At 35.9% G+C, this 138,155-nt stretch overlaps 11 protein-coding genes and 1 long non-coding RNA gene across 18 annotated transcripts; 6 read left to right on the plus strand and 6 right to left on the minus strand.

Moving 5' to 3' along the window:
- Window positions 1-549: 549 nt before the first annotated feature.
- LOC142975922 (calmodulin) lies at window positions 550-25,858 on the plus strand. 4 transcript variants are annotated; one of them, XM_076119072.1, is made up of 4 exons: window positions 550-706; window positions 3,088-3,262; window positions 22,436-22,678; window positions 24,979-25,858. In XM_076119072.1, the coding sequence occupies exons 1-4, from the start codon at window positions 704-706 to the stop codon at window positions 25,005-25,007; spliced, it is 450 nt and encodes a 149-aa protein (XP_075975187.1). In that variant the 5' UTR covers window positions 550-703; the 3' UTR covers window positions 25,008-25,858. The 4 variants fall into 4 exon arrangements, with proteins under 4 accessions (XP_075975187.1, XP_075975189.1, XP_075975188.1 ...); XM_076119074.1 differs by lacking the exon at window positions 550-706 and adding an exon at window positions 1,270-1,288; XM_076119073.1 differs by lacking the exon at window positions 550-706 and adding an exon at window positions 1,365-1,383.
- A 257-nt stretch (window positions 25,859-26,115) lies between these two features.
- Window positions 26,116-34,013, minus strand: LOC142975920 (cytosol aminopeptidase-like). Its single transcript, XM_076119069.1, has 12 exons — window positions 33,773-34,013; window positions 33,313-33,422; window positions 32,864-32,999; window positions 32,344-32,471; window positions 31,733-31,907; window positions 29,607-29,809; window positions 29,104-29,209; window positions 28,591-28,698; window positions 28,299-28,404; window positions 27,914-28,063; window positions 27,333-27,406; window positions 26,116-26,676 (listed from the first exon to the last, which is right to left on the minus strand). Exons 1-12 carry the CDS (start codon window positions 33,926-33,928, stop codon window positions 26,470-26,472), a joined length of 1,659 nt encoding a protein of 552 aa, XP_075975184.1. The 5' UTR covers window positions 33,929-34,013; the 3' UTR covers window positions 26,116-26,469.
- A 136-nt stretch (window positions 34,014-34,149) lies between these two features.
- LOC142975921 (putative RNA/DNA demethylase ALKBH6) lies at window positions 34,150-35,430 on the minus strand. Of its 2 annotated transcripts, none has more exons than XM_076119070.1 (2): window positions 35,141-35,420; window positions 34,150-35,029 (listed from the first exon to the last, which is right to left on the minus strand). In XM_076119070.1, the coding sequence occupies exons 1-2, from the start codon at window positions 35,183-35,185 to the stop codon at window positions 34,388-34,390; spliced, it is 687 nt and encodes a 228-aa protein (XP_075975185.1). In that variant the 5' UTR covers window positions 35,186-35,420; the 3' UTR covers window positions 34,150-34,387. The 2 variants fall into 2 exon arrangements, 1 of the variants encoding a protein (XP_075975185.1); XR_012959634.1 differs by having other exon boundaries at window positions 34,892-35,029; window positions 35,116-35,430.
- Window positions 35,431-35,790: 360 nt separating this feature from the next.
- LOC142975841 (ubiquitin domain-containing protein 2) lies at window positions 35,791-55,300 on the plus strand. Its single transcript, XM_076118930.1, has 4 exons — window positions 35,791-35,961; window positions 36,029-36,309; window positions 38,298-38,495; window positions 46,158-55,300. Exons 1-4 carry the CDS (start codon window positions 35,880-35,882, stop codon window positions 46,302-46,304), a joined length of 708 nt encoding a protein of 235 aa, XP_075975045.1. The 5' UTR covers window positions 35,791-35,879; the 3' UTR covers window positions 46,305-55,300.
- A 1,613-nt stretch (window positions 55,301-56,913) lies between these two features.
- LOC142976034 (heme A synthase COX15) lies at window positions 56,914-67,006 on the minus strand. 2 transcript variants are annotated; one of them, XM_076119232.1, is made up of 8 exons: window positions 66,817-67,006; window positions 65,753-65,919; window positions 63,816-63,948; window positions 60,318-60,450; window positions 59,402-59,588; window positions 58,464-58,725; window positions 57,789-58,057; window positions 56,914-57,088 (listed from the first exon to the last, which is right to left on the minus strand). In XM_076119232.1, exons 2-8 carry the CDS (start codon window positions 65,915-65,917, stop codon window positions 56,948-56,950), a joined length of 1,290 nt encoding a protein of 429 aa, XP_075975347.1. In that variant the 5' UTR covers window positions 65,918-65,919; window positions 66,817-67,006; the 3' UTR covers window positions 56,914-56,947. The 2 variants fall into 2 exon arrangements, with proteins under 2 accessions (XP_075975347.1, XP_075975346.1); XM_076119231.1 differs by lacking the exon at window positions 66,817-67,006 and adding an exon at window positions 66,207-66,396.
- A 138-nt stretch (window positions 67,007-67,144) lies between these two features.
- Window positions 67,145-69,082, minus strand: LOC142976121 (tubulin alpha chain-like). The gene is made up of 5 exons (XM_076119355.1): window positions 68,964-69,082; window positions 68,674-68,884; window positions 68,123-68,595; window positions 67,616-67,972; window positions 67,145-67,542 (listed from the first exon to the last, which is right to left on the minus strand). Exons 1-5 carry the CDS (start codon window positions 68,967-68,969, stop codon window positions 67,285-67,287), a joined length of 1,305 nt encoding a protein of 434 aa, XP_075975470.1. The 5' UTR covers window positions 68,970-69,082; the 3' UTR covers window positions 67,145-67,284.
- Window positions 69,083-69,429: 347 nt separating this feature from the next.
- Window positions 69,430-70,637, plus strand: LOC142976117 (3-oxoacyl-[acyl-carrier-protein] reductase FabG-like). Its single transcript, XM_076119352.1, has one exon. It carries the CDS (start codon window positions 69,595-69,597, stop codon window positions 70,357-70,359), a length of 765 nt encoding a protein of 254 aa, XP_075975467.1. The 5' UTR covers window positions 69,430-69,594; the 3' UTR covers window positions 70,360-70,637.
- Window positions 70,638-71,305: 668 nt separating this feature from the next.
- On the minus strand, window positions 71,306-73,313 carry LOC142976233 (uncharacterized). Its single transcript, XR_012959644.1, has 3 exons — window positions 73,145-73,313; window positions 72,551-72,881; window positions 71,306-72,467 (listed from the first exon to the last, which is right to left on the minus strand). It is a non-coding gene; the product is annotated as an uncharacterized LOC142976233 (long non-coding RNA).
- Window positions 73,314-77,166: 3,853 nt separating this feature from the next.
- LOC142976148 (3-oxoacyl-[acyl-carrier-protein] reductase FabG-like) lies at window positions 77,167-78,380 on the plus strand. Its single transcript, XM_076119397.1, has one exon. It carries the CDS (start codon window positions 77,395-77,397, stop codon window positions 78,157-78,159), a length of 765 nt encoding a protein of 254 aa, XP_075975512.1. The 5' UTR covers window positions 77,167-77,394; the 3' UTR covers window positions 78,160-78,380.
- A 3,344-nt stretch (window positions 78,381-81,724) lies between these two features.
- On the plus strand, window positions 81,725-82,627 carry LOC142976200 (3-oxoacyl-[acyl-carrier-protein] reductase FabG-like). Its single transcript, XM_076119469.1, has one exon. It carries the CDS (start codon window positions 81,762-81,764, stop codon window positions 82,524-82,526), a length of 765 nt encoding a protein of 254 aa, XP_075975584.1. The 5' UTR covers window positions 81,725-81,761; the 3' UTR covers window positions 82,527-82,627.
- A 146-nt stretch (window positions 82,628-82,773) lies between these two features.
- On the minus strand, window positions 82,774-101,293 carry LOC142976028 (protein takeout-like). Of its 2 annotated transcripts, none has more exons than XM_076119222.1 (5): window positions 101,135-101,293; window positions 91,241-91,469; window positions 90,057-90,187; window positions 87,062-87,199; window positions 82,774-84,681 (listed from the first exon to the last, which is right to left on the minus strand). In XM_076119222.1, the coding sequence occupies exons 1-5, from the start codon at window positions 101,193-101,195 to the stop codon at window positions 84,530-84,532; spliced, it is 711 nt and encodes a 236-aa protein (XP_075975337.1). In that variant the 5' UTR covers window positions 101,196-101,293; the 3' UTR covers window positions 82,774-84,529. The 2 variants fall into 2 exon arrangements, with proteins under 2 accessions (XP_075975337.1, XP_075975338.1); XM_076119223.1 differs by lacking the exon at window positions 82,774-84,681 and adding an exon at window positions 85,611-85,777.
- A 20,977-nt stretch (window positions 101,294-122,270) lies between these two features.
- LOC142976032 (protein takeout-like) lies at window positions 122,271-128,234 on the plus strand. Its single transcript, XM_076119229.1, has 5 exons — window positions 122,271-122,417; window positions 125,546-125,765; window positions 127,111-127,235; window positions 127,621-127,773; window positions 128,046-128,234. Exons 1-5 carry the CDS (start codon window positions 122,357-122,359, stop codon window positions 128,195-128,197), a joined length of 711 nt encoding a protein of 236 aa, XP_075975344.1. The 5' UTR covers window positions 122,271-122,356; the 3' UTR covers window positions 128,198-128,234.
- Window positions 128,235-138,155: the final 9,921 nt, after the last annotated feature.

Genomic DNA, 138,155 nt, shown 5'->3' on the forward strand with positions numbered 1-138,155 from the left:
CGCGGTATATGGTTAATGCGTGCGTGTGGCACGTATGAAGTGTGCGGGCTGTGCGGACTGTGCGGCACGAGGTGGCGGGAAGCCTGCGCTCGGCGGGCGCCGCCAGCCGCGTTATCTCGTTAGCACGGTCGGCGTCTGCGGGCGGGCACTGCGGCGCGCCCTCGCCTCCGACCGCGAACTAGGGCATCGGGGTGATCGGGAGCAGGCTCTGGCCGCCGCCGACGCCGCCGCCGGCCGCTTCGCGCTCGCCACTCGCTCCGCGGCCGCCGCTAGCGCCCCGCAGTGACGCATTGCAGGTGCGCGACGGCCAATCGGCGCGCGCCGAACGCCAGTCCACGCCGCCGCACCAGCCCGATATAAAACCGACTATCCTTTGCGGATCAAATTTAATCCTGTGTCGTGCGTCCCGAGACATGGACTTGGACGTTCGAGTGATTCACGTTTGAAACTAAACGTCTGTAACGTAGTGTTAAAAACTATTCCGAGCGTCGGAAAACGGATATGAAAATACGGTGAATCGAATAGTCGATTCGGAACGATTCGCGACCGAGTACGAAACGAATCGCGGTCGCGAGTTTCCCGGCGCGGCCGCTCGCGCGAGTGAGGGCGGCAGTATCGTTTCAACCGTCGGTCCGTGCGGTCGCTTTTGCGGCGTAGTCTGTGATTTTTTAGTGTAGCTCCTGATAATCCAAGTTAATCTACAATGGTGAGTGATATTTCTGCTGAAAGGTGTCGGAAGTGCATTCGGGGGATCCTCCTGCATCGGTTCCGGGGTATATTTTTGGGATGTGGTGCATCGGTGTTTATAGTGATGACGGCCTCCATTATATTATTGTGATGGCCGTTTTTTACCGCATTGCGGATCGGCGACTACGTTGACGTTGCGATCTGGATAAAGGACCAATGATAAGGGATACATCTAAAGATTCGCGAGTGCTAAATAATTTCCAATCTCTGAAACGACCGTTAGAAAGGCTCGAGAAACATCCGTCGCCATAGTTTCGTAGGTGGTGCCGGCTAAATGACGTTAGTTTAGGTCGAAGCCGGTCGTCGATGACGCTTTAAAATGGCGTACAGTCAGTCAGTACAAAGAAAACAAGTGGTTTAGTGCGTTGTATCGGTGTCGGAGAGGCCTAGTCGCGCCCTGTTGACGGTGGATCGATCGGCCGGGCGCAACTGTCAAACGCCCGTTGACTCATCGCTACGCGCGCTCCTATATTTTTCATACGCAATTCGCTAAACGGGTCGCGTTTCTACGCGGTCTGGGAGGCTGCGGAGTTAAACAATGGTAATATTGTGTGACACGCACTCACATCCGGCGGGCGGCGGCGCTCGATCGCTTCACTATTTACTATTCCTGGTTCGCATTCTGTTGTCGCGATGGTATGTAAATATCGTCGTTGCACCTGGCACAGCTGACTCAATTTGTCTTCTCCTCGTGATCGACTTTCTTTATAATTGTAATTTGGTTTGTTCTAATAGTATTCTCGCTGAAGGCGAACCGATCACAGTTTTATCAAGATTCTTACTCAGTGGTTTGTGAGTCAGGCTAAGAATGTCTTTGGCTGATAGATTGTCTTTCTGAGCCTGTTATGGCTAACATATTCAAAGGAAATGCATATGGAAATGATATGATTGATTTTATAAATGATGCACCACATTTAGTAGCTGATGGGGTATTGACTTGTCTATATAATGTTAAAAATTACTAGTTAATAAGACTGATATTATACAATTTGTATCGAATAGAACTTAGTAAGAATTTAAAATAACTAGTTATCTGAACACCAATCTGATTTTAGCATGATACATTAAGAACAAGTTTTAATAATTTGGAAATTCCTAGACTTATCTATACATATTTAAGTTATGAATATAAATATTTTAACTACAGAAACTTAAAACTTAGTTTCCATTTGTCTATTGGTAGCGGTTTGGATATTGAAATCTGATGTTTTATTCTCATACTATTGCTTTATGTTGCTTTAACTTTGAAATGATATTATTCCAAGGTGGGGACAATGTAACCTTGTTAAATAATTGCTATGGTTACTGATAGGACGCTGTATTTGTTGCAAATTTGTCACTACAAAGTGATATAGAAGGAAAACATGATTATACATTAAACATTGTTTAATGATTTGAGGAAAGCCCTACTTATTTCCTATTGTAATCTATTCATTTGTTACAATAATTAACAAAAGGTAGTAATACATAAATAAGTTTATAATGCTAATTTAATTTTATTTATGTTGTACCTATATGGGCGGAGTCAATACCTTACAACTTTCTTTTTTTATCTCAATTGAGAAAGAATGATTAACAATTTACAATAGAGCAATACTATTGCTCAACCTGCTTTACACCACAATTTTAGGACATAGAAGGATTTCTATCAGTTGCAAATATTTGCACTTAGGAACAATTTATTAATTGTGAAGGGTTTTCAAGATAATTGCAAGTTACAAGTGTTGTTGTAGTAAATATCAAGCATTTTACAGTGTAGGACATCTCCGGAATGCACTTAAGATAACCTTATATGCTGCTTGTGTTAATTACCCTCTTGTTCAAACATTGCCTAAGTCCTTCAACAGTTTAACATGTCGGCATTACATACATTACAATCAGTGTTCATAACATGTTATCAAATATTATATACGATTGATAAAAACTGGCAATGCAGTATTTAGTATCTGTGGCGTAAAAGACCGCAGTATGACGCGGCGAGGCCGGCGCGGTAATTAAACATAATCTCTAGTGTAATCTTATCGCGACGATAACCGAACTGTTCCGTCTACCGCCTCTTTAGACTCGACACTCGTTAACAATGGTCGTCAACACTGTACGTCCTGACTTTTTAATAAAAAAAAATAAACAACTTCTTTGTTGTTCCATTTTGGAGCTTCAAATATTAGAATAGATTCGAACATTCTTTTATTTGAAAATGAATTCTGTTGTTATCAAATTAGAGTACGATTTCCCGTAACGATAAAAAAGTAGTTCAATGATTTCGTAGTAGTTTTGAGATTCCGATGTGTTGGTGATTGATGTTGATATTTATCTGACAATGGTTAACGTTCGTTTCAGGCGGATCAACTGACGGAAGAACAGATCGCCGAGTTCAAGGAGGCGTTCTCACTGTTCGACAAAGATGGCGACGGCACCATTACGACCAAAGAGTTGGGCACTGTGATGAGATCCTTAGGTCAGAACCCCACAGAAGCCGAGCTTCAAGACATGATCAACGAAGTTGACGCAGACGGTAAGTGACTACTTTAGAACTATCTTAATTTATAAGAAAATCCTCCAGGCAATTCTACATTGGACATTTTTTATGATCGAGAACTCTGATTTTTGGCTACGAAATTGAGAAGATCGAGAAATATTCCAGTATGGACTTCAGTTAAAATAGATTTTTAGAAGATGAGTAAACTAAATTTCAGAGAAATAAAGTATTGGTCACATTTTATGATGATTCCACCTTACCAAAGCCGCAATGCTACGTTTACCTATGCTGTAACAAACAGGATATCAAGTTTTCCTTAACTTTAACATAATATACGCTCATTAGGTACCAAAAAACAATGCAAAAACCGAATAGGCTGTATAGGTACCATAACTGGTAATAATGAATACTGATAAAAACTTACAATGGACATTATTGAACAAAACTATTTTCCGTATAGGTACCTAGTTACACAGGTGTTCTATCTTTTCCTCGAAATGGAGACGATCGACATTATTATTGTTTCTAATTATCAGTATAATATTACTACACTTAACGATAAGAATTTTAATCACCGATATTTCGAGTTCACCTGCACTTATCCGAGAGTTCAATCGATACAAGACAGATTCCCAAAATTACTCGTGCTTAAAAAAATATGAATCTTTTTTTTCATAGTGTAGGCAAAGGCAGCAACATTCATAATGCCTAATGGTGTGTCGTTTTCTGATTGGTGGTCAAGTTATCGCCACTTTATCGTACAGTTTCCGTTCTGAGTATTTTCAAACGATTAACTTGGTTATTGCCTCAGCTGATAGCTCTACGCAAATATTTGTTAATCCAACACTTAAATTATCTAAACTTAGGTATAAATTGGATAAGATTTTAGATGGATTTTGGGTTCGAATCCCTACCTAATCATTATACACAGCCTAAGATGACTATCAATGCAAATGTGTAGTAATTAATAAAAAACTGTTTTTTACAGACATTACGTGGCATTTGTAATCAATATACCTACCTACCTATCGTAAAGTATTATTGTTGATAAGTGCGATATCTATGATTCAACTGCTTAGGAATTTGCTTAAACGGCCTTACGTGAAACTTTGGAATACAATTTATACTTTATTGCTATGCCGGTTGAGTATCGCTACCTCATTGCAGATGATTTTTTGTAAGAAATTTGTACAGGGTGTGGTCATAATATCGAATGAACGAAATGATGAATTTACACTTGTTTCTGATGCTACAATAAACATCTAATAGAAGAAAATACCTAGTCATAACTTACTGTTATTCATACCGCAAGAAAAAACCCATCTCCAATACCTATTAGTAGTAAACAGCATTTTTATGTTTTTTCCCCATACATACTCAGATCTTATTCTTACACCCACTTGAGAAAAAAGTTAAATGTACAGTTACTTATGACATCAGAGTCGATCAATGAATCATTAAAACTGTAATGAGGATTACTATACTTCTATACCAGCTTCTGCCTACGACTTCGTCCAGGGTAAAAAGTATGATTGTGGTAGTTCATGTTATAAGCCACCCTATACCAAATTTCATTCAATTCAAAACTACTGGACGAATAGTTTTTTCGTGAAAGAGTAACAAATATATGCGTCCTCTCAAGCGTTCGCATTTATAATTTTAGTAGAATTTGTTTCTTTTCGATCCACTTCTGCCCACAGTTGAGTAGGTATATTTCTCCTTTCGTACCCCATGAATCTCATTAGAGGGGATGAATTCTAACAAATGTGTCAATCAGTTAGCTCTCAAATCCTATAAAACCTCGAATTAAAATCCTTTTTCAAAAAAACATACTTTGAATGCCAAGGCATTTTCCTTGTGTGTTATTTCGTGATAATAGTAAATCACGATATCATGTGATTTCCAATTGATTACAGAAACCATTAAACATACTTAAATTATTTAAATACAGACGTAGGTGGCAAAAAATACGTTTCAAACTATGTTTATATTGTTCCATTAGAATGATAAAGTGCGCGCGCGCAGTTAAGCCGTTATCACACGGTGTTTACGTAGGTAGAGTTTACACAGCGGTTTATCAGTTGCGTTTTGCAGCCTCCCGTGATTATACACGCGTTATCAGTGTCCCGGTACTGGTTTTAATGGCTTAATAATAATAACAAATACGTAGAATATGTTACAGTTTATAATTGCAAAGCAGTGCTCTTTAAATATTGACCTCCGATTTCTGAGGTACATTTAGCGGTAGTTTATCTATTTAATTGCGTTTAAACTCATCTATACTAATATTATAAAGCTGAAGAGTTTGTTTGTTTGTTTGTTTGAACGCGCTAATCTCAGAAACTACTGGTCCTATTTGAAAAATTCTTTCAGTGTTAGATAGCCCATTTATCGAGGAAGGCTTTAGGCTATATAACATCACGCTACGGTCATTAGGAGCGGAGTAGCAATGAAAAATGTTACAAAAACGGGGAAAAATTTGACTCATTCTCTTAGGTGACGCAAGCGAAGTTGCGCGGGTCAGCTAGTATGAATATAACGCTATTGAATAGATAAACTACCGCTGAAAAATGCACCTCAAAAACCGGGAGTTAATCAATTATGATTCTATCTCAATTCAGTCAATAATTAAACTGCATAAAATGCGAGTCCGATCTTGTAATTGATGAAAGTATTCTATGCAAAAAATACTGATAAATATCAAGTAAACTGTTTTAATTATTGTTTGTTATCCAATTAATTCAGTTCGTTTTGTAATTTGAATACGTAATTATCAAACAAAAGAACAGAAAGTTGGTAATTAATACAATATTGTTGACATTAAAATTGAGCCAGTAATTGTCGAATAAATAAGGTTTTTGCGACTGACTCATCCGCTAATTTCGCACATTATACCAGTTCGAACTGATTAATTCGTCTCTAGTACATTTAAAATCCTATGTTATAAATCATGGTTTACAACAAGAATCTCACCAAAATACGAATCATGAATAAAACATCCGGCAGCTTTGTATCTGTCTTAAAAGTCCTGAAGCAATTTGCACTGTTTCAAAATTACGCCACACGTGCTTTCAAAAATATACATTTCACACGAATTTAAGCCTTCCGTTTTTCTATACAAATAATAAACAAAAAATTATCAGACAGTATTTTCAACCAAAGATATCGCGACAGCGTGATTTAAAAAATAAATACATATACAAATATGTTTAGTGAAAAATAAACAATACGTGTGAAACCACATGATTTTATAGTATACACAATACAGTGTGTATTTACAAAGATATTAAGTTTAAAAAAGACCTTGCGATATCTTTTGATAAGGGTGATTGTCTTGAGTCACGGCTGATGTCATCGTTTGATTGTATTTCGTTTAATTTAATATAATGAACGGAAATGTCTTGTATGATTGAAAATTATACATTTAAAAGAAAATAAAAACGACTGAAACTCGAGGTGAGATACAAGAGTTTAAAGCTTATAACTTGTCCATTTACTTTGGGACATAGACGCTGATTGCGCATTTACAAGTAGACTAACCGACTAACGGATGGATGAAGTGACAGAAAATGTATGAAAAGTATGTTGCCTGTATACAGAGTTTAAATAAATAAATAAAAGTAGGAATTATTAAAACAGCACTTATGTAAAATACTTGATATTTTGAACGAAAGTGTTCAAGCCCTTGTCTAGAACTAAAATCTGCAGTTTTTTATAAATATACAGCGGCTTGAAGACTTCAAAGTGAAAATACCTAGTAATATTTTAGCTTAAAATCAAGAAAGAACGTTCCTTGATATACTTTAAAGATTTATGTTCATAAACATTACGGCCTGGAGTTTCTGAATGGTGTAGCAGACTGTGTGGTACACCCACATTGTTATTAGCCTAAATTGTTAGCTATTTATTACTGTCTACCTTATTTTATTTAAGACCGTATCTTGATACTTTAGTTTTGGAAATTTTACCAGAGCACCGAAGTATATTTTTTGTACGGATTTGAAATTTAAGAAATTCTGAGATGACTTAATATTGTCTTCCTTAGTAATAAGTGCTTTAATTAAGCCTGAGCAAATATCAAGTAAATATTATGCTCTAATTTTAGTTACAAAGCATACAAACAGGTTAATCTTATCTTTACCCAAAATAGAAGTAACCTCATAAGAATCTCGCTGCAGTAATCTCGGAGACAATTTAAAAGGCATTAGTACGTAACTCGACTGCTCCTATTTCGGCTGGGTGAATACAATAGCCGTGACGTCATCAGCCGTTCCAACGCAGCCACCGTTAGCGTAGAAATGTACTCCTTTTTGTGAAAGTTTCAACTTGCAACTGTAATATACTGAAATAATACATCTGTTTCGCAACGTTTATTTTCGTACAAGAGTTTTAAGCAATTAAAAATGCCAATTAATTTGCAACGGACGGTTTTAACTCGATATTTGCGGCGGGAACTATAAAAATAACCACACAATTGATTTCGAATTTAGCACAATGCTCTCGTGGAACGTAGTGCAGTATAGTGGTCGTCGATCCCTATTTTAGGAGGGGTACGTCACCAATTTTGTTTGTATTGAGTAGTTGACACTCGGCCCTGACATTACCCGTTATCATTCTGTAATATTAATAGCAGGTTTAATGACGTGTTGTGTCGATCACCCGCCTCGCATTACATATTACATGCACGTGTTATACCTTTCATAGCAATCAACCAGCCATTAAGTTCATTTATATGCGATTGGCATCTTGTATTCACGCCTGTTCTGATCAAGAGTGTCTGGCTCTTAGTTAGACACTAGATATTACTTATTTCTTTAGTATACGGAGCAATTCAGCATATTAGACTGAAGACCGAAGAAGCACAATAATGTTATGCCGCCAAAAAATAACTTTCATAGAGCATAATCAACTTTTTTTTAAACTAGACTTTACATAAGCACAGGACACAACTCGTAGAGCCTGTTTTCTCAGGAGTTTGCATGACAAAAGGGCGGGAGACTAATTAACACTACAATTGCTCTTTACACTTGAAACACAATACGATACGACGCTCTATGAGTAATTGTTCGGCGGGTATTCACGATAGAATTGCGCAGTTAAGTGTTTGAAGCCTACCGAGACGTCTATGTCTAAATTACCTATGTAATTTGAAGGCTAGACGTCTTGTTTGTCAGTCGCAGTATTGTTCCAACTTCTAGAATAGACTGCCATCTTATTTGCATAGTAAAACATTCTCATCGATCTTAAAACATCGTGAATACTCCATTTTTGCTGTCTACAAGCTTTGAATCAATACATACGTCAATTTCTATGATTGAGACCCCGAGACAAAGTGAAAGGCAGCTTTCGCCGCGACGAAATTAATTGACAGACAAATCAATTGAATGTTGTATTGATCTATCATTATTCATGCTCGATAAAATGCTCTAAGTTTATCCGCGTGTAAAACCGGTATCATTATGTTATGTTCATGTCCACGTCTTATAACTCGAGCAATAGGTAATTTTTATTATAAAGAGTACTTGTAACGCTTTCTTGGAGCTGATTATTTCGCCACAATCTGAAAAACGATCTGATAATATGGCCATAAAATACGTTTTTGCATGGCTCACGAGCGGCCCAAATAAATTAATAAAACATCGCCTATGTGCGATAAATTATGTTAGTCACAATTCGCGACAAGAAATCAGTAATGGAATTCACAATTTTACACGCTGATAAAATATACCGACGTGTCGATTGTAGCCATCAAAGTGCGATTTTCGATAAAATGTGATATAATATTTCATTATCAAGGATATTGACTGTTTTTCAAGGAAACCGATAGCTTATCGATTTTGCCTCAATAAATGTAGTACATAGAAATGTATTATAGGGTCTTTACGTGACCGTCATACGTATCTTGAAAGCCAAGAGCAGTCACTTAATCTTCAATGTTAGTCATGTTTTAACTGTTGTATTGTTTTCTTATCACATAAATTTGAAATGTGCATGGATGCTGGTTAGGAGCACGTAATGCCATTGTACGTGGTTCAAATACTAATATTGTGCTAAATAATACTGCAAAAACAGCCAGGTTTGTTATTTGAAATTGATGATCAAATTTTATCACACTGACTAGCAGAAAAACTAACAAGTAATGATGTATCTATGATCCAGTTGTAGGTAATTCCTTTACAAAATATTGCTTATTTAAAAATTCAATAATCTAATCTTTTTGTAGATTTTACGATCGATTAAAGTCGATGACGTGTAATCTTTCTCGTCGATTAGCTCGTAAAGCGGCTTCATTAAGATATCTTTATCCTATTTCTGATGCGATTAAGTATCTTATCATTTTAAAACTTGATACTAATAATGTGTTATTCAAAGTACATTAGCAACGTACGTTAAAACAACAAATGCTGTTGTTGGTCGGAGAGTTAATTGACCACCTACTAATGGAAAACAAACGATAAATTGATTGAATTTCCTGTAATATTCGTATTATTCTAATTTTAATTAACTACGACGCTATTTTCCTGATGTTATTGTTTCAAAAGTTGTGACAATAGATGATAATAATGTTATATAAGGAACACAACATACCACAAAATAAGTCCTTTGAAATAATTTTGTTTAAATAATAGGTATAATATAAAGTTTACATACAGTTATCGTTTAACGCCTCGTCGCTCGGCTATAACGGCTATAAATTATGTTGGCTTTATCATAATAACCGTTGAAAGAGGAAATATTTAAATGTTACAGGCACTAAGCCGACAATAACAGTTCAAAATTGGTCAATCGCAAAACTAAATGACGTTTTGACACAGAAATATAATATGTTAAGCCAGTTCAGGTTTTACTGGCCTTAGAACATTAAATTTCTTTACAATTTTTTTTTAACAATTTGGTTAGCAAACGAAACTGTAATACATTCAATGTCTGTGCTTATACTGTAAGCGAGTTGAATACATAATTAAATCTTATTCGCAACCAACTAAAACAAAATCTTTTGCCTCATTGTATTCCATGTTCATTCACTATCCACGTGCCAAAAATAAACCGTATATCAGCAACCAAATGAAAGCCATAAACCATGAAAAAAAGTAGTATCGATAAATTGTAGAAACAAACAATTCACGGTGATTTAACTCTCACAATACTGTAAAGCAGGCAAACTGGGATGCCGTGTAATTTAGCTAATGTAACACGGCCGGCGCGATAAATTTTTGTAACGTTGAACTCGGACGGTCCTAAACGATTCTAGTTTCACCTCCCTGTTGCGAGAACCGGACTGGTTTAGAGAAGCTTTAGATAACACTATTTTATAGATAAGGTTACGTTTTTATTCGCTATGTTACATACCTACTGCACTTGTTCTGGTCTCGCCTGTGCATTGGGCAGAACGGCGCCGGTTCCAATTTAACTTGTCTTCACCTCATTTTCTATTATGTGTCGTAGTATATTGAACAGAAATTGCCCACTATTCAGTTTTATATCATTTCCATCGCAGTAGGGAAGAATGTCTGTATCATGTCGGGCTTTACAGATATGTCATGGGCGTGAGCTCCGGGTTAAGGTTGTCTACAGGCTATAATTTTGTTCGCCTGGCTAATATGACCTGTGCTACATTCCATTGTAATTCGTGAGGACCGTTGGGCATTCGCATTGTCCAACTAGTGCGCTGTAGCGGAGAATTCCGTAATAAACGTTAAAATTTGGTGACTTTTTCCTGCCAAGATCCGTCTGTAAAATGTTTCCGTATTCAGGTCTGGGGCAGTCAATCATCACAGTTTAGTTAATAGTGCTCTGTAAATAGCTCAAGTTGTTACTATAAATTACACCACTAGCAATGTAGTAGATATGGAAGAGATTACCGCTGAACAATTGGCAGAATCATTTGATTTCCTCCACCATTACGTACGGCCAACGTTTTACGTGTTCCCCGAATAGTATTCAAATTGGGTTTACCTGTAATTCGTGTCGTTTTATACGATTTTACGACAGCCATGTTTAGCTATGGAACAGCAAGGAAAATCTCTGTTTTTAAAGTAACATTAGGAATGCAGGATATTTACAACAAAATATTGCTTTACCCATTCCGCCTCATTAAAATGATAAGTGACGTTTCATGTAATATTTTTCTCGATCGCTCTCAAGTTTCTATTTAAGTAGTCCCATTTGATTTAGATCAATAAATATTATTTTGGGCAAGCTTCCATCGGTAATGAACGTCGTCTGCCCGTTCTGCAATAATTATTTTAATGTCCCACCGTACTAGTGGTGATTGTTTACAACATCACCGCATTTGCTCTTGGCAAATCTACAGTTGTACAACTAGTACACACAATATCACGAGACGGTACACCCAAAAAGTAGACCAAACTGTTCCTATTTATAAATCAGTACAACAGTTAGCATACTTACGCATTTGTCACTAGCTAATAAATTAAGTACAGATAAAAAATGCTGGTCGACACAATTTCGATTATTTTATTCGCGAATACCGGAATATCGAGTAGACCTTGTACTTGACCGCTTTTATAACAATCAATTCGAACGACACAATGAATTATTTACGTCTGATAGAAGTGTATGAAGACCAATGTCAAGTGGATAATTTGCATTCGTTACATACGCGTTATAGCGCTATTCATCATGTACGGATGCGGCGTCTTCCGGACCACGCGAAAATGCGCCGGCGCATGACAACCTCGCGTCATACTATTTATTTTAGTCGTAACTAACAACAAGAAGACCGGCAAGCGTACAGTCGCGCTCGGTTTTCACGGGATTTTTCTTTTTCCGAGTATTCACGGCGAAAACGCGTTGGCGCCGGCGTGAACGCTAGTAATATCCACAGCGCTACGACTCCGTCTAACAGGTTTCATCGACCTCAGCCGCTTAAGAATGTTGAAAGGACGTTTTATGGGCTTTTGAGTGCGCTTTCATGCATACAGCAGAACACGGTATGCAGAAATGCGTCCGCTCCGCTAAAGGCATTCGTTGCTTGAACTTCTCCGTATTGCTGCACCTAGCTCGTTTTATAGTATAGCGGCACACGTTGGCGGATGAATATTTATAGTACACGAAAAAGCGGCAAATCCGAGTAACAGTTCTCTAGTTGGCATGAGGCTTGCTGGTGATGTCACGGACGTCGCGATAAGGAGTCGTTCACTCGACAGAGGGAGATAGCCTCGCCGCGGAGCGCTTGTACAAACCGCGCAGGCTATTTGTGGAACAATGCTAGCGAGCATCAAACTCGAATCTAACCGCCGACTCATCGACAGCTGACTACGTCTTGTGGCGGTGCGGTGCACGCGTCTCACGTACGCACCACGTTATAACCGGTGGAAAAACTCGAAATGTTCCATCTCCCGTGCCAATAAACGTAACTGCGGTTTATGTATCCGCGGTCACGAATACACTATCTAACCGACTACATAAACGTTCGCCGTAAACTGATTTTTCTCTATGGAAACATGCAATTGATATTCCAACTGAATATGAATGAGAGCAGACCTCGTGTTTTATCTTACTCGTCCCCATTTCCAACTGGTCAATACTATTGATGAATATGTAACTCGTGTATGTATGTATTTGTTTAGATCATAATACTCGGAATAGTTTAATTCTTTCCAATTAAATAGAATCTTGCAGTATCACGATGCAATCCGTAAAAGTAGTTTTAAACTTGAAAAATCGATGTACCTAGATATAAATCAAGTCCACTTAGAGCTAACACGATGTGGAATGAAGATATTTAGTTGAATGTATAGGTCAGCTGTGCGCCGCGTATGGCGGGCATGGCGGGGGTGGCGATCAATACGTGTCGGGGGTAATTGGACGACGAGCTTCCACGGCCTCGCTCCGACGCGGCGACGTCGGGGAATATCCCGCCGGCTTCTCCCGTGTTTGCCTTCTTTGGATTATCGTCGGCCATGTTTGCGTTCTGGATTTGTGGCGTTACCTGACCCGCTACTTGTAAACCGTTTATATCGAGCCTATAAAAATGCTAATGCGCCACAGGCCGCACACGAGGAGCACAGTCTATAAGCCATTATTGTGGAGGCGAACGACCAATTAGCTCGATTGTGTTGTATCGATACGAACCGCGGCCGCTAGTTGACCCGACGACCTTCGTAGCACTCTTTAATTCTATCGAATATCTGTCACATAATCGATTAGCATGTCCGACGCGAGTAGAAAGCGGTGGCATGGGAACTAAATCATTTATTTATCGACATGAGCTCGTTAGTGACCGGTTCGCTTTCAATCAAACCGGCTCGCATGTCGACGGTGCCCTACGTTCATTCCTGTTATTAGCAATCACTGCCCATTACCGAGTGCAACTTGACAATGACATCTGCTCGCGAGGCCAGCACACTCCACGTTTGATGTACCTCGTAAAAGATTAAAGAGTGCGCACAACGCATGCGCCTGTTTACTCTAATGCTAATACGAGATCACAATAAAAATAGGTTAGGGGCCGGTCAAGCAACTCTGTCATCGATCGCCGAGCGATACTGAGTTTTTACACAGTATCTCAGCGCCGACCACTCTTTCGTTTCGTTGGCAGTTTTTTATACACGAATGTAATGTTGTGAAAACTGCTCGCGTATGCAACAACAGCAGTCGGTGTAGCGCATCGAAAGCTGACTATGAATAACACGTTTCTGTCGATTCTGTTGTGAAAATGATTCGACCTTCAACGTCAGCAATCAGCCACCATACAATGACCTATTGTTTCTATTCAGAATATTGACTCAATACCAGTTTAGACGCGGGCACACATTTGATCAAAATTAATGACGCCACAATAGACGGTTCACTCAGCCATTTAGCGATGATGTCATGCGGAACCACCATATTTGTTCGATGACTGCTTATACTAAGACCGTTTACAGCCTTGACTTATGGAACTTAATCTGTATAAATTATCTTATCTTCTGCAGCTACGAGTCGAGCCAGTAATATCGAACAATAATACAAAAATTGGACTATCGCCCAGTGCAGTTTCAGCTAGAAAAAAAACTCGTAAAAATCTTATCCGTTGCTCAAATTACAACCGCAGCGGTAGGTATTGCGATAGCACAGTATTATTTGCGACACGAACAATCCCGGAGGATGAAAAATAGTGCGGTACAAAGGCGAGAACGAATGTTAGAGAAAGAATTTATGAGGCAATACGTCAGCGGGCGACCTTTCTTGTTCCATTATTATGTAGTTCGCGCCTCTGCGCCGTCATTTATTGTCCTTCCCGGGGGTATCCACCCAGGGACCATTTGTATCGCTCGTGTTTTTGCGGTTAACGCTATTTTCGTTTTGCCAATTAGCACAGTGCCGGTATTATTCAATTTGTTTCCTCGTGTTATCTGCACACAGACCTACTACATAGTACGTGTGCGCGAGCGTTGTCCCGCAGTATTCACGCCTAGTCTGGTTTGTGTCGCGTAATTGCAACTCTGATATAAATCAGACAAGATGGTGGATAACGCACAAATTCCCCGCAACGTGTTACGTTATGTTTTGGTGACATACCGACGACGTTTTGGCTCGCTTGTACTGAAATATTTATGCTTTACGTGTAAACACTGAAGCAATTCACTGTAAACTATCCTGTTTGTATATCACATTGTAATTAACATAAAACCTTGAGCGAACAATAGCGAAGTTGTGTCCGCAACATTGCCGTTTTAATAGCTGGTGTCGTTATATCACTTAATACACGGGAAGCTGTCTATCCGTCGGTCTAATTGTCATTATATTGCGAGTATTGTATGACAAACCGCAGCTGTATCGAATAGGCCCGAGGTATTGTATCGACCGCAGGCCATGTCACTAGCTTGTCGGAAACTACTACGATTAATTACCTCACAGCTAAGCGAAAACATAACTCGAGATGTATGAGGAAGTACAATCACAATGCCAAGTGATCAAAAAAATTACTGAAGCCTACGACACACAGTGTCGTATGACCCAATACAATATAGTGTCATTAACATGGAAGAAAAAAATGTTTGTATCAGATGTCGGTATATAGTACGGCGGCGGTTGGTAGCGCGCCAAGCGGCGTATTGATCGAGCTTGCTTGACTGATACACCAGGAATACCTCCCCCTACATTGTTCACGGCTGACCCACTGTCGTCCTAATTGCACTGCCCTTTCCGATACTGATTCATGTATAATTTTAGAAATTTTAACTAAGCTTTGAACTAGACTTTAAAATGTTGTAACAAAGGAACGGTTGGTCTGCGTATTCTCAAAACATTATTTTAACTGTGAACGATAAACAGAGTTGACATCCCACGTATCCACTCGAGTCTCGTCTGGAATCGCAGCGAAATTGCAAATGAATTTGCATATTCTGTTGGCTGCGTGCCAGCGGACAGTTGGGTTGAGTCGCGTGGTCGCGCGTGTGTCGGCCATCGCCCCAACTTGTATATTATTTATTATTATAATAGAGAAATATCGTAGTTTTCTTGTCATTCATACGACGCTCTTCAGTCTTTACGCTCGGTTTCGTTGCTGGAGCAATTATTTTGCGCTCGAGATTTTGTTTTATTAGAATTGGTGGATGTCTTGATTGTTTTCTGTCTGTATCAGAAAGAGTACTAATTTACTGCATAATTTTCTGTAATCAGGATAATATACATAATCTAAAATTGCTCTTAAATTAAATTCGTATACTTTACAAATAGAAACGCAAGCAAATCCTAGGAGGCCAAAAATGTCTAACATGACATTATACGCAATAGAAACTTGTTGACTTACATACAATATGTTTCAGCAAAATTTATAAGCAGTTTAGTGCAAACCCTGCGGCCAGTTGCATAGGCATCATAAATACGTCATCATAACTCGAGCGCTAACCCGCGCGGCTATTTGCCCCGCAGTTATTGTACCGCCTTCCGCGTGTCTCATCCAATTCTATTGTTACACTTTAATATCTCTAATCGTTTAAACGACAGCCACACGCGTAATAATGCGAGAAATTACACCGCTACCACACTTTATATTTAGAAATTCCCAGTATAAATAAAGTTACACTGTATTATCGCTTGAATTACTGGTTTTTTTACTCAATCTGCTGGTTTCTTTTTTTATCGTTATTAAGGAAAATTGTAATAACTGGCGTGCAAATGTCGACTTGAGACATTTAGTTCTTTGCTTAATTATCATAATATTAAATCAGCTTAATAACAATGTTATGTAACCAATCGTCGAACGTAAACGTCGAAGCATATCACAAACATAGTGGTATCAGAATCTACATGGTTAAGAATAATAAAACTTGTAGTGTCATTTCCATTAAGCAGTCGATAAATCAGCCATATTTAAAGAATGTGTAGGCAATCGTCCAGTCAGACGAGTGACGCCTTAGTCACTTGTCCTTGCCGGCTCGTTTGTGAGGCTTCGACGCCGCACTCGACCACATTCGCAATGCCTAATTTTACCCTCCACTTGTAACTTTGAATTATTGATTTGCCTTTACTAGGCCACAATAAGTAATAGGATTGCCTTGGATGACCAAAGCTAATTTCAACTATTTAAGGTACTCCTCAGTCCTGCTGTATAAATGAATGATCAGCAACTACTAAAATTGAATCAATTGAAGCATCCTCTATAGTTTTCAACGAAAGATTTACAATGGAGTCATTAAAGCTACCACATGTGCTTAAACAATCAAACAAGCTGCACAGATCGTACAATAAATCGGAATCTGCCGATTGTCACATTAACGTGGCAGACATAAAACGTTATTAGAATTCTCCCGGCGTCTGATACAAGACAATAGGCTGACTTCACCATCGGATATAACCGTAATAATTCATTGTACGGCCCGCCCGTAGGAGGGATCTGTTTATGGACTATGCACGCCAATCTAGAACTGCTTAATCGAACTTTCCCCGAAGCTGATTGTTTACAAGATTACTTTTAGATCGGCTGTTATGGCGCACCACGCTCTTGTGGGCTTCGTCCCCCGCTTTTTGCCTACGTAGCATCTCAATCTCTTGTATTTACCAGTCGTAAATATATCAGTAACGATAAAAGAAAAATCACCAGGGGATTTCGCTTGTCTGAAAATTCTGGAAATAGCTTGTTATTAGATGGTGTATTTGACCTGAGCCGCGTTGCAAACAATATTCCTTATTATTGTCTTCGCTGGGCTCGAGTTACAGAACTCTCTTACACAAACAGTCACGAATTAGTGGAATTCCACACTTGCTATAACTAAATCATCTATGTATATCATGTACATATTAAAAATAACATGCAAAATAAACAAGTAGCAGCAAAACCAAATTGGTCTGACATTCTCTTTTGCACACTCGCCGCGTTGAAACGCTCGAACGGTTCCATCCATAACGACGACAGGGCTCCTTCATCTTCGTCCCTTACACCGACATAAACTGCAACATTGATTAATGTGCTCTCGCGAAGGACAGCAACGTACAATATAAACAAACCATTAATATCTCACACTGTACATAGTAAACACCATAACGTGATTTATATACGTAATCGAAGTTCCCATTGAATTCCTCCCACATGTTCTATTTAACCACTGTCAAAATATTAGGAGGATAAGCCCAATAAACATGTCTACTAGAGCATTTAATTAATATAGCTAAAATGTTCGCTGGAGCTATACGTGTCTTGCTCCCCTCATTCGAACGATCAGCAGTTTCTGGGCTGTTAGTTTTATACATTTCATTAGTAATTGACCATGGCCTTGTGTTCTTTGGAGATATGAGAAATATAGACGAATGTCTAATGGCTAGTTAAAGCTTATTAGCACGAATCAGTGAGCTATTGTTCGTTCTAGAAGCTACTCTTGCCTTGTTTTGGAGAGGTCGTAAAACGATTAGTTCAGATTGTACTATACAAAGTTAGACAAACATTGTAAAAATATAGTAACGAGCGAGAGTGTATAGCTCTCTGTAGAGCGCTATAGCCAAAAGTAATCCCATTTACATTTCGCCAATGCAAATGTCTGTAGGGAAGCATGCCAAGCCAACCCCCGGCTCTAGGGGTTGGCTTCGACGGTATTGATCGCGCCGCGGTCGGCCCGAAACCCCGACTCGTGACATAAATACACACCTACAATATGTACTGTAGACTCGCTGAATAATGCTCGAGAATTAGCATTTGTTAGGTCAATTCAGGCGTTGAGTCATTTGCGAATTAGTCCTTGAATGTTTTAGTACTAATTTGGGTAATTAGGCTAATTTGATGTAGCTTTTTTTGCATGCGAGGCTAAATTTAGGTGAACTGTGTTTTTCATTCGCTTGACGTTGTCAACTGGTTATGTAGACGATTTTTATTACTTAAATGTTATTTAGGTTTTTCCTTAAAGTATTGTATAATTCACATATTAGAAGTATAAACGATTTGCTGACGTATTTTTAGTGCGGTCATGTCAAGGTTGCCTAAATAAATCTGATATATTTCAATTAAATATTCTTATCGGCATCTGCGTCCTTTAAGTATGAAAATATATGAAAGTTAGTCGAGCGGCACAAACAACGTCCTGAATAACAATTCAGCGGAAATTTTCCTTGTGAAATAAGCTCATGAATAAATCATAACGGTTACATAGTAGTAAGATCATGCTGTCATGCTATCTGCCATCGTAGGACGTGAGACAAGGTTGCACGCACTTCATAAAACATTCTTGTTAGATGCCTCGTTCACTGCTAGACAATCGTGGGTTAAATCATGCCGGGTCATTACAAGAAACCTAACTTGTTCTAAGAAAATATACCTAGGAAACAATAAATCTGGGAATTTTTAGAAAATCAGGTAAACCAATTTCATGTTTCGGTTATTTCCCCTCGACATTTCCTTTGGCCTTAACTGCAAGAATCCAGTCACTCAGGACCAAATGCTTTAGCAGCTCAGTGTATGAGGTCACTTATCTTAAGGTCTTGATGATGTAGTCAGTGATAAGTTGAGTCACAATCTCATGAATCAATCTACTAATTACTATGCCTCATACAACACGGAACTGCGCAGTTGGAAGAAACGCAGCTGAAGTTTACCACGAGACAGAATGTTCACAGAAACTAACTCGTAAAACTTTAATGTGTCCTTTAAATGTGTGAATGATAGGTTTCCTGACTAGCTCTGGCCCGTTTACGGCGTTGACTAATTGATTTCCTTCTCAACTATCGATAAAACCAAAATATAACTACAATGTTTCTCTGTTCGTGAGAATTTGTTGCAATTCACACGAACACGGATTCGAATTCTACAGTTAAAATAAAAATGTTGTGAAATATTGATGTTCCAAAACTAGTTTTAGCTACTCATATTGACTTTTAAAATCTTTCTCGATAATCCAGTTAGTCTGGTATCTAAAATACATGACATTTATACAATAAGTAAATAGTGTGAGTCACACTTTTTATCTCAAGATTCGCAACTTTATTGCAAAGTACAGAATTCCTGCATTCATGGTTCAGAAATTCTCATCAGCTTGAAAGACTTATCAGGTCCCAAGTAGAACATTTCATAGTTTGCAAAAACTGACTGTGCCTTTACGCTATAAAAACATCACTGCTGAAGAATTCACTTTAAATTATACGTAAACATAGCAACGTTGATAAATCTCGCTGGTTTTAAAAACATAAGCAATAACAAACAGCCGTTATTGACGGTTACGGTGATTCTAGTAGGGGAGCACTGACGGCTTTAGTGCCGACAATTAACAGGAATAAGTCCAGGTGGCGAACGATAAAGGCGAATTTCTATTGTGAAGATCGTCTGCGAACAGCATGCTACTTACATTCAGAGTTATTGAAAAGATGTCCGCAAAAAAAACGGGTCTCTCAAGGGATCGGCTGGGTAATAATTTTGTAGACAATCAGCTTCTTGCTCTCGGAACTATTATTACTTTGCTGTAAACTGTCTGTCCCATATTCTTATACATTGAGGGTTAAAATACAGCTGCAAGTTTTCCTTTAATATTAAAGCATAAAGCAATGAGTGTTGTGGAACATCACTAGAACGAAAGAATTTTTGGCCATGTCAATAATCATTAGTCTAGTATATATCCGCCAACAATTGGCATAGTAGAATCGTGAACAGTTGGAGCGTACGCCGGGTGTTCGTTGTGCATTCTCGAAAGCTCACCAGTTCACGCCGCGCGTATTAATAGCTCGCGAACCACCTCGGAAAGGTTAAACCCAGAATTAGACGGCCAAACTTAACTCGTAACTTATTTTTGCAACGCCTCGACCGGACGCCGATCGTGCCACGCGGAAATAAACTCAATCTATTGACTTTACATTCCTGTGTGTCGGACGTATAGTAAATTCTTATTCAAATGCGCCGTATTAAAAGCAGAACATACGAGGGTAGGGCGAGGCGGAGGCAGACATGAGCAATCTTGTAATTCCATAGTCTCGGCGGTATTTCAAATTAATAATATTTCTTGCGAGACTTGTTATGATCAGTCTGAAGCATGTCAATCGTAATCTTATTATTGCCGATAAACATAAGGATTTGCAGAATATATTATACTTTCCTAGTTTCTTTATAATTGTTGCTATAAAATATCTTTAGTACCATTTCAACTGGACATAGAAGCGAATACATAATACGTAATTTTACAGCACAGAGAGTTGATAGTATTTTAATGTGCGTGAAGCGAATGCTCCTTGATCCAGCTATAAATTATTGTTTAACGTGTTTTCGCACACGTTTATCGATAGCGTCAAATCTTGATGAACTGCCTCTAAACACACCTTGTTAAATTACTATAAAATTATTAGCTTCAGATATAAACAAAGACGGTTTTATGCAAAGTACTTTGACGAAGATGTAAGAGTTTAATGGTGGATGGTACTTGATATAGTACCACACCCTTAACAAGCTCGATAGAGCACAACTTGTGGCTTCATTATGGAAGTGCCTCATTCACAAATTCCTGCTAATGGCCACAATCTCATTAATTTACACTAACAATGTGTAACACAAATAAATGATGTCCGTCCACATGTTCATGTGAGACTGTCACGAAATAGGCCCGACCTCGGCGCTGTTTAAACATGATGGGCGTTACATTGAAGAGGTTTTACCAATTCACTTGATTCCGCACTTTGGACACTGTAACTATTTATCATTGCTCGATACGTAAAAGTAAATATTTTTTAGTCATGTGCCTTTCGTGAACTCGTACGTTATTTGAACTGATGTTGCTGTTTACATAGTTATAGGATTCAAGTCAAAACAGATATAAAAATAATGACAGGGAAAATTCGGTACCGCGCGTGCTCCGTTATATTGATTCACCGCTGTTTGGCACACGGCATACGTGAAATATCGTAAATATTTTTCACATTTTGTTTCAAAATATCTTTGTTTGCACTAGATAAGGCGACACGTTTGTTTTGTGAGCTATCACGAGGACTGAACCCCGTCACACTTAGCTTCGACGTGCCAATGTTATCATTAAAAATATTTGTATTGTTCTTACGTATTTACTGATACTTCTCACGCAATTATACAAAACTATTTTTATGAACAACGGATAATAAGGCTTTAGATTACTTGTATGATCACAGAAAAATATTTTCTGATTGTTCGCACGGTCTGATCTATTCATTGTGATGAATCGCACGTGTTTACACGGATTCCGGGAAACGCCAACACTTGCCGTTTCGAAAACAAACACTGGCGATGTCGATCCTTCAAGAACATCAATGTTAGCTTTATTACCGAATTAATGACTAATACAACTTCATATAGTACTTAAATACCATCACTCTACTATTATACTACGTGAAAATTTCCATTGATTGTCTACGTGTTTATAACTATACCTGCGCTAAAATAATATTTATTCAGTGTTTCGCTGTTTCCTGTTGCTACTTGCAAAGAGCTGATAAATAGTTTTAACGATTTCTTTTAAGATTTAAACTACTAACATTAAGCAGTTATTGCGATGAAAACTGCTCATAACTAGCTCGTATTGTTTCTCAACCGGATGCAGTCGAATATTTAAGAACGACTACACCAATCAATCCCGTTCGTTGTACGAGACGAATATTCAAAACGCGTTTATTTTTTATTTAGAGAATATATGAAAGTCGTTTATCTAAATTCATCATTCTGTTGTACATAAATTTTAAGTTTGACGAGCCATAAACACACCGAATTCGTTTCTTAAATGTTAAAAACATGCAACTGATGTAGTGTTATTTCTATTATTCCAGGCAACGGCACGATAGATTTCCCCGAGTTCCTCACGATGATGGCCCGCAAAATGAAGGACACGGACAGCGAGGAGGAGATCCGCGAAGCCTTCCGCGTCTTCGACAAGGACGGCAACGGTTTCATATCGGCCGCCGAGCTCCGCCACGTCATGACCAACCTCGGCGAGAAACTCACCGACGAGGAGGTCGACGAAATGATCCGCGAGGCCGATATCGATGGCGACGGACAAGTCAATTACGAGGGTGAGTACACCACGCTTATGGGATGTCACTCGGTGTTGTCGTGCGCGCCGGTCTCTAACTACCGACCACCACGACCCTACTTATGTTCTACGAATGAGTTTCACGACCACCCTAAAAATAAAACTCCGATTTGACTCACTCAATGACAAATAGATGACTCGTTAGATTCAATTGTTACCGTCCGAAACTTGTTTGTCGAATGTCAGTGGATTTAATGTGCTGTTTATGATTGGCGTCAAGAGACACTAAAATTCGCTGTAACCGCAAATTCGATATAAAAACACAGATTAATAGAGTCGTCGAGAGACGAATGTCCACCCAATGTGATTACTACCACCCTCTTATGTGTCGGTTATAAGGATACTCCACACGATACTCCAAGCATGCGGTATACTAGTACTCGTTCACACTAACAGTTGGGTTCTGCTTGTTTCCAGAAGGTCCACATTATTTATAAACTGACTCACGACGATTCATAAAACCGAAATTTACTCCTGTTTATGTTAGTCGTTGATTTATTCATGTTAAATGTTATACAGAGTAATTTATTGGATCCCTTTGCGATGTGTATCGTAGAAGTAGCCTGCCGCGTTATCTGCGTCGCGTGGGTGACGTGGGTGACGCTAGCCCCGTCCAGACACGTCTGACACGTGCAGTGGTATCACTCGTAGTTTGGCTTGTTCAGTTAGCTTGGTGTCCCGCTGCATGGATGAGTGTGTTGTACGTTGTCGGGCGGTGACGTGACACTCGCGATCACGTGTGCATACTACTACAATTTTGATTTGACTTTTTAGCTTTCTTCTAAACAATTACAAAATATTAAGTTCTTTTGAGCTTCAAATCAAAATTGACTTGTTCACCGGCAGCGGGTACCAAGTGGTTGGTGGAGTGGGCCCGCTGCCGGTGCGTGGGCGCAGTCCACAGTACTCCACAGTAGTCGCGAGGAGCACGTAACGTATGTAAGCCGTATCATCCGACTCCGGTTCTCTCTCTTGCAGACTTCCATGCACTCGCCCAAATCATTTTCGCTCGCGGCGACGGCAGCCGTTAGCGCACGGCCGGCCACACTTGTGATATTAGTATCGTAACTAACCATAAGAAAAGACTCTACGATAACGCTGTGATCTCGAAACGATTTCCCCTAGTAGTGTGTAGTGATCGATGCCTACGGCCTACGTCGAGTGCGGTACGACAATAGGTATACCCCAGTGTTAATCTGAATGGTTTGCTGCTCGTTATTAACTGTTCCTTACCTTGGATATGTTAGCGTGTCCCTCCCGAGCTGTCCCGCCCCGCCCCGCTCACACTCTCGTTGGGATCTCACACTTGACTATCGATTGTGTCTATTTACTCACTACTGGCGAAGCGGGTCGCCTGCAATTTTGTTGCTTGATTTGCCTGTCGACAAAATTACACGCGGCCGCCTCAGGGACTGTTGAATATTGTTTCCCTTGACTGGTGCATGTGTCTAATGTTTGTATAGATTTTTCTTTAGAAATACCACCTGGAGATCCGTGTTGTTCGGCCGACGCGTCGATAGCTTGGTCCCGCTTGTGTGTTGGTGCTTTGCTCTCTACACGCTACACGTACACGCGTACACACGCACACTCGCACACACACGAACATGCACACGCGCACGCACACACGCACACTGCACACGGACACACCGGCTAACAAACGAGCAGCAAACGTTGACCGCGCCGCCGCCGATGACCGATCGATATAATATATGCATCGACCATGTACTCGATAGGCTTGTTCGCACAACACATTTCGGACATTCCGCAGCACAGGAATCTTGCGACCGAGTGCTTACGCCCAACAATTACTTACTATACTGTAATCCATATAACTATAATTATTGAATAAACATATCCAGAGGGTGGTATTTCACATAATCCCCTTGTAGTGGCATGATGAGGTAAAATATCTTCGGTTTATTTATGTTGTCCGTCGCTTCGTCAAGCACATGGCTCGCTCTGTACACTGCGCTGAGTACTTGTACTGTGTACTCGCGGTGTGCGGCGAGCGACGCGCACGGCGCAGGCATGTGCTTGGTGTTGACTCGATATTTATTATGTTAATTTATTATGTTAGTGGTTATCTGTCTAATAGCGGTTACATCTTATTAGTGCATCTCTATCTCTGTCGGTTACTTTCGTTGTGTTAATAATCGTTTGTGTTAACATTTTATCTTAGACATGTTATGCAAGGGTTTATGTGAAATTTTTCTTGTAAACCTCGGCACTTAACGCTTTCTCGACGATGTATACTAATACCGTGTTTGTTTTATGTTTCAGAATTCGTCACCATGATGACGTCGAAGTGAGCCGCCGGCTAGTGTGTGTGTAAAAAGCAGAGAATTTAAATATACATTTTGTTTCATGACACACAATATTACCATCGTATTGGACCTGCATTTCTCTAGTGTTTGCGATAAATTAAATATTGTCATCGTTTCAGTTTAATGATGTACTCGTACGGTGTGGACGTGGGGGCGACGGGCGGCGGTGGCAATCATTAGCCTCGCGCCGCCCGTCGCCCCCGCCCTCTCTTTTTATTTAGATTTTAAAGTATTCCGTTAATTTTACTATGTAAGAAAAATTTTAACTGTAGCGGTACAAAGGGAAAACGAATAGGTGTGCGTCGCAATGTGATGGTATAAGTCTCGGGTTCGTGTCGGCTCATATTTATATGTTGTGTATATTCCGTGCGTCGTATGTGTGCGTGCGTGCTGCCTGCTGCTGCTCCGCTGACTCTCCGCTGTTCGCGGCGTTAGCGTCCGCACCTTTCCGATACATTTTAATGTAAATTTTTTTCAAGTATGAGATATTTATAAAGTACGTGAGGAATAAAAATTTAAAAAATCCCAAAAAAATCTAGTGTACCTCCCGGGGCGGCCGCTCGCCGCGCCCGACCACTCCGTGTACATTATGGATCGTAATAAATGTTTAAATTTAACTAACTCAGTAAACGAATAAATTAGATTTATTGGTACTGCATTAATTGTATCTGTAAATGACTTGATAAATATTATATTTCTATTGTTGGTGAAACTAATTCTATCGAAATGGAAAGTAATCCGCTCTGTTATCTCTTACCACATTTGATTCATTCTGTTATTAAATTTTACAAAAGACATACTGAAAATAAATGTTTCTTCATTTTTAGGTCAATAAGCATCCGTGTTTTATTTAACGCCCTGTTTATTGTTTCAACCTCTACACCCACACATATTTATTTAAATGTACTTGACTACGACTAAACACAATAAACACTAACCAAAGTGGACTTCCACATTCTCTGATTGTAAGATTTAGATAATATAATGTTGTGGATGCCACTTATCTCTAACACCCAATTGTACGAACATATTTGTGTATGCCTCGATGTAATTATCAAGCACTGGCCAATTGTAGACTGAATGAAAGAGCCAATAATTTTATTTAATTTTTAATATACAATACAGTTGGCTGTGATCCACGAAGCACAAAACACACTTACATAGTTTTTTTTACTAATACTGTACAATATGATACTAAAATTTACAATGTTTACATCCTTATTTTGAGTTTAGAACTATACTTGGAAGCTCTGAACTCCTATTTTATGTAGAAAAAGATCAGGCCTGGGCAGACGAGGGATTTGTCTACAGATAAAAATCCTAAATCAAGAATCGATACATTTAACCGTTTGGGTTTCAATACTTTACAAGAGATATATCTTTTAGGACAGAAAGTAGGTCGAGGATTGTCCCTAGTTTGCGCAGGCCCTTTCCTTGCTGGAGAACGTTACTTCATGCATTTAGTAGGAGGTTGGGCCGACCTAGCGACGTAGTTATCTTTGCCGCCGCTAGCTATGTGGGTGAGCATGGTAGTGAGTGTGCGACAAGGCCTGCCAGTCATCCGCCGCGGGTCCAAGTAGGGCGGCGCCACGAAGTGAGCCACTTTACCTACGCCTGTGATGTCCATGTGCACCCAGTCACCGCAGATGAAGTTCTGAAAAGGTTAAATGTTCTGAGAATATGGGACATTATAAAAGACAGAAACGTAGGACGAGATTTTATGTGATTATAGTCCAACAAGCTTTGCAATCGCCTCATTTGCATTACATCCATATTCTAAGTCCTGGGTATTCATATACGATATTATGTTCCGATAGGCAGTCCCTCCATGTAAATCCACTGGTATTTAACTACATCCGGTGAGAGAGGAAGCCGACTCCAGTATAGTTGGAAGAAAGGCTAGGCTGTATATCGGTAAGATTGTTATTCGTTCTTAACTCAAACATGAGTTGATGTTCGTGTTCATCATGTAATGAAGTAAAAGGTCGAGTTAAAACTTTTTTGACTCGATTCTTTTTTAGCCATTTCCTACCTCCAATAATACCTCTAATAACTAGCAAACAAATAATAGTAGGTACCTACCTACTTTTGCTGTGGGCGTTAAACTACGCATCTTACTAGATATTTACTCATTGGTCTTAGTTGGCAATCCCCTAAATAATGTAAATGACTCGAAACTCATCGATATGTAACTGCCAATGAGTAAAAAGTATTTATGCATAAAATCTCGCCCTTTTCCACGAGCATAGACGAATTCAAACGAACACTATTTGCTTCAAATAATAATAAATACTTCAAAATGAAACATACCTTGAGAAAAGCGGCACCGAGGCACGGGGTCGCGTGACCTGAACCTTTATTTCTCAGGTCTACAGCTGGATCATCTGCAATAATAATTGGACAACATTGGTGTTTAGTTTAGCTGATCACATAACTATTATGACACTTTTATAATAAATAGCCAAATACCAGACATATTCATCTTAATATAGGTTCGAAAGTATATTTCACTCTATCACGTCAAACCTAGGCAGAAACTAGTTCGTAAAAACAAATAAGATAATCATTGTGTTACTAGAAACACGTATGAAATATGTACCTATAGTAAAAAGTCCTCTAACCAAGTCATGTATTACCACTATTTAGCCATAATTATATCAAAGGTACATACTTCATTTTGAGTATATTTACTCGAAAGTGCTAGATCACAGAGCCGTAAAACGGAATAACAAAAAAAAAGTATACTATTTAGTTTTTCTACTGCCCGCTAGATGTCGTCACAAGTAAGGTAAAACAACATCCCCATGTAAGCAGCTGACTACACTAGATGATTTCATTAGCAGTTTTTATCTTTACAATGATTCAGAAAGATAGGTAGATAAGTGACTGACTAGAGATCTGCGCATGGTAGTACTGCCACAGCGGGAAGCGCCAGGGCCGGTCGCCGCTGAGCGCGCCGGCGCGCCGCACCACCCTCCACGCGCTGTCGTTGTTGCTGAAGCAGCCGAACGCGCCGCCGCCCGTCGCCATCAACACGCCCTCTGATACATTATCGTATACATTAGTAAGACGAAATAAACGTAGAAACAGAAGCGTGGTAGCAGTGGCATAACTATAACCCCGGTAGCCGTAAGTTCAAGGGAATCTAATTTTAAAGCCGAGAGACTGCTCGAGCTGAAGGTCTCGGGAATTTGTTGCAATCGACACCATGCCTGGTAGAGACTTGATAGTCTATAACCTACTATCTATTTAAATTTTGAAAGAAATGATACTGACTGGTGAAAGTTGCAACATCTACGACCAGCGAGGGTTTGTATACGGCTTGACCATAGACTAACGCGTCCGCCATCATCAGTCTACCCTCGAAGTCGGTGTTCTCGATCTGAAATATATATAATAAGCATAATAGACTTATTGTCTTTTATTTTCTTCATCAGTATTGTAACATTCAATGCATAAATTATGAAGATGGCAGTATAATTTCAATATGTGTTGAAGGGCACTTTTTCCTTTAGGCGAAGCGGCACAGTGTCTATACAAGTTGTAAGTTATGTTGAGAACAACTGACCTGTATGGAGAGTCCATTGAGCGCCTGTACGACGTCGCCGACCTTCATGCACTGACCGCTCACCATGTTCTCACACAGAGGGATTACCACGTTCACGTTTATTGGCACCTGCAATTCAGATCATACAACTCTTACATTAACAACCGGTTACATTACTTTTAAATAAGCATCAGTTAGTAGTGGAATTCTAACAGACATTAAAATCCTTTCGAAAAACAGCTAAGGCATGAATCGCAATGAAGTTTTCTGAACAGTTCTGAATAGAATGTAAAGAATCTAACTGTCGGCGGAACACAAGGGAAACCGCGACCGGAGACTGCGACCGCAACTTAACGTAAGATCTGTATCCTGTCTGGATCTCTTATGCGAACTGTTTTATATGATGACCTAAAGCCAAGTAACCGTCGCGGTCTCACGTCTCGGTCTCCCGTTTCTGTTGCATTGCGAACTGCCGCCCGTAGGAGTTTAACTCCTAAGAAAGTAAAACAGTTAGGTGTGTTAATACCAAAGTACCTTGAGTCTAGCGAGCGCATCAAGACTGGCGAGAGCGACCGCAGCGCCGGCCATGCTGCCGCGGTTCTCTGTCATCGACTCGCACTCCTTCAGGCATAGACCGCCACTGTAAAATGAATTAGGTAGGTACTTAATGTTATTGTGCGAGATGGTAACCACAAAGGAAAATAAAATTAGTAATGAAAGATTGACGTGTATAAATTCTGTATTAGTCATTACTAATTAATTTGCAATGTGTAATCTAATAAAGCCGATAGGGTGTATTTTCTTTTAATTTCGTAATCGGCTGAAATAGTTATACTTCCGCCATTTATATTTCTCAACAGTAGCCTGTAGTTTGTTAACGTGCCCGGTAAGAGGTAATAGGTTGACTCCATATTACACGGGACTAACACTATCAATGGCGGAACGTAGATGTATTTAAAACACCTCTGTCTACACCTTCAAGTATACCAGGCATGATATTATGTATGTATATTAAAATTTATCCGTCGAATTTTTACCTGTCAAAAGTAACTCCCTTAGCGACAACAAGTACAGGCGGCGATGAGTCATTCCCTCCCTTGTAACTGCACTCGAGGAACATGGGCTCGGTGCAGGAGCCGCGCGCGACGGCCAGGAAGGCCTTCATGCGCTGCGCCTCGATCCACTCGCGGTCGTGCGCGTCGATCATGATGCCGAGACAACAGAGACGATCTATTGCAGCCTGGAGGTAAAATATGCTGGTTTAAAATCATGAGGCAGCGACAAACAACGCCATCTAGTGTCTTTTGAAGAAATTAGTATAGATGTAGAAAATAACAAAATTAATGATTAATCCAATCCGCGCTTGGTTAGCGTTGTGAATTCAAGGCCTGTACCCTCACTCATTATGGCGGAGACCCAGACCCAGCAGTGGGGCATTAAAGGGTTAAAAAATACAATCATTACGCTGTCGCATTACTCACGGCAAGTTACTCGAATCTATAACGTTTTATTTAGGAATTTATTAGTTATGCATAATACGAATGTCACAATAACAATAATTAAATTGCGCTTAAAATCGATACGATTTGGTACTACTTATTGTTCTTCTAAATCTTTTTTGATCATTATGTTAAACACACAAAAAAAACGTACACTATTTAGTCAAAGAATATAACTCCAATGGAGAATGTTACTAGGTATGCCAAATCGCTTTAAATTTTGACACAGTATAGCCTGTATGTATACATTAAAACTAGTTTTTGTTTGAGGCAAAAATACCGAATAGTTTTGATTTTATAAGCATTCAAAGTTTCGAAAAATATCGAGTCCCGCTAGCAGCCGCGCGAGCGGCTGTTACGTCATACTACATTGCCGCGCCGCGCGGGCCGCGTCCCGCTTAGTATTTTGGTAGTCTTAGTATAGCTTGCGTAGTATTTTGTTGTGTTTTCGTCCGCTTATGTATAAAATAACTTATAATAATAGTAAATACTATTCGATTAATAAAATGGATAAAGGATTTGAAAAAGGGCAATCGGATAAGCTACCTGAAATAAATGGAATAATGGTTGCGAATTATTTTGAGAAACAAATAGAGGTTTTGTTGCCTCCAAAATCCTACTTAATATAATAAATGTGAAAGTTTGTGAGAATGTACATATGTACGTATGTCACCGTATGTACGTATGTATGTATGTAAGTATGTACGTATGTATGTACATATGTATGTATGTATGTACGTATGTGTGTACGTACGTACGTATGTATGTATGTATGTACGTATGTTTGTATATGTATATATGTAAGTATCTACGGATGTTTGTTACTTACTCTTTCACGCAAATTTGACTGAACCGATTACGATGAAATTGGATATATAGGTAGCTGAAGACCCAGAATAACACATAGACTACTTTTTATCCCGGAGTTCCGAAGGATCGGGATTTACGCGGGAAGGGTTTCCATGCGGACGAAGTCGCGGGCCGCTTCTAGTATATTATACATATAAGTACCTAATATGTTAGATATTTACGATCACTGCATATTATTATGAAACAATTTTTAACCGAAATAATCGCGTACGTATTTATTTTACATTTTTCCTGCCACTGAAAAATCATAAACTCGCGATCAATCCGGTTAGAAATTGTTTCATTATAAGATGAAGTTATTTATTATTACTTATTTACTTACCTACATAAAATTAAATTACATTTAAGTACAACATATGATTTCCCAGTATTTGAATTGGACATTTTTAAAAGTATTTAGGAATAATTTCAACACATTTAGCGCGCGACCGCAAGCGGACTGTGTGAGCCAGACTGAGCAAGTGTAGAGTGACGTCACACCGTCACCGAGAGCTAGCGTCGTGCGGTTTCAACTTGTTTTACTTATAAATCGAAAACGAATTGACGTATCGAAGTAATTCTTTCACCAGTATTTTTTATTTTTAAACGAGAATATGGAGTGCTAGAAATCAAAATTAGGCAACATTCTCCATTTCATACAGTAATTAACAGGAGTATTATAGCAATATGTTGAAGGTCCTTTATGTGACTAAGATCGGAAAATGACGAAACATTTTTGTATTCTTACTATTCTCCCAACATTTGAGGGTATTAGTACCAGTCCTTATACTGTAAAACTACAATCAACAACAGACCTGTGCCACATCGGCCGGCGTCATCTTGTTAGCCGGCATGTCGGACAGGTAGCGCGCCCAGTTCTGTGCCCGCGCGCGCACGGCCCCCTCGCGCCACCGGTCGCCGCCCTCCGCGCCGAACGGACCCACGTTGCAGGCGGGGCGGCGGTCGTCCGGCGCCTTGAACAGGTCGAACCTGGGGGGAAATATTTAGAAAGATATTAACAAAATTATAAAAAAGGAAGCAAAGTGGTGATGGCTTTTATCGGTTTGGCTCTTGAACAGGCTATGAAAGTGACGGAATAGAGAGTAAACTTGAATATTGTGAAAACTGCAAAGTTAGCTGGTTTTAATTATACTAGCCGTCGCGTCTTGCCCAAATATCAACTAGAATAGCTAATAAATTATTTGGGTTAGCCGGAAATGCGAAATGTCTATTTTAAGTTCTAAATGATTAGGATTTGATTCAGTTAGTCAAAAAATTTTAGTCTTCCAGTTGATTGTTTTATTATCCCTTAACAGGAGCTGTTAAACCCTTCCATCTTTCCCTTATACAAAAACTGCCTTATTTAGTATTAATGCAGAAAATCGACATATTAAATTAGTTAAGCGACATGTATAAGTGAGTTTACCTCCAAGCAGCAAGTTCGGCAGCTTCAGCCGCAGCGTCGGGCGCGCTGCCCACGTCCACGAGCACGGCGCCGCAGCCGCGCTCCATGAGGCGCCGCACGCCCGCGCCCGCGCACCAGCGCACGTTCTCCTGCACATACATACATATATACGTTATGTATTAGATAATTTAGATACTAGTGGTTATGAGTTATTGCTGGTGTATTGTTTCAAAAGGATATTGTGAGTTGGGTGCTAAGTATTTTTGAACACACAAAGCACCTATAGTCATTGTAGATGATCTATTAAAATCTCCTTAACTTATTGCAGATGATTTATAGAGAGTTAATTGAATTGAGTTAGCTGAATTATGTAACTTAAATGTATATGAACATTATGTGTCCCTACTGTTCATGGCAATCAATCAAAGCCTCATGCTTCTGACAGGAAAATTTTGCAGTGAGACAGTTAGTGGTTCCCTTTTTATACCTACTTGGTAAAATAACTGATACACGCTATTCAGTCAAGTGAAATTCAACGTACCCTAGCTTCATCGAGTGACTCCAACTCGCAGTAAGCAGATTCTTTGGGACCCATCCACGACAGCGCCACCGCGGTGAACTCCGGCAACACATCTGTCACTATGAAGGCTTTACCTCGTTTCAGCTCGTCAGACAGTCTGGAAAATGTAAATTGAATGTGAATTTATATACCTATCAACTTAGGAAGGAATTGAAACATATGTATGTCCAAAATTAAGTACGATGAACTATGTACTGCCGACATCATTGCATCAGCGTCACTTGCTGTGTCTGTCTGTCTATTTGAGATAATCTCAAAACGCTGATTGGTTTTTAATTTTATTTACATTTTACGATAAAGTTACTGATTTATGAGGAGGCTTCTGTTTAATGAGAAAAAACTAAGACCTCTAAGAAAGAAACCCACTGAAAATCTCCATGAAGGACATTAATTCTTAGAATGATACATACTGATTCATATACTGAGATATCTTGCCGCCGCTCTTTTGGTCCACTTCTTCAGCAGCCTTGGATAGACTCAACTCCTTATCCTTCTGATGAATGCCGAGAACCAGACCTTTCTGTAAAAATATAGTGATGAAATGACAGAAGGTTGCAAAAATATCTATATAGGATTTTACTATACATTATCTAGTTGTAAGCCTAGAGGGGTTAAACCCTGATTCCAACATACGACCCAAGCCGAAGTTGGAGATTTTGAAAAACCATTTCAAAGAACTCTTTTTGAGAAGAGAACAATAGAACAGGTGATAATTATATTCAACTACCCACATAACTTTGAAAAGTCAATGATCTGCTCACCTACACTTGAACCCGCAACCACTTGCACGAAAAGTGAATCCTAAAACCACTAGACTATGACAGCTATCTATTAAAACATTACACAAAGAGAACAGTATGAACAACTTACCTTATTGCTATCAAGCTTCAGTTCGAACTCTCCGCAAGAGTCATCCTTCTCCGGTGGCTTAGCTGAACTACTACATGATCTAACAACCAAAGCATCACTCTTATATCTTCTCTGTATAGTATTTCTTACACACGATAATAATTTTGAAGACCTCATTTTATAAAAAAATAACAAAATTATGTTTGTATCAAAATATGTGAAAAATGTAAGCCATCTAGAATTGAAAAAAATATATTGATTTTGAATATGGAACTGTGTGGTGGGGTAATAAATGAACAACTAATTTATAAAAGGATCTTGCTTGTTTTATTAGTGTTAGGTAGGTGTTTAATTAAATTCTTATTTAAAATATATCATAATCAAGTAAGTTAATTATAATTTGTGGTTATAGTAATTTGTAGATGTATAGATTTCTAAAGTGCCCTTCTTTTTTACAGTTTCTTGTATTAGTGCATTAATTTTATATAATAAAACCTATTTTTTTATACAAGGCTTATTCAAAATAACTAAGTAGGTAGTATTCTAATGACGTATAAATTTTGCTGTGAATAAACTGTATAAATGATATTAGGTGACTCTTGGTTTTTGTAATTAAACTAAATATGCATGTATAAATTAGTTTTTATTTCCAATATTAATTTTGAATGTAGTAGTTTTAGGTACATGTCTAATAGTCAATGAAATTCTAGTTGCTCTAACTACAGTACTATTTTTTACATAATTATCTGAACACATATGCAGGTTAATCACAGAATCATCTAAAACATCCTCATGTACTTCTTCTATACAATGTAAATAATTATTAAAAAGGTCATCTTGTAATATTAACAAACTCCTTGGTTCTAATAAAAAACCAAATGCAGGGTTTGGGTTAGCTGAACTATTAGTTCCTGGTTCTAAAAACCTTAAAATGATGTGTGAGCCCACTGATATTGTTGTAATCGTTGGATAAAAGAGATCTCCATCCAAATGTGGCATGATTCCCTGTCCAGGGTGGTACTCATTCACCAAGACGTGATTTGGTCTTTTCCCATCCATCACATTAACATCATGTACTTTTTCTAAGTAGTTATCAAGCCAGGTCGGTATCTGCTCAGCTATCATGCCCTTTTTATGAGGCACTCCTCCCCAATTCTGCAGTCTTCTGTTCGAAAGCTGAGTCCATTTCGGCTTCGGCGTCGAATAAATGCTTGATAAGATCGCCTTCTCCTCATTCTTATTTATAAATTCTGATATGTAGTAGGCGGTCGGCGGTGCCTAGAGATAAGAATTCAGTTATCTACTTTGCAACGATTGATCTAAAGTTCTAAAGTTAACAGATAACATCCTCGTCCAATACTTACAAGTAAAACTGCTATAAGTACTCACAGTGTCCACTTTGTAGTTTTGAATATTCCATTCTTTAGAACCCATTTTCAGTTACGACTGTTAATTTCAATTATTTATTGGTGTAAGTTTTTTTTTTATTGTTTTTAAACTTTTGTGACGGACTGTTTGACATTTGTTTTGTAAAGAAATTACATGACATTTGGTTATTTTGACAATAGTTACGATTTTGCTTGTTGGATATATTACAATAAAGTTCAATAGAAAATATTGATGGATTCCATTGTTTTATAAAATGGTATATATTACAAATCTTTTGTTTACAATCAAAAAGTTAGTTATTAGTCTCAGGCCTAAAGGACATTTATTTTATAATCATTTTTCTTCTCTGTAGATAGTATAACTAAACGCAAGTTAATACGAGCATTGCCTTAACAAAAAAACATGTCAAAAATTTAGAATTCTACGTTTTGTTCTCTCAAAAGTTCAATATTTTTTTTACAAATAGTAATTGTTCTTAGGCATTAGAGCTTGAAATACCATTTTATCAAGCAAATCCTAATAGATCTGATCGTATTTATAAACAAACAAACATAAAAACGTTAAGTTTTTCTTAAGTTTCTCAACTAACGTGTGTAATTAAGACGCGACCTTTCACAGCATAAACAAAACATATACAGCTAATCTTTTTTGACAGAAGCGTACAGAAGATAAAAATGTTATTTGTTAATAATTTTTTTGTAAATATTTGTTAAATGAGCAATTGTAGAATGTGATCATAATGGGAGGTTGCATAGGAATAACTAGGAGTGGTAGTGGGCCAATAGAGGAGTCATCGGCCACGGTGTCTCGGCCTAATTCAGGTAGAGTAAGGGGTCATCTGTCGCCGTGGAGACGTCTAGTGCGTGTGCTTATAATTCTTTGTTGTAGGAGGACTGAGGAAGAACCAGTCGCTGTGTCATGAGACTATAAGGTGGAAATCGGACGTGCCATTAACAGAAGGACAGTTGCGGAGTAAAAGAGATGAGTTCTGGGACACAGCTCCAGCGTTTGAAGGACGAAAGGAGATTTGGGACGCGCTGCGGGCGGCCGCGGTCGCTGCAGAGGCGATGGACTTTCAGCTGGCACAGGCAATACTGGATGGAGCCAGTGTGTCAGTTCCTAATGGCTACCTCACTGAATGCTATGATGAGTGGGGCACTAGATATCAGGTAATGTTCTTGAACCCTAATTATACTTGTATATTAAGTGTTCACCTTCAAACACGAATAAGGAATGTTAATTTACAATGTGTATTATATTCCTGATCAGCTGTGGCTAACAATGGACTGGGATTATCATAAGCTTTTAAGTTGATGAGGATAAAAAGTGGAATTGAATTAAATTATTTTTAGTGTATGTTTAAAAAGGTTTCCTATACTACCTTTGCTAATCAGTCTTTGATTGCTGTTGTAGTAATGGAACTTATTAAGATTTGGCCATGTATTATCCTGCTCACCAACAATATCTGTAAAAATAAACTTATCATTTGCATTCTACTGGCCTCAATAATTGATTATTACATGTTAAAGCTATTGCATAAATCACTTTTAAAGGTCTCACCATCTTTCCACATTCTGAGTATTTAATGGGCACAAATGTCCTGTATTCCTTTTGATGTAATCCCTTTATTTTCTGTGTATATCTCATTTATGTTTGTTTAAAGATTTGATAACATTGACAACAGTTTTAAAATTATACTTTGAGTAACTTGTTATTTAGTAAGGATATTAATTAATGATAAAATCTAGGTCAGAAGAGAGACTTGTAGTCAACATGTTTATGCTCACAGATTCACAAAAATTGAGTTTTTTCTTATAAAGCATGGCCTATGCCTTTCTCTAGGATATAATCTGCCACCTCTTTAAATTTTATTCTAATTGGTTCAGTTGTTTTTACTCAAAAGAAGACAAACAAACACACATTAACAGGATTCAAACAGATGTTTTGAAATAATCTAGATTTATAGACATTAATTTATTTAGCAATACCTATTACATAGCTCATTTAATAGATTCATAATGAATTATTTATTAATGCGTTTATTAAAGTAGTATTCAATATTATATTTACTGTTTCATATAGGTAATATTTGCATATCTTTATATTATATACATTTTCCCCTATCATAAATATTCTTAGGGGTAGATTATTGAAAATAAACAGAGACATATTGTTTGCTCCTGGCTCTTAAATTTCTTTCAAGTAAAATTTCATCAAAATCTGTTCTGTGGTTTAGCTGTCAAAGCCTAACAGACAAACAGACTGTCATATTTATAATATATATAAATAAATTTGACCCATTAATGTCCCACTGCTGGGCAAGGGTCTCCTCCCCGAATGAGGGAGGGGATTAGGCCTTGAGTTTATAATATTAGTAAGGACTAACTACAGGCATTAGCCAGTTTCATATACCTAACTCAAAACACTATGTAACATTATATGTAAACATCCTTTACTTATGTAATATTGTAAACAATTGACAATGTTTTGTAATAGTATTAGAATTAATTAGCTATTTCTAGTCACATTCATATGACAGATGTTTGAATGAAAGGAAAATTATTTTATAATAATGTACAGGTAATTTTGAAGTTATTTAACTCTGAATTAATTAGTTAGTGGTTTTGTGATAAATGACTGTGTTATTTTTTGTGTAGTCTGTGCCTGCATACTTGTTTTTCAAAGAATTCTAAGAATTCCTGTGTTTATAAATCTGACAAATTGTGTTTATAAAATATCCCAATTATGACTTGGTCAGTGTAGTTTTTGAGGCCTTTGAGTATCTTTAATTGTGGAATGTGTAGGACTGCAATAGATGAGACTAGCGAAGGATCGTAAAAATGGCGTAAATTAGTGATGGGGAGGCCTATACTCAACAGTACAAGTGGACCAAATAGATAGATTGATCCACTGTCTTATTTTAGTAGGAGGCACATCTTAAAAGTCATAGGTTAATGCTCTTATATGCTATTTTCGGATTTTTTGTAATAACAGATACAGGCACCGGTAAATCTAGCTCAAACTTTAAAGGATTAATTGTTCCCAACTTGAGAAATTTTATATAACATCGTAACCAAAATCTTCACTACTTGGTGAAATCATATGTACTCTTTGTTAGGCACATAGAACAGATGTTACATAATTTTCTCTTCCACAGGTCCCAATATACTGTCTATCACCACCAATTAACATGGTGAAGGAAGCCAGCGGGCGGGACTCGCCGGCCGAGTGGTCAGAACCAGTGGAGGGGGGCACAGAGGTGTCTCTGCGGCTCCGACTGTCCAACACCTGCAAGGATGTGGACTTGGCGGTGTACTCCAGGCACACTGTCGCACAATGCAAGAATAAATTACATGTAAGTAGTAGATTATTATTCATCTTTGCCAAACATTGAAGTGGTAGGATTTTTGTTTTTTATCTTACGACTCTGCTGTTGTTCTTAACAGTTTGAATAATAGTGTTTTTGTTACTTTTGAAAAAAGTGCTTGCGGTTACGTGATCCTATAAGGCCGGACTCCGGTTTCCTGATCAGGAATTCTTATTCTGGACTCCGTAAGACTAGTGCAAACGTCGGGCTTTATTTATCCGAACGCATTTAATCGAACGTTATCTGGAAACTTAATTCGAAAACCGAACGTATGTGACCGGCCTAATACAGTTCATGTTAAGTATGTTCACGACATTTAAGATAACTTGCCTCCGATTAAATTAAAGCTCTTGAAGAAATATAATAGTTTCTACAGGGATGAAAAGGGTAAAATAAGGTACAACTGAAAGCGTGAGAGAAATACAGACAGACTTTCTTTTTTTAATGATATCTAATTGAAGACAAATAAGAAACTACAGAAGTATAACTTATGGTATTCTTTTGCAATGCCTTGTGAAAGGTCATACATATTAGCAATCCGTTAATTTCTTAGTTGTTCAACCTTGCTTCATTAGATGCACATGCACGTTTCTATGTGTTAATGACGTTTAATTTAACATAATCGCCATCATTTGAATATGCAATAGTTATGACATCTTGGCTTGTTGTTGTGTTGCCAACTGAAAAAATGTGTAAGGAATGAGTCATTCTGGTGTTGCTAGAATACGAACGCACGAGTTTGTACATTATTTTATTTTAACCCACTGCTACTGCATTTTAGTCCCACTGCTGGGCAAAGATCTCCTTCCAGAATGAGGGAGGGGTTAGACCTTGAGTCCATGTGTACATCGGAGTCGATATTGTCCTTCTTGAAGACCTAGAAGGTCTTGTTTTGGGACTCGAACCCACTGCATGCTATTGGTATATATATTTTTAAAAGTACCTAGCGTTTTCTCCAAATCGGCTCAGCCATTGTTAAGATATTAGAGCACAAGTATTCACAACATGATTGATTAATATTTTCGAACCTTTCTATAAAGTAATTGCAATAATAATATACAGTTTTCCCTATTGGTAATGACTACAAAATTAAATAACAATTCTTCGGTAATATGTGTAAGGAAAACCGCATTTGGTATATTTTAAGATTTAACACAAATACCAGTGAAAAACCACTGCAGTTTAGTATTGTCGTCACCAAATTCTTGGTATTATATTAGACGAATACGTCCCATAGACCGTAGGCATGCCTATTTGATGGACAAGAGCAAAAGAGTCGTTAGCGTCGTGATCATCATGTGCGCAAACGAATAAGTCAGATAGGGTCAGGTTGTTCTGGCCTGGGATTTTGGCGGCCAGTTTCATTGAAACCAGCCAAATGTGCAGGACTTCGTTTATACTGGCCAAATGTGTGCACAATACTTACACAGGTACACTCTATATTCCTTAACTCTCATAGTACGTATAGTAGTCCTCATAGGGACGGCTAAACCGACACAACCAGTGAGAGGTCAGGCGCAGGACCGACGGTTTTACGTGCCTTCCGAGGCACGGGGGTCTACGTCCTCAACTTCCTAATTACGGGAAATCTCGGGGATATTTTAACAGATAACTCAGAAAGGCTTTTTGGCCAGATCCGGGATTCGGTTGTCGATGCAGTTTGTGCATACACTCAGTCATTGTTAACTCCTGAGCAGTTGGCCAGTTCGAATAAAACTGGGCACGACGATCTCATTAAACATTTCACATGATCAATGAGTATGTCTGATTTATTAACATAATAGCAAGTACCTGTCTATTATAAATACGCTAATGTGTCACGGAAAATACCTTTATGACTCAATATACGATTATTGATTATTTATACTTGGAAATATTAATCAATTAGTGTGAAAGTTTATACAATATGATATCCTTTCTCCGTATAATATGACTGTAATGGATAAGCCTACTGTAGTTTGGATGTTAACAAAACTAGTATCAATGGCGTACTACCGACACTCGAATCGGAATTCAATCGTGTCGTATTCGAGTCTTAGGTCAATTTGAACTCTTGAATTCCAAGAGCCTTAAGTTTAGTTTATTTTATATAATAATTTATTACAAACAGAAATGATGTATGAATCACAACATATTATTTTGATATCAACAACATAACTTACTTCGTTTCCTGTGACGTAATATACAAGTATCTAATGCAGAAAGCCGGCCAAGTGCGAGTCTGACTCGTGCACGAAGGGTACTGACCCAAAAAAATTTGAAAAAAAAACACGTTTACCTATTGTATGGGGACCCTGGATATTTTAGTAGTTGTTGTTATAGCTTTAACGGAAATACATATTTATGAAAATTCAGCTTCCTAACTATTACGGTTTATGAGATACAGCCTGTAATAGGGTTCCGTTCTTACCCTATGGTTCGAAATTTCATAAGGTTAAGCTGATTTGTAAAACTTAGTGAAATAGATACTCTATCTTCGCTCATGATCAGTTTTGTCTACTCTCAGCATTTGTGTAAAAAGTGGGTGAGATCATTGAAACGATGAATTATTTATCTCTTAATACATATAATAATCCGTATTAATATTTATCTGTTGTATAAAACATAGTAGTATGTTAATCAGTTGAATTATGAATCTATATCTGATAGGAACACGGATATTGTCTTATTATCGTTATTGTCTTTTTCCTTTGGTTACACGTGCGAGTGTTCATAATTATGCATCATATAACTGCTTCTGCAGTCTGAGCGGTAGTGTGCGACTGCTGCTCACGATGTTTCGGGTTCGATTCCCGGATCAGTGTGTGTGCAATTATTATTACAATATTCTCAATAGTATCTGGATTTTGGTAACGCACCGGATAACGGAACAATTATAAATTATTTGTGCAATCCACAAGTAATTGTTTTGGGGTCTAATTGTACTTTGTGTCCGTTGTTTGTATCTTTGTAGAAGTCCCCGCGACACAAGAGCAATTCTTAATGCGGGAGTCGTCTTTTAAAAAAGAAAAAATTGTGGGTATACGATTTCAATGAATATGATCGATATAACTAAAAGTCGATCGTGATACCCACTGTGCCATTAGACACCGAGAGTGTACGTGCTTACATTTATAAACGAATGGCCGTTCACTTAAATAGTAACCATCCGCAGTGCCTTCGTGAAAATGCTCACGTACACCAACTAAAAATGGTTAGTGTGACGTACTGGGAGAAGCTAAAAAGATATTCGGAACAGTACATAGCATGAAATAAAATGAGTGAAACCACTTTAGGGGCTGGCCCATGTAGGAGTAGTAGTTGATAAATGAGGGGTACTGGCGACAAAAAACTGCTTCATGATAAAAGATATAAATTTCCTGGTACCAAATTATAACAATATACTACTACATTTTTTTTTTTTTTTTTTTGTTAGCCTGTACTGTCCCACTGCTGGGCAAAGGCCTCCCCCATTTTCTTCCAGTCCCCTCTATCTCCTGCTATTCGTGTCCAATTAATATTAAAGGCATCTAGATCGTCACGCCAGCGCTTCTTGGGTCTGCCCCGACGGCGACGTCCCTCTGTAGGCACCCATTGCGTGCTGATCCGTGCCCATCTATCTGGGTGCATGCGGCTGACGTGACCCGCCCACTCCCATTTAAGCTTTGCTGTTTTTGTGCCCACATCAGTAATGCCAGTCCGTGAACGTATGTCCGAGTTTCGGATTTTATCTATTAATTTTATTCCAAGAACACTGCGTTCTATGGCTCTTTGGCAAACTACAAACATACTACTACATATTAATAAATAATAATTTATTTACTGCATAACATATTAACTACTAATAATACGACCTTACTACGTCAGTGCCAAAGGCCTGCTCCGGCTTCGCCCTCATCTCACGTTAAGTGTGGTCACAGCATGTCTTTGATAAAGAAAACTTGGTGTGTCTTGCGTTACTCCATTGTGTACCAGTCTTAACGTGGGATAAAAATATGTTGTCATTTGACTGATGTTTGTATAACCAGGCCTGCCTGACGTCAACTCTCCTTGGGAAACCAAAAAAACCTTGGAAAGTCAAAGTATAAAACCTTCCCGCGGGATTCGGTCTATTTATTAATGAACCAAATGAAAATGCGTTCAGTAGATTTTGAGATTATCGCGAACAGACAGACAGAAGCGTTGAGGGGCTTTTTATGTGCAGTGATAGTGATACAATAATAAAGTAAAGCACATACTCGTAAAATATACATAATTATAGTAAGAGGTACAAAGGGCGGTGTTATCGCGGAGAGGCAATCTCTCACAGGCAACCTTTGGATGCTCAGATATATTTAAAAATAATAATGGCAGCATATTGCATAGTAATTGTATTTTAAGAGGACACAATTAATCTTGTGTTGCATGTCTTTTTACAAGTTTATGAATCACATGAACAAGCATTTAATCCGAATCGAAGTCCGGTGTAGCGTGCGAAAATCTTTGTTTCTTTTGTTTGAAATTGTTCATTTTGGTTGATTGAATGTAGAAAAAATTAAAAATTTATCTATTATCGACCAGAATGGGCCTTCTCCTGCAATAAAAGAGGATGATATGAATAAAAGAGGAAGTGAGGAGACAATAGTTATTTCTACAGAAACTCTTGAAAGAAGTTTAAAACACACGAGATTTTTTCCTTATTAAAGCAAGTGTGAAGTGAAGTTATCAGATGATTTACATTTATTTTGGTTATTTTTGTAACAATGACTCAGAGAATATTATTATCCTATCCTAATTAATCATTCTTTATAATCGCTTACCTAATCGAAAAATGATAATGATTGATTAAAGCATTACGATATCGTTTATTGATGAGTTTAGTTTAAAACTAAAATGTTTTGAAGAAAATAGATCGTTTGAGAGAACATTTTTTGCACATTGTAAACATGGACTCATGCATATATCGATGCATTGGTTCGAGCCATGTTTGATTTCTCGATCAAAACAAAGACATGAATGAAATCCTTAGGTACTAAACACGTCAGTAGCGCAGTGGTTACGGTGGCTACCACATTGATAATATTGCGCGTTAAGGTCTTGGGTTTGACTTCCACACCACACCTCACCACACGAGACAGTTTTTGTTTTTTCTAATCTGGTTACCTACTTTATGTCCGTTGTTAGCAAAAGTCTCCGTAAAACAAGATGCATGCTCAGTACCGGTTACGTTTAATTAAACAACAAAACAAATATGCACATATAAAGTGGCTCGATCATATAGCACGTAATAAAATCCATACTAATATTATAAATGCGAAAGTAACTCTCTGTCTGTCTGTCTGCTACTCAATCACGCCTGAACTACTGACCCAATTTGCATGAAATTTGGTATGAAGATATTTTGATATCCGACAAAGGACATAGGCTATATATCATCACGCTACGACCAAAAGGAGCAGAGTACCAGTAAAAAATTATACAAAAATTGGACGCTTAGGGACTCTTATTGGACGCAAGCGAAGTTGCGCGGGTCAGCTAGTCGGGTATAAACAATGTATTGTGCAGGAGGTCGCTACTCGCAACACGTCGCGACTCGCGGCTGACGTAACCGCGGCGGGACGTTTTGCAACCGCCGCGCCCTCTCGTGGCGCTTACGTTATTATTTTAGGGATGCTAACTGCTTTTAGCATATAGAAATTTATTAAATAACTAGCTGACCTGGCAAACGTTGTATTGCCATATAAATAAAAAAAAAATAGTTTCACTTAGGGGTGTGAAAAATAGATGTTGGCCGATTCTCAGGCCTACTCAATATGCTCACCAAATTTCATGAGAATCGGTCAAGCCGTTTCGGACGAGCATGGCAACGAAAACTGTGACGCGAGAATTTTATATATTAAATAAGTTAGGTAAGCATTAGTGCTGTTAAAATATAGATGGGTGACCGTTTGATGGCATTTAATGGAAAAAATAATGGTTTACGCAGTTCAGTGCAAGTCTTAATGGGTATATATGGTTTGTAAATGTAGCAAAGAACGAATTAAGATTTTTAAATTTAACGATTTCTGAAATAATCCGTATTATATCATAATTTAAGGTTTCAAAATGGATGATAGAATGAATTTCAGACATGTGCTTTCGACTTTGATGTCCTTTTTTTGTTAAAATGTATATTTAAACACATTATAGGCATAACACAACCGTTAAACAATCCATTAATACAACAGCACATAATAATAATCTATAAATATAATTGTTATACCATTAACCAACTTAATGGTGGCAGCCCTGTCAGTTTCGGCTTAAAAGGTCACCTGTATAATGGCATACAATTTCGGACGATACAATTATGTCCCACTGACCCAGTACTGTGCTTAATGTTTTACTTACGATATCACCGTATTTAAGGCTAAATGGATACGAAATATTATAAAAGGTGGAAAACACGGTTATTAAAAGTAAAAGACATTAAGGCGTTTGTTGAATCGCCCAATCAGTTGCATTTACCGGTCGGTAAACTATTTACCGGTTAAGCAACCCTTGACGCGGTTATTATATAGATGGGTGACCGCGTAGTAGGAAGCGGAGGGCACGTAAAAAGTCGCTCCCGGTAGTTGTCTATTAAGATAAGCAGTCGTTAAGCCACGTCAAAAGCCTTCGGGCGGTTTGAACAATTTTGACACGAGGTTGTCCACTAACCATACGATAAGAAGAAGACTACAATTGCATTTTTTATATGTTTATTCGGTTCTAAATCTATTTATAGAAACTTATGATCTCGAAATAAATGAATAAAAAATCTCGAAAACCAATTCAAAATCCATCAAATCTTTACTAAATATAAAAGAGAGAATAATTTATTCACACCGAATAATATAAAAACCGATTCACCGGCTCACCATAAAAAACATCAACGAACATGAGACTAATATCGTAACCCTTTTGACTTTTTACATCATAATCTTTTAAAATTGCTTTCATACTAAAAACTACTGAAATACACATACATTTTGGAACATGCATCAAACAATAACCCAATGTGACCGCAAAGACCACAAACCGTTTCGAAAACTGCCTTGTTACAACAGTATAAGTTTTTTAGCCCCTACAGTATGCCATGAGTCAATAAAGTATTAATACCGATGCATAATAAGACTGAAAATCAATCACTACTTTATGTTTATTTTTATTACCCTTCGTCCGTTGGCACGCCTTCCATCATTGATGTATTGCTTTCCAATCGATGTTTAAATAGGCTTTTGACTTTCCAACAACGGACTTCTAGGTTGTGACTTAGGGTAGTAATTGAAATAGTAGGACAGTTGCAGGTCACCAATAATCAAATAGGCATACATTTTTCTGAATTTGTACGGTTTGGTAGCAAAAAAGGATGAATTTACAGCCATTTTTATGCGAAATGTAGCGCTCATATAATCTGACTTATACGCAATTTTAGAAACGTATACGACTATACGTACATGTGTATGCGTGTACGTAACGAGTCAACGAACAAGTTTTTAAAGTTTTGCTCTAGCATATAATACGAACGAAATATGCAAAAAAATGGTTCCTCGAAAACAAAGCTAGCATCGAATTAAATCAAAAATTTTGACATCTACTTTAATCCTATTAAATTATGAGTATGTCATGCATTACGTAAAGCACACGTTTATTGTATCTATTAAATTCCAGGCTCAAGAAAACATCGAACCATGGCGTCAGCGGTGGTTCTACGGGGGGAAACTCCTCGGCGACCGGCTCCTCATCGAGGAGGCGAAGATCACGCCAGGATACGTGGTGCAGGTGATCGTGAGCACCGACCCTCAGCCGCCCAGCTAGTCGCGTCACCAGCTAACACCGCGCGTCCTTGTGCTAACACGTAAATATACCTTTTATTCAATACTTCTGTACGTCTCGTATTTTAAATAGCGCTGAACAATTTTAAATATTTCAAGTGCGGTTTGTTTCAAGAATTTGTTGTGTTCCGTTTTGGTATGCAAGTCTTTAGGACTAATTATTCCAAATGTGTAATTTTATGGGTGTTCATTGAGCTTTTAACATTTTTTTAACCAGTTTCACAGCTTACGGATAAGTTCTAGATATTGTAACTATCAGTTAAAACGGCTTGAGATAGCATGTAAGCTAATAAATATTTTTGTAGTGAAACTGGCTGGTAAAATGTTTCAATCTCAAAAAATATCCATAGCATAAAAGCATAAATGCTTGGCTTAACAACTACGATAATGTACCTTATTCCCTAAAGAATAACGGACAAATTCTTGTAACATAATACACTGGCAATAGATTCATTATAACATCGACGGGTGACGCCATCTATATTTACAAAATTGAAACTAAAAAACTGTATACAGTACAAAGAGTAAAAAGCGCGAGCGATTGTAACGCCATCTATGCTTAAATAAAACAAACTTTCAACAGTGGCTCTATGTAACAAAAATTGTAAAAGTATACTTATTACTACAAAATCATGCCTTTCGTTACTATGATCACATTTCTACATTGTACTAAGGCTTATAAAAAGTGCAATATCTGAAAGGCCAGTAAGAAAATGTATATGACCAAATGTTCTACGTAAGCGACGAGACGCGTAAGTAAAAATGCGACTCATGACTACATGAGGTCGTTGACAGTTATATAAGTGTGCGACACACCTGCTGATATAGCTGACCGATACTTTAGTGTAGCGACGCACCTGTATTTTGCGATGAACCTTCGGCTTCGAATATACGGACACGGAAGGTTCGGCGCTAAGTTGAATGCGGCGTAAATTTGCCAGATGTGAAGTGTCTTAAATAACACAGCGCGCGTGATGAACGAAAGGTTCAGAGCTCGTTGCGCAGGTGTGTCGCTACAAGGCAAAAATATATATTAATTATGATATTTTCCGTTGCGTCCCGTCGTTCACATAGAAACGCTTTAGTGTTAACACAAAGACGCGCTTCGAATGGGAATCAAAGCAACATACACCGCGTAATGAAAACTATTCTAAAATTAATACGTAGGTTATATGTAACCGGTATATGAGATAGACAAACTCTTACTAACTGACAGACATAGTGTTGTCTCTTTCTGTCCTTTGTTATTATGTAGGGATAGAAAGAGATGGGGTTATAAAACTGTTTGGTTGGTAAGAGAGTTGTGAGTGTGTATAATGATTGTATGATCCTGTTTTGGTTAAATACAAAAGAATCATTAGCAAATTACATTAAAAAGATTTTTTTAAATAAAATAAAGGTTTGAATCAGTTTTGATGCAAAAAAAATAAGATTTATGTACAGGGTGTTTCGAGAGCCTAAGTTTATAAATACACTAATGAATACCCGCAGATTTCCTCATGTTAAAGAAGATCCTTGGCAAATGAGATTTATTTCTTTAAGACCAAAGCACAGTAAAAAACAGTTAAAGTGTACATTTTATTAGGATCTGAGTCTGAATTGATTCCAATCTTTATTTTATGCATATTCAGTAATTTACTTATGTATTAGCTAAAAACTATAATTACAGGTGTTAAACCTACAATAACTTATATAATATACCAACAATTATATCATTTAACTAAAGCATTATCACATAATTATTATACATACTCTCGTCTAAGGGCTAGTTTTACATCTCATGATTAAGTTTCAGATAACTGCTAGATAAAATTACAGCAAATATAAAAAATCAACTGACTCTGTGGGGCAGTGGTTACTTGCCACACCACTACAATTGCGTCGCGAGGTCGTGCGTTCGATTCCCATACGGAACAATTATTTGTGCGATCAATAAATAGTTGTTTCGGGTCTGATTGTACTTTGTGTTTGTGAAAGTCCCCGCGACACAAAAGAAAGTCGTAGGTGTGGGAGTCGTAATTTAAAAAAAATCATTGAACAGCTTCCACGTGGTCATTTGATTCCAAACTAAGCAGTGCTTGTACTATGGTAACCAAATAACCGTTATACAGCTAAATACATACTTATATAGATACCTTAACAACCAGGCTCAAAACAGATACTATTGCTCATGAATATAAATATTTGTTCCGGGTGGAATTCGAACTTTATTCGATATATTCCCAGATGTCACTATTCCCCGGGGTGACAACTGGGAATAAAATTAGGTAGAAAATTCCCAGTTGTGACACCGGGGTGACAGCGATAGGACAACTGGGAATATACCGTTTATTCACTGCGCTAGAAATAAAAAATAAATAAGTAACATTAAGGTATCTGAGACTTATCCATGAGTTGTAAAATTAGCTCTAAATCTTATAATAAAGTTAATTTCATAGGACGCGAGTCCGTTCGTTGTTTAGAATGTCCGCGTTGATTTGATATTGTGATCGCTTTCCATGGGGTTTACGCATTGTATAGTACGTATTTTAATTGTATAGAACGACTATTAATTGTGTTATATTAATTCGTGTTATATATCTCCCTGAACTTGCTTATTTTGGTACTGAATTATTTATTTGAAACTTTTGCAGTTACTCCGTTTTATATGATCAAATTCTAGCCTATGCCCATAGCTCCGTCTGCAGTAAATATACTACATATTTCTCTAAGATATAATCTATTATCCTGCTAAATTTGATCCAAATCAGTTAAGCCGTTTCCACATAAATGGACATAAGACTAAACACTCTATCATATTTATAATATTTGTTGAGATTGTCGATAACTTTCTTTACTAATCAATATTATATTCTTAAAGGGGAGATTTATAATAATATATGCTCAAAATATAATAAAGATGAAGATCACAAACCAGTGATATTACTTAAGTAACAAAATACATAATTAATAGTCGTTCTTATTCGCATAACATCATAATTTGTACTAGATACATATATAAAATTGTTTTTATATTTATATAATAATGCCCCAATAGTAGATAATATAATAATATATGTATATTGCATTGAACAGGAGCATAGTTTAAGGGCTATTATATACAATGGTTGCAAGCAGACCCGTGTAATATAATATGTATTTAACAGTTGTGTCTATAAAATTATAGATTTGTTGAGTATTTTCGTTTTTGAAAATGACCATTTGATTTTGGGTATACATTGAGACTTACCTTCACAAAAGAGTTTAAAAATATATTTGTTTTCTATATATCCATCTCTTTCTTTTCTATTGTGTTACACATAGGCTAGAAAGAGAGAAACATGTGTAGGGCTTTACATTCATCTACTATCTGTAATAAAATAAATAATAATATTAGTCTTCAATAATCAACTACAAGCTTTCTTGTATACATAAGTCCAATGTGTACCCATATTTAAAATTTAAGTGTACTACTTTACGAAATTCAAAATTATGCAAAAATTATATTAAAATACAAAAGGTATCATACTCACTCTTTCTATTCGAACTAAAAAGAGCAAGACGACATGATTACTTCAAGACTTATATAACTTCCTTTTACGTAAAACCAGTTCAAGATTATTATTCTAGCTATCTTATTAATAAACGTCGTATAACCTCTCATTAGTTTTACGGTGTTTTGTCTTTTTCACTCATATACAACTTTTTTTTTCTAAGCGGTCACTCATCTATGGAATGAACGCGCTAACGGTTGCTTAACCCACAGATCGTTTACCGACCGATGAACGCAACTGGCTATGGGCGCCTCTCATAGACCGTTTTAAAATTGAAAATGACAAAACACTGTACTGTTATTAGTGGGACTTTTATGATGTTTATTAATAATACTAACTGGTGTCTTTTATTTACTTGTAAATTTATTCTTTCGTTCAAATATAATTATTTACATACCAGACAATAAACATAGCAGTATCACAACGCTTTAGGTGAACATAGCAGTTTGTAAATATACTGTGCAATTTATTATTGAGTATAGCGCCATCTTGTGGCCTAATTACGAAACTTTTACATAGCAGGCTAAACTTGGTTTGTCATTATGCTAAGGTCCGTATTAAAACACTTGTATCAACTTGGGAACACGGATTTAAGAATCTATTGCAGTATGTCTGGTGAAATTTTTTGTTCCCTCTCTCGTTCGAGAGGAGACCCTTGTCCAGCAGTGGGGCCGCCGCGTGTAAAAGAGGGATTTTAAAACCGTGTTTAGAAGTTAATACTAGTAGGTTAATATGGACCTATGTTTATAGCTTAATTTTAAGTCCAAAAGTCAGGCATAGACTTGCATGGATAGACTAAGTTGTATGATAACTGATTTTAATTTATGACATTATAAAGTTTCCTGATGGTCTTTATACTCTACAATAAATTGCCTGGCATTCATAACTTTCTCTAATACTTGTAGCTAAAATATAAAATTCACTGATAGTTTAGTATATTTTTTATTTATTTAATTTTATTTTGTATTCCTATAGTTTTGGCCGTCCATGTGCCATGGTGAAATAGAAGATATAAAATTATACGAAATGGTTTAGCATCCCGAGGCTTGAAACCTCTTCCTTATTTAAATTCCAAAATGTACAGATGCAAGCAAAAATATGTATACAATGTCACATTTTTGAACTTTCTTTAATAGTCCGATAACTTCGTATAAAGCCAATGCACGATTTATATAGATTATAACTACTTATCCTGGGTTAAGTAGCTGTATCAAATAGGTCAGCTGCATAAGCCTATGGGTCACTGATGTTATCAATTCAAATTTTTTAATACCTCCGCCAGGCGCGAATCTTGCATGTAAGGCTCTTTACTAACTACAGACTATATGAATGAAATACACAACATTTGTAAGATATTTCTAAAATCTATAAGAATAAGTTTGAAAATGTGTCATTGATGTACTTATTTTGGCTCGTGTCTGTCCAAAAAATTAAACGTTTATTACAACTGGTAACTTTGCAAGTATTATTCTGCCATTACACAAAGCGACTGCCATCTATTGTGATGTTATGGAAACTTTGATTATATACTTACTGAATATAAATATATTTGTTTATTTTGAATATTTTAATCGAACGCTAGATGTTAATTTTGCATACAATTTGTATATTGCGTTTGTGTCGTGTTGTTTTATGTAAAATATGCTTAGAAGGGAAAGCGCGAGGTAACTATGAAAATTAATTTTCGTTTATCTATACCACAACATATAAAACAACCAGATATTCGCGTTTATGAGAGTAAATTAACACGTAATATTAAGAACAACGCAAAGTTTCGCGTAGCATAATTTTGTATTATACAGGAATTGATGCGACCAATAGTCTTAATTTGGTTTGTTTGTCAGTCAGTTTGCGACCACGACTAGGGCAATCTGCGCCGGAACGTCAAGCAATCAAAAGTGAAATATGTGATCGTATTATTTCAAGTATAATATTAAATAATAAAAATAAACAGAATAGCAAAGATATTTATTATACTTTAACAATTTGTCGTTCTAAACTAAGTATGTTACCTCGCGTGGTCCCTAGCTTCACGACAAATCAAGCTAATAAAATCATTGGTTATGTACAAATACGTACGTTTGTAGTATGTACCTACATTTAGGTGTTTAGATTTTGCACACGAGTTATATAACGGATTTTTAAAGATTGGACGTGTATTAAGAACGGGTACGCATTTAAAGGAATGTTAATTGCGTGTGAACGGTAATATTGTTGGAATAAAATAAAAATTCGTTTTCTATTAATTACCACCTATGTTTAATTTAGTATTCCGAACTTAATGATGTATCTGGTGTAGTAGTAAAACGACAATAGCATATAAATCATTATTTATTGAGTCTATCAATTCATTTGAACGACTGAACTGAACGTTTGTAAACCACTGCTGCATATTCGGCGTGAACCTTTCTTCACCTTAAATGAAATTTGAGCGGGATAGTAAAAAACCGCGCACGTAATTTGACTGTCAAAGTAGAGCGTATACGTACAAAGTACACGTCCAATCTATAAAAGTTCTAAGCAAAATTATAATGTTGTTAGTTTGTCCAACGTATTCATATTACGGAAATTATTATAATAAGTTTCATTTGAAATTTCGTGTTGATTTAGTGTACGGCAAGCTTTTAGGGAACATTTCACCATTATATGTGATTTTTACAAAAAAATAAATATTGGAATTAAACACTATTTTTACTATTACTTACTAATAAACGACGTGTAAGCTCGGATAGCTATACTGTGTGTCTTTGTCACTCATAGATAGGTTTTAAACTTGTTTGAAAGAGGCGATACATAGATTTACTAATCTAAACTTACATTTTCGTTTATAAGAAAAGCAGTACAAACAGTACTGCAGTCTCAATGATAGTCTGTCTACCCAGTATAAGACGCTGATTCGACCGCGCCTTTAGCATATGTTTGAATCACTATGGCCTATCTTTCTCTTTTACTAAGATGAGACTAAGTAACCAAAAATGGGAGAGTAATGAGTTAAGAATATAGACTTGATAGTGTTTAATTTCAATTTTAAGTTTTCTTTCTCATTAAAGAGTGATTTTAAAATGGTGAAACAGACCCTTACTGTATATTCGTAAATATAAACTAAAATAACTTTGATAATGTTCCCAGTTATTCCCTGAATCCGGGTTATTTTATATCAATAAAAATATTTCGAAAATCATAAAGTGCGATGTAAAAAATATTATAAAATTTTTTTATTGATATAAAATTACCCGCAGACGAGATATTATTTAGTTTTAAAATTAAAGTAATTCTTTTATAATTAATTATGATACTCAAAACTCCGATCGAAATAAGGTTTTTATTCTACAATTGCGTACTTATCACAATAAATTCATTATTTTTCGACTAAATGTCTTCTAAAACTAAGCTTTGTTGAAATTCTAGTTAAATGTACACACGCTTATATTTTGTATACGGTAAATGTTTTTTTTATTAATTGATTGTAAATTCTGACAATACTATGTGTCGCTTATCGATTTGACAAATCAGCATGTTTTATTTTTAATCGATTACAATGAATCGAAAATTGTTATATCTTTGCCTCGTACCTCAACCAGGTTATCGACTACAGATATCGTTTCGATAATCGATAAATAAATTCGATGTCTCGTAAAATCTATGTCGATCTTAAGGTTTTCGATTTGTCGTTATAAATCGACATATTGATGTAAATTTCTTGTTTTTACAAAATGAACTCAGCATTTATTTGTGTATCGGAAAAAAAAACAATCATTATAGTTTTCTATCGAAATTATGGATATGATGATATAGATTATAGAGTTATTTAAATGACAGCAGTTAAAATTTGTTCAAATTATTCAAATTATAATATTTTTTTCATTTCGTTTATTTGAAAATATGTAGCTCAAGATTTTGTTTTTATATTTGGCTTGCGTTCTATTTGTGTGGTTACAAACGCTAGTTTAAATGTGGTCGTCTCTTTTATCCTCAATACTAAAATACGGAGAGTAAAAGAGATGTCAATATTTCTATAACTTCGTTATTCAAAGGTTTGAACTGTTTTTGGTTTAATTTCGATATTATTTGTCAAAACGTAACACATTTTAACTGCTACCTGTATGTTATGTCTAAATTGTAATAAGAGGATTATAACGTTTTAGTACTAACGTCGTTAGTTTAGCTTTAGTATTTATACATAATTATTTAATAGATAAATTGGGAAGAGGCTTCTGATATTATTTAGTGCGACAGTGGCGACTCCAACTCAAGCATATCAAGAAAATCAATTATTTTTCCAACAATAACTGAAATGTCAAAATTTTGAGTTGTCACTTGTCAATACAGAATGTTACTGCTGTATTTTGAAATTAATTTTGTGGGTAGTTTAACATCTTGGGCTTGAACTGCATTGAACAATGTCTAGCTACGATACTCCGCCTAATCTGTCAAGTGATCGATGGTGGAGTTTTAACACTGTTTTTAACAAAATATGAACGAAATAACAACATTTAAATTAATTTATCAAAGAAAAATATTATGTTATTATTATGGCACAGAATATTAGTTACTTTTCTATTGTTTTATATTATTCAACTAAAAGGCCGGTTTCCAACTAAATTTTACTGGGTTTCATAAAGCATCTATTTTTTATATCTTTGACAAGTCAGTGTTATAACTCCACTTACGTCATGTAGTTCTCGCTTTAGACTGAAATTGCCAGTGCAAAAAAAAAGATTTTTTTATCTGTGAACAATTTCTCCCGTGTTACCATTTACCGTCATGAGTGTTGCCTCAATTTAGCGTTTTCTTCATTTATTTAGGTTACAAATGACAGTCGGCCATAGTTAGAATGTATTGCAATAGTCTGTAAACGGTCTAAAAATATATTTCATTTTTAATAAGGAATTATGTATGGTGCTACAATTTGTTTTTTTCTCAAAGGGACCTATTTCGTCGAGATAAGAATGTTTATGGAATATGGACTTATGAAAATTATTTTGTGAACGCGAATATCTAATTCATTTTCGCCTATACATATCTTATAATTTTGTATTTCAGCTTGCAAGCTAATAAATAAAATATTTTTTCTATAATTTGACAAAGCAAATATATTTTCTCTTATTTTTGGTTATTTCGAACTCACAAAATCATTTTTGTACGTCCATTGCCCACATTATAATTAGTAGTGACCAGTGATTTGCTATTGTATTGCGAAATAGTTTCAGCCATTATTCTCTGTCAAACGTTTTGACTAACAGATACGGGTAAAATATCCAAAATTGTACTTTACACGTCATACTCACATCTTTTATCTTTTTACCTTATATTTTTGTTAACCTTACCACTTTACTTTAAGTTTGTGCAGTCCGCGACGTTCGAACATTTATTTATGTTGTCGACTGTACCTCCTACTGAATGTACCTTAAGCAATAAAATTATTTTATTTACTTACGCATGAATATTCGAGAAATATTTTATTTGATTTTTTTGTCTTTATAGTCTACTGGTTATTGATTCCCCTGGCGCTCCTAGTCCAAATGGAACAACAAATGAAAAAAATATTGTCGTTTGCAGCGTAAGCTTAATTTGGAGCATTACAACTTTGATTATCTATTTATATACTGCGTTATAGGTTACTATAACATTGTTAACACATTATAATATTATGTTCCATCAACATTGGATTGTTCGATCTTAACAAATTACATAAACTTGCAAGAAGTTGACTGGGTAGGGATTGATTAACAATCAATTTATGGACTTATTATAATTTTACTTACCTACATTTATTATTTTCGCACTGGAATCGTTTGTATATAAATTTAAACACTTCACACTTTTACAATTCACAGTGAAACGATAACACATTAAATGCACCAGGGGAATCAACTTCGGTGACTTTAAAAGATTCAACCCCTTTCCTTCCCACTTTGAGAGCATAACAGCTCAAAATTTGCTTGTAACAAAACAATATATTGCGTATCACGCTGTAAAAGCTCAATGTTACTATAAAAAAAATCCTTGTTACACAAAAAATATTTTTGTAGTCGAACATTAAGTTTGTCCTTTTCGACGCTAGGTGGCGTTATTTTAAAATTTTGTTTATTGATTTGCATTTTATATTTCTAATTATAATACTAACCCGATTAGCAATATCTTTAACTTTGGGCTTATACCTACATAGTTGGCGATTTTGTTTCAAACTAATAGTGCTATCTCTTTTGATAACAGACGCAAGAAAATCAGGGGATAAATCATTGTCTAAGGCAAAAAGTGCATTAAAATCATAAAATAACTGTACATAATATGTACAGCCCATATTATGGGCAGTATTATGGTGTGGCAAGCCCGTTTTCTGTTCTCACTTGAAGCGTGTATGCTCGCCTAATAGGCGATATATTACGACAGCATTAGGCGTCCACTAAACACGCACTTATACGCACATTACCGTACACACGCCCTTAAGAAAGAGACAAAAGATACTTATCCAAAATTAGTTTGAAATAAAATCATCATAAATTATTCCGATGTGGGTTGACTCTTAAATAGATGCCTGTAATGTAGATAGAATAAATAAATTCAAGCGTGGTACATAATAGTCAGGCGACGTCGGGCGGCACATATATGTATGTTACATCGGCGATGTCTACACACGGTTTTGTAAATAATACAGTTTTTCAGTGTGTAAGCAATATTAGCATTTTAAATTTTCAAATAAAAACACTTTGTGAATAAAATTAAGTTGTTTGGAATACATACCCTCGATTACTGAAATTTTAAGCGAAACTATTTATTATACAACTAAGAAGAGTTATATTCAAAAAATTGTTTATTATAAGTATGAATTATATTCCAATAGCTTGTTATATTTCTTCATACCTTTCTACCATTGTATCAATTAACTCGAATGCTATGGTACATTCTTCTCAACCTCATGATTAGTTCTACTTTTCCTAGAAGCTTTTACTAATATTAGAAATATTTTTTTAAGTAGGAAAATATATCCTAGATTCATATTTTGAGGGACGTAAAAGAAAATATATTTTAATTTTTTTGGGTAGAATAAAACCACAGTTATTAATCTATGCGTCTATTAAATAATGAGGTATTACTTTGGTATATATTTAAGCAGTTTGATCTCGTGCGTGAGCCAGATGGCCAGCGTGAGGAGGACGAGCGAGCCGGACTGATGCGACGCGGCGAGCGGGGTGGGCACGTAGTGCAGTAGTGTTGAGATACCTAGCGCCACCTGGAGGACAGAAAGTTAATAAGAACATTACTGTTATAATAAGCAGAAGGGGAGTTTGTGAATTGTTGTCTCTGCCTACCCAAAAATGCGTGATTTTATGTATTTGAAGGAAGATTATTTTGGTGCGAAATCTTATTATTGTTTTAACGTGATAGGACAAAAACTTGATATTAAAGTATCATTAGTCAGGTACTTGTACTGACCGAGTTATACATATTAAAATCGCACCTTTGATAAAGACCAAAATAATTTAGCTCGATTCGCTACCACTATGGACTACCGACAACCGGCTTGCTATCGAGTATTTTTGTATGAAAATCTGATCAGCGCCTCCAACGGGGGTCGTAGGAACTATCTTGGCAGTACATTTTAACTGTCAAACTTTCGGTATTCAACAGTGCTGACTTTAGAGAATCGTGCTGCTGTAAGTTTAACACTAATTAATTATTAGGTCGGGGAAAAAGTCTTTTCGCATTATAGTATGTGTGATCTTGTAATAAAATCTTTTCTCTAAACAAAAAAGCTCGATATTTGGGTACCTCACGAGCTCACTGAAAGAAACCTAATGAACCGTGTACTCATGTGTGATTCTTGAAGGCAAAGAGATTTTATTACAAGTTCATACATACTATAATGCGAAAAGACTTTATCCCCGACCTAATACAAAATCAAAAATATAAAATATAAGGCTTATACAAACCTGTAACCACGCCATAGCTCCAACACCATTAACGACCCTTCTAGCCATGGGCGACAATTTCTTCCCCCTCGACATGAGCCACAGCGCGGTCGCCAGCGCCAGCGTCGTAGTGCCCAGGATACGGTGGTCAAACTGCACTGTAGTGGGGTTCTCGGTAAAGTTCCTTAACTTAGGCGAGAACGCTAGGATGTCGTCTGGAATCCAGTTGTCGCCCATCTTAGGGAACGAGTTGTAGACTAGACCGGCGTCTAGGCCGGCTACGAAGGCGCCTGGAAAATAAAGTTTGTGTAAATATTTGATTGTAGTTTTGTTTTGCCTAGAGGCAAGTGTACAGGTTGTTTAAATATGATAATTATGAACTACATTCTTAGAAGTTAAATCCTGCCCATCAGTATTTATGATAATTTACAGTATTGAATTTATAATACTCATAAATTTACAAACATTGAAACTTTACTAACTATGTTTCTGTTTTTATCATATTTATCAGCACATTTAACACATTTGAATCACCAAGGACTTATAATATAATTTTTCCATAGATTATTTTCTAAGCGAGAATCAAACCCTTGTCCACGCCATTCACATGGACGTGCAACATGTCACGATAATTTAAAACCTTCTCAATACATATACTTATTCAAAACAATAAATCAAATCACTTTTTTAACTTACCTGAAACAGCAGTGAGGAAAGCCATAGCCTTAACAGCATGCGCAAATGCAGTGACTCCCTTCAATTCCTTCAAACTCTTATACGTAGCACTTAACGGGAAGGGGCGAAGCACCCGCAGGGCTCCGGCCAGTAGCCCCGTGTATAATATAAATGCAAGAGATAGGTGAGCTGCGAGGCGGTACTGGGATACTCTGGGCACGTCTGATGGACCCTGGAAGCGGTCTTCCAGACCTGACTTTACCATGTACCAGCCCATTAGACCCTGAAATTGTAGATGAATATTGTTAGAACAAAATATAAAATAAAAGAATATTAGGTATATGGTTTTGGGACCATGTTGTTCCCAAATATATAAATAATATGGTCTATATTTGGAAACAACATGGAACGACGTTGACCATGCAGTATGGATGTAATATAATAAAAAGGATGAAATTTGCCAATTCTATCGGCACTTCAGGAAATTGTGCAATATTTTTGAATTTTGTGCAGGTCTAAATCGACATTATTTCTTTACGTTGAGCAACTTTTGATCGGGTCACTGGTTACGTCTGTCTTTCATTCTATTGTATTATACGACTAGGAGGAGGACTCCCAAAAAGGTATCTAGTTTCAACATCTAACGTCGCCGAATATCATTCAGAAAGGCAGACACAAAACTGAGTTTAAAAGAAATGATCAAGCGAGCGAGCATCGCTGAACGAGTATCGCTGAGCGAGTTAATTTTTGAAAGCTTGTCGCTCAGCGATAAAACTAGTAAAGCGAGTCGTCGCCGAAGTGTGTACAGTCAGCGATCAACTATTTGTATAATAATATGCATCTCTTTTATTTACACGGAATGTTGTATCTATTGTACGTTTCTTGAGCGAGAAAATAGTCGATAGTTAATCGTTTACTCGCCGTTGGTGGGACAACTGCCTTAATTGATCGGTTATTACCTGAGCGCCAACAAGCACACAGTAAGCCGCAACTCTAATCTTCATAGCCTTATCTAGATATCCTCTCATCCAGAAGAAGGCGGCGGGCAGGAACACGGCGGCGCCGATACAGCGGCCCCACGTGCGGTGAGCGAACTCCATGTACCAGATCCATTTGAACTCCGATAGTGTCATGCTTTGGTTCTTACTGAAACACAAGACAAAAATATTAATTAAGATTTTTACTATCTTTTGAGGAAGTATAAAAAAATTACTAATAAGAAGAAACAAGAAAATGCATCTCAACTATGCAAATTCCCACCTAATTCGTAATATTTAGTAAAAAAAAGAAATAAATAAACACCAAAGTAAACTTAATTAATGCGAAGACTTTCATTTCATTTTTAAGATAGTCAAATTCGTCTACTTTTATTTAGCAACAGCACTCTTCCTTCCTCCATTTTTGGCATGTTATTATAACATCTCCATAATGTAAAAGATTAAGGTGTCTATACTAATATTATAAAGCTGAAGAGTTTGTTTGTTTGTTTGTTTGTTTGTTTGAACGCGCTAATCTCAGGAACTACGGATCTGATTTGAAAAATTATTTCAGTGTTAGATAGCCTATTTATCGAGGAAGGTTTTAGGCTATATAACTTCACGCTACGGCTATTAGGAGCAGAGTAGCAACGAAAAATGTTACAAAAACGGGGAAAATTTTCTCTTATGTGACGCAAGCGAAGTTGCGCGGGTCAGCTAGTCGCCTTATAAGGATCTAATGGTCGAGTATTCTAATACCAACACATTTTAATAGCAATAAATTATAACAAGTCTTAGATCTCAATTTCCGGGAGTGAATGATATTGCTCAAATCTATTGCATTGTAAAGCCAAAACAAATCATTAGAAAAAAATCTTTTAGAAGTTTGATAACTTACTAAATAAACTCAGGATACTGTTTATATTTCTCAAACTCCCTCTCCCACTCCTCTTCGGAGCGAGGCATCTTCTCCCCGAGGAGTTTCCACGTCACCATCGAAAGACCAGACTCTGTCAATCTCGTCACTCCACCTGGACAACCAGAGCACGTGTTATAAGGATACCTACATGACTTATAAAAGACAGACAAGCAGTCAAATATTTGAAAAGTACAAGTCAAATCAAGTGCAAAAGGGATTGTATACAGTTTCTTAGTAGCTAATACTTGGTTATTTTATTCAAAAAATTAGGTACCTAAGTATCAATATAAATTGTTGACCTTTTAGAATATGTCTATCATTTACAGTTTAGCTTATTTGTTAATGGGCTTTACTAGTTTTCTTATTTTCAATGACTATCTTAACAATCTACATACAGCGATATTTCAATCAGTTTTAATTTAAGAGTGATCTTATAAAATCATTTATTAACACTTTACTGTCCTACAGTGTAAGACCAACAATTTATAATTTCTTCAGAATTTACAAATTCGCTAGCAAATCAAGATAGCAAGCTGTTTGTTTGTTTATCATCAATTTCCTCAAAAATAACTAAGACAGTAACAATGAAACTTCATAACAGTAAACATTATCTGCAAAGATTTACAAACAACAATGGACACTTGACTTAAACAATGGGTCTTAAAAACTACATCATTTGGTAAGAAATGAAACAATTCAATTCCATTTCACGTAATTTATTAATTTAAACATTAAAGTATAAAATTTTTAAACATCACAATTTTAATACTACACTTTTTACTACTAATTTTTGAATTTCTTAATCTACAGGTACAATAGGTTGCCTAATACAAAAAATACTTTTAGTAGCTAGATTTACGAGGGTCGATCCAAAAGTAATGATAATCGGCTACTTGTAGTGGTCGCAAATATACAAAAACCATTTTTTTGGCTTCCTTATAGATCCACTACCTCGGGGTAAAAAAATAATATCAATAGTCCAAGTAATTTGGTAAATACATCCACTTGAATAGGAGCTGTCGCAGAGAAAACATCAAAATGTAAAAAAACGTCATTAGAGCAATCAGTCAATGCCCTCCACTGAAAAAAAATTCCACTAAAGGAGTATATTGCGACTTGTTGATGTCATCGGGGGACTTTGTTTTTCTTTTTCCCATAGTTACACGTTGCAGAAAAGAGTTCTAGATTAGAAGAACTTCAATTGAAGATGAACATCGCAAAAAAACGCCTTCCACCGCCCTTACTGAAGATAACGTAAAAAAAATTGGAGATATTGTGTTAGTAGATCAAAGAATGACCATCAAATATGTAGCTAAGATTATAGGCATCTCATATGGTAGCATTTTAAGGGTCTTCTCTAACAAGTTCCTCATGAAAAACGTTTCCGCGCCTCAGGAACCGAAAATGTTAAAAGGCGAACGAAAGCGAAAACGTGTCGACATTTCGAGGGTGAATCTTGGAAAGTTCCAAACGGATCAAGGACTTTTTTTGTCACGTTATTTGACAATAGACTAGTCAAAAACCCACCATTTTGATCCCGAAACCAAACAACTATCCATGACTTGGAAAAGAGCCTTCTCACCAACAAAGGAGAAATTCAAGGTTTCAAGGTCGATGTTTGATTCCCGCGTGTTTTTTTCAAAACACTGAAAGAATAATTTCAGTAAAATAATTGAAAAAGAGAGCTATTATAATAGGCTTTTACTAAAAATATTAAATACGAAGATTACAGGAAGCGATCATGAAAAAAAAGCACAGGAAAGTGTGAGCTGGAGTGCTGTTTCACCAAGACCAACTCTGGCTCACAAGGTCGCAGTTGCGGTGACTGCCATTCAAGAAACGGCTTTCGGATTGCTCGAACACCCATGCTATTTGCTAGATCCATCTCTTAGGTAATCTTATCAATTGCAATTTAAAAAAAAACACTTCATAGGCAAAAAATTTGGCGACAATTGCGAAGTGACTAGTGATTTTAGGGCATTTTGGGAGAGTTTTGGAAGATAAGGTATTTCTATGGGAAAATTGGGATTAAAAAAGAGATCAATTGGTTTTATTAACTTGTTATGAGACTATGTAAAAAATGAAATCATTTTTTTCACTGTAATCATCGTGTATCACCTCCGTTATCATTACTTTTGGATCAACCCTCGTATAGTCGTATTCGAATTATAGCAGTGCTAGATTATGTACCAATGAGATGAAATATCAACCAATGCTTTAGTAACCAATTAATTAAATAAAATTAACACTTCACGCGAATAATGTAATGTACCAAAAATACGGTTTCGCAAGAATCTAAAAGCTATAGAGGTTTTTTTAAAAAGAATGACAAGAGCCATCACTACTTTTTGACTTCAATATGACTATCAACTCATTGGTTTATAAAAGCATTAACTATTAATTCCTACATATAATTTTTACTGTAGTTTCATATTTATTCTAATTTCTGCCTAAGCATAAACTAAATATCTAATCTTTCGCATAAATAAGACCTAACACAAGTTGCTAAAGGAATTTTTCTATAATCTAATTATTATCATTTCCTAATACTTAGCTTAAAACATAGAATAAACATATTTTATTCGACATTATTTTCCATTAAAATCCATTATCCCATAATACATCTAACTAAAGCTTCCAGGTCCCATATAAGTAGACTAGCAACTCCAATCCTAATAAAATCAGTTCATTCCGTGCATGCATGCACGCACATACAAACGTATATACGTACGCATGTATGCACGCACATACACGCATGCATGCACACACTTAACACGCGTACATACTATCCTCCCTCAAGAATTTTCTTATATTCTTATATCTAACCCTTTCACTAACTAAAAGTCCGTAATATTTGGTAAATAGAATTTGCTTATTTTAATATGTTAGGAAGTAAACCATTAAATGAGAATAAAGTTGCAAAATTATTTATGACAAAGGAGAATAAGGATCTTTTCACACCAGAAGTTAAGTTTCCTTAGCTATAAGGCTCTAGACGCTCAATAGTATTGCAAGTTATGGCGTATTGTACAATATTATCAGCCGGTTTCTTTATCTTATGGTTAGTGGTCAACCTAGTGTCAATGTTGTTCAAGCAGCCCGAAAGACCTTTGACATGGTTTAACGACTAAAATTATCCTTGTAGACACCAACCGGGACCCAACTTTTACCTGCCCTCCGAATCACGTAGACGTTCCATTCAACGTCCGGCGTGCCGTACGGTCACTCATCTATAGAATTACCGCGCCAGGTGTTGCTTAACCCTTCTTTTAACCGTTTTGCGTATATAGTGCAAGCAAGGCGTCATTTACGTTGCAAACTTACGTAATACTATTGCAGGTCTAGATGAGGCCTTATATGGTGTGAAAGATGATTGAAACAAATTCTATCTCTACTTACTCCCATTAGTAGTCTTAAGCAACAAATTAATAACATAATAAATACTATACAGCAGTATAATGTAACCAGCAACCATACCTAGCACGACTGCGGTGAACACCATCCCGGAGCAACCGAGCAACCAGTAGCCAACCACTTTGGTTGACTTCGGCTTGGGCGCTGATGAACAGAACCTTGCCAGCATGCCATTTGATTTGATTATGTCGCTTATCTGAAAGACATAAAAGGTATTTGTGAAAATCGTAAGTAATATTGGAACAAGCGCTTTTATTTTTAAGACAACCCCCGCGCAATTTCTTAACTCTTGCGTCGCGGGGACTTTAACAAACATATAAACAACGGACTCAAAGTATAACCAGACACGAAACGACTATTTGTGAATCATAATAATATTTTTTTCGTGTGGGAATTCAACCTACGATCACCATTCTACACTGGTAGTGGCGTGGTGACGACCTAAACCACTGCGCTATGGAAGCCGTCATAGCTTTTATTATAAATACAAATCCTTCAAATTTAAATGTCAGGTTAATTGTATAAAAAACATTATACTTAATACAAAACAAAGTGCCAGGTCGCATCAGATTGTGGCAAACTTAAATACTGCAACAGATTATCATATGCTTTTGATCAACAGACTAAGTGATTAATGGGGAAGTTTGAAAGAATTTATAATTCATTAACATTTTATGTAAATTGTCTGAGATATTATTATGATGATCTTTGAGTGGAAACCTCGTGTCAACTTCAAAAATAGGTACAAAGATATTGGTTATCATATCAGACTAATTAAAATAAAACAACAGTTTTGAGTTATGTAAGCATTTTCGAATAAAATACCTATATTTTGTAAATTATCTACAGTGTGTTTATAAAATACACACACTAGTAATCTGTGTGCTTTTATTGAAAAGTGGTTGTGGGATCCATGCCAGCTGAAGGTTCTAGAAACCTTGGCATTTTATGTGACCACATTAGATCTGAATAAATGATTTTGATAAAGTTCGAGAGAGTATTTCTACAAAACATATTATTTTTCCTCTTCTTTTGAATGATACTTTTATCAAATTAATCGATAATATTTTTCATATTATGCAGTATGCCATAAAAAATAATTATATTGTAACGCTATGCTTATTTGTTACAAAAAATAGGTTTACATCTTTATTAAATTGCTCAGACATTGTGATATTATTTTTTATTACATTACTTAAAATACCTTTACTTATAATAAGTTAAAATATAATAATAAAACCATGCTAATAATAGAAGAATTAAAACAAAAATGAGTATGGGAAGCTCTCTAATCTTCATAGCACTTCTCCACATTGCTGTCTACCAGGAATTTTTCCAGTACACAGTGATACTCATTTCATATTTTAACTTATTAACTTAACTACAAAACACATTGATACTATTCACTTGCTAGGTATATCAAAATTTTGAGATAACATTTTATCAATATAGTTCAAAATTTTGTTTCAACTAAGGTTATAGGGTCAAGAACATGTTATTTTTTCTAAAATAATGAGGCCACTATTTTTTGTATTAATTATTTATCCTAAGTAACAAAATTAGCACAGCATAGGTTCATGAAAATATTTTCATATAGATTGTTGCAACGCATAACTATTTCATGAGTGAAGCAGTACCTAAAGTATGTTGCACTTAGTAACTTTTTGATAGTAAAATATTATAATATAAATTTATGTCATTTTTATTTATGTTCTATAGCATGTATGACGAGGTGTAAGAAAGAAGCAAAATAAGTTTTTAGGGATTGAAAAAACACATGATAAGGAGCAAATATCCTGTTCTGACCGATTTTACATACATTAAAAGACAAGAATCAAAAATATATCATACCTCTTAAAAGTTTGAAAGGTACAAATTCATCTTTAAAATATAAAATAGCCAACTGTTTGTTTCCTCTAGGACATCTTGATCATAATTTATTTCAAATCTAATGGACATTTCAAACATTAAATTATTATTGAAAATAAAAGTGTTCTTACCCTAAGTCCCTTCCAACTAGTAACTTTATTGTGTTTGGTCTGTGTGATGAGTTGTCTGCTGACAAGTGATGTGTTGATGCCAGTCCTCGTGCCGGAGACCAGCAGCTTGCTCTGTGCCACCCGCAGTGACTGTGTGCAGCGACATAACTGTGCTATGCTCCACATCTCTGAGAATACAGTCATAAATAAATAAATGAGTTTGAACAATCAACACATGGATAACTTGATTCCAAACTAAGCAAAGCTTATACTTGAGTGTAATCATTCAACTTATAAACATGTTCATGTACTTCAGAATACATACATTGTGTTGAATAAACTGACATTCACATTAATCACACAAATTTTTGTCTTGGGTTGGCATTAAACTCGCAAGTATCAATAAAGTTATAAAAAATAACACATGTAATGGTAAGTAACTCCATAAGAATAAGGCATGATTTATGATACTTACCAAGATAGGATACCATTCCAGGTCTTTGACAGCATGTTAGTTTTGGAAAGTGTACATACTGTAAAATTATGATCTAAACATCACTTGGCTACCATAACCAAGTGATATAGAACTACCTTTGACTGGACACATGTCCCAAATCTATTCATCTATGGGTATTTGTTAATTTGTTTATTTTGGATTTAATGGGCTACCATAAACAAACTCCTGTACCGTTAAACTAAAACTAGATGGCCATGACCGAATATCAAATATAGTAAATACGAATTTATATCTAATCAAACAGATTAATATAATCTTTATATGTAACATTATAAGAACATAACCTCATATAATATTTTAAAAGTAGCTATATAACAGCTTTGTATCTATTTAATATATAAATGACCAAAATATTCGAAGTTAGTGGGTTTGCGTAATATTTTGTAAGATGGTTGTTGGAGTCTAAATTTAATAAATAAGTCAAACTATACAAACATCTGTGAACCTCAGCTTTTATATAAACTAATATCTAAATAAGTGTTCTAAAACAGCTCTTCTAGGCATAAGTTAGGCTAGAGATAAGGGAAAATAATGCTCTGTTGATAATGTGTATGAAACAAAAACTTACTTGTACGTGACTGCTTCAATAAAAAAGTAAAAGCTATTGTATTTGTAAAACCCTCGAGTATTTATCAACACTTAACTTACACTAAGTTTAAATAAATACTGTTATCAGTAAATGCCTCAATTAAATGGATTTGCGATGACAGACATCGATATGTTACTGCAAAGCAGAGTAGCGCAGTGTGTGATTTTTATCTGTCAAGTTGACGTATGTCACTTCGTAATCTTTAACTTTTCAACTTGGCTATGGAAAATAATGTTACAGCCTGAGGATCACATCTTTTCGATTGAAATCGGTATTGTAATATGTAGATTTAAAATATAAAATAAAATTCGCCATGATTAACATTTTATTTGAAATACAAAAAAAAAAGATATATACGAAAATATTGTATAAAAAAGTATCACACAGCTCACATGATTTTATCGAAACAACATAATTGACACTTAAACAATATTTTTGACTTCTGATTTAACCTTCCACTTCTTTGTAATCCCTTGATAATGCTTTTATATTCATAAGTGCATTTTTGAATTCACCTTCTTCTAAACCTTCGCCGACATAGTGATGTACGAAAGCACGCTTGGCATACATCAAAGAAAACTTTTTGCACAAACGATCCCACGCACTTCGTACAGCTGATGTATTCGATACCATCACAACTGCTCTTTCTAAAGCAGCTAAATCTCCACCAGGAACTGTCGTAGGTGGCATGTGGTTTACACCAATCTACACCAAAAAGGAAGGAACATAAGATATTAGAAGAACAGTTTGTAACGAGATCATCTCCAACAGTACTTACTTTAAATCCAGTTGGAGACCAGGAAACAAACCGAATTGATCGCATTGATTTTATTTGATTTATAGCAGTATTTATATCATTTGGGTTGACATCTCCTCTGAACAGTAAACAACAAGACATGTATTGACCTTCCCTAGGGTCGCATTTTACCATTTGATTCCCAGGTTCAAAGCACTGCATCATGAGTTGTTGCGTGGTATTAGCTTCGTGGTATGCTCTGTAAGCTGATACGAATGGAGCAAAAGTAATCAAAGGGAAATGGATTCTCGGATAAGGGATTAAATTCGTTCTGAATTCTACCAGCTCCACATTCAATGAGCCCTCAAACCTCAAGGATGCAGTCATACATGATACAACCTGAAGAAAGAGAATCGCATTATGACTCAGTTAAAGCATATTTTATAACTAAAATTTGGGTTCAACTTAATATAAAAGCAACGAAGGATTTTTTCACTTTCAAATGCCTAAATACTTCTAGTCTGTTGCATAAAACTATTTGATACTGACCTGAGCGATAAGTCTGTTAAGATTAGTGTATGTCGGGCGTGGTACTTCTAGCAATCTTGCCAAGATGTCATACAGAGCTTCATTATCAAAAATAAAGCAAACATCCTCAGTGTCCATACAAGCGTGGGCAGTTAGCACAGCGTTATAAGGTTCAACTATTATAGGTGACATTCTAGGTGATGGGTATACTGCAAACTCGATTTTGGATAGCTTTCCATAATCTTTAATTAAGCCTTCAAGTAAAAGCGCGGTGAACCCCGAACCTGTGCCTCCTCCAAATGAACGAAATATCACAAAACCTTGGAGATGACTACAGTCTTCTGCTACTAATCTGATGCGATCAAGTGCTAAATCAATCATTTCTCGTCCAACACCAAAGTAACCTCGTGCAAAATTACTTGCAGCATCTTCCTTGCCGGTAATTAATGTATTTGGATGAAACAGTTGCCTGTACGTCCCAGTTCTTATTTCATCTGTAAGTTTAATATCGCGTGTTGTAAAAATAATATTAGAATCATGTCAAGTCGATCACAAAAACTGTATCTGCATACCTATCGGAGTTGGCTCCAAGTCAACCATTACAACTCTAGGGACTACTTTTCCTGCACCCATTTCACTGAAAAAGGCTCCGTGACTTGTATCTTCATTTGAGAAGGCCAATATTCCATCCGGTCTGATCCCATGCTCAAGGCAATAAAGTTCCCAACAAGCATTTGCTACTTGTACCCCTGCTTGGCCAATGTGTATGTGGATTACTTCTTTCTGAAATAAGACGAGTTATTTAACATTAATCGTAGTTGGAATGAAAAGCATTTCTGAATAGGGAGTATCCTTAACTCACTTTCATTTTAAGGGGTTATTATTATTACTAAATACTGGATAATTTTGTGTCTAAAATAAATAAAATGTATAAAAATGCTTTACATTTTGAAGTATTTACTTACTTGTACGCAATCAAACGTCAAAATTTATAATATTTGACCATAAAGTCTCGTTTGAAAGGCTTTAAGATCTATATGGTCACGAAAAATTGAATAAAAACTTTTCTACACTCCAGGCAAAAAATCCGTAACAAATCGTAAAACCGAAAATATTTTCACACAACCCTACAGAATCAAGGTCACCAACCTGCTATCTTTAAAAACAACATTAATGTTCTTGCTGTACAACATTGACGTAAATAATAAAAAATATGGACTAATCTTTCGTACTGTCTCATGATTGGTTGCTTGTATCGATATTGTATAAACTGGCCAATGGAAAATGTCAACAAGAGAAATGACAATAATTAAACTATAGAAAACAGTCACTGTCTTATTGAACATTATCGTAAACAAGTTGCTTTGCGTTATTTTAGTAATTTATTCTGTTACATAACTACGTTAATGATAAGATAATTTGTGCTTTGGAACTTTTTACCGGCACACCAATATCACTTTCTGTGTTCCAGACGTTATTAATTAGATATCAAGATGAATTTCGCCGGCAAAGTTGTAATCGTTACCGGTGCAAGTTCCGGCATAGGAGCTGCAACTGCCGTATTTTTATCCAGGTTGGGTGCTAAACTTTCTTTGACTGGAAGAAACGTCGAGAACTTGCAAAAAGTGAGTAAAGACTGCGAATCTAACACTACAACATACTCTGTTCAAGCCGATCTAACTAAGGAATCTGATATTGAAAGCATTGTGAAGAAGACTATTGATCATTATGGACAGATTGACGTTTTGGTGAATAATGCTGGTATTATTGAGACTGGGTCTATTGAGAACACATCTTTGGGGCAATATGACCGCCTTATGAACACGAATGTGCGGTCACTTTACTATCTAACTATGTTGGCAGTCCCACACCTGTTGAAAACGAAAGGCAACATCGTAAACGTCTCTAGTGTCAATGGCATGAGATCTTTCCCTGGAGTTCTCGCCTACAACATGTCTAAGGCTGCAGTTGATCACTTCACAAGATGTGTATCTTTAGAACTGGCACCTAAGGGTGTTAGAGTGAACTGTGTGAACCCAGGAGTTACTCTTACAGAGCTGCAGAAGCGCGGTGGTTTGAATGAGGAACAATATGCCGCCTTTTTGCTAAGAACTAAGGAGACTCATGCGTTGGGACGTCCAGGCAAACCTGAAGAAGTAGCAGCTACTATTGCCTTCCTGGCGAGTGACTTAGCTTCTAACATCACCGGAGCCACAGTCCCTGTAGACGGTGGACGCCATGCTATGTGCCCACGATAAGGCATTACTGGCAAAATGTGCAGTACCTGTGCCAATTGCAATATAATCTTAAATGTGCCTTATTGTCTATGATTTAAAAAGAAATAGGTTATAAGGGCAACAATTTTGAAAAATGTATGCATTTAAAATGTATTTTATTTGTAAAATATTTTTATAAATAAATGTGTTGCACAATCAAAAAAACAATATTTAGGTGCTAGTCTGTATTTTGAATCTTTTTTCAACTGTTTTTTCTATGACTGATACAATTTGTTATAAAATATATGGTTTTGAATGAATTAGCATTTTTATTATTCATACCTGCTATGTATAATTACATTTCATTATATTAAAACTTATTTTCTTCAGGATTTTACCATTTTCTGTGTGCACACACTTACCAAACTACATTAATGTCTTTTTTATGTGCCTACTAGAAAATATTGAACAAAACAAAGCTATCTGCATCTCAGAAGCTCATATTAAAGACAATTAACTGAACTTAGTATATTTTGTTATTATTACTAGCCCCCATGAACAGATTGATAAAAAGTAATCAAATTATTGTGAAGAAGTCAATTTATATTGATAAGATAAGTTACAACACAAACAATCAGTCACTAGAGTTAAGATAACAAGATAATAGGTACATAGTTACAGCTCTCGTCCATATTCTATAAAGTATAATAAAATGTGTATGCATTTTTTTAATAGCTTCACACCTGCTAAATACCATATGATGTAGACAGAGGTTTACGAAGTAGACTCACTTTTCGCCATTAATATTCGTTCTGTCTACTAGCAAGCGTTTAATTATAGTCAAATTGTATATTAAAAAGTTCTTACGAAATCCGCTAGGGGCGCTGAGTACGTTTTTCATACAAAATTGTCGATATCTGACCTGTTGTAGATGCTTGTCGGAAATCGCCTCACAGATATGCTAGCGAGCCACAGGATAATAAATGGAAGTCATTATAATGGCCATTCTTACAGCTTATGAATAAGTATCAGATAGCCTATATGATAAATAAAGCGACAGCAAATGTATAAAGACAAAATTCTACCTGATTGGCTGACCGATTCTGAAATGGTGAAACCGGCGTTACAGGCTAGTTACACGGCTTTTAAGTATCAGGTCTATCCGATAGATATGGTGACAACTCATGTATCAAAACAATCACCAATTTCGCCTGATTAGCTAACTGCAACTTATTCAGATCCGTTGAAAACGGAACCAAAGAGCAGTTTGACAGTACCTACATGTATAAGCATTAAACAACTTATCCAATAGATAAAGTGTCAGCAAATTTATAAAATCGTCAATTTCGCCTGATTAGCTAACTGAAATTTATTCAGTAGTAACATCGGGGCTACATCTTTTAAACAACATGTCCTTGTTTTTATTAGTATGACCTTATCAAAACAAACAATGGTCTGTTGTATCCATCAATGTAACTATCAGATGGTCCTATTTATAGATTTTGCGCACGATTAGTATTGCACAACATCATGAAATAGGTTTCGAGACAAGGCGGTCTTGATTGGATAATATTTTGTTAATCCACCTACAGGGGACATTTTTGAGTATTCAAATAATGATTCTAGTCGTCTTTTTTGAGAGTTACAGGTTAATAGCTTCAATAAGAGAAATATTTTATATTGGACCCTGCCAAAATTTTCATTGCAATATTCATGAAAACAAATTAAAATTTAATCAGTTCGGCCGGTCCGGCCTCACACAGGTGGACATTTATTTCTATACAGACAGTGATAATGTAGGTACCATTCAAATGGCAAAATAATTTTAAAAATTGGTATTGTTCTTTTAGAGCCAATTCGTTGCAAACTTACTACCAAAAGGTACAACAATTGTTACAAATCTTTCCTCTTTAAAATATATTATAGGAATATATTAATTTAGCTTCTACTATATCCCAATTATTTCTGCATTTCGTAATTTACCAGTGAAATATAAAGGTACAAGATTTCAATGACCAGAACTGCAGCTAATAGTTTCATTCATTGAATTCATATTATAAATGCGTCCGTCCAAGCATTATTTGTATTTTTCTAGTTCCGACGTTATCTGTTTCTCTTATCACCGGCACCCAGTTTCTCATAAGCTGCATCTGTGAAATAAAAAGTTCTAATAGATAACGACTTCGTAAGCTTATGAAAAATCACACAGAAATAAGGCATCTCGTGCACTAACCTCAAGTCCCGTTTTTCCTCCTTTCAATAGGACAGGTATGTGGCCTACGGCTTAAGCCTTGTTCATGACCACATGTGTCACAATACACAGGTATAGGTAGGTACACTTTCACATAAATCGGTAAGACGATATTCCGACAGATCAGTCGATGAGAGTTCAATACAGGACCGTTGGCTTTACGTGTTCTCCATAGCACGAGGGTCTGTGACTTCAGGTTCCATTTACTGGCCAATTTCTTGAAGATCCTTCATTGTCTGGACGAAATAACTTTTTACCCCGACTCGAGATTCACTACCGGTGCACTGAAGTGATCAAAACCAACGTATCCATTCTGTAATAATAAGACAATGATTATGATTGAGTTGATTATTTTTCACGCAATTAATATTCTGAAGAAATCCTCCAAGTTGGTACTCCATATACTCATTAGTGTTAAATAAAAATAAATATCTACTTTAATTTGCCGTAGTTTTTGGTCTATGAAAAGTAGACATGGCACTTTAAATCAAAATTTAATTCCAAAACTTGAATATTGTGAGCCTTACACCTACAACATTATCCAAATTGAATCAGGAAAATAAAGCAAATACTTACGTTGAAACCAATGGCCTTACACGTGTAATATTCTGCGGTTATCCGCATCTCGATATTTCGCGCGAAGCCGCATTGTACCGCGCTGTTTCTTCTCTCACGACAAATGAAAAGAAGATGAAAATGTCCTTTGTTTTAATAAATACATAATTATCATCTACTTCGTAGGACAACAGGATACATCAAACGTGGAGAAGCTACTAATAGATGTGTTTTTTTTTGCCAACGCAAAATGACTTACATAATATGGTGCAATACTTTATTTTTGTAAAATCGATAAGAATAGACCGAAGAGACCTTTGCGTCTATGTATTACCCCATGTTACGTAGTGTTATGCAATACATGAAATTCGCAAATTAATTCGATTTGTAAGGTAAACTGACCATATCATGGAAATTTTCACGGCGATGACTTTGCATGATTTCAGGCGACTTTCATGGCAAATTGAAACAAATATATATTTTTAATTTTCTCATAATTGTGAACGTCATTATTATTTTGCGTTCACAATGTGGTGGGATCTTGATGTTTGTGCCCTAGCGTATCCCTGTCAGAAATACTACTAGTACCTAGGTATGTTATACCTAGAGACCATAAATAAATAGGTAAACAGGCACAAGAACCCTCTACTACCCATCAACAAAACACTTCCTAAATCTCGTTCGGAAAAAGTATAATTTAACATGAGGTATTTGGTCAGTGCTCTCCCTGTCAGCCAAGGTGTTTAACTTAAAAGTCCACCATGCTGCAAAGCTCGTCACTATGCTATCTCTTCGTAAGAGATAATGAGCATCTGCAGAAATTAAAAGATAATATTCACTGTTATCATAATATGTAGATATGAACTTTCGTTATCTTGCTTGCAAATTGTACGGTTAGAACGCGACTTTCTCTGTAAAGGATAATGTAACTTTCATGATTTAACCATGATTTCTTGATGTAACTACGTTACCTACGTTACGGACTCAAGGCCTAGACCCTCCCCCTCGTTTGGGAGGAGACCCTTGCCCTGCAGTGGGACAGAAATGAGGTAAAAAAAGCACCTATAATAATCTTATAACGCTATTTTGTTGCGAAAAATCACTAACAATAAAGTAACTTTTACCGTTGATTTATAAAAAAGATATTATACAAGTAGGTATGTTATATGGCGATTAACGTGATAACATTAATCCCCATAAAGATAACAAAGTAGGTAATCACAACCCCAAAAATTATATAGTTATTTAGTTTGAAAGTTAGCTACGTATCGGAAGCTAAGAACCACTGCCACAGTTATAATATTCACATTATAAAAGTACGGACAATTTCGCAAATTTATTTTTTTATGCCCCATGGATTTTAACAAAAATTAAGGTGAGTTTATATCCCCGAATAATACAAGTTACCTTTAGTTGTTTTCTAAATGGAATGCGTTTTATATACTACGTAGTATGGGGCCGTGAGTTTCTCCCTAGTTCTTCTCATAAAGCTCTTCACACACTTCGGAGCTGGTGGTATATTCAGTTATTGTAACAAACAGTTCAACAATATTTTTTAATTAATTTTGACTTTGTTATTGAGGTAGGCGTTTGTTTATAACACCATAAATGATTTGGGTGCCGTCGTATTTGGCTTTAAGCAAGTGTGTGTGTGATGAAAAATAGTGATACAAAGGTGATAAATGTACCTGTCTTATTATCTGTGACAGACAAGTTACGAGTGATATCCTGCTCATAGTTGAAGGTAAAGGGTTCATGGATGAGGGTTGGAAACCAAGGTGAAGTCATGAGTGTTAGTGAAATAAAACCGAGTGAGTTTCTTGAATAGTTCTTGAAGGAATGTAAGCTCCTGATAGTTTCCGGCATGTTGGGATAAGGTCCAACTGGTAGTTGGGTTTTCACCTGAAATGAGGGAGGGGTTTTTAGTCTACCCCTTGTATCGCGAATTAAAGAACTTCTTTACATGATAAAGGAAAATTGTTAGAGAACCTTGCATGGCTAAGAGTGATTAAAAAGTTCTGGATGGATTTCAAAGTCGTAAAGCTCAATGGTGAAAATGTTTTGAATAACTTTTAATTTATACACGAAATAAATTAAGAAGCGTGTCTGTCTGTTACTATTTCATAAATAGAAATAATAAAAGATTATATCTCTAAGAGTTTTTTTACCAAAAAAATATTCTGAAGGTCCCGAAACAGGAATAAAAGATAGTATGCAAAATAAACCCGAGGGATAGCTGGTAAATTAGTAAGTCATAACACAACTACACTATTCATACATTGATATGAGGAGGTATGTTAATCTAATTTAATTAAGTGCTAATCAAAACTGTCTTTACAACAATTAAATTAAATATTTACGGCATTCCTTACTAAAACTACCTATTTTATCAGAAAGACTGCTGTAAAACTCGATACATCTATCAAATCTTAATCTCGCGATAATAACTGAAAACATTTAATTTCATTAAAAATAAATATCTTGTGAAATCTTTAGAAATATTGTGAAAACATAAAGATTGCATCCACTTAGCAAGCTCAATATAGATATTTCTAGAATAACAAAAACGCAATTTTTATTATTCCATCAATCAGATAGTGGAAAATGTTACATGGACCTTGAAATTCTTTTTTTAACTTTAAAGAGTAACTTTCTTGTGCACTAGTCTCAATAACAACAGTAAAATAAGTCTTGTAATCAAACTCCATTTAACAACTTTGTGATTTGAGGCAGAGCAAGCGAAATACCTAGCAAAAATTTATATTCATCGTGAGAAAACATTCCATCCAAACAAGAAAGCCCTACTTATTGGACGTAAATCCCAAATACCTTTTAAAAAATATATATATATTTCTAAGGTATCACCGTAGTACAAAGTGGGGCACGGTTCCCATACAAACAATGAAATCGGTTTTAAAACATAGCACTGTGTATGATAACAAAATAAAGTGTTTGTTCCTTGGTATACACCAGTTACACTACGACCTACACCTACTACAGTGAAGCAGGCTTTATAAAAACATATGTATTATGTTAGATCACATACATAACCCATTGAACAACATTCAAATACTCTGCAGGTCTACTATGTTTCGTTAATCAAATGTTTCCTTACAATTACGATGTTCGATAAACATTACGTTTCTAAACAGGTTTTTGATTTTCCTATTTTCGCGAATTATACCTAGTAGTTTTTTGTTATCCAGTACTTTACCACTGCTGGGCAAAGGCCTTCTCCATTTTCTCTAATCATCCCTATCTCCTAATAATATGCTGAACAAATACTACCAAAGGCATCTAGATTGTCACGCCAGCGTTTCTCGGGCCTGCCCCGACGACGACGTCCCTCCGAAGTTACTAGTATACTATAGTAGGTTTAGAAGATGTATGAACAGACAAACGAAGCTTGAAAATTAATGAAATAATTGTAAGAATCATCCGAAATGTTCTGCGAAGTTTAGTTTGAATTTTAGTAGATCGGTTCGGCCATCAACGGCAAACAACAATAAAGCGCGATCAAGCGTTTCAATTAACAACTTCAAGGCATAATAAGAGTAAACAAAACTATTACTGTCTAAACAATAAGGATGTGACAGAGGTCAAAGGGAGCGCGTTAGTATAGCACCCACAAACATACTGCTAACATAATATACATGTTTCACGAAGGAGACAACCGTATTAAAATATATTATTTAAAATAATTTTAGCAATACAAAATTGAAGCTAATGAAATAGGAGTCCACGACGACGAATATTCAGTTAATGACTTATAAGTACTTTGAATTGCTTTGTCACTTTCCGATTCAATGTGGGATATTATATTTCCTAGACCTAAAAAAATTAAATATAATATCTATAAAATCTACCAGACGTACTGAAAAGTAAATAAATTACAAGAGAGCCTTGATAGCGAGTCTTTTCTCCGTAATATGCTTTTAGGAAAGACGCAATTTCCAACTGTTTCCGAAGGTTATTTTGGAAGCATAGAGGATGGTATGTCAGAATCTTACCCACTGTATTCAGTCGGGGGCCAACCTAGCCCGAGACCCGTCGCATTTGGCTCCTTGCCACTCTGCACTCACCGCCACCCACGTATTTATTATCCACTCAAACACAACAATTATCCACTCTACGATATAACGTATAAGCCGGTATAACGTACATTTACCTCACCACGTGTGGTGATAAGATACTCAATTCTGTATATAAAGCTCGGCCGGCGCGCGAACATCGCATTCAGTCTCTCACAAACGCGACGAACGGACATCACAATGAACTTCGAAGGCAAAGTCGTAATCATCACCGGCGCTAGCTCCGGCATCGGAGCTTCAACCGCCATCTACTTATCCACGCTGGGAGCCAAGCTCGCCTTGACTGGAAGAAAGGCACAGAACTTGCAGAAAGTGGCCAAGGAGTGCGAGAAGAACAGCCCCACCTTCTCCATCGTCGCTGACTTAGACAAAGAGGCTGATGTCGAGAGCATCGTGAAGAAGACCGTGGAACACTACGGACAGATCGACGTGTTGGTGAACAACGCCGGCATCGTGGAGACCGGCACTATTGAGACCACGTCGCTGGCGCAGTTCGACCGCATCTTCAACACCAACGTGCGCTCCCTCTACTACCTGACCATGCTGACCGTCCCCTACCTGCTGAAGACGAAGGGCAACATCGTGAACGTGTCCAGCGTGAACGGCATCAGAGCTTTCCCCGGAGTCCTCGCCTACAACACGTCCAAGGCCGCAGTCGATCACTTCACCAGGAACGTGTGCTTGGAACTGGCGCCTAAGGGAGTCAGAGTGAACTGTGTAAACCCAGGAGTAATCCTGACCGAGCTGCAGAAGCGCGGTGGTATGGATGAGGAGGAATACGCCACCTTCATCAAGGGAACCAAGCACAACCACGCTATCGGTCGTCCAGGCAACCCTGAGGAGGTGGCTTACATCATCGCCTTCCTGGCGAGTGACTTAGCTAGTAACATGACTGGGACTACTGTCCCTGTGGACGGTGGACGTCACGCCATGTGCGCCAACTAATATGTCTGATATAATGTGTAAATTCCAAAAATCTAATAATAGCTTGTAAGTACAATGTGATGAATTTGTAATAGGTATATTTATTTGTTAGATATTTTTATAACAGATGTGCCGTATAATCACAAAACAAAATATTTAGATGCTAGTCTGTAGATATTTTAATATAGTTGTTTTGTTTTGTGATGATCGACAATTTGAATAAAATAAATCTTTTTATAATATTTCTTTTTTTTTATTCATGCTTTCAACTATTTTAACATATTATACTATGGTAATACTCATGTTTTACATAAACACACTTTTTGTAGGTCCCTTTTTATACCAAACAATTTTAATATGAAAGATGAATGTATAACTTTAGTAACACGAATTGAAAGTAGCAATACGTATTTGGTGTTTTTCACATTGACTATCATGTCCCAACGTAGGATTATAGGTCTAAAGTTGTAGATGATCTCTGAATTTACAGAATATTTCGGACTTTTATCATTAAATGTTTGTAAATCTTAAGATTAACAGGAAAACCATAACATATACCGTAACCATACCGTACCGTTCATGTTTTTGTCGAAATTGTATATCAGCAAATGTACAATAAACCTAGTTATTTAGGCCTTTTTTTATTTTATCGCAAACAATAGGAGTAATAGGATTCGTCTAGATAATGCCAGTATTTTATATTTGCGTAGCAATTAACAACCAAACAAATTTTAAAACCTAATCAGTCTGGTTTAAAAAAATAATACTTACTTATTACTTAGTTGATGCTAGTTCACACACCTACCATATCATTATGTCACCACTATTTACTATTAAAACTCTGCTGACCTCTTTCGTGAAAACAGTGGTAAAGGTAACATTTAAACCTTATAAGAACAGCTGATCAAACAAATTGTACAATAGGTGTAACTATTTACTATATTTAAAAAAAAAAGAAACCGGGTCCTTTACTGAGTTCACGAGAAATTTCATACTTGCGCAGATAAATAAATCGCTGTGCTCATGCAACGTTAATTAATTTTTTTACAATATCAACATTTAAAATTATTCAAGTCAGAAACAAGATATTAATCACCCATTTCATCTCGACAAAAATGCTTAACCTGACACCATTACGACAGCATTTCTATTCTATTTTGGCGTTTTATACAAAATAGCTGATTTCTACAAAAGAAAAGTAAAGTTATGTAAAACGTAATGTTATATTGAAAACGTGTGTGTTAATTTGCAGGTATTGATCAGCAAATATATGCTAATGTATAAACAATAGTATAAACGAATACATAACAAGGTCTCGGTCATGATTTACGGTTTTCAATAGGTGATAGCACTGTGGCGACTACATGAACATAATATATGGTCGCCATCGCCATGGCCACTGTTTTGAGAGATCGTGGGTTCGATTTCCATGCATAACAATCGATAGGGATGGCATACTTAAATGTCTCTTGTCTAAAATCAGACTTATCTTTAGGTAGAGACATCCCTGACCCGAACTATGCCTAAGAGTTTCAAAAACAGTTCCTGAAGGGACACAAAGTTTCCAACCCGCACTAGCATGGTAGACTCAAAGTCTAACACTGATGTTGAAAGGAGTGTACATAGCAACAGGCTTAATTCTATTTCAATGATTCACATAGTTTATACTAACTATACATAAATATAAAAAATAATTTCAAAGAGAATTCAAGCGTAAAACCAGAAAATGGCTTTGGATATTGCGCGATGTTTTTCCATATTGTCAACGATTTTTATAGCCAGTAAAAACAAAAAACTACGTAATATAACATCAAATATTATGCAATATTATGTGTACGAACAGTAAAAAATACATTTCTTTTACGATCAAAACCAAAATATAAATAGGTCAATATTGCGTTTAACAGTACAAAGTCTATTGAGTCATTTAGTAGGTAAATATAATTAACATTATCAACTCATCATATTGCAATCAGAGTATAGATAATCTCTTTATCCGATTATCATCGCAATACAAAACACACGCACTACAATCTAATCGAATACAAACAATACAAATGTATCTGTTACTGTATCCGTCTGTTTTTTATTATTAGTTTTGCACGTATATTGCACAACCTCTCGTAATAGTTTTGGAAACGTTAATGTGATTTGATCGGAATATTTCGGGAGATTGAAGATTCTAGTAAATTCTTCTGATATTTAAAACAATCTCCTGGATTTTTAAATACTGGTCAGCATAAAATAATATTCATTAATTTTCTTTTACTTTTCAAAGACAACTCCCGCACTAAGAATTGCTCTTACGTCGCGGTGACTCTCTATAAACATACAAACAACGGACACAAAGTACAACCAGACTAGAAACAGCTACGTTTTGGATCGCACAAATTTATTGTTCAATTTGGAAAACGAACCCACTACTTCTCGACGAGGATGATGATGAGGCAGTCGAGGCAGTGGACTGCAAGCGTGATTTAGCACACTGTCGAATGACAAGTGTTTGACACATAAATTAGTTCATGCTGAATTCGCTAGGGGCGCTGATCATGAGTTTTCCGGCCATGTGGGGGGACGGGTCCTGTGTTTTGGGATGTCGTCCACATTGTGGACGGCCGCGTCGGGGCTCCGGATGTATGCCCAGAGGCGTTCCTGTAGCCTCGGCACTAAGCGGCGAAGAGGCAACACCTTGGTGGTTTAGTGGGTAGGCCTAGCCCTACGCCCGGGGGAGCGTAGGGCTACGGATGCAATTTCATGCATTAACCAAGTAAAAAAAAAGGCGTTGATCATCTATTCATCGCCCCTAACGTCAAAAAATGTTGTATAATAAATTTTACGCAATATTTTCTTGATAGTAATTGGAATATTTTCTGTTAGTCTAGTTATTACTGCGTCTTTGAGTTGCTGAAAGCTTTGATGCAAATATTATACCTATAGAATAAAATTTTATAAAAGATCTCAAGCGTAAGAAGTGCTTCTAAGAACAGGGTACAGAGTTAGTGCTAACATATTTTAAAATAATCTAAACGGACAATTAGAAGATTTTTAATTAAAAAAAATAATGATTCTACGGAACAAGTAGTTAAGCAGCCGTGTTTGTTGAGTAATTATCTTACTAATGTCTTAGATTTCGGATGGCAATAAACAGTAAGAGAAGTTATTAAAGAACAGCAGCAAAAAGTCTCTTAGATTTCTTACACGCGAGCTTTGACGCTATACTTGTTGACTGGCGTTCAAAATATTGAAATGAAATACTACAAAAGATAAATTAGAACATATTATTTCAAAACTATTCCAGATGAAAGGAATATTAATCTAGACTAGGCAAGCGGCATTATTGGTTTGGTAGTCAAAATAAAATAACGATTCTTATTTTATTTGGACCCCTAAATGTTTTGAAAATTGATAAGATTCGGACCTTAGACCTTTACGGCCCTGTATATATTCTGTATTACCACATTTAATGTATAATTATGCAATAAAACAACACGAGGGATATGTATGTAATGTATCGATACAAGTACATTATGTTGTGATAAGATAGTATTTGTTTGTATATAAAAGCTTGCCGGCGCGCTGACATTGTATTCAGTGTCTCACAAACATTACCAACACACATCAAGATGAACTTCGAAGGCAAAGTTGTAATCATCACCGGCGCTAGCTCCGGCATCGGAGCTTCAACTGCCATCTACTTATCCACGCTGGGAGCCAAGCTCGCCTTGACTGGAAGAAAAGCACAGAACTTGCAGAAAGTGGCCAAGGAGTGCGAGAAGAACAGCCCCACTCTCTCCATCGTCGCTGACTTAGACAAAGAGGCTGATGTCGAGAGCATCGTGAAGAAGACCGTGGAACACTACGGACAGATCGACGTGTTGGTGAACAACGCCGGCATCGTGGAGACCGGCACTATTGAGACCACGTCGCTGGCGCAGTTCGACCGCATCTTCAACACCAACGTGCGCTCCCTCTACTACCTGACCATGCTGACCGTCCCCTACCTGCTGAAGACGAAGGGCAACATCGTGAACGTGTCCAGCGTGAACGGCATCAGAGCCTTCCCCGGAGTCCTCGCCTACAACACGTCCAAGGCCGCAGTCGATCACTTCACCAGGAACGCGTGCTTGGAACTGGCGCCTAAGGGAGTCAGAGTGAACTGTGTGAACCCAGGAGTTATCCTGACCGAGCTGCAGAAGCGCGGCGGTATGGATGAGGAGGAATACGCCACCTTCATCAAGGGAACCAAGCACAACCACGCTATCGGTCGTCCAGGCAACCCTGAGGAGGTGGCTTACATCATCGCCTTCCTGGCGAGTGACTTAGCTAGTAACATGACTGGAACTACTGTCCCTGTGGACGGTGGACGTCACGCCATGTGCGCTAACTAATTTTATGGCTAATTTATTTTTTATTTAATTTAAGATGCTATTAGATGTGTGTTTGAAAAGTGTTGTGATGAATGTTTTTATAATAAATGATTTTAAAAGAATTTAACTCTTTTCGTACAATTCCAGCTGCCTTCATCATTTTTTTTCTGAGAACCATTTTATTCCAACACTTAGGCAGTAAAAAAATATCTTGTGGAAAGCCTTTAAATATTCTAAAATAATGTTTAGTTATACAGAGAAACAGCTATTTCAATCTCACCAGTTTATTTTTAATAAATTAAAACTAAAATTTAGCCTAACTAGACTTAAAATAATTATCACAAGGACTTAGAAACTAGTTAAGTATAAAGTCTGTTTTTTACAAATATCTTATTTTGGTAAACAATCTTAGCGCAACTTATATAAAAATCGTAAGTTGCAGAATGTCACACCATCACACAAATGAGAAAAGGCTCAGGCCATGCACTAAACCAGCTAAGTGCAGGACCCCTTCAAGAATTGTTTTAAAAATCTTTCAGGAATGCAAGGTTCCATTACGATGTTGTGTCTTTTTCAACATTTCCAAAAAATCTTTTTCGGGTTGACTTTTTGAAATCTTGAACACGAGGGAAGCGAATGCGTAAACCAGCGTTCTATCTTATTTTAAAATTACAAATTCGTATAAAAAGATACAGCAAGTAAGATTGTTTACTAAATAAGACAACTATGTTAAAACTATAGTAGCCCACAAACATATATTCAAGTCCCTTTCTTGTACAAAGTCAATTCGTGCTGTTAAAAGTGTGCATTAAAAAACAAACATCTATTTATCATAATGTTTTGTATTGCTGCAGTAATACCTCATATAAATTTCCATAAACTTAGGGTTTTTAACAGGTTTTATCTCATTGGTTATACCTTCCGAACTGGCGGTAAATTCACTGACTTCAATTTTGACAATCGTCATAATCATAATATCAATGTTTGAACAGAATCAATAAAAGATTTGATTTTCATCCGTATACAAATACAATCAGAGTAACAAGAGTGAACATAAAGTTTTCTTTTTGAAATTTTTAATCTACTTTTGGATTAGGCATTTGACTCCAATCTCATCTGATGGTAAGTGAAGGAGAAGATTATTGAACAGGTATTCAATTCCAAAAAAGGCACATTTTTTGTTACTTCACTTCATTACTTTACTTTTTTAAATTATAACATAAGACATTTTTTATCAATTATATCAGATTACAAGATCTTCAAATTACGAAAAATCAATGTGACAAAATACGTAAAAAAATTTCCATAAATATAATTTATCTGTCGATAAAAATAGCCCTATAAACATCATCAATAATAACACTTCCTATTTTTTTAGTTACTTGTTTACAAAGTAGGTATTCACAAATAGGTACCTATCAGCTCATCTGCCAATCAAAACAGCGATTATCTATACATTATCGTATAAAACAAGTAACTTTTATCTATCAGTTGTCTGAATCTCCTGTAGTACAAGATATTGCGCAATTGCTCGAAATATATTAACGTTTTAAGACATCTTTCTTGATCTGATTGGACACTTATCGCTTGAGATTCGCGCGATTGTGTTATAGACAATTGAGATTTATTGTTATCTTTTTTTTAAAGATTTAATCAGTCACTGGATACTAGAAATTGTTTAAAGTTTTATTCTAGTACTAAAATAAGAGTGCCAATGCTTTAATTATTTTTTCCAGGGGAGGACCATATTCTTGTCTCTTCAGTAATGAAAGGGTAATTTTTTGAAATTTACACCGGGTATCTGAGCTATTTTATTATATTTTATCATAGTCAGATGAAAAAGACAGCTATAACGAAGTTTTCTGTTAGACCCTTATCAAAATTTCAAAGCAATATTCTATTGCAAAGAGCAATACTGTAAGCTTAGTTTTAGTCCAAAAACATTCCCGTATTTTTTGAAGTTCTAAGGTATTACTGCAAATGTAAATAATACATACATAGGTACATCAAATAAGTTCACTTATTCAAGGTAATAGAAGTTCATTGACCGGAACAGCAGCGAACAGTTTCTTAGATTCATTGACGCAGGCTTGGATGATGTGTTCGAAGGCGACCGGCGCTATGTCTCGTATCACAGGCTCCCAGTTTGTGTTTATTACTGTGTGGATTGTATCACCTGTAGGAATAATAAATAATTAAATAAAGTCATTATAATATAAGGAACAGTTAAGGTGTAAGGTGGACTCATAGGCCTTAACTCTCTCTCGTTCAAAAGGAGACCTAGCAATGGGACATTTATGGATTAAAAAATAGATTTAAGCCAGATTATAAAAGGACTTGTAACGAGGTATATTCGTAGAATTATATTTATCAATTAAAACATTTAAACTTTTTCGTTGCATCTTTATTATATTAGTAGAATACGAGAATTAACGCGAACACGCATGTTACCTTAGTAGAATGTTAGATGTTTTGGTACAGTTTGCACTGGCCGTGGTCGCTGGCTGAATCAGCAACTAGGGCCGAAACGTTAAGCATTGTAAGGTAAAATGCGTGTTCGCGTTAATTCCCGTATTCTATTATAATAATATGATAAATAATTATGGTTGGTTTTGTTTAGTGAACATTTGTTAGGTATTTTGAATGATGATGAGTAATTAGAGAATGAATGTAATGTTAGTGTTATTGATTAAATTGATGTAGTTAGGTCAAATGCAATGTGTTAAAAACAGCTCTCGTTATCAGATGATCTTCGAAGCGCCGATATCCTGTATTTTATGATAAGTTAAAGCCCCCAAAATATCAAAAGCTCAACGATGATTATTAAAATTAAATTAGAAGTAATTTTATGATGTCCAGTTAATTATTTCTTCACATTTATTATACAACAATAAATTGAGTTTGATGAATGAAGTTTAAACTCATTTATTGGTTAATTTAATGTCATACGTAGCAAAGGCGTAAGCCGAGACCGTATAGTCAAGATTATGGCCAAGGATAATCAAGTTTCAGACCAAAATGAATAGATTTTTTTGTTAAATTTGAAAATGACATATTAAACGACAATGACAAAGCTGCAAGCGCCAATTATTATCCAAAACACGTAAATATCGAACCATTTCAAGGCTGTACTAGTTCAGCCACAGGGATGGCTCCGAAGAACGAGTTGACAACGTCCACACATTTCCTAATGATCTGCTTGATAGCCGGCGGTGCTATCTCATTCATTATTATCTCCCAGTTCTCGTTCGTGAATCGTTCTGTTGTTTGTGCTGTAAGAAGGTGTTTGTTTTAATGTCAATGTTGAGTACTGTAGTGTATACAATCGGCACACGGAAATACTAACACTACGAATACTAAAACGAAATACATTTATAATACTAACATTATTATCTTGTGTTAGTAATTCCGTGAATGAGCAGACCTTTTATCTAAACTGGTTTAAAGGTTGCATTTTGAGAACTAGGCATAGTTGTGTGTAGTATGCCTCATAAAATTGTAGGTATGAGTCTGAATACAGCAGCAAGCCGGTGCGGGAAAAGCGACAAGTAAAAATAAGAGAAATATATATTATCTGCGGTAACGGTTTACGGTTATATTCAGACAAAAATCTCTGTGAGAAGTGAAATGTGCGGTATTTTAAGACAGAGTGAAATCCTACTAATACGATCGCTAAAAGAGAAACATAATGGTGTTGTACGGCAAGTCTTATTGGTAGAGTTAATCCACACTTAGCTATCTCACACTCTTGTAGTACTATTTTATTCCATCTGCCGGTCAAGACAGACAGATCGCATTAATTCCCTAGTAACATTAGATAATTGTTTACATGTATGTTGTTTTGATGGCCTCACAATTATTCGATATCTGTCTACATGTCGATCAACATCTTCTAATCTCTGAAGGCTACACGTGGCGAGGTCGAGGTCTTATTGGAGACGAGTTTCCTTAAACAGTAACTATTTAACGACCATTTTTACTGCCTGGGTGGCGTTGATAGTGTAATTGCTGTGAAGAGTTCACAGGTTCAAAATGATCTAGCCACTGACATTGCTGAGATTTTCTATCTCTTTGAAGCCTCAAAGTTTGACACTGCTGAGATTTTCTATCATGAAATTGTGCAGTAATTGTTTAGAGTATTTAATTTATAGAGCAGCTTGTTTAGAGCTAAAGTGTACACATTCTATTTCATCTCTGTCATATCCTGGTGGGACGATAAACGGCAGAATCGGTGGGAGGCCAGGCGCTGGACCGATGGCATTACGACTTCATAAGAGAAAACTTTCTTTTTAAACTGCGTCTACACTAGGAGAATCGAATACTAGCGGAGCACGAGCCGAGCACAATTTTCTTTTAAAATCACGCTCATTCGAGGCTCTTAAGTCAGTCCACACTACACAAATTTGTGCTCGGCTCGTGCTCGGCTCCTCTAGTGTAGACGCAGCTTAAGTTACAGAAGTCTGCCTCAACTTCCTAACTCCGGAAATCTTTGACAACTTATGGAGAGAAAGACTCAGGTATACTTTTGTTATTTCTATAAATTAAGAGGCATTTACCTAATTCCTTGTTGCCGTTGAAAAGGTTGTTGAACTTGAATTGCGCGCGGTCCATCTTGTAGTGGTCCTTGTATCCGGTGACGATCCAGTGACCGTTCACCTCTTCGAAGTCGTATTTAACTACGATGTTCAGGTTCGCTGTAAAGAGCATTAATATATAATTCAATAAAAATTTGGAATATTTGGAAGTCTTAAAAAGAACCTTGTCCGGCAGTACTAACTCCATACTGTATGTAAAATGACTAAACTCTTAAGTATTTGTTTGGTTCCTGTTTCACGTCAAAACGGTTGAACAAATTGGAGTAAAATTTGGCAAAGTAATAGATTATATCTTTAAAAAAAACAAATATCGTTACAAACGTTTTTCAGTAAAATACTACACGAGCGAAGACAAGGCAAAAGTGAGTTTATTTACCTCTATATACAGAAAAGCGATCATACAGTTAAATCTATTGAATTCCAGTCGAGATTTTATTAAACAACACCATTTTGAATAAGCATCGGTTAGCTTATCAGCTGAAATTTTGACAATGCTTTTCATACATTTTTTTATCATTAAAACTATTGAATAGGTAATCTAACACTTATCCTTAAGCCCTTAAACTTATTTTGTAAATCTCGTTAATATTATTTTGATGTCTGATAAGATAAGTGTGTTATTGTGTTACAGTTATTATCTAATACCCCATACGACTATCTTACAGGAAGTCATAGGTTTGATGCCCACACGGAAGAATAATCAATGTGTCTTATCTTTTATTGTTGTTTGGGTTTGATATTCCATGACTAGCGTATTTACTATTTATAATACTTCGATTGTACGAACCCTTTATCATTTCCTATTTGCATAGTAGTGTTCAAAAATATTTTTTATCTACTATCGACAACCGAGGAGCTATTAACAAATGCTGTATGAAAACTTGATCCACGCCCCTAGCGGATTTCATAGGAACTATTTTCTTCAGTGGCGCAATTTTTTACTACTATCGACTACCGGCTTTGCCAGCAACCAACTTTTTATGAAACCCAATTAGCGTTCCCAGCAGATGCCGCAGATACTAATTGTTTTTTTAACCCCTTTCTGTCCCACTGCAGAGCCGTGGGTCTCCTCCCAAACGAGGGGAAGGGGTAAGGCCATGAGTCCTTAATTGTTTAGTACATATTACAATGTCAAATTGTCGATACTCGATTTTACCGATTGTAGAGAACCGCGCTACAGATAATTTTAAATGTCAAATGCTTGCAAGTCGATAGTAACGTAACGAATATAAAATATCCCGTTACTAGTCGTGCCGCCATCTTATTTTAATTTACTAACAATTTGCAAAATTCAACTATTGTATCTTTTTCGTTCATAGGGCCTATAACCATACTCAATGACCATTAAAGCGATCGCAACAATTACAACAATTCGTTCCGTCGGCATTGGACCGCGATGTGGCGTAAGTGTATGTCGGTATTACAAACTAATATAACTTGAACAATGTTTAACTATTCACTTGTTTTGTGAACCAGAGCGAAATGGGCAAGGGTTTTTGTTAACCAGTGTTTATGTCATTGATGTTAAGTACATCTATGGTCTAAGCGGCACTATACATACATATGTTTGGGAATCTTGAGACATCAGTTCGTGTTTGGTATAAAACTACAAGTTATTAAATTATTCTTATAGTAGGTAGTCGCACAATACCCAGTGCACGTAACTATATTTGAATTATTTATTCTGATCCAGTTTGTGACGCACTACTAGATAATTTATGTTTAATCTGCTAATATATATAAGCAGATTAAACATAAAGGATCCGTCTTTGTTCCCACCGAAATTCAAATAAAATATTTTAAACATTCACAATATGAACTTAAACATCCTTCACCATGAAATATCCAGTATATTATACACTCTTTCTATAATACGTCATTATTATTCGGAAAACAAACAGCTTATAAATATAACAAAAAAGGTTAAGTGGAATATCTGTAACAAACAATAGCTTAAAAAGTTTCCACAGATGTTAGATCGAATTCTTAAGAATACGTATCTTTCTACTCTACGTTTCGAATGACTTATATCTTACTAGCTGACCCGCGCAACTTCGCTTGCGTCACATAAGAGAGAATGGGTCAGAATTTTCCACGTTTTTGTAACACTTTTTACTGTTACTCTGCTCCTATTGGTCGTAGCGTGATGATACAAAATATGATTTTTTCACGAAAAATATTCTCAAAATTATTTATATCCCTTAATATAACGAAGTCGCGATAAGGCATATCCGTCATTAAAACGGTTGCCATGACAACGGAATGTTGTTAATTCAATGTCATTATAGTATTAATTATTCGCGACTTCGTTCGCCACCTGAATTTTCCCGGGAAATGCGTCATTTTCCCGGGATAAAAAGTAGCCTATGTCCTTTCTCGAGTATCAAAATATCTCCATACCAAATTTCATGCAAATTGGTTCAGTAGTTTAGGCGTGATTGAGTAGCAGACAGACAGACAGACAGACAGACAGACAGACAGACAGACAGACAGACAGACAGACAGACAGACAGACAGACAGACAGACAGACAGACAGACAGACAGACAGACAGACAGACAGACAGAGTTACTTTCGCATTTATAATATTAGTATGGATTACTAAATAGGTATGTAAAAATTTTACCAATTACCTATTGTCCCACTGCTAGGCAAGGGTCTCTTAGCAATACGGGGTTAGACTTTGAGTCCACCACGCTGGCCAATTGCGGGTCGGGGACTTTGCATACCTTCAAGAACTGTTCCAAAAGAACTCTCAGGCATGCACGGTTGCATCATGATATTTTCCTTCATCGTTGGAACAACTGATAATTATTTCTATTACACACATAACTTCGAAAAGTCATTGGTGTGTTGGCTCGGGTTCAAACCTGCGACCACTTGCGTGGGAGGTACCAACTTATACTACTCGGCTATTATTCCTCAAGTAGGTATGTATATACTTAAGTATTACTTACTGATTTTGATCTTGGCCTGTCCGTTGCCCTTGATAGGTAAGATCAGGACCTGTCCGTCCATGTCGTAGTGAGCTTTCAGCGTCACGTTCGCTGTGAAGTCAAGAGTTGCCTTGCCTTTCTCCAGATTTATCCTGAAAATATAATAAATAATATTTTATGTATGTAATTATAAAACACGATCGTGGCGCAGTAGTAAGGAGGATAACTCGTCACAATGTAGCGTTGGTGTAAAACAGGGATGAAATTAATTATTATACTAAAATTGGCCATCATCGCACTAAAACTTCAATAACTTCCGTGAATATCGTTTACAATTGAAAATATGCAAATAAACTATAGGTATGTGCATCATATTCAATTTATCTGTCACCAATCGAGTTCATCCACTATTTCCTACTAGAGATTATTTTAACAAGACTAGTCTCAGATCAGGTATTTCACTCTAGAAAGAAACGAAGACTATTGACATTTAAAATGAAATTCAAAGTCAGAAATTAATAAATTATTCAGGAATTTAGATGACATTATGAAATTGATTACATAACGTGTTAACATCACCCAAACTACCTATATTATTAACTGTAACGTCCCAGACATTATTCTAATGAGAAAATCGGTTTCATAGCTACCATGCACCTAGGCAGAAATTTACAATACTATTCTGTTGCTCTCGTAACACGGTGGGAAAGGTGACCACCGGGATACCGGGACATAAAGCGTTCTCCGAGACACAGTACTACACGACCTCAACTGCCTAACTTCATGCAGGGCACACTAAAACTTTCTTAGATTTTTGCCGAAATAATAAATTTTACTCATTGATGTCCCACTGCTGGGCAAGGGCCTCCTCCCGTAATGAGGGAGGGGTTAGGCCTTGAGTCCACCACGCTGGCCAAGTGCGGGTTGGACATTGCATGCCCTCAATAAATGTATTAAACAAATTTTAGGCACGTAAGGCTTCCTCACGAAGTTTTCCTTCACTGTTGAAGCATGTAATAATTATTTCTAATACACATTCGAATAGTCATAGGTGTGTTGCCTCGGGTTCGAACCTGCGACCACTTACGTGGGATGTGTCAACTTATACCACTCGGCTATCACTGCCGAAAAACTCGTCAATAATATTCTTAAGCCTGCTGAGGGTATTGTTATTATAAAATCGAATAAAACCCGTAGTTACTTACTTATAAGTATTCACCCTAAATCCCTTCAGTCCGGTGACGACAGTATCAGTGAAGGTCAGTTTAAGGGCTGGGTTGTCCACAAACACGGTGCCCAGCTGCACGGGGTCCAGGGGCGCGATGCCCAGCGCTGGGATGCCTTCAGTGAACTTGGCGCCGCCGATGGAGATGACGTTCTGCACGCACTCGCTCAAGTGAGGGTCTGACTTTGAGCATGGTGTGAAGAATGGTGCTGGAATTAAGAAAAGAAGCATTTAGTTATTTTTCATAGTCTTGCTAATGTTACTGTGTTAATTTTTTGTATTCATGTTAGTTACTCTGTGGCGTGTGGATGTTCATGAACGGCAAAGGATGGTTTATAACTTAGGATACATTTTATCTCCAACAACGAAGGTAGAGGTTGTTGATTTTGTAAGAGGCTGAGTGGAGGACTCCAAAAATACAGTTAAGTAATTCTACAATTTTTTTTGTTCAATTTCTTGTTATTATAAAAATATTTAGTAAAAGGAGAACATGTATGTTCTCGTTCGAATACGTACGGAACGTTCCATTTATTGTATTGTATTGTAGCAAATTATTTATTATTAGATACAAATATTAGAAAAGAAATTATATTTTTGAAAATACCGTTTTGAAACGAACCACAAGTTTAATGTCAAAACATATAAAAAAATATTATCATTACCTTTGAATTTTGCAAATGTCAGACAGCAATATTAAAAATTCTATCGACATTCATTCTAATGGAATTACTTCATATATTTCTACACACAAGATAGTATTGTCAAGGTCGGCTTTCGGACGAGGCGCCACTGATTCCGAAACTGCTCAATTAGGCCTAACACGTGAATCTTATTTCATGATTGATGACCATTATTTTTTATAATATTTCGAATGCCTTTGTGGCGCAGTGGTGTAGGTGGCCACACCGCTACCATTGTGTTGTCGGTCGTGGGTTCTATTCCTACAAGGTACAATTGGAAATTACTAGAAAAGTCTAATTGTCCTTTTTTCGACCGAAAAATCGAACCCGAAATTTTCTGATCTTCATTCGGATTCACTATAGCTCAGACCATCACAACCACTGTGGTCTTCATAGTAGTCAATTTAGTGTCATTCGTCATTAATTCATTTGTGCAACAAGTTGATTATAAGTCAAATCAGATTAAACGCAATCACTGTTCGAGACATAAAGACGATGATGATTACGATTAGATTTTGACCAATTAATTTATTATCTAAATCTGATTAAGACTAGACAAGTGAACTTTATCTATCGTTAATAATATTTCCTCTTCCTAGCTCATAGATTCTTAATACGACGATTATTACTGGTGATCCTGTATAACAAGATGTTGTAGGGATCGTAGCCAGTGGCTTTCTTTGGTATAATTCAACACATATAAGGAAAAGATGTGATTTTATGTATTTATGAATTTAAGTAAAAGTATATACAGACAGTTAAATATTATTTTGGTACATAATTTTTTTTCCTATTACCTTATTTAATAACCTACAGAAGGTGTTAAAGATACAAGATTTCGGTCATATTATTCTAGACTAAGAGAGAGAGTCTTCTTAAACCTGTCCTAGCCTTTAGAAACACCAGGTTTTATGGCTCTGTCACAAAATAATGATTTTAGAGAGTGACATTAGAGTATATCAAAAAAAATCATAAAGTATTTGTCTCTACCCCATGCTTTCAAGGTCACTGCCAAACTTGTAACAGGCCAATGTCGTGTTTCTTGATTTGTAACCAACCGGTTTTGAACCGACTGCAAGTTTAGCGTGATAGTTAACGAGATAAGTTCGTCACTTTCATGTTGTGTGCCGTGGCTTCGAATACTACACAGGTCTTGTTTTTATTTATGTCTGCATAATCGTACATGATTTATATGTTAATTCGCACTCAAACAGCGCGATAGACTCAAGGTATAACCCGACCCTTACTCAGCAGTAAGACAGTCATTGCTTACATTATTTAATAACTTATATCCACCTTTAACAGGCAAATGTCTCTGCATGGGTTAGCAAGAAACAAAACGCAATTTGAGAAATCATTTTCAAAAATCACTTATCATTCTTTGCCGCATCACTTTTCACAACCACGCAACATCATTAGTACAGAAACATTTCTATAGCAAATCATAACCTTTACATATTTATTAGTTATCACATATTGGCAAGTACCGAGTGTGTTGTGTGTTGCACATCCACTTGCCTCACCGGCTGTTACCACAGCGGATACCGCGGAACTGTTAACCAAGACCTTAAGTATACGAGTACTACTTGACAACAATGAGTGAAAACGTGAGTTATGCATATGATTAGTAGGCAATAGTCACGCGATAGAGAATTATTAATAAAGTTTGCCTTACTGACTGACATACCCCCGGTTTCTGAGGAACATTTAGTGGTAGTTTATCTATTCAATAGAGCCACTCATATAAAAAAACGCTATTGAATAGATAAACTACTAAATGTACTCAGAAACCGGGGGATAGTGATCTATCAATACACAGCCCAAGCCACTGGGCGGATCGAGGGGAAATTTGGCATGCAGGTAGATGTTATCACGTAGACATCCGCAAAAAAAATCTGTATGAAAATTCTGTCCTGAGTCACAAACCACGCGGACGAAGTCGCAGGCAGAAGTTAGTATCATAATATATTTGCTGTTAAAATCAGTTAGTAGTAGTTTGTTTACAGTGTCTGGCGAGTTTACACAAAACATGGGCAAACTCTCTATTCCATTACTTTCATAGCCTTAGACGGTACTCGGTACGGCCAGCAAGAGGTCAGACGCAGGACTAACGACTTTACGTCTTTAACTTTTAAGCCCGAATCCTGATTCGAATTCGTAATCTTTGCACGACACAGGCTTGCAATAGCTACAGGTTAGTCAAGTTGCATTAGACGTCTTTATCAGATATCAGACTCAACACTACCAAACAATCGTTTCCATACATGTCGTACTATTACTTCACAAACACGTGTGGCCCTGGCCTAAGGCGCCGACAACTATCACGCAGCAGAATGTTGAAAAGAAAGTGATAATAATATCAAGATCAACCGGCGCTTGACGATTAATTTTACGAGTTTACTTTACGCAACGATTCTGTAAAGCCAAATACTCTAGCGGACAAGTGTCCCACGACATGTGCATTGTGCAGTGAAGACGACAGACTTCGCTTGACATGTCTGCGGACATCGTGCTAAATCTGTCTGTAGAGTCTAGGAAATAGTAGTGTGTTGTGGGATTTCCTGCAACGTGCCACCATTATACCTGACGTTGCTGGCGTCACAAGTCGGTCATTTTATTGTACCCCATTGTGAACTCTGGCTTAATACTATTCATATTGTCCCGCAGTTAGATTCCTTCTGCTGGACATGGCAACTGGGACCGATAAGCTATTTGGGTAATGCAACGCTTTAGAAAGGAAACAAATAGATCTTCCAGAGTAAGGGTATCCAAAACCAGAAGATTATAGGCTTCCGAAGATAGCCAACTAAATAATTTTGCGTTACCTGTCAGCGTTTGAAGTAGCACTGAAGGGGGTGAAACATAAGATAAACAATGGGGGAAGTGTCAGTGGGCAATAAGACCGTACCACCACCCCTAAGGAAAGATAAGATAAGCACAGACTCGATCACGATCTTCAAGAACTGTTAAAAAGACCTCTCAGTTAACCAGTATTTCTTCACAATGTTTACCTTCACCGTTATAGCAAGTGATAACCATTTTCAAAATAACAGTTATAGATAATAGATATAAATGTAGAAATGTAATTGGTACGTTGAACTTTTAATATGACTGTGTATAGTGTGTATATATTTGGTACAGTACCATATCTTTCAAGGTTAGAACGTGTCTATTACAAAAGAAGTAATGAACATAATTTTGAACGATGCATAATGATAATGGCTCAGCAGCGCGTATATGATGAATATTATATATATTATAGTCTTTTGATATGTAAATATTTTTACGGCCGGGAGACAAGGATGGCGATCCCACAAACTTGAACTAAGGCTTCTACAGCTGCCCTCTACACATTAAAATAATAAAATTGGGTTCTTTGAAAAAAGCAACCCCAATTATAACTTTTCAATGGACTTCTAGTGATGCAGGCATAGGCCACGCTAACCGTGTCCCATTAGGCGAAGGCTGTGCTTTTTTTTTCAAATTATTATGCTTCCGATCTATTTCGTTTTACTTTTCTGGGGGCACGGAAGTGCCCCCGCAAGTCGAGCAAAAAAAAAGCGGCACGGCCGTAACATCCTTTTCTCGAAGCAATTCGGGCTATATTTGACACCCCTATAATTTCGTTGTGGATAAAACAAGAAGCCTGGATTTTCAGCAACTAAATAGTCATTGTATAAACACGGTATATTTAAAATTTCAGTCAATTTGAAACAGTAGTTTAAGAATGACAACTTGTTAAAATTTTGAATTTTGTCACTCACTGATTCACTGACTCACTGACTCACCGATCATCAAAAGTCTAAGGTACTTCTAGCAGACTTAGAAGCTTAAAATTTAGAATACAAATAGGGTTTAGTGTCTTAATCATGGGAAAAATGTAATAATTTCTAATTTCGGTCCAGTTTTCTAAATACACCAACTGCAACAATAACTTTGTAATCCTATATAAATGTATAAGATTACAAGGTTACATTTGCTGTTAATGAATTATTATTACTGTAGAAAATAAAATAAATAGGTGTAAATAGGTACCTACTATATGAGGCATAATAACGGGAGGGGGTATAGGGTGGGTAAGGGTGTTTAGCCCATGAAACTGAACAACATTCCCATAGGAAAATATGTTGAATTATGAAAAAAAAAACGTCTTTCCATACAAATTGGACTTAAGGCCTATTTAGACGAAGAGAGTTTCTCGTCTCGAAGATACGATTATCAAAGGAATATGAAACATTTTTTCGTCTAAACATTCGCTCTCCTTGCTTGTTGCTTTGGGCGACTATTGCCTTGCAATGGAATATTGTTATGTCCGCATAATCGTAGGCAAGATTTTAATTCTTGCCTGTATGTAAACATTTTGATACGATTGTGTTATGGCGATTATTGCTTGTGATAGTAGCGTATAGTTTCTCGCACGGAACCGTACGAGAAACTCTCCCCGTCTAAATGGGCCTTTATGTTCGCTCTACAAAAAGAAGTGAGATGCCATCAAAAACATTCTGTAAAAACATCAAGTCTCGCCGTAAAAAGTTGTGAGATCTATATAATACCAAGTCGATTAATCTATTTAGTCTCTACTTAAAGGACCTTCTGTCTCAAGTTATTACGTATGTTATTATCATGCCAATTAAAAAAAATACCTTTAAAACAAATAGATCGACTTGGTCATCGCAAGAAATCACAAATTCGCACTTAACATTTCAGGAGCATTAACTTCTCGTCGTGCTGATTAGTGTGATACATACTAATAATTAAATCATGCGATGGCCAGGTCGGTCTATTTGTTTTAAAGGTATTTTTTTTAATTGGCATGATAATAACATACGTAATAACTTGAGACAGAAGGTCCTTTAAGTAGAGACTAAATAGATTAATCGACTTGGTATTATATAGATCTCACAACTTTTTACGGCGAGACTTGATGTTTTTACAGAATGTTTTTGATGGCATACATTTTTTGGTTATACTTTCATAATCCCATAGTGTTATGATATTACTCTATATATAATCCAGACTTACTTACTAACATAAACATAAGTAAGTAAATGCAACATATAATAATATAATATATGTATCACATATAATATAATGTATGTCTGTCTTATACTGATACGTTTTCGCGGCTAAAGTACTGAACCAATTTGACCGGAGACAGTCAAGGACAAATCGGAGATAGGTAGACTTTATTTAAAAAATAGAACCCCTTAACAGCTTTAATTGGAAATTAAGCAACATATTTTTTTAAAATACTGAATTATACTACTACTGTAAAAGTTAAGTTTGGAATATTTTAGTTTTCGATAAGCACATAATATATGACAATTGAATCACTTCAACGGTTACAAAGACTACCTACAAAAATAACTAAATAACTATTCTCATGATTAAGATCATCGGAATCTCAAACAAGCTGTCCTAAAAAGTTTTCTTTCAAGTCTCTCAAAACGAATAATCTAATCACAATCAAATCTGAGAGACAATGAGACAATCGTAATAATGCAATGTCCTTTATCCATTGACAATGAACAGGAAAGAATCATTCCCACGACACGAATCATGTCCTCTAAGTACGACTATTTGTTTAAAGTATTGTTGAATAGTTTATAAGGTTGTTATTTGTAACAAATTATACTGATACAAGCCAGTCTCACGGCTTGTAGATAAGTGTCGGATAAACTATCCGATGGATAAAGTGATAGTGGATTCTACCTGCGGACTTATCACATATCTTAGTTGTCAAATTGATGGTGACTATTCAGTACATTGCTGTTTTGACGTAACGTATTTATCACTATAATCTTAGGGAGAAAACAATGAACTGATGAGCTATAAAGTTATTTATGCAGAAACAGTGAAATCGGCCATATATTCGTGAAAGGTCAAAATTTGGGAACTAATTCAACACACCAATGACTTATAATAACTTATATTTATAGCTTGATCTTATATCTATAGCTGAGTAAAGAAAAATATTGTGATGAAATCTGACGTGTCAGAAAACTCTTCTTAAAGGGATGCTAATGCTTCAAGTAACATTTTGGTCGGCATTGTCAATTCAATGCCTTACTTTTTACTAATTTAGGAAGAATATCCTTCCTTCTTAGGTATTTTGGAAATTTTTGCACGGAAATAGATGAACATGCAAGAGGTTCTCTTGTGGATTAGGCTAGTGCTATTCGAAAGCGTGCCCTAGATGGACTACCTCATATGCAACATTATCTTGCCACGCAAATGAAGTCGTGAACAGGATTGAGTAATCATCCATCCAAGTTCAGGGTTAGACATTAACAATATAATTAAAATAATTAAATGTTTAATCACAGTAAACTGGCCTGGAAGTCATGAGATTATGATCTGCGACGGTTACTTGTAGTCTTATAATTATTGTTTGTGTATTTTGCATAGTTAAGAAGCACATTAATATGGAAGTAACACGTTTATTTTATACATTGAGGTAGTTACCTACCTCAATGTATGAAATAAAGAATTAGCACAATCTAGGTCCAATAATTTTTAATTCTATGCTCACATGAAAAATTTATTTCCGATGTCTTGTTCGAATCATAAAAGATGGTAATAGGTGAAAAATGAGGGCGCTCGTTTTTGTATCGGTTAACCGTCATATAAGACGATGATTACGGGAATAAGCCTTTAATTAAATTAAGGGTAGGAATGCATTGCATAATATTATAAATGTAATTTATGTAGTTTTGGGGTTCTGATGTCCTGAAATACAGACCTCGAGGCTAGTTTAGGAACTAGTCTCTCACAATATACAATGAATGTACTTAAATCGTGATAATTGTATTATGTGCTAACTTCATGTTAAAATGTAGATATTGTGGTGAGAAATATAAAATATAATTTATATTAATAAAAAAATATAATTTAAAATATAATATATTATTTTTACTGGAGAATTTACAGACATCAATGCAAATTTACGCTAAAGACAGTTAGCTCGTTTAAAAAAATCTAATTAGAATTTGAGAGTACGATTTGATATTAGATCTATTTCGATTTCCATCGCGGAGTTAAGCCAGCGAATCAAGAAACAATGATCTAGAAATGCTGCCTTCGTGAACCGTGACTCTTATGTTACTTCATAAGTATCTTCGGAAAATACCACATTTAAATAAATTACAACCTACGATTAAATTATGTGACACTTAGTCATAATTAATTAGTTTATTATAATCGTCACGTGTTCTGCATTGTAATTAAATAATTATCATAATAATATCGCTGTAAAATATTACATTGTTGTTAGAAAATGTAGTGAAGTTTATATATCGTAAGTGCATGGAGCACTTACGATATATAAATCAATTCATGGAAAAAAATTTTGGAAGCTGAACCCCCTGAACGGTCCTATGTTTTGAGATTATATCAGATAGTTTTATTTTATTTTCATTCCAGCGGGATGAAAAGTCTAGAATACTATCAAAAAAAAAAGATTAAAATTATTTGAAATAAAGAGTTAAGTTAAATAAGATTTTTAATGGGATAGTTTTGAATAATACTTAATTATAACATAAATTCAGATGCAATAAAATTTGCTCATTTGTGTCATTCTTGTAAATTGTGCACCATGATAAATCTGTGGACCATGCAAGTGGTCTAGTTCACAGTTGAACCCACGATACCCAATGCCACAATAGTAGCAAGACGACCATTTAACCACTGCACTATAAGTACTTCTCAATGTAAACAACTAAGTTTGAACCCTTCACCGGTCACGGACAGAAAGTATTAAACATTTCAAAATACTTGAGTAATAGTACAATTATGTACAAAACGCACTTGTTTGTATGTTTGTAAATAATTTACATAAATATGTATATATGTATGTATGTGTTACGAAACGATCTTGACTTTGAATGTTATGAAATAGCTTTTCAAGAGCATCTTATTATTTGATTAGGTTGTTACGAAATTGATGTCATCTTAGAATTATAATAAGGATTCTCGTTTAATTTACAAAATAATAATATTACTATCTTTAAAATTCGTAATTGGTTTATTTAATAAAGAAATTATGATGCCATTTTGCACTTTCAAATAAAGGCTTACTCTCAGATGACTATTTTCCCTTTTTATAGTTTTGTGACAAAGTTAAGTATTACGAGAATTTCTCGCGATGTGGTATTTTATGGTTAGTTCAGCATTTAATATAATAACGCTACAATTAGTTTTTGTTTGACAAATCCTTAGGTTGATTGTGCTTAGTATTATGGTTTTAGATTCATAGAGTATGCGTGGTACTTAAAGACTTCTTTAACCCCTGGTTACTGAAGTTTATTCTGGAATGATTATTGTCATTCGTCTCTTTGAATTACTGTTAGTACTTACTTAGTCTGTTTACAAATAAATGCTTATTTCCTAACAAACTAATTGTTAAATACTACAAGTAGTTGCACACCGTGTGAACCAGGTTTGTAGTAATAGATCTGTATCAATAAGATTGTACGTAATTGTCACACGAGTGAATGAAAAACAATGAGTAATGCAGTTTTAGTTTGTTTGGAGTTTATCTCCGGAACTACTGAACTGATTTTGAAAATATTTTTAAGCTTGCCTGGTCAGGATTTTATGTCATGTACACTTTCAAGGGTTATTTCTAGATTGTGCCCATTTCTTATTAATCGCGATTATCGCGATTATATGTAAATGTATTGTACGCACAAAGTGAATCTTCCTTGGCTTGTACAGGCTAAAAATATGTTTGTTCAATGTTCCGAAATTGGTTTTTATTTTATAAAAAAACTAAGAATACAATTTATTTTCCAATAGGTAAGTATTTTACATACTTGATAATAGTAGTAATAATGACGTTTATGTAAACAATAAATTGATCCATTTTTAAAATCAGACATTGAACTTTAATAACTGCTGAATTAAATTAATGAGACCGTAAAAAATATTTGACCAGATAATTATTTTAATGCTGTTTAAAAAGTAAAAAAATGGATGCTTTTTTGTATTATTCTTATATCGTATGAATAATTAATTTATTTTGGTAAATTATAAAAAATATTACCAGATAACTTTTTAGAGGAAAAGATTATGCTTAGTTTTAGGGGTTAAAACTAAGTCTTATTTTTTAAAATATATTTTATACCTTATAAAATATTTCCCAAGTTCTTCGGAGTCCCAAAATTCTAAGATACAAAACAAAAAGGAAAACTCACGCAATCCCCCTGCGTACGCGCAGCCGAAGCAACTCAAAACAAATAGACACACCACTTTCATAATTAAAAATTTTAATTATAAATTATTAATAAAAAATAATATTAAACTATTTAAATGCGCTCTTGCCTACAGTTGGTGCTCAACTGTGTGATAGTTTGGCATCTATAGCCTTTTATACGTTGCGCAAGACGTACGTGCATTGCTACACTGATTCACTAATAATTAACCATTTTTACAAGAGCTGTTGCAATGGGTGAAGTTCCTGTGTTTGGCTGGGCGTGGTTGGAGGAAGAGGGGTGGGGGAGGTCAGGTTATACTAGTGGAGTTGTGAAGATGATAGTTTTAGGGGTTGTGGGATTTGATTGACTTGTTTTGTTATAAAAAGTGTTTTTACTATTTGTAAGCCGTTGTGTATGAGGTTGTCAATAATTTTGTTCGATACTGGCGAGAAAAAAAAGCGTGAAGGGATTCCCGTAAATCAGAGCTCGAGGAAAGCAGGATGCTAAAAAGCGCATAAATGGCATAAAATGTGAGTGTTTTTTAACAATAAATTAAAGAGCGCTCCAAAAGTCTTTGGATTACATTTAGGGAACTAGGAGGATACAAATTCTACTGTGTTTTGAGAAGGACAAGAGTTTTATTCTTCAAGTAATTGATCGTGGTCGTTACAATATATTCTAATAGGACGCTAGTGCATGCTAATTACGAGATTACGGACTGGATTTGAAGTAAAATGCTATTGGGTTTCTCCAATTTAACAATTTTGGTATCGTGACATATGTGACAATAGGCGATAGAGTTTTGGGATTAAGTTGTGTATGTATGTTTATTATTATTTAAAATATACGTCTATGACCGACCCTGTATGTAAACATAAAGTGGTATGACATAGTTACAAACCCGTTGGTTTCGAAAACTCTTGTGACGGAAAACTTTGTAGTACTGTCCTCAGCGACCTTGCTTTAAACAAAACAAACATAATACACCTTGAAATCTTAATTTTATTCCTTGGAATTAGAGCAAAACATGGTTTTCCTAGAGTATGGTCCTTTGGTAAACTACTACCTTTCTTTTATTCTTTCTAATTTCTATTCTTACAAATATGAAGGGTTCCAGAATGATTTTCTTTCTAAACGGGTAGATTGCAAATACTGTGCCTAAATTGCACAGAGCTATAGTTCGTAAGTGTACAAAATACAGGTATATTAATATTTTTTCCGTCAAATAATTGACCGAGTGGGATTAAGGACTCTACTAAGCAAAAAGATTACCTCGCGGCCAGCTTAAAACGACCACCGACCGAACCGTAAGGAGTATATAGGGTTTATTTATTTATATTACAAATATATCGAAGTATTTATACAACCTGAATCAAGATATATCTGCTTCAGTGTCTATAAATTCACTGAGAACCATTTCTCTACGTTGCTGCTCTATATAACCTGATATCACGAACTTTGAAACGTCATTAGCAAAAGGACTCTGCTCTAAATCATTTCAAACGAAGTAGCGTGCGTTTAATTGTGAGTTGATTTGTTTGGTTCGATGTGAAAATTACAACGACATTTTACAAGAAAGACTTTTTGTTATTGTTTTTTTCTGTTCCAATTACTCGGCACGTGCAGGACGCTGCATATTATTTTTAGGGTTCCACCTACATACTGTAATACCATACGTACCATATAAGCAAAAGCAAGCGCTTTCCATGCATGTGGTTGAGGGTTCAAACTAAAGATATACGAATAAAGGTGAAGGAAAACAATTAGAGGAAAGTTTGCGTACCAGAGATGTCCCCAATGCTCCCATGGCCAGCTCTTCTATTACGAGAGGAGACTCCTGCTCAGTGCATCAATAGGTGTAATATTATTGTTTACTTATTGATTTGTATATTTCATTCTGTAAATTCCCAAATACCTTATTTAACTTAAAAGCACATAAATAACAATGTATGTAAGTAACTGTCTCATAAAGGTAAAGCACTAACAATATTTGCATAGTCAAATAGCAACAAACCTCATTCTCCAATGTCACAGAACCACAAACACCACAGTTAAACTGTCTTAGCTTATTATTTTATTAATACTTCACTACTATTTGTTCAGTAATTGTTTGAATCAGTCTCTATTAGAAACATTGCGTTTTAATTGATTTATGAGAGAACTGGCAATGTAGATCAAAGTTCTTGTCATTAGATTGTAATCAATACTGTGAAACATATAATTGATATTAATGATTTAATTACTGAGTATAATTTTGAAAAGAGGTATAAGTCAATGGGTTTAGACTTGACCACTTATGTTACAGAGTACTCTATGAATTTCCAACCTATGACCGTAAATTTAGTAGCCCTAGCACAAAAACTTGCGATAATTCGAAAATTAGATATCAACTTCTATGGGACTTGAATTACTGCCCTAATTTAATTTTGAAATAAATACGTGGAACACAAAACATCATTTTGATGATAATGAAGAAATCGATTCATTCAAACTATAACTATATATATATAACTATACTATAAACTATATACTATTATAACTATATTTTAACTATAACTTAAGGTAGTATCTTAGAACAATATCAGAATTAGGAATTTTAGAATTAGAGTATACCTGAAAATATATCAGCAGCAGAGATACGTTTCATATTTGCTTTAGTATTACAAATAAGCTTAAGCTTAACTTTAGTGATAGTAATTTTAATGTTCGATGAATCATTGACAACAAAGAATCAGTAAGATAGGTCATTGGGACTTAACAATAAAATGCGTTTAGATCAATCACCTGATAATGCACTGTCAAATATTTAATCAGTTAATTGCTAAGCTTGTCTCGTGTGTAGGGTCATTGTCAAGGACATTGGGACTCCGAGGCCACGCCAAAAAGTGAGACTTATTGGTACTTCGCTTTAGTCAAATGTCAAAATTCAACATTGACTGTGCTTTTGCTAAGAAATAATTTCAAAAGGAAAGTGTTGAATTTAGCTTTTTTGAATACGCATAGTTTTCTTCGTGAAATTTCAAAATAACAACAACATTTTTAGTTAATTTCCAGTTTTTTTTTATGTTGGTCAGTAAAATAAGCATTCTTTGGTTAGACCAATTCATGAAGGATGGGTGACCACTTGCTACCAGTTAAACTAGACATTAAGCACTAGATTTTTAGGTGGAAAATTATAAGTTATACCTTCATTTGAAAAATACCTTTCTTATAGTACCTACCTCTCCAATAGTACCTATCTTTAACAGTATCTAAAGCTATATAAAGGCCATCTATAACTAACCCTTAGTTACACTAATAACACGTTTGCATCTTATTATAATAATATATAATTTATGTATATCTCAGTGATATTGCCCTACTGCCTTGAACTCTACGTCTATGTTACTGCACTATATATTATGTTACTACCCTTGAAACTGTTATGTAAGTGTCCATTATGTAAATAAGATAAGTATATATTTAGAAACAGTTAAAATATTTATGTTTTAACAAGTAAAATTAGTATAAATTGTTGTATAGAATATCTCGATAGAAAAGACTTCAACGAGTGCTGGCAGTGTTTTTATAAACTTTACTTTCACAATATTTTATTTTATACAAATTCCGTAGTGAATAATGCATTGTTTTTATAATTGTTTAATCATTCCTTATACTTTTGAATCATAAAGATTTTTACAAACATAGAAATCTAATTTAATATCCTACTAGTAGTTTACGCCCTATTGAGTAAGTGATAATTTTATCAACGTATTTTTGCGAAGGGAATATTTTTTAAAGTCGAATAAAAACAAAACGTATTTAGGCAATTTAATAAAACGATCTTAAGCACTGGGCCATCGCATGATGCAACTTTTCTATAATTTTCATTCTTCTTTTCAACTATCAACCACTATCCTACAACTGGGCATATGCCATCTCATTTTAAACAGAAGAAACCTAATTAAGACTATTTCTAAAGTAACTCTGCCTCTTAAATTTCTGCGTAAACATAAAATGCAATCGTCAAACTGATGCGTTAACTGTAAGGTCGCTTTAGGTCGTTTTAACTGAGGTCATGTCAGTATTGTTCAGAGATCGTTGACATTGTTTTAAACAATGGGACTAAAGTTAAGTTTACTACATATATCCGTTATAATTATTATCACTTACATTTTGAAAATACATGAGTCTAATATTTGTAAATGTTCTAAAATCTTATTTTCACTGACCTAAATCATCCTCAAATCTAAAGTGTTTTGTGTGATGTTTATTTATGAGCGAGTTGTATAACAGTATTTAACCTTTGTCTTCCTTTAGTTTTGTGTTTTCCGCTAGTAACGAGGAAATCTACTAACAAAACCAAAATACACATCAAAAAACATTTAAACTTAATTCATGGATATTTGATCTATATTTTGATTTATCATGCACTACCACAACTACGCACTGTTGAGTAAACAGCCTATAACTCTTAATGTTATTATTTTACGTGATAATAATTATATTATTATATATCACTTCTTAAATATAAAGCGACTTCTCTTTCAAACATGATTTAGTAATTCCCCTAAGTAAAACCCTAAAACTTTTCAAAATGAAGTTTCTTAAGTATAACTCACTAAAAATATCCATAGCAACAAAAACCTACTAGCGCTACACTAACCCAGTCACGTAGGCACTCCACGATAATAGGCAATAATATCCCTCTTACACCGTACCAGCCATTCATCAAAGCTATACGAAGAAACAGCTCATCTTCTAACACACTGGCATAATTGATACCAACTAATACGTTATAGGAATTCATAAATAATGCCGGTTTCCGCTAAATGTATACACGTTTTATTTTAAATTGTAGGGATAGTTACATTCAAAATGAATAAAAAAAGCAAGGATATTCTTTTGTTTGATAGAGATTGATTGATATTTGAAATCATAGGTTTTTAAAGATTTTGAGGAATCCAAGACAAAAATACGAAGATTTCAAGCAGCCAGTGACCACGGTCTATGAGATTTGATCGAAACGTCGGGTAAGCAAATAAGGTATTCTAACCTTTATTTTCAAACGCGCTTAAAGCCCGTTGCATTGTAATATTATGAGTGCAAGTCGCGAGAGGTTAACCGTTAACTACGACGCGCGACGGATTGATTAAAAAGGGATAAAAGGCATTTTTTCAGTTATTTAAAATTATTCTAAATTACTGTTACTGAGTCAAAAGAAAGTAACACTGCTGGATAGCCATATCCTAAGCTAAACTATTAAAATTAATGAATTAAAAATACAAAATCTAGAAACCGAAATGTCACCTCAAGGAAAAAAGGTTCGATCGTTTAACAATATTCTAAGTAAAGGCTGTGTTCACGGCTGGCATACTGACGGTGTAATCATCGCGTACCCGTCACACTGTGACGTCAGTGAGCGAGTGCGTACGCGGGGTTTGTCGGGTAATTATGTACTAGGGAGAAGCGCGGGATTGCTTAAATGAATAATGAATATCTTGGGACAACTCACACACGGCCAACTGATTCCAAACTAAGCAGTGCTTGTTCTATGGTAACCAGATAACTGATAAACGTACTTATATACTTCTAAATACATACTTATACAGATACATTAACATCCAGTCTCAGAACAAATACTCGTGCTCATCACACAAATATTTGTCCCGGGTGGGATTCGAACACGCCACACGCGGCGCTACGGTTATTGCTGCGAGGTAACCACGTTGACCACTGTGCTAAACGCAGTTATAGTTGACTTTATGAAATAAAATTTAACCATTGCCACCCTGCTGTTGCTGAGCAAGGGTTTCCTCTCGTTAGGCCTAGAGAAAATTGCTTAGAGACTTTGCACTTAACATTTTAAAAAACATGTTTAATTATTATAAACCATTATTATCTTTGATCGCTTATTAGCCAAGTCTTGTGAGCAAACAACGCTAATTCACTAATATCATAAAAAGATCTTTATACAGTATAATTTCTAACGTAACTCATAAGCCTATTAATTAATTTACAGCAATATAAGAATGCAATCGGCATTTTTATTCGTTGTGAAGTCCTTGTCAAAATTACTGTATGTCGATAGAAACCATATTTTTGAAGATATATCTATACTAATATTATAAAGCTGAAGAGTTTGTTTGTTCGATTGTTTGTTTGAACGCGCTAATCTCGGGAACTACTGGTCCGATTTGAAAAATTCTTTCAGTGTTAGATAGCCCATTTATCGAGGAAGGCTATAGGCTATATATCATCACGCTACGACCAATAGGAGCAGAGTACCAGTGAAAAATGATACAAAAACGGGGAAAAATTTTATGTGACGCAAGCGAAGTTGCGCGGGTCAGCTAGTCATTCATATTTTGATTGCCGAAATAGTAGTAGAATTTATTATGATAAATAAAATTATAATTTTGATTTCGACTATTCATTCATTAGAAATGTGTTAAAAGCCTAGTTTAAATTGATTCTTCTCCAATTCCAATTGATAGTCAGTTATCATGTTCCTGACAAGCTCTGAGGCGCGGTAAGTACTCTTTCTGACTGCACAATAGAAATTCTCGGTTTCGATTTCCTGGTAGGGTCGAGTACTATGAGTCTTTTTTGATTTATATTGAAATATTTATGTCCCTCTTTTCGGCAAGAAAAATTCTAAAAGCTTTTTACTATAAAATAATGTGTAACATACAAACAACCGTACCTTATTTTTCAATAAACATATAAAAGACGTCATACACTCGACTACTCGTGAGAATAAAGCCTACGTGACATCGTGTCTACAAATCTAGTAATCTATACTAATATTATAAAGCTGAAGAGTTTGTTTGTTTGTTTGTTTGAACGCGCTAATCTCGAGAACTACGGGTCCGATTTGGAAAATTCTTTCGGTGTTAGATAGCCCATTTATCGAGGAAGGCTATAGGCTATATACATATCATCACGCTATGACTAATAAGAGCAGAGTACCAGTAAAAATGTTACAAAAGCGGGGAAAATTTTGACCCATTCTCTCAGTGACGCAAGCGAAGTTGCGCGGGTCAGCTAGTACATTATACGATCGACGTCAGATAACATATTATATGTATTAGTATGCTGGTAGGTACTGTACATACATACGTAATGAATGAATGGAGTTATAAATAATTGGTTAGGTTGAATATGTCCGTCATTGGTATTATAATCTTTTTAAAGCATGTTGATGATAAATTTTCTTAAAAAAAAAAGTTTAATGATCCATACGTAATAGTTGAATGGAGTTATAAATAATTGGTTAGGTTTAGTATGTCTGGATACTGATTTTATAATCTGTGTAAAGAATGTAGGCATATTGATGATAACTTTACTTAAAAAAATAATAATATAGGATATTATGTTTGGCATCACCTTTCATTAAAAATCTTCAGAACGGAGAAATCTTCAGCAATATTTTTGAAATATATATGTCTAATACTATGTAGGTATATGAATATAAAATAATTAATACAGTGTATTTTTAGTGGTAAATTAAGAATTAATTTCATCTAGTATAGCTAACATTTTATTTTAAGCGCGTATAGATGAAATGGTATTCGCATATGAAGTTTAAGTCTAAGAAACCAATGTAGTTATTTTTTTTAAACTAAAATAACAAATGTTGTTTTAGTATCTGCATAGCAGTGCATCAAATGTCACCTTATATAGGGTTGCCATCCGTCCGGGTTTCCCGGGATTTGTCCTAGTTTAGAGGGCAACCGGGGAGCGTCCGGGGAAGGTTTTATTTGTAGACCGGGTTTAAATTTTTTTTTTTTTTTTTTTTTTTTTTTTTTTAACCCATTAATGTCCCACTGCTGGGCAAGGGTCTCCTCCCGTAATGAGGGAGGGGTTAGGCCTTGAGTCCACCACGCTGGCCAAGTGCGGGTTGGGGACTTTGCATGCCCTCAATAAATGTATTAAACAAATTTTTAGACATGCAAGGTTTCCTCACGATGTTTTTCCTTCACCGTTGGAGCATGTGATAATTATTTCTAATACACACATAACTTCGAAAAGTCATTGGTGTGTTGCCTTGGATTCGAACCTGCGACCACTTGCGTGGGAGATGCCAACTTAAACCACTCGGCTATCACTGCTTTTTAAAAAATTAATAAATAAAAAAAAATTGGGCCTCCCGCGAGACACACACTATGCTCGCACACCACGATCAACCGACGAACCAAGTAGGTATATTCACCGTTCCACCACTCCTCCCGTCGCAGTTGCTGTTCTTGTTGACATGTCCGGCTTTCGGACTCTAAAATCCGGGGTTTTCATGCGTCTTGTCCGGTTTTCCAAATTTTAGAGATGGTAGCTCTACCTTAAACCATATTAGTATAACAAAAATGTCAACACTAATTAATTCTTTATTTGTAAAAGGTTATTCGAAACATGGAAAAAACATTAAATGTGTTTTGTTTTCGTCTGAACTATTAATATACACCAATTAATATGTATTATTAATAAAAAAGCAAGCACGTGACTATCATTATAAAAACTAAAAATAATTTATACCTAAAATTAAACTATACTGATGTCTGTCCGGCTCAAGGTTTAACGTGGAAGTCATAAATACAATTCCCGAGTAATACAAAAATGTCATAAATTCCAAAAAATAGAACAAAAAATTATGATGTGTCCCTTCTTTGTATGTTTGTAAAAGATCGCATAAGTTATATTTTAGACCCGTTTTGGAACTATTCATAAATAAATACTGCCCATGAGTTTTTTTTTTATCTAGCCTCTTTCTGTGTCCCACTGCTGGGCAAAGGCCTCTCCCTGGTCCCCTTGGTCGCTTGCTACGTCCGGCCAACCTTCCAGGAATGCGTCCAAGTCGTCCCGCCATCTCCGTTTGGGCCTTCCCCGTTAATGCCGACCATATTGAGACACCCAATAATAATTAATTATTGGGAAATTTCTTATCTTACTAAAAATAATAATAAATAAATATAAATTTAACCCATTACTGTCCCACTGCTAGGCAAGGGTCTCCTCCCGTAATGAGGGAGGGTTTAGGCCTTGAGTCCACCACGCTGGCCAAGTGCGGGTTGGGGACTTTGCATGCCCTTAATAAATGTATTAAACAAATTTTAGACATGTAAGGTTTCCTCACGATGTTTTCCTTCACCGTTGGAGCAAGTGATAATTATTTCTAATACACATATAACTTCGAAAAGTCATTGGTGTGTTGCCTCGGGTTCGAACCTGCGACCACTTACGTGGGAGGTGTCAACTTATACCACTCGGCTATCGCTGCTCTACTACTACTAATACTACTAAAAATAAGGAAACAGAAATAGAATAACAAAAGCATTCCTAACTATCTATACTATAATATAATAAAGCTGAAGAGTTTGTTTGTTTGTTTGTTTGTTTGAACGCGCTAATCTCAGGAACTACTGATCCGATTTGAAAAAATCTTTCAGTGTTGGATAGCCCATTTATCGAGGAAGGTTATAGGCTATATATCATAACGATACGCTACGACCAAAAGGAGCAGAGTACCAGTAAAAAATGTTACAAAAACGGGAAAAATTTTGACCCATTCTCTCTTACGTGACGCAAGCGAAGTTGCGCGGGTCAGCTAGTGTAATATAAGTCTTATAATATTAAGATTGAGTTTAAAATTATGTTTTGAGTGGATGAATAATTCAAGATTTTTGGACAATCTTCACATTTTTTTCATCGCATATTTCTCATGAGCCCTTCAAGGCTATGTTATGGAACATAAACTACGAAGAACTTAATAAATTTTAATTGATATCGTTATTCTTTTCACGTTGGAAATAAATCACTTAAATTATACCCATAAGCCTAAACAAAAAAGATTTGAACGCAAGTGTGGGCAATTAAGCATTCCATAGGCTTAAGGTAAAAATGTAATTAACGCGAGAGAACCATAATAGACCACGTGATTTAATTGTTCATTCAACTCACTTTTTTCTGATTAAGATAGATTTATAAGTGGAGCACCGCACTATCTGAATTTAAAATTAGCATAATATTTTTCAAGAAACTTACAATATTTCAAGAAATATACATAAACTAGCTGACCAGCGCAACTTCGCTTGTATCACATACACATTAGAGAGAAAGAGTGATTTTTTCCCCTGTTTTTGAAACATTTTTTACTGGTACGCTGCTCCTATTGGTCGTAGCGTGAAGATATATAGCCTTATAGCCTTCCTAGATAAATGGGCTATCTAACACTGAAATAATTTTTCAAATCGTACCAGAAGTTCCTGAGATAAGCGCGTTCAAACAAACTCTTCAGCTTTATAATATTAGTATTGATTAAACTTAATAATGATTGTTTGTTATTGCCGGATACCCATAAAAAAGATACATTTCGAAATTTTCTTGACTTTACTCTCTTTAAACTGAAAAGAAGAATGCATTTGCCTGGATGGTCGAATAGAGTAATAGACTAATAATCCCATGGAAATTGGGAACCTTGTGGTGGAGGAGAAAGATTAGGAAGGTTGACCCTGCTACCATATGGGATTCATAGCATGGAAGAGAGAGAATACTGGGAACTTATTACCCATTTAAGATCTTCAAGACAATATCCTCACTTAATTTTCCTTATACAAAAAGCATTTGACAAATGTTTTATTTTTGTTAACTATGTTTTTTATTCAAATGACGCAACAAATCCATGGTATTTGCCTACGTGAGGGCATGCAGCTATTATCATTATACCAATCATTAAATTAACTAAAATACACTAAAACAGTTCAAGCTATTCTCAGTGGATGCATTAACGACCGGTTTATGGATTTAATAGAATTTGTTGAGGACGTCGGCAAAGTCACGTAGGCAAAGATGTCGTTATAGTGTTTTGGGGACCAATGCCCGTATTTTTTGTTACAATATTAGTTAACCGAGATCAGAATAATGTGCGTGCATGAATAATTACTATTGATATACGTGAACATTGAAGAAAAATCTTTAAATAAGTACAAAAAAACATATTTTTTATCAATTATAATTAGTTATTTTCAATATTATCTAAAGTAGTTCCAATGCCACGTATTATTTAAATCCACCCTGTATAGTAAAGATAAATAAAACAACGCCATCTATAGCGTTACTCAAGAACTTAACGTGATTACTGAATCACGTTGAAAGTCAACTCGATACAGCGATTGAATCAAGCATTCGCTGACAGATGGCGTTAATTTTTGTTAGGAAAATTAAATTCAAACCAGTTATTTTTTGTGACATGTAAGTAATTATAATATGTTAAAAAAGTGTTTTTGTAGGAAAACAGAAATAATGGTTTTATAAATAATAGCAATCGAAAAAATTGGTATGTTTGATATTGTTTACCTAAGTTTGTCTCACACAAAAAAACATGACAATATATGTCAATATATGCTTTTTGTTTATGTGATAAAAATAACAACGAAATTCTCGGTATTATAAGTTTTTCCTCAAAACAATTTCGAGAATCGAACTGATGAGGTGTTTGTAAACAAACCTCCTCATTTAACACGTACATGCATAAAACTGTTGTCTCAGCTTTTAATAGTCGATTAAAACGTTTAGTTTTGACCACAGAGATATATTGATAATGTTGTGGTTTTACTTTATACATACTCTTAAATGACGCATGCTCGTGGTTTAGTAGTGGGCCTTTTTTAATAGTACTGGCCGTTTTGAAGATGTTTTTTTTAAAGACAGCTCCCGCACTAAGAATTGCCCTTGTGTCGCGTAGACTTTTACAAACATACAAACAACGGACACAAAGCACAATCAGGCCCGAAACAATTAGAGAGGCAAATTAGAGAGGAAACACGAAGAAAAGATTTTAAAAGTCAAATCAATCCACAGCTAGAAATTGTGAAACACAGCCCAATATCAGGCTATTCAATTATTTAATAGGTTGCCTGAAGATCTTAAATGTGACTTGTACTTGGGGTCTTTCAAAACTAAATTAAAGAAATATTTAATTACAAAATGCATTTATTCAATAAATGATTTGTAAAAAAAAGACCTTTTATGATTTTCTATACTTATTTGTTGTGATTGTTTATATTGTTATGACATGTTAGTTATTAAGAATTTAATGTTATTGTATTCGGGTTTATTTGATACTCCAATTGTGCACAATATTCAGATACAATGTAAATTGTTTTTATGAATAAATGACTATGACTATTATATTATTTGTGGATTGCACAAATAATTGCTCCGTGTGGGAATCGATCGAACTAAACCACTGCGCCACAGAGGCAGTCAGTTGTGAAAATTAATAAAATTATTATTTTTAATAATTGAATTGTATTTTCATAATGTTTTGTATACTATCTAGGGGCCTGTACGACAAAATGTATCAATGTGTGAAGCAATAGAAGTTTGTAGGGGTCGTAGTAATTTGTGTTCTTTGGTCTCTGCCTACCCGCACGTTCCTATTCCAGACGAGATTTTATGTTTATTAGATCTTAATAAATTCAGTTCTATAAATAAACTTATAATGGTCATCGGTTATTTAACTTGAAGCTTTAAAATAACATCATATTAAATCTAGATTCTAGACTAATCTATTCTATTTATGTAAATCTGTTTTCCAATATCCGTATTCTGGAAATGATAATGATGATGAGTAATAAATCTTAATAATACTTTGATTGATTGATATTAATAGCTCAGTTACTGATCGAAGGTATTTTGTTTCGTACGTGGGAAAAAACCTATTAAATAGTTTAGTAGTAGTACTATTACGTGACGCATCTAAATGACACATCCAAAACGAAGTCAAGTAAGTATCAACGAAATTAGGATATTAACAGTATATCACACACATGATCCTTTTCTTATAATATTAGGTCGGGGAAAAAGTCTTTTCACATTATGGTATGTTTGAACTTGTAATAAAATCCACAGTACCACACGAGCTCACTGAAAGAAAATGATCCGTGTACTCATTTGTGATTCTTGAAACCAAAGAGATTTTATTATGCGATGATGCGAAAAGACTTTTTCCCCGTCCTAATAGAATCGATTCAGCATTCAGCTTACATGACAAAGTCACTAACCATTTTAGTTTTCAATATAAGATTTTTTGCTAATTATTATACGGTACAGTTAATTGGAAAACATAAATGACAAGCTCACAAGACCTAACCCCTCGGGTTTACGGGAGGAAACCCTTGCCCACTGGCACAAAAATGGGTTAAATTTTTACAATTTATAATAATTACTACATCCGGCGAACTTGAAAGACAGCCGATTCCCTTTCTTTTAAAAATTTCCAACTTTTGTCTCCGTAAGAACCGCGTCTTTGTACTTAAAGGAATATTCTAAAAAAAATATTAGGCAAATCGGTTTCATCTGCTCTCGAGATTCACGCTTAGCAACACTCTAAGCGGTTCATTTTTATATTACAGAAGATATGGTAGAAGTAACTATATATTATAGATAAGTAGTATCTTAGCGTGTACCATCGTCATTATGATGTAAGTAATTGATGCTTTAATAATGCCGACTGTTTACAAATGCTTCATTAAATACACTCCGTTATTTTGATTGGAAACGTGAGAAAATATCCAGTAATTTTAAGTACTATATAACAATTCAATTGTGAACTTCTATGAAAAATTACGACTTTGGACTGTACATACCTACCTACTTATAACATCTTTTTATCTCGCCCTTAACATCCAATTTTCCTCTTCACAACAAAATATTTTTTATATTTGGATCGTACGTACGTATGTTCGCAATAATCTACGTACTAAATTTGTCTGCCTCCGTGGCTCAGTGGTTTAGGTCGCCACGCCGATACCACTATGTCGGGAGGTCGTGGGTTCGATTCCCACACGGGACAATTATTTGTGCGATCCACAAATAATTGTTTCGGGTCTGGTTGTGCTTTGTGTCCGTTGTTTGTATGTTTGTAAAAGTCCCCGCGACACAAGAGCAATTCTTAGTGCGGGAGTTGTCTTTTAAAAATAAAAAAAAAAAAAAAAAATCTCAAAAACTTTTGATTCGCTTTGGGAGAGGCTTTCGGTATTATAAATCAAATTCTTCAATTTATTTTCAGTAATAGAAAGCTTTATCTTATTTATTGTGATACAGCTTTACTTAATAATAGCAATGCATCAAGATAATCTAATTTTAATTTCATTTTACCAAAGAAATATAGTCAAAAGAAACCCAAGCAAAGTCGTGTTCAGAAGCTAGTGTTATAAGTATATGCAAAAGACTTATTAATTGTACGCCATCATACTATTATGTAGTTAAATATATTTGTTTATAGCATCGATGTCGGAACTAGGATGTAACTTAAACTGCTATTATTGCAATAATTATATGTTTACTTAACAATGCAAGACATTGTACTATTAACGTAAGAAATATAAAATTCTGTCTGTCTGTTTATATGTTCTAACGGGACGCTTAGCAGTCTTACCAACTTTGTTGTTATTTAGCATGGAGATAGTTGAAGACTAACCCCCGGTTTCTGTATTAAATATAAAATTATTTCTGTTCAATAGCGTTAAAACTCATGCAAAACAACATTATTAAATAGATAAACTACCGCTAAATGTACTCAGAATCCGGGGGTAATGGGATCTAATAGTGATATTGTTATGGATAAATGTTAACTTGATATTTTATCCCACCATAGCTACCGAACTGAATTTGATGTAATATTATGGTACACAGAAGACTTATTACCTTGACATACTGGTACCAATATAGTCCGACAATTTAATAAAGAGACATAGAATGCATGATTATTTTTAAGAAGCTGTAAGAAACACGGCACTGCTCAGCTCAGCTGTAGAAATTACTGATGTTCAAAGCTCAGAATTTTGTATAAGTACCTCCACCGGCCACGGAACTCGTGTTCAAGCCTTTCTACTAAGTTGTTGGACTATAGTAAATTATTTACAACGGGAAATTATTCCACGCAAACGAAATCGGGAAAAGAACTTAGTGTAGAACAAACTTCGTTTGTGTACTTTAAACGGTTTATTAAAATGTCAATGTCACGAAGAGTTGAGACAAAGTTCACAGGTTACAAGCCTTTTTGAGGAAAAGTGGCGTTTCTGGTTTGATTTCTTGGTAGAGCTGAGTTTATTTATTTACAGTTTATTTTTTATGGTGCAGGGATGTAGTTTCCAGAGTAATATACAATTTAATAAAGATATTTTATTTATCTCCGTATGAGTTGTATTTTGCTTATGATTTAGGAATAAAATAAAGAAGAAAACCTTTTTTTGTACAGGTTGAAAAGACATCATTTTTAAACAATGCGATCGTGACATGGAGTCATATAAAAACTGTGTTCATTGTAAGTATTATTAAACTGATACAACAGATTTACAAATTATCCTTTCATATAATAAAACCGAATAATTCTCAATTTCTTTATGAGAAAATTTTTGTGGGCGCATTTCTTCCATGTTTCATTGCTTAAGAGCTCAATTCTAATTCCTAGCTCTAAGATTTACCCCACTCATATCTTCCTTAATAAATCAATACCTATATTTTCTTCCTCAAAAATCTGCCCATACAAAATCTATATCAACTGGTACCCGGAAAGCCGCATGTGTCGATGCGCGCAATTTAACATCGTCCAAATAAGGCTCATTCAAAACTTCCTGATGTTAAAGGTTTAATCTTTCGTCATCACGTGAATGTTGGTTTTTGTTTATATTTTGAAAATGAGAGTTGATTTAAAACCTTTCTAAGATAATTTATAGAACAAAGAAATATGACTTAAAATAAATTATATATTATTATTATTAGTCAGATAATTAAACCTGCCTGTGTGGTGGTTTGAGGAAAATTGAGTAAGAGTGATGATCACTCAACTGAATTCGGGTTTGATTCCTGGTTAGGAAGTAGGTATAAATAATTATTTGATTAAACGAAGCATAAGTATTACTGACAAACACCCGAGATCATAAAACGTTTTTCTAATCAAATTACCAGGGGGCTATCACTTATCTCAGTTGACAACTATTTGAACCACTATACTGTACATTGTTTTCTCCCTTAGATTATAGTGATTAACACGTTATGTCAAAGCAGCAATGTACTGTACAGTGACCATAAATTTGACGTAAACTAGCTGTCAACTGAGATACGTGATAAGCCTGCAGGAAGTTTTTAGCAGAATATAAAAATTAATAGTTCTGAAATTTCAGATAGATGTCATAATTGTCATCATATGAAAAAAACATCTACCTTCTACTGTATCATGATAGCGGATGATCTTCGGGCTTATTGCGACACAATAATCAGTTAATTCAGTATAATACTAGTTAAAGTCATCAAATATAAAATACCAGTGTCTAATCACATGCGAACTGGAATCTATATATATAAAAGAAAGTCGTGTTAGTTACACCACTTATAACTCAAGAACGGCAGAACAAATTTGGCTGAAAATTGGTAGGGAGGTAGCTTAGAGCCAGGAGATGGACATAGGCTACTTTTTACCCCGGGAAAATGACTCAATTCCCGAAAAAAAACAGGTGGCGAACGAAGTCGCGAATAATCAATTTTATAATGACATTGAATTAACAAAATTCCGTTGTCATGGCAACTGTTTTAATGGTGGATATGCCATAACGCGACTTCGTCATCTATATATATAAAAATGAATTGCTGTTCGTTAGTCTCGCTAAAACTCAGTCACAAAATACATAGTACATAAAAAACTAAAAAAAACAAATATTTTTAAAATAGAACAACCAACCATATGTCAAATCCAATCTGTATTTAATAAAAATGCATTTATTGAATAAAGCATGAAGTTTTAAGAATTATTACAATATTATATCTATCTTTGTGGCTACGTGCGCTAGAACTTTCTTTACTTTGGTGATCCTTTGTGATAGTGACATTCCAAGTAATGTGCTCTTTTTTGTGATAGTGACACTTTACTGCTAAATGAGCAGGAAATTTTCTCAATTTGATTAATTACAATTTACGATGCCGAGGAGAAGACGACCTGACTTAGGTCGTCCATTTGCGATCCATGAAAGACAACCTACAGTAGTCCATTTGGCAGTCCATTTAGAAAATGGTCAACGAGTTTATTTTAATGAATCTAACGCGGCAGACAGAGCGGCACATCCACCGTCGACAACATTAACAAGTTTCTTCACAGTCTGTCAAACTAATGATTTTGCACTGACATGACTAATGAATGCTGACATGCCACGCTATTACACATGGAACGCATCATCGAAATCGTTTCAGCGTCGAAAACAAGGAACACCAGTTGAAGGACATCCAAATGTATTTGCTTCAGATGCTCTGGGTCGCATCTACACAGTACATCCAAATAACGATGAATGTTATTATTTGCGGTTGTTGTTGGCGAATGTTCGTGGTCCGACATCGTTTAAACAACTGAGAACAGTTGATGGACAGCTGTATGCGACTTACCGTGAGGCATGTCAACTATTACATTTACTTGAGAAAGATTCGCACTGGGATGATACGCTCAAGGATTCCGTAATATCTTCGTCGCCGCATCAAATTCGTACGTTGTTTGCGATTATCATATCGACATGTTTCCCCTCGAATCCAAAAGATTTGTGGGTTAAGTATAGAGATGACATGTCTGAGGATGTTTTGCATCGTGTGCGCCGTCAAACTTTGAATCCTACAATACAAATGAATGAAGAAATTTACAATGACACATTGATCATGATAGAAGATATGTGTTTATTGATGGCAAATAAAGTATTGTCGTGTTTCTTAATGACAGCACCCAATCGTCATATGCACGATGCATTAAACCACGAGTTGCAAAGAGAACATCAGTACGACATTGAAGCATTGGCCGAAACAGTTCGTACAAATGTTCCACAATTAAATCAACAACAAAGAATTGCGTACGACACTTTGATAGAAGCTGTGAACAGTGGATCTGGTGGAATTTATTTCCTTGATGCTCCCGGAGGAACCGGAAAAACGTTTTTAATTTCATTGCCTTTGGCGAGGATCAGATCGCGAAATGATGTTGCTCTAGCGTTGGCTTCATCTGGAATAGCTGCAACTCTGAACCTTAATTTGCAGTTAAAAGTAGGATCAGTTGTCATCATGCTGCGTAACAATAATCAACCTCGACTATGCAATATTATAATATACGTCATTGAGGCGACAATCATAAAAGGAAAATACAAAGGAGAGGATGTCTTGATCCCGCGGATACCGATGATTCGAACGGACTTACCATTCGATTTTAAACGCTTACAATTTCCAGTACGTCTGGCCTTTCGGATGACCATAAATACATCGCAAGGACAGTCGTTAGAAGTTTGTGGAATCAACTTGGAGTTTCCCTGTTTCGCGCATGGACAATACGTCGCGTGTTCGCGCGTCGGAAAACCGTCTTCTTTGTTTATTTACGCACCACAAAACAAAACAAAAAATATGGTTTATGAGAAAGCTTTAAATTAATAAACAGACTGTATTTTAACAGTGTGTGTCTGTGAATATCAAATTTAAACCTTATAAATAGCCAGTATTTCAGGAAAACTCTGTCTTCTAAGTAAGCAACATGATGTATTGAAAATAATAATAAAACTTCATGCTTTATTCAATAAATACTTTTTATTAAATACAGATTCGATTTGTTTGTTTTAAAATCATTTTATACAAAAGATTAGGTCTTTTATTTATCGATGAGGCAGTACGAAGTCTGCCGGGTCAGCTACAGAAGAAAGCGTGAGCGGAGCTGCGCGGGTCAGCTAGTATTAATTATAAATCAATAAAATTCCACGACTTTGCTCACGACTGCACTTTGACGTGCATTCTGTCAAATAGACAAGTGTGAGAGCGTTTGTATTCGACTGGGTTCGATACATTTGGTAACAAAATACTTATACATCATTTTAGTACTAATATTAGATCAGATGGAGGCGCCCATAGCCAGTTGCGCTCACCGGTCGGTAAACGATCTGTGGGTTAAGCAACCATTGGCGCGGTCATTCCATAGATGGGTGACCGCATAGTGGTATTTGAACTGGGCGTCTCCGTGCTTCGGAGGGCACGTTAAAAGTCGGTCCCGGTTGTTGTCTACTAAGATAACAGTCGTTAAGCCACGTCAAAGGCCTCTCGGGCGGCTTGAACAACTTTGACACTAGGTTGACCACTAACCATACGACGAACAAACAAACAAGTACTAATATTTAGTAGAGAGTTGTGTGCAAGGTTTGCAGCTAAAGTGGTTTACAAAATTCAACATTTTGAATATTAGGGACCCGCTAACTTATGCAACTGACAATAAAGTACCTTTATCAAACACACCACGTGTTTGATACAGCTACTTTTTTTTGTAAGTAATCAGAATTATTCGAGTTAATCGGGATTAATCATGCGTGTTAAGGCTCTCTACTAAGTTGTCGCATTATAGATAAGATGTGAATTAAGGAAAAAAAACGTAATGATCACAGCAAGTGGTGATCTTGATTTCTGCCTACGTATAAATATCGGAAATAAGTATTATGTATGTAGTATGTAGAGCTTATTATATAAATTAAAGGATGGGTAATATTAATGTTTATTAATAAAATAATTACCTTTATGTAATAGTGGGTTTAAAAAACCACCCAAAAGAGAAGAAAGTCATTTCATTAGATCATCATATGTAAATTCAGGTAATTAAATAATTATTTGAACTGTGAAAAAGGAAAACAAGCAGAATATTTTAAAATCTTTTATCTTAAAAGGAAATCCTATACAAATAAAACCCTAACCTTAATAAATATTTAAAATTAATGACGTGAACTGATTTTGAAATCTTTTGAAGGGCGTAAAGGTCAAGGAACTTAATAAATAAATTTAGTGCAGAGTTCAAAATGGAGGATATACATATAAAAAAAAAAAAACATACATATAATATGTACATGTTTTACCTTAGACTGTTTCAGTGTTCCGCTGCTGATAAAAGGCCTTTCCTTCCAAATCACTCTATCAGCGGCAAGCTCCGATTAGTCACACACAAATGTATCCAGGGCTTCCCGCAATTCGTTTGGATGACAGGCTAAGGAAGAAAAATCAAACCTACTTTCATATAATTACACCTATTATACGCGTAATTGCAGGCGGATGTATAAGTAACAGTTTTATTCCCGAGTAGCGAGTCTATAGCTATTTACCAAACTCCGAGTGCTAGAAATAATCTAACATAACTTAGAAAACCCCGAATTGAACTATACCTGAACCGACTCAATTTGCAATCGTCAACATTTCCACCCAGGACAAACAGGCAGTCAAAAAAATATCTCAAAAACACTCCTTCCTACATTTCCCATCAATCTCGATCAAAAATCACCGTTCTTTTCCTCCTTCCTCTTAACATTAAAGCCATAGTTCCCATAAGTTCAAGTCTTGTCATCAAGTTCAACGACCGGCGGTCACCTTGAACCTTGACATAAGGCATACAAGTAACCGCACAAAGAAAAATGAGTAAGTCATATTGTGGCAAAGACCTTATGTTTGTAATTGCTCTTTGGTATAATAAAAACTTTTATTTTAAGTACAAGTTACTTTTGACTAATACGGTGGAGTTAAGACCTAACCCCTCGCTTAGGAAGAGATGCCGTGCTCAGCAGTGGGACACTAACAGGTTGTATCTATGTTCTACTCACAGAATCCGAGTAGATATCTCATATAATATGATATAGTTTTTATTTGTTTGTTCCCACTGGATTATGCTCTAGATATTTTGTCTTCTTCCGAGCTGTTATTTAATTAAAATTAATAATTAATTTTAATTTATTTTTATTTAATTTTTGTAATACTGAAAATCTATTAAATAAATTATTCTTTTTAATTTTCAACTATATTGAGTAGTGATAAATAACGAATAAAAGTTTTACGTTCTTACGAAATTATATAACTTTATCCTAAACGTGACCCATTTTTCAACCTTCTTAAAACCAATCTTCTTTTTTCTAAAACTCTATGTTACGTTAATCCTGCCTCACGACTGAATAGCTACAAAAAACTACTGTTTAAATGAACTGCTACCTCAACAAATAATTGTAATATCCAAAATCGCACCGGCGTTTTTCTCCAAGTCCCACGGAACTCCAAAAACTTGACCGGCCTCAACAAAAAGCGGCATTTCTCCTCATTGTTGTGACCACAAGCATCAATTAAATATCACTTGACCGCCGTATATATTGCAAGTGGTGTGTTGCGCGCGCGCATTGCACTGTCATCGACCATTTGTGACGATAAGTAATTATGAAGAGCTTTGTAGTGATTGTTTGTGTCGTGTTCTGTGGGCTTGCCGACTGTGGACTTGGTAAGCAAATCATTTTTTTTTTCGGGATAAAGAATAATATCGAGAGTGATCCTTTAAGTTTTAAAAATTCTGTTATAGGCTTTACATTTTTTAAATTGAGTCTTCTATATTTATTTTACTCATAAATAAATTATGATATTTAGATAACTGTTCTAAATTAGAAATCCATTGGGAGATAATTTTATAAGTATCGGTAATTTAAATCACTAAAGTTATCGTCATCAAACCTTGCATATCTGTCAGTTTTTAATTAACGAACAGTTCTTAAAGGGATGTTCACTTTCCAAACAGCAGTTGGCTACCATGGATTCAAGGTCTTATCCGAACCTCGTTCCTGGATGAGACCCTTGCCCGGCAGTGGGACGGGAATGCATAATCTATTTTGTGAACGTAGGCAGACACCAAAGATCGCCACTTCATACGATTCTTACAAACTTCCCTAACTTCATTCACGTCCATACATCTTGTCATTATAGGACCGCCGGTTACGTAAATAATTTATAGTATAATCATTGATTCGTGTTATTTATAAATCGGTAATATAATACTGTCACATAATTAAAAACGAATTAATTGTTTCCATGTGAATATACTAGTTAACTAATGGATTTTTAATTGAATTCCACATTAAAATAACGGAACCGTTTCCCGAATAAATATCTACTCATTATTAATAGTAAAAATAGCATAGTAATAATATATTTTATTTTATTATATTATTTTCTGCGACTAACTTATTTATTTATTTAAATAAGTACGCAATACGAAACATAACTGGTCGATTTTTCTGTTTACTTTGTAATTATTGTAAAGAACATTACTCATTTTAAAAAGTAACTCTTTTGGCACCCGTGTATTTCTGATGTGAAAATAGCTAATTAAAAGGTCTTACACACCTTCCCTTTCTAAAACACATTTTTAAATCGGTTCAGCAGTTTTTGAGAATTTTGCGTGCGTACAAACATACGATTATTCAGTTTTTTTCTAGATAACGTAATTCAAACTGATAATATAATTATTAACCGATCTTTATAGGGCTTCCGTAACTCATAAATTTATCCAGACTGAGTAACAGTCTAGATAACTAGGTACCCTAGCCCTAGACTAGACTGACCAATGACCATGTCCTACATAAGATCTAGTGTCGATTACTATTTAAAACTAGTTTCTAGCCACTTATGTCAACGGCTATCTAAGGTAAAAAATAAAGACTAGGCTTTTTTTTCTTTAATTTGGAATTAAAACATAACGGTCGAAAGGTATAGCATTTGCCAAATTTTGGCAAAGCATTGTACCAATAACTTTACTGAGGTATGAAGGAAAGGCCTGCTAAGGGTGTGAAGGATGGATCTTTAACAATTCTTGAATTAATGTAAAGTCCGGACATAATGTGCATTCACGTATTTCTTATTATTAATTCATTTTAAAATGAAATATTTATTCTCTGTCATAATCTTCTATCTTCCGTTACTGAGTGACTGACTGATAGACAAAGCACAGCTGAAACTATTTAGCATAGAAAGAAATTTGGTATGAATATTCTTTAAGAAGAGTAGAGGAGCACCAAAAGAGGATTTTTTGGAAAATGCCCTCGTATGGGAACCAAAGGGAGAAATCCTTTAATATGAAATATTAAAAAGCGGGAAAACTAAAGTCCACACGGACCAAGCCGCGGGCTGTCGCTAGTTATTTACAAAAAACGAAAGACCTTTCTTTCTTAAGTACCTATTTAATTGTATAAAAAGTATCGTAAGCAAGTTTATAATAATCTTTATCCTTTGTCAGCGTAAACCATTGATCGCTGACATTGATATAATTTGCTCTAAATGATAGTGTTTATAAATAATTGTAGTTTGACCTACTTTATAATAAGTGTTTCCTCAATAAAACCTTCGTGTATCACGTATTTATGTTTGAAATATAAATCTGCAATTAAGCAAAAAGTTGGTAAAGACGAGTGAAATCGTAATTAGATAATTCTTAATAATATTAGAAAAGATTTGGATGTGTGTAACGCAATCACTACAAAACTACGGAACGGATTTGGATTATAATTCGTACACATATAATTTATAACCTAGGTCAACGTATGGGATACTTTTTACCCCGGAAAATATACTTTTTTACGTAGACGAAGTCGTGTGCAATAGCTAGGTAATAAAAAAAACCTAGCTGGACATGAAACTCGAGAGTGTTAGGTCGTAATTCTACCGCAATTTCCAAGTGCATGGTAGTTGTATCAAGAACTGTTTTAAAGAACTTTCAGACAAGTACCTATTCACCTGGATATATTCCTGCACCGTTAGATTGAAACTTATTATACTAATTCTTAAAAGGCAAAGAAAAGTTATAAGAAACCAGATATTATGCAAGTCTTGTACTTCAGAAGACTTCAAAACCCATTAAATAATGCAAAAAAATATAACAGCCAGACCGGAAACCACTAACAAAAAACCACTGCATCTAAATCTGCATATTAATGCAAATTAAAAACAAACAGATTAATTAAAAACACAAAAATACATTGATATATTTAGAACACAATTATATTCGACCTTCGTAGATGCATATTTCCGCGATATAACTACTTATCGCAACGATTTGATAATTGATGTGTTGCATCATCTTAATGCACAATGCATTAGATATTTGTATACAAAACAGTTGTTAACTAGTCCACTGTCAAAAGTTTTGCATTTAAACGATATTGTCTGCATTTGATATCAATACATAATTTTAACAACGTGTGACGTCAAAGATTACAAATAGATTGTTATCTTTTATTATTACGTGACATTTATCTATCACTAACATATATTATAACGCTAGGAATATAGAATGAACGGGTTAGAAAGCGAAGTAACGATAATCATACAAACATATACAACATCACACCTGTATTACTAAGAGAGAAAGCAGGGGATGTAAATACACCCACATTTCCCAAATTACAATAATTTTAACGAAAAATCAATAGTTGTCTTTAGTAAGTAAACCGTGGATAGATAGAAAACTAAAAATTAAATCAGTGGATAGACAGGACTAAAAAAACGGCATATTATATCCTTTCTATGTCGTATCGTTTTTGAAAAAGTAAATTCTTCAACCAGACCTTATGTCTCTTTCAGCACCCTTTGTGACACCATGCAAAGAAGCTGACCTAGTATGCCTCAAGTCGTCTGCGGAGAAGGCCCTGCCAGTCCTCGCGGCAGGCGTCCCGGAGCTCGGCATAGCTAAAATGGACCCTATGTTCATGGAACAGGTGAAGACTAGCCAGGCTGGACTCGATATGGACTTCAGGAATACCAATGTGACTGGATTAAGGCATTGCAAGGTTTTGAATTTGAAGTAAGTATCATACAATATCTATTGAGTCCACTTCTGCCCACTGTGGGGTCCCAGTGATGAGCCAATCATTGTCTTGACCTTATCTCACATTAACTAGAGTATGCACGGCATGTTTTCTTTGTCGTTCGTATTTGCTGCCTTTTTTAAACTGCTTTCATGGCCATTCCCTATTTCCCTCGTAAGCGGAGTCCTTTACAGTGTAATCGTATTGGCACGTCAGTTTACTTGGTCTGCGTTAAAATCAAAACATTTAATCATTTAGGTCAATTGCTGACACTTATGATAGTCAATGATACAGAGAGTGAATTTACCGCCAGTTCGGAAGGTTGGGCCAATGAGCAGAGCTGGCAAAAAACTCCTGGCCACTCTTTTTAAACACCAAATGGTTTTAACAATATTTATGCATGGTATAAATCATTGATGATGTAAGGAGCTGCTACCAACACTACCGGCTTCACTGCTAAAATAATCTTGCATAACTTAAAATTTTAATATTCGCAAAAAATACGCCAGATGTGAAAAAATCTTTATAAGACTATACGCCTAGTGTGTAAAGGCCTAACACGTGCTTTGTCAAAAAAAGAAACATATCATTTGCATAGAAGTTTAATTTTTTACAGAAATACTTCAATTCAATCTATAAAAATGACACGGTATCTCGTCAAATGCAATTAGAGACAATTATTATTGGTATATGATGTGTAATTATAGAAAGACAATGCAAACCTCATTATCCTGATAGGAAATACAATTGTATGTTTTTTGTATTGCTTTTATGTATTTAGTAAAACGTTTAGGATTGTTGCTATCGTGATGGTGTTAGAACTCCGTATATAACTATAATTGGAGTATTTGCCTTTCGCCATCAATTTTTATGAATGATTCCTATTTCCAAAAAACTATGTACCTTATTAAAGAGCGAGATAATTAATTTTACGAGTACCTATGCTATTGCCTATATTAAAGACCAAAAAATATTAAAAATATTCTTCAATAAATTAAAATTATACAGAAAATAGAACAAAAATCAAATCATTTACTTTCGCAATAAATGATTTGGTTTGATTTGATTGATTGAAAAGTTTTGGCTAAACAATAAATACATGCTTTCCTAAACTAAGATATCTTAAAGGCGTATTTTACGGAAAAAAATGGACTGGGTAACCCAAAAGTTTTTATTCATCCTGGTAGATAATATTCCAAAACCTACCTAGGCTTAGAGAACCCTTACAACGTGAAAATCTCTCGCAGTTTCTATACATCGTAATGTAACAACGTTAATAATACACAACAGAGGTCAACATTAAAATCATATTCTTTACACTGTCAATATGTTATGTTTCAGACGAGCTGGTCCTAAAACGTATCTGGATCTGAAATGTTCAGTGAACATGGTCGGTGACTACACCCTCGGCGGCAAGCTGCTCATCATGCCCATTGAGGGCAAGGGCAAATATGGCATCAAGATCCGTAAGTACAAAAGTACAAAAGAACGCTTCTTCTGACGACTATTGAAATGTTTTGAAAATGCAAATTGTGATGAATGTTATGAAACTAAGAAGTCCTCTATGATATGGATGATGTATAGCATGAGGAGATGTATGATTTTAATGCAATGAGCAGCCAGTGATAAGATTTATTATGATGGTTTACTCTCCAAAAATAATAAGCCATTAATAGCACTGTAGTCGTTTGAGTGACTTAGCATTCTTTCAAGAATTTTCACAAGACAAGGTCATAGCACCACGCTGAAGATTCCGGTACAAACCTGAATAGAGCCATGATGCATATGAACCGCCATAAATAAAATTCAGGTTTTGATGACTATTTAACTAATCCTTGCCATATCTTGCAGGTGACATCGTGGTGAAGATCGCGTTCCAAGTGGGAGAGAAGGAGGTGGACGGTGAGAAGTACTGGACCGTGAAGAGCTGGAAGCACACCTCCGAGGTGGAGAAGGGAGTGCACTTCCAGTTCAACCATCTGTTCAATGGCAACAAGCAGCTTTGTAAGTCTAGAAAACACATAAGCAATTTTTGACATTATCTTAAAATAAAACATTTTATACGTTGTTAGTTAATCAGGTAGCTTTTATTTCAATAAGCTATTTTCGTAAAGTTTTTTTTTTCATCTTAGAGCACGACCCATCCGCTTTTTGAACACTTTGAATATTATTTAAGCATCGTCCGACTTAAAAACCACTAAAGACATATTTGAAAAACCACATTAAAGACCTGTCATATTTCATCTCAGCTCTTAACATTCCTATTTCTCCTTCAGCGGACGCTGTCCACGAGTTCGCGAACAGCAACTGGCGCGACATCTTCCAGGAGGTAGCGCCTCCCATCGTGAAGGCCATCGTGGCGCAGATCCTGGAGGAGATCACCAAGCTGTTCGACAAAGTGCCCATCAACCAGCTCGTTGTATCATAGACTCTTAGTTATAGTGTTAATATATTTTGGTTATGTGGCTTTGAGTTTTATTTTAGGTACCTCACAGTTCACACATATTGCTAGTTTTGAAAAGACAACTTCCGCACTTAGAATCACTCTTGTGTCGCGTATACAAACATACCCCTTAAGGGACTACTCACATTTATTCGGCTCCATTCGCGTTTCACTGTACGATTTTGGTCACAGTAAGGACTACTCACATATTCATTCAGCTCTATTTAGCTTATATCCGTAGAAAAAAGCGTTTTTTTATGGAGACACGTACGCAACCTTGCAGCTTTTCACGTCGATTCAGCTTCCGCGGCAAACGAGTAGAAAATAAGGATAAGTGTGTTTTTATTATACGCGTGCTTATGCGTGCTATAGAAAGAGTTTAACGCTGTTCCGCCGCTTTTAGCGTCGAACGCGGCCTTTTTCTCATTCTTACGCGGCTATACGCGGCTGTACGCGGCTGTACGCGGTTGATAAAAGCTGAATGAATGTGTCCAAAACCGTTCAGCGAAACGCGAATGGAGCTGAATAAATGTGAGTACCTAGTCCCTAATGGTTACCTCAATCTTGAGAGCCTTTCCATAAAGGCATAGCAAAGTTTTGTCGTAATAATATAGCGCACATTTCTGTCAGGCTCTTAGTAAAAAAGGCAAAAGTATTTAAGCATTAATATACCGATTGACGAAGATTGAGTATTGAAATAATCAATTAATGTCGTAGTAAAATCAGAGAATAGTGTAAAAAAAAATTGTAAGCATAGAGTGCCAGACACGACCGTCGGTTATGAATACTACTACAACACAGCTTTATTAATAGGAACTCACCGACTCTATTTATAGAGATTGTTCACGAAACTATAGATTTAGGATCTAGCAAAAAATAAGAGTTAACAATCCATAATAATAACAACATTATATGTGAAAGTCTGCTTGTTTATCTGTGTTGCTTTACATCTATGCATAACTAAACTGCTAAACCGATTTGAACTCAATTTAGCATTTAGATAGTTAAAGATGTACTAAAGTAAATACTGTACTTTTTCAAAAATCGCTTTTATTGTGATTAAAATAGGGAATGGAATAGGGTTGAAAATCACAAGTAAAATACATGTATTTTTCAATCGGGCTTTGTATTTTTCAATAAAAAACAGAAACTTTCAAAGAGGTCTTACGATGTATCTTTCGAAAGTTTCCGTTTTTTACATGTATTTTACATATATTTTACTGTATTTTAGGACTAATAATGATAAAATAACTTTATGGTTAAATCAGCATTAATCAGCATCCTCTTTTACATATAATTAAAAATCATTCAATTGGTTGTTGTCTTGTTCACAAATAAACCCCAACAAATACTACTTGCACGATAATACATTAATTTGTTTTAATAATAATAATTCGTTTCGTTGTAATTTATGAAAAATACATTGATTAATACACGTATTATACATGTAAACTTGTATTTTTCAAACAGCCCTATATTTGTATTATTCCAAAGTTACATGTATTTTACTGGAAAGTTTCAAAGTTGCGAAAAAAACAAATTAGTATCTTTCGCCATTTTCATCCCTAGAATGGAACCTTAATTTTATTTCTCACTTATGTAAGCGGAGCCGTGTAGATAGTTAGTATGAAAATATAATTTACTATCTCACCCGCACAACTTCACTTGCGTCACATAAGAGAGAAAGGGTAATATATTTCCCCGTTTTTGTAACATTTTTCACTAGTGCTCGGCTCCTGTTGGCCGTAGCGTTATGTTATATAGCCTTCCTCTAAAAATAGGCTATCCAACTGTAAAATATTTTTTCAATTCACACCAGTGCAGTGGTTCCTGAGATTAGCGCGTTCAAACAAACAGACGAACTTTCAGCTTTATAATATTAGTATATTTATCACCTTGAACCGCGCAGGTGTTACATAGTTATATCATATTATACAATTATACTTACCCTCCAGGAATAGATGCGTGATGATAATAATATTTGTTATATTATTATCTTATTACTTGAAGGATCGTAATAAGCTGTACCCAATAAAAACTTAACTATTTCTAACTAGGTATTATTTTAATTTTGACCTATGTACCTGTGTATTCTTTTAGCATTTTTGTACAATTTGTGATTGTATTCCTGTTGCAATTGAAGTGTTTAGGAAATAAAGTACTATATGAAAGGATAGGATTGGTATCTAGTTAATAAGTTAATCCATTTTTCCTGGCTGGACATAGATCGCCTCTCAGAAAAAGATTAAGGCTGTTCGATGATTGAACTTGTATTGAAGTAAGGGTTGCTGACTCAGTTTATCCTTAAAAACTGATCAAACCTGTTAACGAAATCCTCAGGCGTGCAGAGTTGCCTTTAAAGCTAGAATCATTTCTATTCCAAACTAAGCAGAGCTTGTACTATGGTAACGAAATAATTGATAAACATAAATATATAGTTTTAAATACATACTTTTATAGATAATTAACAATTAGGCCCGGAAACGTGCTCATATTTGTCCCGGGTGGGATTCGAGCTCACCAGACGCGGCGCTGTGGTTATTCCTGCGAGGATACCACTTTGACCAATGTGCCGGACGCGCAGTTAAATATAGAGCAGAACGGTTTTAGGTCTCTTCCTATTATACTCTTATAATAATACCTTCTTAATTATTAACAAAACGACCAAGTTATACATTTTGAAGATTTATTATAATATTATTCTATAGAAACGAGTTTTCCTACACATTGAATTTTATAGTAGGAAACAAGTTAAAATATTTTAATTCGTTTGATTATAATCTAAGAAGGCTGTCTTATCACGATCTCGCGAAACTGTGACCTTTAACCGATACGGGTATGTGTGTCAAACTGTCAGCTATTGCAATTTATGTGTAGTTTTTCTTTGAGATAAAAAAGTGACTGGATACTCTGGATAGTGTCTAGGTATACATTCGTCTTTTCTTTTTTGGCTAAGTCTCTTCGGTACTAATTATTAATAAATTAATAAATAATAGACTTTTTAATAATATTTTGTGATGTGAGAGTTTTAAAACATAAAATAACGGACACGAAGTGAAACTCAATATTAAATAACTATTTGCGGGTTATTCAAATATCACACTATGCACAGATCTTTTACCGACCAAATATGACAATGTGACAATTGAACGATGGTTTATCGATATTATGATTTACCACACTTCAACGAAAATTAGAGGTCTGAAGTTGGATTGGAATACCCACAACATACGATCTCCTGAATACCTTATGCCTGGTTTATACTTTAAGCATATATTATTATAAGTATAATATTTATACTTTGAAATGCTTGAAAATTTTAAAGAAACTTCGAGGATTTTTTCTTTTTTTATTAAATGTGAATTAACCAACCGGTTGTTTCTGACATAATTAAAAATGTTTATAGGCTTTAATACTGCAATTTAAGTAGTGTGAAGGATTAATATTCTTCCAATAAGAACACCGGTTGCGAAGTAATATATTTACTTTATTTTCTTCAATTCTTCAAAGTGGACTGTATTATAAACTATTTACTATACACTGTTCATATACTTTACTATGTACGGTTTATTCACTATGTACTTTTCTTCTTTCTCCGATGTGATCTTCATTCGATGAGTTTAAAACTTAAACTTTACAATAATATTCGTTATGTTCACTATGTTCATACTATGTTCTTTTCTTCCAAGTGATCACCATGAGTTTACAACTTAAACTTTACAATAATATTCTACACTATGTTCACTATTCACTATGTTCATACTATTTTCTTTCTTCCACGTGATCTGATCACTATGAGTTTAACACTTAAACTGATGTTACGCAGCGCGCGTCCCTATTTATATTCATAAACATAGTTTCTACATTAATCTAGAATCAAACCGAATGATCAAGCGCTCCGTGCCGCACCGCGCGAGGTTCGAGAACGCCGCCGTCTCGCTCGCGCGTACGCGACTCGCCTATATGTCTATCTCGTTCTTGATCGTTCGGGAACAGTCGGCGCCCTTGATCGAAGGATCGCCGCCGCTTACATTGTTCGCGATTGTTCTTTCGTACTATTATTATCGAGTAGAATTTTCTAATAATAATATGTATACTTATTTCTACGAATTTCTACAATGTTCTACGTGCGTTAATGGAACGTAATATTTTATGTCTAAATATGATTCCATCGTGCACATTTCTCCCGCCGTCGCAACTCGCGATTAATTTGGCAGCACGATGGCTCCTCTGTTCGGTCCTCACTGGATGTGCGTTGTCCGTGGCGATGTCCATGTTCGTGTTCCTCGGTTGTAGATATTCCGAATGTGCGCTGCTCCCGCCGGTGTTGGAGTGCAGGCTGGTGGCTATTTACCCATCGTTGCCGTCGTTGCTCGCTCAACACCGGTTTTTCTCCACTGTTCATCTCTTCACGTTTTCTCCAGGTAGGGTCACTGTGCGACCTTCCCCTTGTCCGTTTCCATGCTGCAGCCACGACGTGTTTACTATTCCCACACGGGTCATTAAACTGCAGCAATTGTCCTGTGGCGCGATTAGTGAGCCACTTGTTCGGTGTGGTCCGATCTCTGACCATTTTCATTTTCCATTTTTCAGCGGGAGCTTCACGATCTCGCAAAGTACAAATCTTTACCATTTTCACATTCGGTGATGTCTTGGCAGGCTTCGATAACGCTAGCTGCACTTTCCCAAAGTTCTTCCTATGGTGCAACAGTCGATGGTGAGACATGTTGCAGCCATCTTCGCCGCAAGCTTTCGCACGACACTTATCACGTCTATGCGTACTAAGCAGGCAGCGGAAACACAATCTACATTTCTTTGCAATGTCCCATCGTTCATTCACACTCACGTTACGAAATTTACTACAATCGTCCAGTCTATGTTCATTCATACATACGTGGCACTGTGGTTTCTTCGCCACCACTGTATAAATTCGCTCGTAGCGCGGCTCATTTTCATTCTTGTGCAACTTTATATGTGTGCCGGTCGTCGCGACGTTCTCGGGTAGTGCGTACGCACTACACTTGTCAACTTCGGCGTTCAGGAAAGCGGCAAGTCTCCTTAAGTCCGGTACATCTTCTTTGTACTTGTCGGTGTAGTCGTACCACTTACTTTTCAATACAGGTGTGAGTTTGTTCAATGTAATATTCACCAGCTCCGGGTTATACAAATAGTGAGGTTTCTTAAGGGCCTCGATCGTAGCGACGATATTCGATACTTTGTTCGCGAATATACAAAGTTCGCGAGGTTCGTCATTTACTCTCTGCAATTTTCTCAATTTCTCTATTTCATACATAGCCAGTGCGTCCGGTCTTCCAAATCTTCGTTCCAGAGCCTCCATGATAGCTTCTGGATCCGGCTGGCTGTAGAGAAGACTGCTGACGGCATCACGAGCAGCTCCTTTCAAACTTCTCCTTATTCTTGCGATGTTCTCAACTTTCGAGAACATTCCGCACGTTTCTCGATAAGCAGCGCGGTACGGCAACCAGCTACTGCATTCTCCGGTGAAGATAGGCAGCTCCTGAATATACCGCGGCGCCTCTCTGGACATCCGCAGAGCTTGCACGAGCGCTTCCGCCAACAAAGTGACGTCCAGCTGACGCGCAGGTACTCCCTCCTCCTCGGGAGTATTCTGTCCTCGCCAAACAGGATCCTTCACCTTGGTGACCTTGTTCATGTCCGGCCATTCCTTCACTCGGCTGAGTGCTTCATCCTCATCTTCATCTGACGATGAAGCAGAATCTTCTTCCTCGTCCTCGATCTCGACGCGAAGACGCTTCAACTTTAACTCGGCGAGGGCGAGCTTCAGTGCGGCTACTTCTTCTTCGGCCGCAAGAATTTCTATTCTTCGTATTTTTGACACACGCGACGTCCTACGTGACCTCGCACCTTCCGCGGTCATCGCAGGCACAGCTGTAGTGGCGGTGGTAGTCGCGGTTGCTGACCCCAGCGCGATCGCGGTCGTTGACCCCATCGAAGTCGCGGTGTTCAACATCTCTGTGGCTGGCGTGAGGGCAGTAGTAGTCTCCGACGTCGCCAACAGTTCCATAGATTTTCCTTTTCCACTTCGCGTAATAGGCATTCTTCCTTCGTTAAGGCACTGTTTCAATCCGGCTCGAAGGACCAGCAATGTGAAGGATTAATATTCTTCCAATAAGAACACCGGTTGCGAAGTAATATATTTACTTTATTTTCTTCAATTCTTCAAAGTGGACTGTATTATAAACTATTTACTATACACTGTTCATATACTTTACTATGTACGGTTTATTCACTATGTACTTTTCTTCTTTCTCCGATGTGATCTTCATTCGATGAGTTTAAAACTTAAACTTTACAATAATATTCGTTATGTTCACTATGTTCATACTATGTTCTTTTCTTCCAAGTGATCACCATGAGTTTACAACTTAAACTTTACAATAATATTCTACACTATGTTCACTATTCACTATGTTCATACTATTTTCTTTCTTCCACGTGATCTGATCACTATGAGTTTAACACTTAAACTGATGTTACGCAGCGCGCGTCCCTATTTATATTCATAAACATTGTTTCTACATTAATCTAGAATCAAACCAAATGATCAAGCGCTCCGTGCCGCACCGCGCGAGGTTCGAGAACGCCGCCGTCTCGCTCGCGCGTACGCGACTCGCCTATATGTCTATCTCGTTCTTGATCGTTCGGGAACAGTCGGCGCCCTTGATCGAAGGATCGCCGCCGCTTACATTGTTCGCGATTGTTCTTTCGTACTATTATTATCGAGTAGAATTTTCTAATAATAATATGTATACTTATTTCTACGAATTTCTACAATGTTCTACGTGCGTTAATGGAACGTAATATTTTATGTCTAAATATGATTCCATCGTGCACAAGTAGCAATCTCGTCTTATAAACATAATTAAACTTATAATTACACTCGAAATTAGATATAAAACTTTTTTTGAAAACCGTGACTACAGCACAGACAGATCATTAAAATTTTTTGACACCATTATGTTTTCTTCGTTTCCAAATTTTGGCTACGATATTGATGAAACTGTCATATTGGACCATACTCATACCATTAGTCACTCACTCAAGTTTAAAAATATCGTAAACTACAATATTTCTTCCCGAAAGCAGCAGACGCCTGAAATTATTTTCAAACACAACATCTAAAAAGAAATCACCGACCTTTTACAAAATTCACCATTGATTTGCTATCGATTAAAACAATTTTAACAAAATCAAAGGTGAATAATCGAAGCTTACGTCAATATGTACATTTTCTTGTAGTATCCACGCAATAATAACAGTGTCAACATATTACCGTATGTTATACCAACATTGTCATTGAGAGATACTTTTTGTTTTGCTTAGGGGCTCTGCAGACATGCTACTTTTAGGCGTCTCTACTCTACGTCGACGATAAACGTTTAGACCAAGTTTAGATGCTTTTTAAAACATAACTGCAGTGTCCTAACATTTACACTTAAAACATGGCGAATGATTCACTTTCTGGAAGCTCTACATAGTGAATGACAGCTACGCTCCAAGCACATTTAGGTGCCGCGTAGAATAAGCATTTACGGGACATGACATCTTATGGACATGATATCAACTTATTAATCATCAAAGAATTGGGACAATCGCTAAAACAGTCGATTCAGATATCGCACTCGAATGCAAGAAGCTCAAAATCTCGATACACCTTGAAAACGGCCGGTAAAACGCGCGATTGAGATACTGCGCCGAAACGCACGAAGTCGCCGAAACGCGTTGCAGCATACAATGAGTTATAATGGTATTGTGTGTGCTGTGACCCTAAGAATAATTTCAGGAAGTGATTGATTACGTCTTTCCCAGAGTCATTAAAGTTTTTCAGTTACTAGGAATCTAAAGTTCGTCATTTGAAATGTTTTTGTGTTTCACCATCTTATTAGATAAAGGAAACATGATATTACGACAAAAAACTAACTACTTAATAAGATTTTAACTGTGTAAATGTATGTAATCATAGCAGCACGTAGTTAGTTGACGCAGAGACTTAGATATCAAAATTTAAAGCAGTTTTGTTCAAAATTATCCTCATGTAAAACATAGGGATAATATTATAACGGAGAGGCGCTCATAACCAGTTGCGCTCACCGGTCGGTAAATGATCAGTGGGTTAAGCCACCTCTGGCGTTGCCAATCTATAGATGGGTGACCGCAAATTGGTATTTGAACTGAGCGTCTCCGTGATTCGGAGGGCACGCAAATAGTCGATCCCGGACGTTGTCTACTAAGATAACAGTCGTTAAGCCACGTCAAAGGCCTTTCGGGCGGCTTGAACAACTTTGACGTCAGATTGACCACTAGCAAGACAGAATAGAATTATAACGAAATAACTTCGTGTAGTAGACATAGTTTAATTTCAGAATTGTATAATAGAGCTGGTGAGAATTACTAAGGTTTGACGATTTCTCGGGTTTTTTTTTGTATGTAATTATATTCTACAATAATTTATTATGTAGGGTGGTAAGTAACTATTAATTAAGAGTTTAAAAGTGAATATTTAAAGCAACTATTTCAAACCGGCTCGATTTTTTCAACCAAATCAAATTATCATCAATCAAAGTGGTTGCCACGTGCCATGGAGTCCAACGTGAGCCGTAGCTACGATTTCCTCGCGGCATGTGCGTAAGGAAATTATGGGTTAGACTCCCACACTAAACAATTATTATATTTTGCGTAATCCTTACTTGTTTCGAGTATAATTATGCTGTACTGTAGGGACGCCCACAGCCAGTTGCGCTCACCGATCAGTAAACGATCTGTGGGTAAAGCCAACCTTGGCGCGGTCATTCCATAGATGGGTGACCGCATAATAGCATTTGAACTGGGCGTCTTCGTGCTTTGGAGGGCACGTAAAAAGTCGGTCCCGGTTGTTGTCAACTAAGATAAGCCACGTCAAAGGCCACTATCCATACGATAAAAAAACACTTTGTATTCGTTGTTATATGTTTGATAAATATATTTCGTAAAGGAAATGAATGTTGTCTAGAAATAATAAGTAAGAGAACAAAAAATTCAACCATTATTAATAATTTTTAGGTCCAAGTCGTGACTGTTGGCTTAAAGATACCCACTTATATAATTTGCAAGAGTGACTTTTTCTAAATGCAGCTTGTCAAAACTGTTGCAAATGCAAATATTTTAAATTCAATGTTTTTTGGTCCCGTCTAGTTTCAAAATAATTAATCTAACTTAATTCAAATAAAACGACTAGGTATATAAACACTGGATATAAGAAAATCTATCAAATCTTTACGGCCATGAACTTTGTATGCAACATGACAGAATTGTATGGAAAATAAATATTTATAGCGTAAAATAAAGTTATGTATTTGACGTCATGTATTCATAGACGTAGTTTCTGAAAAACTGCTTAACTAGATACCTATTTATAATTGTTGCTACGACAGTTTTTCAGTGGTAATCTTTTCTTTTAATCTCCCACATTAACAATGAATAATCACGATTAGCAAACATACAAATCAAGATTTCAAGTAGAAATGTTATGGATTGTCAAAGTATACCAGGCAAGGAAAAACTATTTACTTAAATGTAATAAATGCACTAGTATTTCGGCTTTTGCAATCGCGGATTAGTTGTTCTCACTGAATAATAATAGAATACAATTTATATTATTAACTCTTTTGTGTTACAATGCATATAAGATGTTAAGAATTTACCTCGTAAATTGTAGAAAAATAGGGCCAAGTCTCAGCTGACTATGAACTTAGAAGCAAGATAATATGCGAAACATTGGGCACCAAAAGCACATGTACCCTTAGAACAGCAACTTCACATCGGTAGAGAATCTAGATTCCTTCAAAACTTACTTTTATTTATATAAAACTAGCTGACCCGCGCAACTGCGATAAGATAGAATGGGTGAAATTTTTCCCCGTTT

Source organism: Anticarsia gemmatalis, chromosome 10, assembly GCF_050436995.1.
Source record: "Anticarsia gemmatalis isolate Benzon Research Colony breed Stoneville strain chromosome 10, ilAntGemm2 primary, whole genome shotgun sequence".
Lineage (NCBI taxonomy): Eukaryota > Metazoa > Arthropoda > Insecta > Lepidoptera > Erebidae > Anticarsia > Anticarsia gemmatalis.

Bases quoted from the DNA above. Each gene is read 5' to 3' on its own strand.
- LOC142975922 (XM_076119071.1), top strand. The intron at 3,263-22,435 runs GTAAGTGACTAC...CTATTATTCCAG, and splicing joins CAACGAAGTTGACGCAGACG to GCAACGGCACGATAGATTTC. The intron at 22,679-24,978 runs GTGAGTACACCA...TTTATGTTTCAG, and splicing joins CGGACAAGTCAATTACGAGG to AATTCGTCACCATGATGACG.
- LOC142975920 (XM_076119069.1), bottom strand. From the start codon at position 33,928: ATGAGGTCTTCAAAATTATTATCGTGTGTAAGAAATACTATACAGAGA. The intron at 33,423-33,772 runs GTAAGTTGTTCA...ATATTTTTACAG, and splicing joins TGAAGCTTGATAGCAATAAG to AAAGGTCTGGTTCTCGGCAT. The intron at 33,000-33,312 runs GTATGTATCATT...TACATTTTCCAG, and splicing joins ATATCTCAGTATATGAATCA to ACTGTCTGACGAGCTGAAAC.
- LOC142975921 (XM_076119070.1), bottom strand. From the start codon at position 35,185: ATGGGTTCTAAAGAATGGAATATTCAAAACTACAAAGTGGACACT. The intron at 35,030-35,140 runs GTGAGTACTTAT...TCTTATCTCTAG, and splicing joins AAAACTACAAAGTGGACACT to GCACCGCCGACCGCCTACTA.
- LOC142975841 (XM_076118930.1), top strand. From the start codon at position 35,880: ATGGGAGGTTGCATAGGAATAACTAGGAGTGGTAGTGGGCCAATAGAG. The intron at 35,962-36,028 runs GTAGAGTAAGGG...TCTTTGTTGTAG, and splicing joins GGTGTCTCGGCCTAATTCAG to GAGGACTGAGGAAGAACCAG. The intron at 36,310-38,297 runs GTAATGTTCTTG...TCTCTTCCACAG, and splicing joins AGTGGGGCACTAGATATCAG to GTCCCAATATACTGTCTATC.
- LOC142976034 (XM_076119231.1), bottom strand. The intron at 59,589-60,317 runs GTAAGTTATCAA...CTTGTGTTTCAG, and splicing joins CAGTATCCTGAGTTTATTTA to TAAGAACCAAAGCATGACAC. The intron at 58,726-59,401 runs GTAATAACCGAT...CTACAATTTCAG, and splicing joins GTGTGCTTGTTGGCGCTCAG to GGTCTAATGGGCTGGTACAT.
- LOC142976121 (XM_076119355.1), bottom strand. The intron at 68,596-68,673 runs GTATGCAGATAC...TTAAACTTACAG, and splicing joins CTTGGAGCCAACTCCGATAG to ATGAAATAAGAACTGGGACG. The intron at 67,543-67,615 runs GTAAGTACTGTT...TTTTTGGTGTAG, and splicing joins GGTCTCCAACTGGATTTAAA to ATTGGTGTAAACCACATGCC.
- LOC142976117 (XM_076119352.1), top strand. From the start codon at position 69,595: ATGAATTTCGCCGGCAAAGTTGTAATCGTTACCGGTGCAAGTTCCGGC.
- LOC142976148 (XM_076119397.1), top strand. From the start codon at position 77,395: ATGAACTTCGAAGGCAAAGTCGTAATCATCACCGGCGCTAGCTCCGGC.
- LOC142976200 (XM_076119469.1), top strand. From the start codon at position 81,762: ATGAACTTCGAAGGCAAAGTTGTAATCATCACCGGCGCTAGCTCCGGC.
- LOC142976028 (XM_076119222.1), bottom strand. From the start codon at position 101,195: ATGAAAGTGGTGTGTCTATTTGTTTTGAGTTGCTTCGGCTGCGCGTAC. The intron at 91,470-101,134 runs GTGAGTTTTCCT...TCTTAATTCCAG, and splicing joins CGCGTACGCAGGGGGATTGC to CACCATTCTTCACACCATGC. The intron at 90,188-91,240 runs GTAAGTAACTAC...TTATATTTTCAG, and splicing joins TTTAGGGTGAATACTTATAA to GATAAATCTGGAGAAAGGCA.
- LOC142976032 (XM_076119229.1), top strand. From the start codon at position 122,357: ATGAAGAGCTTTGTAGTGATTGTTTGTGTCGTGTTCTGTGGGCTTGCC. The intron at 122,418-125,545 runs GTAAGCAAATCA...TGTCTCTTTCAG, and splicing joins GCTTGCCGACTGTGGACTTG to CACCCTTTGTGACACCATGC. The intron at 127,774-128,045 runs GTAAGTCTAGAA...TTTCTCCTTCAG, and splicing joins CAATGGCAACAAGCAGCTTT to CGGACGCTGTCCACGAGTTC.